Source organism: Sorex araneus, chromosome 6, assembly GCF_027595985.1.
Source record: "Sorex araneus isolate mSorAra2 chromosome 6, mSorAra2.pri, whole genome shotgun sequence".
NCBI lineage: Eukaryota > Metazoa > Chordata > Mammalia > Eulipotyphla > Soricidae > Sorex > Sorex araneus.
The window spans coordinates 53,534,013-53,653,454 of record NC_073307.1 but is presented as its reverse complement, the minus strand read 5'-3'; the positions used below and the strand labels follow the sequence as shown (position 1 = coordinate 53,653,454).

At 59.8% G+C, this 119,442-nt stretch overlaps 2 protein-coding genes across 2 annotated transcripts; both read right to left on the bottom strand.

The window, feature by feature from the left end:
- Nucleotides 1-14,522: 14,522 nt before the first annotated feature.
- Nucleotides 14,523-77,791, bottom strand: LRRK1 (leucine rich repeat kinase 1). Its single transcript, XM_055143256.1, has 34 exons — nt 77,683-77,791; nt 71,699-71,881; nt 65,528-65,691; nt 62,978-63,149; nt 61,840-62,019; nt 60,880-61,028; nt 48,905-49,131; nt 46,921-47,048; nt 46,654-46,817; nt 45,966-46,103; nt 44,890-45,002; nt 43,666-43,742; nt 37,724-37,853; nt 37,171-37,283; nt 35,130-35,344; nt 34,593-34,757; nt 33,678-33,850; nt 33,024-33,144; nt 32,559-32,718; nt 31,313-31,589; nt 31,063-31,234; nt 29,035-29,195; nt 27,538-27,677; nt 26,581-26,830; nt 24,950-25,116; nt 23,348-23,545; nt 20,867-21,144; nt 19,710-19,904; nt 19,454-19,605; nt 18,439-18,556; nt 17,906-18,022; nt 16,511-17,325; nt 16,257-16,358; nt 14,523-15,238 (listed from the first exon to the last, which is right to left on the bottom strand). Exons 2-34 carry the CDS (start codon nt 71,793-71,795, stop codon nt 15,061-15,063), a joined length of 6,006 nt encoding a protein of 2,001 aa, XP_054999231.1. The 5' UTR covers nt 71,796-71,881; nt 77,683-77,791; the 3' UTR covers nt 14,523-15,060.
- A 2,921-nt stretch (nt 77,792-80,712) lies between these two features.
- On the bottom strand, nt 80,713-109,009 carry ALDH1A3 (aldehyde dehydrogenase 1 family member A3). Its single transcript, XM_055142121.1, has 13 exons — nt 108,734-109,009; nt 103,753-103,857; nt 101,960-102,100; nt 99,764-99,893; nt 98,021-98,082; nt 96,930-97,058; nt 95,433-95,546; nt 93,181-93,283; nt 90,787-90,971; nt 87,759-87,923; nt 85,955-86,112; nt 83,683-83,757; nt 80,713-82,798 (listed from the first exon to the last, which is right to left on the bottom strand). Exons 1-13 carry the CDS (start codon nt 108,809-108,811, stop codon nt 82,726-82,728), a joined length of 1,518 nt encoding a protein of 505 aa, XP_054998096.1. The 5' UTR covers nt 108,812-109,009; the 3' UTR covers nt 80,713-82,725.
- Between the last annotated feature and the right edge of the window lie 10,433 nt (nt 109,010-119,442).

Below are 119,442 nucleotides of genomic sequence, written 5' to 3'. Positions count from 1 at the left end.
GCCTCCACACCACCAGGCATGGGTGTGAGGGGAATGGGGGCGTGGACACTGCCCACACCAGCACTGGTGGCACACTGGGGGCCATGGAGGTGGGAGAGGGCAACTTCCCCGTCATGCCCAGCCAACCAGGCTGGGTGGCTCCGTGCCTCACCGTGGCTGGGATCAGGGGCCCAGTGGTGCCGGGGGAGGATTGCTATTCAGCGATAGGACTCCCGAGTTGGGGTCCTGTGCACATCCCTGACCCCTGACCCCACTCCCGAGCCTGGAGGCATCTTTGTGTCCCAAGTTAGAGCATTGATGGTTAGTACTGACAACTGCTCGTGGACGGCCCCAGCGCTTTCCCCGGGTCTGGGGGCCGGGTGCCACACCAGGCAGGTCGTGTGATCCTTCGGGCTGCAGACTGTGCACACTGTGCCCGCTTTCTGGTGGTCCGAGCAGAAGAGAGTGGCATGGGGCTGGCGACCACCCCCCGGGCCTTTCCTGAGTGACAGCATGCAAGGAGCTTAGACCCCCTGAGCCCAGCGTGGGTGGGAGCGATGGCCCAGGTGGCCCATGCGGGACTCAGGGTCCTTGGGCACCCCAGGACCATGTGTTTGGGACCATAGAGGTAGGGCGGCAGGGAGGGCGCTTGCCTGGCACCCTGTAAGGTCCCCTGAGCCCCACCGGCAGTGATCCTTGCCCATGGCCAGGTGTGATCCCCCCACAAACAGACTTCCTTTTAGCCTGTGTGGTTTTGGTTTGGGGGCCCCTCCTGGCGCTGCTCAGGGACCGCTCTGACGGGGCTCAGGGGCCCTGTGGGGTGCCAGGGATGGACCCCCGGTCGGCCAAGAGTGAGGCCCACGCCCTGCCCGCCGTCCTACTGCCCTGGCCTTGTGTCTGGGCCCCGCAGGCCTCGACCCCGAGCTGCTCAGGCCGTTGTCCTCTGGGGCCCGGAGCGTCTCGGAGAGATGCTGCCGAGACATTGCAGCCCGGCTCTTCCTGCAGGCCTGAGTCACTCCAGACAGCGGGTGACTCAGGAGATGCAGACAGACAGGCAGACGGGGCCGGGGGACAGCGCCTTTGCCAGCCAGGGCGCAGGCCTTCCCCTGACCACGCAGGGCTGGGCGCAGGCCAGGTGTGGAAGTCCCCGGGCCGTCCGCCATGGGTGGCCAGAGTGAGTCCGCATTTCCGGCTGCAGTCTGCCGCCACCGAGTCACCTCTCGGCTCCTCGATGGTTTCCCGGGCTGCTCCAGCCCTGCCCCTCCTCCATCCGCTGGTTTCTGAGTGGTGGAAACTTAAGGCGTGAGGTCAGGCTCCACGCTCGGGACAGGCTCACTCTGGGCTCTGTGCTCGGGAGCCGCTCCCGACACTGCGGGTGGCAGCGTGCAGGGCAGGCCCCGTGCCGCTATCTCACTGGCTGGCGCTGGCTCGTGTCAGCCCACATAGGACCGTGACGTCACACCAGTAACTAGTGCCAGGGCTCGGCACCGCCTCCGAAAGAGGCCCGGTCACGGTCACCCCGCGGTCACCCTAACACCAGCCTGTCCCCTCCCCTGGCTTGGCTTTGGAGTGTGGGTCTGGTCTGCTTGGGGGCCGCCCCGGCGGTGTCTGGGCTGCAGGGATGGCCCCAGCCCCCTCGCCTGCCGTCTGTGCTCGCCCGCCATGCCCTCTGCCCTCCCGTCTCCCCGCCTGGAAATTTCCATTGTCCTGAACTCTTTCCAGACCAGGTTCTAGGGGTTCATGCTCCCGCAAATCCCACCTGGATTAAGTCCCCACAGGGCCCCTCTTTGCGCCCCCCCCATTCCGCCCCCGCTCGCCCCTCTTGTGCCCCACTGTCTCCCCACAAAGCTATGGGGCCCTGAAGCTGCTTCCTGCTCCTCCGGCCCAGACTTCTGAGCCCCCAGGCCCGTCTGGAAAAGATGCTTGTCCACGTGGCCCCGGGGTCTGTGTAGGTACCCCGCCTTTCCACTCCTTGGAACCCCGCCTCCACACACATCGTCTGACTCTGGGATCTGGACCCTGGAGGCCATTCTCATCCTACCCCAGACCCCTTCCTTCCACTTGCCTTCGTAGATTCTCTCCTGATGGTGCCCGGCTGCCCCCAGGCTCCCAGGTTGTGGGGTGCGGCTGCCCCTGGGCCAGGTTACTGCCAAAGCAAGAGGAAAGACTCCACCTTCGAAGAATGTGGGGTATAAGTACTGCCCTGATCCCACAGAGTCCAAAATCTAAATTGAACATTTTTGGGGGAGGGGGAGGGCCCCTCCAGTGATGCTCAGGGGACCGTGCAGTCGGGGGTCCAGCCTCGGGTCCCCACATGCAAAGCCTGTGTCCCGCCCTCAGCCCCTCCCAGGCCTCACTTAGAATTTCTTTTTCAATTCCTCCTTGAGTACTAAGGAGGAATTAACTGCTACTATCAAAATGAGCTACGAAGGCCTGACCTAAGATGTTAGCAGTCGCGAGGAAGCGCGTGTGATGTGCTGTCTGTCCTGTGTTCGTGAGCATGCGTGTAATGTGCTGTCTGTTCTGTGTTCTGTGAACACACGTGTGATGTGCTGTCTGTCCTGTATTCTGTGAGCACGTATGCGTGTGATGTGCTCTCTGGTGTTCCATGAGCATGCGTGTGATGTGCTCTCTGTCCTGTGTTCCATGAGCACACGTGTCATGTGCTCTCTGTCTGGTGTTCCATGAGCATACATGTGATGTGCTCTCTGTCCTGTGTTCCGTGAGCATGCATGTGATGTGCTGTCTGTCCTGTGTTCCGTGAGCATGCATGTGATGTGCTGTCTGTCCTGTGTTCCGTGAGCATGCATGTGATGTGCTCTCTGTCCTGTGTTCCATGAGCACACGTGTCATGTGCTCTCTGTCTGGGTGTTCCATGAGCATACATGTGATGTGCTCTCTGTCCTGTGTTCCGTGAGCATGCATGTGATGTGCTGTCTGTCCTGTGTTCCGTGAGCATGCATGTGATGTGCTGTCTGTCCTGTGTTCCGTGAGCATGCATGTGATGTGCTCTCTGTCCTGTGTTCCATGAGCACATGCGCAATGTGCTGTCTGTCCTGTGTTCTGTGAGCACGTGTCTGAGGTGCTCTGGTGTTCCATGAGCATGAGTGTGATGTGCTCTCAGTCTGGTGTTCCATGAGCATGCATGTGTGTGATGTGCTCTCTGTTCCATGAGCACGCGTATGATGTGCTCTCTGTCCTGTGTTCCATGAGCACATGTGCAATGTGCTGTCTGTCCTGTGTTCTGTAAGCACGTGTCTGAGGTGCTCTGGTGTTCTATGAGCATGCGTGTGATGTGCTCTCTGTCTGGTGTTCCATGAGCATGCATGTGATGTCTGTCCTGTGTTCCGTGAGCATGCGTGTGACGTGCTTTCCTGTGTTCCGTGAGCATGCGTGTGATGTGCTGTCTGTCCTGTGTTCCAATGGGGTGGGCTGCAGCGGGCTGGAGCGAAGCAGCTATGAGCAGCCCGCCATGGGGAGGAAACGTGTTGCAGGCCCAGGACGAGAGTTTATGAGAAGGCCCATTAGATGTGCGTCTGCGGGCTCATGGGCCGGTGTTCCTGTGACACAGACGGCCCGAGACGTTGTTCCGAGGCACAGACCATCAGGCTGCTGTCGGGGTTCAGGCAAGCACCCCACATCATCACCATGGAGTGCCCTGGGCTTGCACTGTGTGGTGTGTGTGTGTGGGGGGAAGTTCCACAGGGGCGGGCCCCACCAGGGAAACGCCATTCTGCAGCCCTGACTCCTGTGCGTCCGTGGCCCCAGTTAACAGGAAGGGTGGGAAGCTCAGTTGAGACAGCCTCAGTCTCAGGGGGCCCTGAGCTGGGAAAAGGCAGGTCCAGAATTCACACTCAGCATCTTTCTCCAGAGCCCGTGCCTGTGTGTGCGTGTGTGTGTGTTTGCATGTGTGCATGTGTTTGCATGTATATGTGTTTGCATACGTGCATGTGTGTGCATGTGTGTGCATGTATGCATACCTGTGTGTTTGCATGTATGTGTGCTTACATATGTGCATTGTGTGTTTGCATGTGTGTATGTGTGTATTTGCATGTTGCGTGCCTTTTTGTTGGTCAGGGAAATTGGAGGTTCTCTGTCCGTGGTCTACAGGATGAGTCCTACCAGGTCTATCCAGGGGAGTTGGGTTTTGTTTTTCTTTCTAATTTTGGGGCTACACCTGGAGGTGTTCAAGGGTTTCTGCCTGATCAGTGCTCAGGGGTCTCTCCTGGGGTGCTGGGCTGGAAGCCAGGGGTGTAGCCCACTCAACTGCCCTGCCCCTGCGTCTCCCATCTCCCCCATCCCGGGAGGTTATTTTCAGGTATGGCAGATGGCAGTCAGAATATTTTCTCTCCTTCCTTGGTTCATCTGGAGGCATAGAGGGGTCACCCCTGGGGCACCTGGGGGGACCTTGTGCGTGGGGTTGAGCTGGCGTCGGAGTCACGGCCCCAGCCCTGTGTCACCCCCTGGCGCTCCAGTTCTTTCACTTTAGCCATTAATTCTGCTTTTCTTTCTTGGGTTTTTTTTTTTCTTTCTTGTGTTTTTTATTAAAAGGAAACATCCAGGGCCAGAGCGAGTGTGCAGCAGGCAGGGCCCTCGTCTGCGCCCGGCTCCCCGGGGCACGGCCGTCCCGGCACTGAGCCTGGCCAGGTGAGCCCTGAGCACCGCCGGCTGCCGGCCCTCCTCATCCACGAAAGATCCCAGGACCTCCAGAGCTCAGCGGGGGCCATGGGGCTCCCTTGAGGGCCCAGGAGAGGATGTGCTGTGGCAGGGCCAGTCTCGGGGCTCAAGGAAGGAGAGCCATGTGTCATTTCCCATTTGAATTTAGTTGCTTTTTCTTTTTTTAAAAAAATTATTTTATTTTATTTTTATTATTTTTGCCTTTTGGGTCACACCCGGCGATGCACAGGGGTTACTCCTGGCTCTGCACTCAGGAATCACTCCTGGCGGTGCTCAGGGGACTATATGGGATGTTGGGAATCGAACCCGGGTTGGCCGCATGCAAGGCAAATGTCCTACCCGCTGTGCTATCACTCCAACCCCTAGTTTCTTTTTTAAAAAATTTAATTTATTTTTTATTTCTGGGCCACACCTGGCAGTGCTCAGGGCTTCCCCCGGCTCTGTACTCGGGGATCTCTCCCAGTGGGGCTCGGGGAACCCCTGGAGTTGCCGGGGATCTAATGCAGGTTGGCCGCGTGCGAGGCAAGTGCCCTCCCCACTGTCCTCGCTCTCTGGATCCCTATTTCCCCTTTTTAAAAGGCCGCAGGGGTCGGGGAGGTTGGGTTATGCCTGGTGGTGCCGGGGATTGGAACCAGGATCTGCTGCCAGGCCACTCCACGGCAGATGCCCTCCGGTTCCCTCCACCCCCCCCACCCCGTGCCAAATAACGAAGTTTTGTTTTATGTATTTTCGGGTTTAGGGCCATACCTGGCAGTGCTCAGGGCTTAGTCCTGGTTCTGTGCTCAGGGATCAGTCTTGGCGGGGCTCTAGGAGGTCTCTGAGGTGCCAGGGATCAAACCTGGGCCAGCCGTGTGCAAGGCCAGTACCCTGCCCACCTGCTCTCACTCCAAGCTGGCTTTTTGTATTTTTTAAGACTCAAAAGTATGGCATTCATGGGCTGCAGTGATAGCAAGTGAGTAGATGTTTGCCTTGCACGCAGCTGACCTGGGTTCGATTCCAGCATCCCGTATGGTCCCCTGAGCACCGCCAGTAGTAATTCCTGAGTGCAGAGCCAGGAGTAAGCCCTGCAGGAGTAACCCCTGTGCATCGCTAGGTGTGACCCAAGAAGAAAAAAAAATGGCATTGAGCAATAGGACAGCAGGGAGGGCATTTGCCTTGCGCATGGTCAACCCTGGTTCCATTCTCGGCATTCCATATGATCCCCTGAGCACTGCCAGGAGTAACCCCTGAACATGGCCAGGTGTGACCCAAAAAGGAAAAAAAATATATATATGTATATATATGTGTGTGTGACATTCAACACAGATGTAGTAAAACATCAGCCAGATGGTATCGGGGTGGTCTGGTTCCAGTTAGGGTGGGTGTTCTGGGTCAGACTCACCCATCTGTAGAGCGCCACGGTGAACTACAAATAAATAACAAGAACAGAAGCAGCAAAAGTGAAGTAGCCAAACACAGAACACAAAAAAAGGAAGTGCATTTTGGCAGTGGAACCTGACCAGAAATGAGACGATTCTGGAAGAAATTTTATCTTTGAAGGAAGGACAAAGAGACCGGAGCAACCGTCCAGCAGGTGAAGCACTGGCCTTGCATGTGGAAGACCTGGGTTTGATCCTTCGTACCACATATGGTCCCTGGGCCTTCCAGGAGGGATCCCTGGGCACAGAGCCTGGAGCAAGCCCTGAGTACCACCAAATGTGTCCCCCATACCCCACAAAGAAGCAGAGGGGCCGGAGAGATAGTCCAGTGGGTAGGGCGCTTGCCTTGCACACAGGTGACCCAATTTTAATTCCTGGCACCATACAAAGTCCCCTGAGCCCCGTCAGGGGTGATCCCTGAGCATAGGCGGGTGTGACCCAAGGCCCAAAACACACCAGCAGGGGCTGGAGTGATGGTATAGAGAGTATCGGGTTCGATCCCTGGCACCCCAATGTCCCCTGAGCTCAGAGCCAGGAGTCAGCGCTGAGTGGGGCTGTGACTCAGGCTTGCAGGCCCGTATTAAGGCCCTGCTGCTCCCACCCCAGAGGAGCCCCTTTGGGGGGCGCCCCCCGCCTGCTGCAGGGTGGGCCTGAGAGTGGACACCCTCCCCTGGCCTGGCCTGGCGCCCTGGGGCTGCAGGGTCCTGTGCTGGAGCGGGGAGCCAATATCCGAGCCCCGTGGCCCCCAGGGGGGCTCACGTTTCTGTCCTGGCTGCGATGCCGGGCTGGGGGGTCAGCCGGGACAGCAGAGATGCCTTTGTTTGTTCCTCTGGTCTCGGAGTTTGGATCCCGCCCCTGGCCAGGCCCCAGCGTCGCCGCTGGCTGGCTCCCGCCACAGCCAGAGCTGCTTTGGGTCCGCCGAGGCCTCTCGGACCCCCGCATCCAGGTGGTTCTTGGGGCCACGCTCAGCACTCGGCTGGAAATCCTGCCCCCCTCACCTTGCCTACCTGGTTTTGGTTTGGGGACACCCTCTGGCGGTGCTCAGGGCTGGCTCCTGGCCGGCCTTCACCCCACAGAGACCTTCCAGGGCCATCAGGGGGCCCCTTTGTCAGAGGCAAGCCCCCCCCCCCCCCCCCCCCCCCGGCATCTTTTCCCCCAGGAATCTCCTGGGATCCTGGGAGCTGCGCCAGGGGTGGAGGAAGTGCGCTGGGGACCAACAGCCGATTGAGGGCAGCCTGGGGGTCCCACAAGGAGGAGCTGGGCCCCGGGCCAAAGTGTCTGAGAACGGCGGATGGGAGACTGGCTGACCTGGCTTCCCGCCTCACGCCCCCAGCCCCCTCCACAGTCCTTCGCCAGGTCCCTCCACTGTGAGAAAGAATTACAGCTTCTCCTGGAGCTGCAGCCCAGAGCCTGAAAGGCGATGCTAGGGGCCAGCCCAGGGTCCGCGAGGGGCGCCTTCCCCGGAGCGGCATGCTAATGCAGTCCCCAGCCGGGTGCTCAGGGCCGACTCCTGGCTCTGTGCTCAGGGATCACTCCTGGCAGACATGGAGGCCCCCGTGGGGTGCTGGGGATCGAACCCAGGCCGGCTGCGTGCCAGGCAAGTGCTTTCCCTGAGATCTACCTCTCTGGCTTCTGTTTTGTGTCTTAAATCCCCGAGTGGGATCAGTCATCTTCCCAGGGAAAGAAAAAAGATGCCGTTGGCCTAAAGCAGTGTTTTTTTGACCTTTTTTTACACCTGGTTGGCACTGAAATTGCGGTAACATGTTTTTTTGCAGACCAGTGGGACATTCCTGCCACCGGCAGTGGCCTGGGAGAGAGGCCCGGGCAGGCACTCCCTTGCCCCGCAGGCAGTAGAAGCTTCTGTCCCCTGAGCTGAGACGCAGCCCTGAGAGCGCTACCCTGTGGGCCACCTCCCCGGCCCCTGGTCTTTGTCTCAGTCCTTCCCAGTTGCAGAAAAGTCCTTCTCCAGCGGGACCCCCCCACGGCCAGCTGCCTGTCCTGCCCTGCGGACAAGAACCCCAGTACGGGACTGAAGTCACTGCCAAGGCCAGCTTAGACATGCCTCTGCCTGGGGCTGGTGCGGCAGAAGAAACAAACCGGTTTCCGGAACGTGCCACCAGGCCGAGTGCCTCTCAGCGTTGCAGGCGCGGGGCCGTGTGGAAGCCAGGAGGCCGGGGGTAGGGTCGCCCGTGGGGCACTGCCTGGGCCCGGGGTGCACCCGGCAGGGCCTGGCCACACGCCTGTGAGACCTTTCCGTGTTCCCTCCTTCCAGATGAGACTGCTGTCTTGGTGACTGACTCCAGCACTGCGGGGCTCGCCCGGCCCCGAGCAAGGACACACCTTGGGGTGTCCACGAGGGCCCAGGCGCGGCGGTGCCTCTCGCTAGCCTGAGTGTGGGCTGAGCCGGCCCGAGGGAGACCAGCTGGGGGAGGGGGAGGGGGAGGGCCACACCTGCAGCGCCCTGGGAGCCGGGCTGCAGCGCAGCTTTCAGAATAAAGTGGGTTTATTTCTCAGAGGGTGGGGGCGGGGAGAGAGAGAGGTGGGAGGGGGAGAGGAAGTGGGAGAGAGGGGAGGGATGGAGAAAGAGGGGGAAGAGGAAGGGGGAGAGAGGGGGGAGGGGGAGATTAGCAAACTGGCCGCTGCTTTCCGTATTATTCATGCGACTCTGACCGCCTCTCCTCTGAGGCCCACAAAGGGGTCTTTGTTCTCAGAGTTCAACGTCAGCTCGTCCAGCGGACACGGCCGGCCTGACCGTTACGAGGAGCCCCCGGACTGGAAGTCTGGGATGCATCGGGGCTTGCGGGCGTAGAGTCGGTGCCCAGGGTGCCCGCAGGAGCAGTGAGCGGGGCACCCACATCTGCCGCTCATCTGGGCAGCTGTTTCCTGGGGGCCTCGCTGCTGGGCGTGGTGGGGCAGCCCTGTGAGAGCAGAGCTGGGCCCCAGCGCCCCCAAGAGCTCCTGGTTTATTTCCCCCCCCCAGGATGAGACCCGGATCTTCATACCTGCAAGGCAGGTGCCCGCCGCGGCCCCTCTCAGCTTTGGCTGTCCTGCCCTGTCCTGCCTGTCTGAAGCTTGCCGGGGTGGACGTCCGGATCAGAGCGTGGCGGGGGAGCGTGGGCCTGTCTGGTGGGGTGTGGGACCACGTGGTGTTGCAGGTCTATCTGGCCTGGGCTCAGTCTGAGCACAGACACTGACTCTGCCCTGTGTCTTTTTTGTTTGTTTTTGGGGGCCACACCCGGCAATGCTCAGGGCTTACTCCTGGTTCTGCGCTCAGGGGTCACTCCTGAGGCGCCCAGGGGACCATGTGGGGTGCCAGGATCTAGCGAACCAGCACAGGCCAGATGCAAGGCAACTGCCCTCCTGTTTGACTAGAGCTCTGCACCCCCTTTTTTAATTTGTGCTTCTGTTGGAGCCCCACCCAGAGGTGCTGGCTACTCGTGGCTCAGCACTCAGGGTCACTCCTGGTGGTGCGGGGGCGGGGGGGGGTGCGGGGGGAGGCCCTATGGCGGAGGAACCCAGACCGGATTCCCCAGGCCAAGCCGGCATTCCTGCCCATTGACCTCTATCTTGGGCCCCCAGGTCAGATTTTGTGTAAGAAAAAGGTTTTCTTGTTTTTGGGTTTTTTTTTTTTTTTTTTTTTTTTTTTTTTTTGCTTTTTGGGTCACACCCAGTGATACACAAGGGTTAACTCCTGGCTCTGCACTCAGGAATTACTCCTGGCGGTGCTCGGGGGACCATATGGGATGCTGAGTGAGAATCAAACCCGGGTTGGCCACGTGCAAGGCAAACGCCCTACCCGCTGTGCTATCACTGCAGCCCCCAAGAAAAAGGTTTTCCAACCTCAGTTGGCACATGGTGAACCTGAGGGGTGTGAAGGCACAGGGAGAACATGGGTCTCCTGAGGTCGGGTAAGGGTGTGAGGTGCAGGCCCGGGCGGGGCCCCGTGCCCTCTGGAGGGGACACTGGGGAGCTCTCTCTTCAGACCACCCCCACCCCGCGTCTACTGCCGGTGGGCCCGCCTGAATGCTGGCTGCATCCCTCCTGTCTGCCAGCCGCCGGTGTGTGTGTGTGTGTGTGTGTGTGTGTGTGTGTGTGTGTGTGTCAGAGCCCCCTTTCTCCATCTCCTAGGTATCTGCCCACCCATGTTGGCACACAGGATGCTGAGGGTGGAAACTAGGTGATGAGTGAGGGAGCACGGGTGAAGGGTCCGGCGCGGGGGTGGCGGGTGACACGGAAGGTTCTGGAAGGGCGCCCAGAGAGGCCGGTGTGCAGAGGTCAGCGGCAGATGGTGTGTGGGGACCAGCTGGCTTTGGGGAGTAACTGGAGTGCGGCGTAACTGGAGCCTTGGCCCCCTGTGTAGCGGGCCCCCGGCAGGCTGCAGTCACGGGTTCGACGAGGCCCGTGGGCAGCTGGCTCTCGTAGCTGTGCCGCCCTCCCCTGCACACTGGGGGTGGGGGGGAGCCCCGGTCAGCTGCCCCCAGCCCAGAGCGTCTCCTCGCTGCCCTGCCCTGGCCGTTTCCGTTCAGACTGCATTGCCTGGATCTCTGTTCCGGAGCCGCCTCCAGCGCATCCTGGGGGAACTCGGCAGCAGACACGACACGGGGACACATTCGGTCGGGCATGGAGCATGGCACAGCGGGCAGGGAGCCATCTGGCACGGGGCCGGCCTGGGTTCAGTCTCCACAGGGTCCCCCGAGCACTGCCGGGAGGGAGCCTGAGCACTGCCGGGTGAGGCCCCCACACAGAAACAGGATGCCCTCGGCCCTCTTGCGCACGGCCAACCCGGGTTCCAGCCTGGCACCCCACTGCCAGGAGTGATTCCTGAGCACAGAACCAGGAGGAAATCCTGAGTACACCACCCAACAGGATAAGGCCCTTGGGCACTAGGGTGCGGAGTCTCAAGTTACTTGGGGCCACGGCGTGTTGGTTTCGAAAGAGGAACTTTGAAAAGTGGAGGGGGGTGAAGGAAGGAAGTGGGTGGGGCAGTCGGTAGCGGGGACCCCTTGGCAGTCAGTTTCAGGAAACTGTAAAACCAAGGAATGTCTGCAGAGACCAGAATCGGATCTGCAAGGGAGCTGTCCCCGCTTGCTCCGGACGGGAAGGCCAGTCCCCTGGGAGCATTTCTGGCTGGACAGGGCCCCTCAGAGACTCAGAACTGAGAGACCGTCAGAGGGACAAGCCCTTTCCGTGGACAGTATCCTAGATGATGCCTTTGTATGGGCGGGACGGAGGGCGGGGGTGGAGGCTGGGTTTTGGGGCCACACCCAGAGATGCTCAGGGCTGACTCCTGGCTATGCACTCAGGGATCGCTCCTGGTGGGACTCAGGGGCCCCTGTGGGGTACGGGGAATCAAACCTGGGTCAGCTTTCTGCAAGGCAAGCACCCTCCCGCCGTGCCCTCCCTCAGCCCCGTCTCTCTGGCTCCTGTGTTTTTGTTATTTTGTGTTTGGCTTTTGGGCCATTCGTGGCTCTGTGCACCGGGATCAGTTTTGGGGTGCTGGAGGTGGAACTTTGCTGGGCGTCGTGCAGGAAAGGACACCAAGCAGCAGGGAGGGGGCAGCCCCACCCTAACGTGACCCCCCCTCCCGGGTCCCGTGTGCCCTGCACCCCCTCCTCCGGGTTAGCTTTTGTAGCCAGCGGCTAATCTCACAAGTAAACAGTTTCTCTGAGCTCCACCAGCTGCTTTAGCAAACGGACCCGCCCAGGAGGGGCCGTGGGAAAACCCATCCGCCTGCAGCTGTGGGCTGAGGGGCTCAGGTGGGGGTCAGACTGTGCGGCAGGCTGGACCCCTGCCGATGAGGCAGGAAGGCCTGGAACTGGCAGTTTGGACCCCACTGGTGTCACAGGCCTCCTGGCTGTGGCACCCCCCACTTCCTCCCGTTAAGTGGCCCTGTGCTCAGGAGCGCCCCCTGTTGGTGCTCATGGAGTCGTACGGGGTACCGGGGATTGTACCAGGGTCAGCTGCGTGCAAGACTTCCTCCTGAGTGATTGCTCAGGCCCACTCACCCACTCACTGACTCTTTTTTCAGTGTGTTAGTTTTGGTGCCCCACCTGGCAGTGGTCAGGGCTTACTCCTGACTCTGTGCCCAGGAATCTCCCCTCTGGGGCTCGGGGCCCCTGTGGGTTGCTGGGGATCAAACCCAGGTTGCTCACGTGCAAGGCAAGCACCCTATCCACTGTCCTGTCCTGCTGACATTCGTTTTTTAGGCCACACCTGGGTTTTCTCCTGGCTCAGAACTCGGGAATTTTACTCCCGGTGGTGGTCGTGGGGGAGCCAGATTGAACCCCGCCAGCTGCGTGCCAGGCAAAGGAAATGCCCTCCTTGCTGTGCTGTCGCTCCGGCCCCTGTCACTGATTTTCAAAAGAGGAAGAGGGGACTCCACCCCGAGTGCTCATCTCCCCTGCTGCCGGGTCGGACCCCCGGGGCTGGATTAGCCCTGGGCTTTGGCCTGATGTGGCAGCTAGGCCTCACAAAGGCCTCTGAGATGTCCGGCTTCCCCAACCGACAGCAGCCGCGCGCCCTTCTTCCTTGGCCCCATGCTGCTGATGGAGCGAAACCGGCACGCTTGCTTGCCAGGCAGGGGGTGTCTGGGGGGCAGGGGCATGGGTTTCCTTGGCAGGCGTCCACTCTGCCTGGGTCTGCCCCCGTCCTCAGCACCAGTCGCGTCCGGGAGCAGCATTTTAAAAAGCGGGTTTGGTTCCAGCTTTTAAGAAATTCAAACGGAACAGCAGCCCCCCGCCCCCGCGCGGTAATGACCCGCCGCCTTTCCCAGGCTGGGGGGGGGGCGGACCCTGGCCGTGCCCGGTCGCCCCTGGTGAGGCCACAGTCGAGGCTGTGTGTGCGCGGGGAGGGGCTTGGTTTCTCGACTGCGCGGCGGGGGCGGGGAAGGTCAGGGGCAGCATTCCTGGAGGCCAGCCCGCCCCCTCTGTCCTGGCTGGCACTGCAGCAGGGGCCATGGAGCACGCATGTGTGGGTCCCCGCGCCCCTCGCTGGGAATTAATCAGCCTCGCGCGGGCCGGTGGAGGCCGCTGCTGTCTCGGAGCACTGTCTGCCCTGGGCCACTCCGAGTCAGATGCACGCTGGGAGGGGGTGCGGCTGCAGTGACCCCGCCCCCTCGGGCCGCCCAGCGCCGGCCACTGGAAGCTCCTGTGGGCCTGGGGGATGCCCACCTGGGATACCTGGGAGCCACGGGGCCCAGGTGCCTCCGAGGCCCTGCCCACCCCCACACCCGGGGGGCCAGGGGCTCTCCTCAGCAGGTCCAGCTGTCCTGTCCTGTCTGTATTTACATCCGTCCCACGCGGCCCCAGGGCTCCGGTACACGCAGGCAGCCCCGCTGGGCTGGAGGGCCGGGCGGCCTCTGGCGGTGGGCGCGGGAACTGCCGCTGGGGGCCGCCCCTTCCGAGGGTTCGAAGGCCCTTCACGGAGGGGGCCACGGTGGGGCGTGCTGTGCTTTCTGGGGTGCCCAGCAGCTTCCTCTGGCCTCAGCAAAGGTGCTGTGCCTAAGGGGCACAGCCGCAGGAGAGCACAGGATGCACAGGCTGCCGGGCACCCAGGGGTCACTGGGCAGATGTGGGCAAGGAGAGAGGGGCCTCGGGCACCAGGGGAAGGAACACGTGACTGCCGTGGGCGGAGGCTCAGGCCCCCGCATAACGCTCAGAGACCAAAGCTGCTGTGCTCCGGTGGGCCAAGAGTTGGTTATCTGCAGATCCAGGGCCCCCAGGCCACCTGCATCTTTGATCTTTACCACTGGATTGTACCAGATTGTACTGGAAGTCAAGCCCGATCTCCCTTTGCCACTCCTGTCTGGGCTGTGCGGCCTTGGATGGTCCCTCTCGGTCACCGCTTGGGCTCTGTGTGTGTGTGTGTGTGTGTGTGTGTGATGGTCCCTCTCGGTCACCGCTTGGACTGTGTATGTGTGTGTGTGATGGTCCCTCTCGGTCACTGCTTGGGCTGTGTGTGTGTGTGTGTGTGTGTGTGTGTGTGTGTGTGTGTGTGATGGTCCCTCTTGGTCACTGCTTGGGCTGTGCGTGTGTGTGTGTGTGTGTGTGATGGTCCCTCTTGGTCACTGCTTGGGCTGTGTGTGTGTGTGTGTGTGATGGTCCCTCTCGGTCACCGCTTGGGCTGTGTGTGTGTGTGTGTGAGGCCCTCCATCTCCTGCTGCCCCACCCAGGGGCCCCGTTTTTATTACTGTTTTGGTTTTAGGGCCACACCCAGAGGTGCTCAGGGATCACTCCCAGCAGGGCTTGAGGGTAGTGGGTTCGCCGTGCGCAGGGTGAGCGCCCTCCCCAGTTCACACGTGCAGGTGTGCCGCCCAGGTGGGCACCAGCGTGTCCGGACAGACGGACAGAGTCTGTTAGCTGTTGCCCCACCCCACCCCACCCCCTCGCCACGTGAGCTCACAGGCGTGGGGGAGCGTCCCTTGTCAGGGTGACCAGCAAGAGGACGAGCTGCAAACGAACAAGCTGGGTCTGCGCCCACATTTACTGTCTCGGAGCCGTCAACACGGGCCCCGGCTCCAGCTCCCCGCAAGCCGAGTCTCCCTTTCCCCCTTACCCAGGAAAGGATGTGACACGGGGGCAGGGCGCCTGCGCCCAGCCCTTTTGTGCCCCCTGGGCCGCGTTTCTCCTCCTGGGAGTCTCGGACACAGACTCTGGAGCAGAGACATCGGATCTCTGCGGGGCCGCTAGTGTGATTCCCCCCAAACCCAGAGAGGGACCCCCTCCCCATTCCTGTCCCGGGGAGCGAAGGGCAGAGGGGGTCAGGCCTGGCCCCGCTTTGCCGGGACATCCGTGCTCAGGGCTGGTCTGTGGTGTCCAGGGATGCTGGGGCTTGAACCTGGGCCTCTCGGGCACAGCCCAGGGTGCCATCCCTCACCCTCCCTCAGTTTTCAAATGGGCAGTGGGTGGGGGGGATCCTGGGCATCCACCCTGAGAACCCCAAACCTCACGCAGGGGCTAAGCAGCGAGTAGGTCTGGGGTCCCGGAAGTCACCTCCTCCTTCGGGGACACGCCTCCAGCCGGCCCAGCTCCTCATAGGAGCTGTAGAAAATAGCAAAGTCCCGGCTGCCCCAGCCTCTCCAGACGGCCAGGATCCACTCAGAGCTCTCGTCCTGGAAGCCGCACACCACCGTGTCCTTGGCCACGACGGCCGCGTCCACCAGCGCCCTGCAGAGGGAGGGTTGAGGGGACACCTGTCCTTCGGGGCGGACAGCACCAGGCCTGATCTCCTCCTGGGAAGGGCCACCAGGGCCTCGGGACTGCGTGTCTGGTGTCTATGCCCCAAACACTCTGGACCCGCTAGTGGCCCTGGGCTAAGTGGACACTTTGCAGCTCACAGGTTTCTCTGCAGACTTTCACACCAGGTTCCTTTCTGGGGTTTGTTTCCTTCTGGGATCACCCCTGGTGGTGCTCTGGGATTACCCTAGCGGGGCGTGGGGGGCAGGCACACAGGCTGGGGAATGAGCCCAGGTCAGCTGTGTGCAAGGCCGAGTGCTCTGCCCGCTTCAGCCCCATGCACCTGGTTTTTAAGACCCGCACAATTAAGAAATAAACTCTGTGGGCTGGAGCGATAGCATAGCGGGTAGGGCGTTTGCCTTGCATGCGGCCGACCCGGGTTCGATCCCCAGCATCCCATATGGTCCCCTGAGCACCACCAGGAGTAACCCCAGTGCATCGCCGGGTGTGACCCAAAAAGCAAAAAAAAAAAGAAAAAGAAAGAAAAAGAAAAAGAAATAAACTCTGTGGCAGCTATGCAGTGATGGGTGGCAGACAGACTGAGGTCAGTAAGCCCCAAACGTCTCTCATTTTGGGGGGAAGGCTGGGGTGCTTTAGCCTGATCCCCGCACGGTCACGCTCCCCCACCACTCCCCCACCCCCAGGGCCCTGTCTGGGCCCTGCAGCCTGGCATGGAGGCCATGCAGGCACCCTGAGGTGGGCAGCTCCGGGCTCTGCAGCCCTGCCTGTCTCCCCAGCCGCAGGTGCACCCACAATCTCAGCCTGGGCCCGGCAGTGAATCCCAGCTGCGTCTCTAGGATCACTTGTATGGCTGGGCCTGGGGTGGGGGTCCCGCCTGGTGTGGCAGGAGGTCATCCCAGAGCTGGTCCTATCCCGTCCCCACTTCCACCACAGCTGCGCTGGGTCCTTGAGAGCCCGGGAGACCCCACGGGTGTCCCCACAGTCTTACCCACACGAGGTCAGCTCCCGAGCTTTCAGGACTGCAATGACTCGGCCCCGCTGGCCCCCTGCCTCCTTCTCCAGGCTGATGACGAGAATGTCACCCCCACGCCTAGGAAACGGGTGTGTGAGAGCCAGGACCTGTGCAAGCATGGCTGGCCGTGTCCCCGCCCCCCCCCCAGACAGGCCCTGCGGGAAGCAACAGGGCAGCAGGCCAGAGCACACACGCAGGCACACACAGGAAGGGGTCAGCGGGCAGCTGACCTGGGCACCCAGATGAGGTCCTTCACGGGCAGGACCCGGGCGGCCTGCAGATGCTGGCTGACCGCCTCCCCGTCCACTGGCAGCAGATCGTGTTCAGGTCGGTCCGAGCCGCCCACGGGCTCCTGAAGCCCCTCTGGGAGGCCCCCGCTGGCCAGGCTGCAGGGGGAGCTGGGGGTGCAGCGGGGAGGGGACGAGGCACAAGATGACATGGAGCAGTAGTCGGTGAGCGAGTCCTGGTGGCAGAGGATCTGCGTGCCGCGCTCCTCGCTGTACAGGATGCTCACGCCCGCCATGCGCTCCCCCTCCGGCCCCTGCGGCCTGGCGGCTGGGCTGCAGGGCTGCTCAGGGCCACCCGGGGGGCGCACGGGGAACGTGTCCCTGAGCGGGCTGGGGTCCCCGCAGAAGTAGCGGGCGCACAGCTGGTAGCTGGTGGCGTGGTACATGACCAGGCAGTTGGTCCTGTCGTCCAGGCACCAGACCACCTCCTCTCCACGGCACTCGGAGCTGCAGGCCAGCGCCACGACGGCCGAGGGCGCGGTGAAGGGCTCCAGCCGCTGGCGGATGTCCAGGGCAGCGCAGTCCACCACCAGCAGGCCGGGCCCATTGCTGTACCACACCTCAGTGCCGCTGTTGACCACCTCCATGGCCGTCACCGGGTAGGGGTTCTGCCGCGGGTCGTCGTCGGCGATGCCAAACTTGGCCCGGTTGGCGGTGTGCGAGCACAGGTAGGAGCAGTTGTCCTGGGGGGCGCCGCGGGCCACGGGGAACACGGCCACGAGCCCGTCCGCCAGGCCCGCCAGCACCAGGTAGGAATTCTGCGGGGGGGCAGGTGGGGCGTCTGAGCCGGTGGCTCCCGACAGCATTGGGACAGTATCCCGACAGACACAGCCACCGGAGGGTCCCGCCCGCGTCCCCGTCACCGGGTTCTTGCACACCCCAGAGTCCCACCTCTCCAAGGCTGGCCATGCCAGGCTGTGGGGGTCCACCAGGGTGTAGCCCCAATTATCCTCTTCTCCGAATCCCCTCTCTGCTCTCCGCCGTGGGCGAGAATCAGCCCCCCAGTGCCCTCATCCGCTTTTTTTTTTTGGGGGGGGCATCCCATCTGGAAGCGCACAGGGGTTTCTCCTGGCTTTGCACTCCGGAATTCTGGCAGTGCTCGGGGGACCAGATGGGATGCTGGGACTGGAACCTGGGTTGGCCGCGCACAAGGCAAACGCCCTATCTGCTGTGCTATCGCTCCAGCTCCAAAGTTTTTGTTTTTGGACCACATCCGGCGATGCTCAGGGCTGACTCCCGGGGCTCTGCACTCAGGAATCACTCCTGGCAGTGCTCAGGGATCGAACCCGGGTCTGCCACGTGCATGGTCAGCGCCTGTACAGTCTTTGTTCCCCTCACCTTTTTGATCACGGGCACTGCCAGGAAGCAGGTGACAATGGCCGGGGTGTCCAGAGCGCGCTGGGGCGTGTTCAGAGGACACATGCCCTTCAGGCTATAGATGTAGATTTTCTGGTCCTGCAGAGCAGAGTGAGTGGTGGGTGCTGCCCACGGCTTCCTACAGGGGGCGCCGTAAGCGCCCAGAAGTCAGAGCCGGCAGGTGCTCGCCTGCTTTCTGGCCGGGTTCTTCCTAGAATCCTTGAGAATGAATCGCCCCAACCCAGAGGAAACCGGCAGTGGGGTCTGGGGCAGCCTTTCTGCATTCTGGGATTTTCTTTCATTTTTTGTTTAGGGGAGGCACACTCTGTGGTGCTCAGGGCTCAGTCCTAGCTCTGCACTCAGGGTTTGCTCTTGGTGGGGCTCGGGGGACCCTGTGGGGTGCCGGGGTTTGGAATCGGTGCTTCTGCGTCTCTCTGACCCCTCTGGTCCCGTCCACCCCCCGTACTTTTGCTCCCACCATCTGCCCACCCCCGGGAGGCCCTGGCGGCGCCCACCTCCGTGGCCGTCCACAGCGAGGCCTGGACCTTGAGCTGGCAGCTCAGCTTCATGCCCGCACAGCTCATGCGCTGCACCTCCAGGGTCCCCTTCTCCGTGTTTGCCACCGTGTAGTTCCTGCGACAGCCACGGCGGGAGGTGAGTTCGAGGGGGCGGTGGGCGAGGGAGGGTTGGGGGGCCCGCCCCCTTCATGAGGGTGCCCCAGGGATAGCCTTGGGGGGTCTCTGGATGCCACAGTCGGAGTCAGTTCCTCTTTAAGTTTGTTTTAGGGATCACTCCTGGCGAGCTCAGGGGACCAAAACCAGGTCAGCCATGAGCAAGGCCAACTCCCCGCTGTCCGATTCGTCTGGCCCTCGGCCTCCTTACTGTTTTCAGTCCTGCTCTGGACTGACCCTCCGGCAGGCACTGGCATCTCACCCCCACGTGCTCTCCCCTCCCCTCTTTCGCCTCTCCTCATGGGTTTGTGCTGCAGAACATCGGAGCCCAGCATCCCTGCCTGGGGGTGGTACGTGCCCTGCAGCCCTGAAACAGTGCTCGGGCCATGTGAGGGCTGGGGGCCTGGCTTCGTGTATGCTAGGCCCCAGGCCACCCTCCAAGCTTGCCCAGGCAGACCCCTCATGGGGCCAGGAGGTGATCTGGGGCATCCCATGGCAGGAGACGGAAGCTCAGCCCCTCTCCCTCCCTGCCCCCGCCCCGTGGCGTGGCAGGTGCACAGGGAAGGGACCCGTGAGCCATAGGCTCCTGGAATACGATGCTGGCATCCACGTGACGGAGCTGTGGGCCCCGAGTGCAGAGCTAGGAGTAATCCCTGGGCATGGCCTCCAAAATAAAAAATGTATCTAAAGTAAAACCCAAAGATGTGCCTTTTGGACAGAGGGGTGAGCCGTGGATGGGACTGGGTGAGTGACCCCCTCTCCCCAGCGTGCACCCCACATCAACCTCTGAGTGAGCTCCCTGCTGTCCCGCTGACCCCTCCCATCGTGGCCACCCCTCTCAGACCCAGAGGGCGGTCACCTGGACTCTTCCTTGCCATCCCAGAAGACCACCATGTACTCCTGGCTTGGGGAGCAGAAGAAGGCGGTCTGCCTGCCGCAGGGCAGCTGGTACATGAACGTGGCGAAGGTGGGATCCTTCATCTGGCTGACCACTGACAGGGCCAGCGGGCGCTGCGGGAGAGGGGACAGGGCTGGGTGCGGTGGCCGGGCCACACCGGCCAGGCACCGAGGGATCAGAAGGCACGCGGCCTCGGAGCCAGACGGAAGCCGGGTACCTTCTTGGGCTTGGTGTCCCAGCACTCGGTCATGAGCGCCTGCAGCCGCTGGCTCTGCACCTCCTCGGGCCGCCCCAGCGCCGGCCGGATGCCCTTGGCCAGCTTCTTGGCGATCTGAAGCTGATGGTGGCCCAGCGCGGGCCGCTGACCTGACAACAGCTCGTAGAGGACCATCCCGTAGGAGAACATGTCCACCTGGAGGGGGACAGCGAGTCAGGGGACAGTGCATCTGCCCAGCAGGGACACTGCCTGCCTCATATCCATCGCCCTCCTCCCCACCCTCCCTCTGCTCATCCCATCACCATCCAAATTTCCTCCTCATGCATCCACCCACCCACCGCTCCCGTCTGCTCATCCACCCATCTGCCCCCTCTCCCACAACCATCTGGCTTCTAATAACCCATTCACCCACCCATCGTCCACCCATTTACCCACCCACCCATCCACCCTACCACACGCCCTTCCATCCACCAGTAACCCACCCATCCCACTGCATATTATTTTTCTATCCTCCACCCATCCAATAACCCACCCACATCCCACCCAGCAGCCCAGCTAGCCCATCATCCCTCATCCATCCATCCCATCCATCCATCCATCCATCCATCCATCCATCCGTGTATTATCTCTCTGTCCTCCTGTCCACCCATCCGCTAATCCATCATCTGTCCTTCCCTCTGTCCCTCCGTCCCTGAAACATTTCTGAGCCTCCATGCCTTTTTTTTTTTTTTGCTTTTTGGGTCACACCTGGCAATGCACAGGGGTTACTCCTGGCTTTGCACTCAGGAATTACCCCTGGTCATGCTCAGGGGACCATATGGGATGCTGGGATTCGAACCTGGGTCGGCTGCGTGCAAGGCAAACGCCCTACCCGCTGTGCTATCTCTCCAGCCCTCTCTGGGCCTTTTTGAGGGGGCTGGGGGGTTACCAAGAAGTGGTCTGGGGCCCAGGGCACCCTCAACTAGCCAGGGCCATGGGTCACTCCTGCCCCTCTACATGGCAGCGCTGGGACCCACGTCCAGACCCGTTTCTCCCATGCAGTCTGTCCTGAGTCCAGATGGGCAGCTCAGATGAAGCGACCCTGGGCACTGCCCACAGGTGCCCTTCCAGTTTCCACCAAGGCCCCTGGCAGAGCTGGGAGAAGGTGGGGGTGGCACCTTCTCATCATAGACGATTCGAGGGCGGATCTCGGGGGCCTGGTACCCGGGCGTGCCCTCCACGCCGAGTGCGCCCTCGTGGAAGGACTGTCTGGAGATGCCGTAGTCCGATAGCTTGATGTTCACCAGCTCGGCCACGTCCAGAGACCACACCAGGATGTTGTCAGACTTCAGGTCACAGAAAATGATGTTTTTTTTGTGCAGGTAGGCCAAGCCGGAGACGATCTGGTAGGCGATTTTGTGGGTGAGCATGTGCCCCAGTGGCATGAAGGAAGAATCTGGGCAAAAAAAAAAAAAATTCAAACAAAAAAACACAAATCCGGTGTCCAAGGTGATTGACCATTCTCTTCCTTCATTTTCTTTTTTTAAGCTTTCTGTTTTGTTTTGGGGCCACACCCCGCTGTATCCAGAGGCTATCCAGGCTCTGTGCTCAGGGATTACTCTTGGCAAGACTCAGAGGTGCTGGGGGACCAAAGCGGGGAGGGGCCTGTGCAAGACAAACGCCTTCCCTGCTGTCCTACTACTCCAGCCAATAACATGTAAATTTAAAAAAAAAATTGTTGTTTTGGGCTACACCTGGCGATGTTCATGCGTACCCCTGGCTCTGCATTCAGGAATCACTCCCAGCAGGCTTGGGGGAGCACATGGGGAGCCCGGGATCAAACTTGGGTCAGCTGCGTGCACGGCAAATGTCCTACCTAGTGTCCTATCACTCCGGTCCTGTTTTCTTTTCTTTTGCCTTTTTGAATTTGGCCTACACGCAGCCCTAGGGACAACTCTTGGCTCTGTTCTTGGGGAGACAGCCCACGTGGTGCCAGGGGTGGAACCCAAGCTTCCTGCATGAGTTATCGTTCCTCCCTCTGTCTTCCTGACTCTCATCCTCTCCCCAAAATACTTTATATTCTACAAACACATCCTCGGCACTCCCAGCATTCTCCTTGCTGGATGCCAGAGGCAGTTAGGGAAAGTCTTTATCTGAGCTATTATCCAGCCTAGGAATGCTTAGCATGATAATTCCACTCCTTGGGGGGTCCTGGCTGGAGGGCAGAGGATGGGTGTCTAAAAGAGGAAGATTCAGAGTCCCTGGAGGCTTGTCACAGACTACAGCTACCTGGACAGGGGATGAGCTGCAAGGTATAAGCAAGGAAGATTACATTTAGAGAAAAATACTGAAGCCAGAGGGCTAAGGCCTTGCTTTTCGTGGTTTAATCCCTAACACCCACCACACAGGGTTCCCCAAGCACCATCAGGAGTGAACCCTGAGCACAGAATCTGGAGTAAGCCCTGAATACTCCTGGGTGTGGCCCTAAATTATATATATATGTACATATACATATACATGTATATGTACATATATATATCTGTGTGTGAAGCAAGAAAGATAGGTGAGGTGCAAGCTTTGCATGTGACCAATACTAGTTAAATCTCTGACATCACATGGTCCCCCGAGCATCCTGGGTGCATCTCTGGAAGCTACAGCGCCCTACTGGATGCCTCAGATAACCCCCAGCACCACAGCATGGCATGTTCTGGCCCATGCTGTGAGCCAAGGGTCTGGGTGATCAGGGAGAGGCCCCAGGGTCTCCTGAGCACTGTTTGGGAGAATCAACCTCCTCCAAAAATACAACTGCTTCCCTGGAGGGAGAAAGGATTGCTTTTTGTCTTTTTCCTTTTTGGGTCACACCTGGTGATGATGCTCAGGGCTTACTCCTGGCTCTGAATGCAGGAATCACTCCTGGCGGTGCTTGGGAGACCATCTGGGATGCTGGGGATTGAACCCGGGTCAGCCGCATACAAAGCAAGCTCCCCGCTATACTACAGCCCCGAGAAAGAACTGCTTTTGATATCACTTCTTTTTTTTTCTTTTCGGGTCACACCGGCGATGCACAGGGGTTACTCCTGGCTCTGCACTCAGGAATTATCCCTGGCGGTGCTCAGGGGATCATATGGGATGCTGGGAATCGAACCCGGGTTGGCCGCGTGCAAGGAAAACGCCCTACCCGCTGTGCTTTTGCTCCAGCCCTGATACCGCTTCTTGGCGTTGGAGAGCCAGCTCAACAGGCTCAGCATACAGGAGGCCTGAGCTCCACCGCGGACTGCATGGTCCCGGAGCTTCTCCAGGATGCTCGAACTAAAAGCCTTTCTTTCCGTTTTTCTATTGGCGGGGAGGGGGGCCTTCCAAGCAGTGGCAGTGTCCAGAGGCGGCAGACACCTGCTCTGCCCACTAGTCCTTGCCCCACCCACCAGCCTTGGCCCCTGTCCCCTGGCCAGGCCTGCCCCGCCCACCGGTCCTGGCCCCGCCCACTGATCTCAGGCCTAGCCCTGCCTGGTCCTGGTCTCTGGCCCCGCCCACTCGTCCCAGCCTGCCCCGCCCACTCAGAGGCTCTGGCCCCGCCCCGCCCCGCAGTCCTGGCTGGTCAAGCTCTCTGGTCCCGTCCAGCCCCGGTGTCCCCTCGCCCCGGCAGGCGCCGGCAGTCCTACCCTTGGCGTTCTCGGCCAGCACGGTGTTGAGGCTGCCGAGCGGCGCGAGCTCCAGGGCGAAGCCGAGCGGGTGGATGCTGATGCCGATGAGCGCCACGATGCAGGGGTGCTGCAGAGCGTGCAGCGTGCTGGCCTCCTGCCGGAACTCGGAGAAGTTCTTCATGGCGTCGGCCGCGCGCAGGTGCCGCAGCACGGTGTCTGCGGGACACGGGCCGGCTCAGCGCCCGGCGTGCGGGGGCACCGGGATCCGGCCGTCCCTGCCGCGGGGCCCGCACGGCGCGGCCGGCCCCGCACCCCTGCCTGCCGGACCCTTCTCCCTGAGCGGCGCTGGGACTGGAACTCGGAGCCTCCGCCTGACTGTCTGGGGTCACGGAGACATCTCCGGTGCCAACCAGGCTTTCACTTCAAGGTCGGCGAGAAGGTGGGGCTCAAGAGGGTGGCCTGGAATTGGGCCCCAAACCTCAATGTGCCTCCAGGATTGGGGCTGCCGCACCCCACAGGTCTGCTAAGCACATCCCCAGCACCCTGGCCAGGTCACTCCAATATTCCCCTGGCTCCCCACCCCCTTCCTATCTGATTGCAGGGTCTGGGCCAGAACCAGCACATCTGGGTGTAACAGAGCACATGGGCCAGAACCAGGAACCCCCCCCCCCCCAACGGCTGTTTATTCCAGTTGGCCAGCTTCCGGGCGGCAGTGATCACCCTCTCACCTTGCCCTCTCAGGCGGGAGACGGCCTGGATGCAGGTGGGGGCAGTTCCAGGTCCCTGTGGAGAAGGGCCTGGAGGGTCTCTCAGATGCTTCAAAAGCATTGGGGTGGGGGTGTTGACAGGACAGCGGGGAGGGTGCTGGTCTTGCACGCAGGTGACCTGGGGCTCAATCCCCAGCATCTCATGTGGTCCCCAGAGCCTTGCCAGAAGTGAGTCCTGAGCATCGCCAGGTGTGGCCCCAAACAAAGAAACTTCTGGTGCTGGGGCAGAGAGAGCCCCAGAGGCAGGGTATGCAGCTGGCTGGGCATCTGGGGTCCCCCAGCCCATTGGGAGAGTCTCTGGATTGAGGTGGGGGTGCACCCAGACATGAGACGCCCCTTCTGCCTGGGGTGGGAGTGAGGGCACCCCAGGCTGCTCCCACCCATTCACCTGCATTCCCCCTTTCCTAAGCGGGCCCTTAGGAAAGGTGAGGGCGCCCCAGCCTGAGCCCCAAGAGGGTGGCTGTCATTTGCCCTCGTGGGCACAGAGGCAGTCAGAAGCTCCCAGGGCCCTCGGGGGCTCCCGTCAGGTAAGAGCACCATGGTCAAGGGGCCAGAGTGGTAGGACAGCGGAAGGGTGCTGGCCTTGCATGTCGTGGTTCGCTCCCCGGCATTCCACAGGGCCCCCTGAGCCCCACCAGGAGTGACTCCCAAGTGCCGAGCCAGGAGTGGGCCCTGAGCACCACCAGGGGTGGTCCCGGAACAGAACCAAAAACAGAGTCATGGTCAAAAGCTGTCCCCTGGCCTGGCCCAGCCCTGTCCTGGCCCATGCCATGCCGGGGCAGCCCAGAGCAGGGCAGCCCGTCCCCCAGCCCTGCCTGCAGGTGACCTCAGGCCCCACGGGGCCCCAGCTTACCTGCAGGCGCGTTGGCGAAGTTCTTGAACTTCTTGATCTGGAAGCGCTTCACGGCCACCGGCTGGCCTTGGTAGCGGGCCCGGTAGATGACGGTGCCGCTGCCGCCCTGGCCCAGCACGCTGCCCTCGTCCTCACTGTGCTCCAGCTCGCTGTTCTCCAGGAAGAGCCTGCGGGGGGCACGGTCGGGGCGTCAGGACACAGCGGGTGATGCCACTTCCCTGGCCTCCGTCCCCTCCGCTGTCAAGCGGGCCCATGACCGGAACTGCCTGGTGCAGGGAAGCTTCCAGAAGGTAGATGCAGAGATAAGGCAGGTCTGGTGTTTTATTTTTAAAAATTAATTAATTTTTACTCTTTGGGTCACACCGGTGATGCTCAGGGAGGGTTTACTCCCTGTTCTGCACTCAGGAATCACTCCTGGCAGTGCTCAGGGGACCCTATGGGATGCTGGGGATGAACCCGGGTGGGCCGTGTGCAAAGCAAACACCCTCCCACTACTGCTCTGGCCCCACCTCTGGGAGCTTGTTATCTTTTGGTTTGGGGGCCATGCCTGGACGTGCTCAGGGCTGACTCCGGTCAGCTCAGGAGATGCTTGGGGACCATACAGGTTTCTGGGGATTGAACAGGGTTTGGCCACATGCAAGGCCAGACCATGACCCCTGTTTGAGGTTTGAGTTTCTCTGTGCTCTCTTGGCGTGCAGAGGAGTCAGCTGAGGGCGCTGGCAAGCCTCGTATGCTGAGGTCTGGGTTCAGTTCTCTGAGCACTAAGCTCTGAGCACTGCTGAGTGTGGTCTTAAAAGAAAAAAAAAACTCTAAATTGCAATAGGGAAAAAAAAAAGCCCCATTCAAGGGATAGTACAGCAGGGAGGGCACTTGCCTTGCATCTGACTGAACTGGGTTTGCTCTCCGGCCTCCCATGGTCCCCTGAGCACCACTGGGAGTGATCCCTGAGTTACCCTGGAGCATACTGGGTGTGGACCCCAAAACAAACCCCAGAATAAGACAAAGAAGACTTGCACCCTAAGGACGCAGTGATCAGCAATGCCAGATGCTTTCCAGGGAAGCTGGATCACAGCATCACAGCCCTGTCTCCACGACAACAGAAGCCTTCATCCTACGCCACTATGGGATGGGGGTCCTGAGGGTTAGGGCCAGTAGTACCCCACTTTCAGGCAGATTAGAAGTGGGGTAGAACCCAGACTCTGATTTCGGGGTCCCCAGGCCTGCCTCAAGGTGGCGGTCAAGAGCAATCAGGTTCTGTGAGGGAGCAAGTGGGGGGACGGCCAGCCCAGGGCCACCCCAGCGCTGGGAAAATGTGGAGAGCCTGGGCTGGGGCATGGCTCGGGGGTTGTTGGGGAGCACCCCTGTGCCCGACCCGGTCCCCTGTGCACACCCAGGTGCAGCCCCGCTGACCCTCAAACACCGCTGGGTGTGGCTCTGGGGGCCCCTGGCATTGCAGATTGGGGCAGTGCCACGTCCTCGGACCATCGACTTGGGGGCCCTTGAGTATTCACTGAGCCTGTAAGCACCGTCCCCCTAAAACAAAGCCAGGCCAGCGCCCCGAGTGCCTTCCCCGGCAGATGCGTCTCCACCCCCAGGGGACGGGGACCTGCCCCGCGGCCGGCGGTGCACACCTGGCGGGGAAGTCGGTCATGAAGAGCTCGGGCACCAGCTCCTGCAGGGGCACGGGCTGGCCGGGGTGCCGGGGGCAGGCGATGGCGCTGTGCTGGGCGGCTGTGAGCACGCAGTCGGCCATGTCGAAGTACTGCACCGCGTCCTCCTTCCCGCCCGGCTCCGCTCTCTGCGCCCGGCCGCCCTCGCACACCGGGCAGGGCACGTACTGCTCCATCAGGGGTGTCCCGTCGCTCTCCGTGGCCGTCAGGGCTGTGGGGGACCGAGCGGGAGTGGGCGGGTGCCAGGCAGCACCCCGCAACCCCAGGGCTTCAGGCTTCGGGCAGACGGGGCCCCGGGTGCATGGTGGGGGCAGGGCAGCGATGCTGGGTGGTCTGTGCCCTGGCTGGGGGAGTCGGGGGCCATTCCTGTCCGTGGGTGTCCCAGGGGTCTGCTTGCCAGCTGGTGGTGAGACTCAGACACCCCCCACTGTGGGCGCCTTCCTTGGGGTCCTCTCCCTGCCCCACTCCTCACCTCAACAAACTGAGGCCCCACACCCTGTCTTCTTTGGGGGAGCAGTCAGGGGAGCTGCTGGTCTCGGGGGCTGAGCAGAGGGGCCGTGGGTGGGGGGGGCTTCTAGGACTTGGGGGGTGGTGGGAGGCCAGAAGGGACAAGGGGGAATTTGGGCAGCTTCCATCTGGCCATGTGGGGCTCCCTGAACCCCAACAGCTCTGCCCTCTCAGTGCGAACAAGGCTGGGTGTGGTCCACACATGGACGGGGCGGTTCTCGGACCAAATGGGGGTCACAAGCTCTTCTCTGGCCCCTACGCTGCGGGTGGTCAAGAGGGCAAGCCCAGACGGACACCCCAAAGCACTTCCCCACCACACGGAGCCCTTGGCTGTCCCTGGCACGGAGCTTGGTGGGCACCCCCAGCCCCCAAGCAGCCCTGAGAATTTGGGGGCAAGTGCCCACTCCATACTGGGGAACCACTGGTCAATGAGCGAGTTGATGTGGTCAGTGATGAAGGCCATGGCCGAGAAGTCCCTCACGTCCGACTGACACATGACCTTGATGCCGCCGCTCTTCTTCCTCTTCCAGTTCACATCCGAGGACTCCACGCTGGGGGCAGAGGGTGTCCTGCTGGTGCCGGTGCCCCCGCGCGGGGAGATGCACCGGGCTGGGTCTCACGGGCAGTGCAGCCGGTCCTGGGTGTGTCTCTGGGCTGCCCTTGGGTGCGGGGCCCTCAGCTGCCGCTGGCCACTGGGAGCTTTGGAGACCCTAGGGGAGCGGCCAGGCCCCTAGGGGCAGCTCCGCTAGCCCCGCCCTCCCCTGCTCGCAGAGCTGAGGTCATGGCCATCTCTGACGGTGTCTGGGGGGAGAGTTTTGGGCCACCACTAGCAGGGATGGGGGGTGGTCTTCCCTGGCGCTGACCTGGCGACTGTGCCATACCGTGTCAGGGACCACACCCAGGTCTCCTGCATGCCAGGTCCTCATGCCAGCCCAGGGGTGGCTGCGAGCTAGGTGAGTGCCTTCAGCCCTGCCCGACCTCCCCGGCCCTGGAAATCTCACTGTCAAGCTGAGAGCAGCGTGCAGTTCAGGTGGGCGGAGAGAAAGGACAGCGGGGAGGGAGACTGCCTCGCACACGGGACAACTTGGGTTCAATTCCCAGCACTACAGAGTCCCGAGCCCTACCAGGAAGCCCTGAGCATCACCGGGTGTGGGCCCCAAAATAAAAATCTAAAAATCAGACCATTTCCCCCAGATTAAAATAGGAGGAGAGGGACTGGAACGATAGCACAGCGGGTAGGGCGTTTGCCTTGCACGCGGCCAACCCGGGTTCAATTCCCAGCATCCCATATGGTCCTCTGAGCACTGCCAGGGGTGATTCCTGAGTGCAGAGCCAGGAGTAACCCCTGTGCATTGCCAGGTGTGACCCAAAAAGCAAAAATATAAAATAAAATAAAATAGGAGGGAGCAGCGAGGCCGTTTAGGGGTGGGGAGCACCCCTTGCTCACATGCACGGGGCCCCACGTTCTATCTCCAGCACTGTATGGACCCGCTCGAGTACCATGGGAAGGAGTCTTGGTGCCACTGGCTCGCCTGGTTGGCTGGGAGCAGCCCCAGGTTTCCTGAGTACTATTTGGGAGTACCCCATGGCAGAAGCGAGCTATGTGTTTGGTATGTGGGGTCAGCCAGGGATCCCCAAGTGTTCCCATAGGCCTAAACAAGTGCACCCTGTGACCTGAGGGGGTCTATGTAGCTATGGGACTCTCACCCCTGAGTTCCATGGTTGCCCACATCCCTAAGTCCTGAACTGGGGTCAGCAAACCCTCCTGAAACTGTTGTTTACTGCAAGGGAAAACTAGAATGTTCTGGGGGTTTCTGGAACATTCTGGGGGCTTCTAGAACATTCTGGGGGTAGGTCACAAGTGTGAGGACAGCCTCCGGGGCCCAGGGTGGAGGGGTGCCATCCCACCTGAGGTAACCCCCATCGAAGGTGACTAGGAGCCCCTCCTGCCAGTAGATGGTCTGGTTCCGTTTCACGCGGAAGGTGCTGCAGCGGTTCCTCTGGCTGCCCGTGAAGCTGTAGATGACTTTCCGGTGTCTGCTCTTCGTGTTCTTCTTGTTCTCAAAAAGCTGCGGGGATGGAGCAGAGCTCTGCTAGGGGTCCCCGCGGGGCTGTGAGAGAGGCCTGGGCCCTCCCCGCCCCACCCCCACCCCGCGAGGCCCTCCCCAGCCCCAGCGAACACGTTACCCCCACCCAGTGCATGCAATGGGCTTTCCTCTGGAAAATCCTCCCCGCCCGGGTTTCATAGGCCAAAGCGTCTGTGAGGAAAAATGTGGGAAACAGACAAATGAAAGAGGAGAGACGTCCCTGGCGTCAGCACCGAGTGATGGCGAAGCTGCTCCCTTCCAGAACTTTCCCATCTGGGCATGTGTTTATAGAGCCGCCGAGACCAGAGGGCTCATCCAGCGTCACCTCCCACAGCCGAGAACTGACGCTCACGCTTCTTTGTTCTGTGCTTGGGGCCACACCCGGCCGTGCTCAGGGCTAACTCTGGGCTCTGTGCTCAGAGGTCACTCCCGCTCGGGCTCGGGGACCACCAGGGGTCCCAGGAATCCAAATGCAGGCCGTCTGCACGCAAAGTAAAGAGCATCCCTGCTGTCCTGTCTCTCTGGGCAATCTCTCTGGACACAGATCTTTTTTTTTAAAACTTTTTGGGTCATGCCCGGCGATGCTCAGGGCTGACTCCTGCCTCTGCTCTCAGGAATCACTTCTGGCGGTGTTCAGGGGACCCTATGGCATGCTGGGGAATCGAACCCGGGTCTGCCGCGTGCAAGACAAACACACTCTCTCTGCTGTCCTATTGCTCTGGCCCCTGAACACAGAATTCTTAGCTGGCCAGGCAGGGCTGGAGGACTCGCCCCCTCGCTGGGTTCTGGGCAGGGATGCCCCCTCGCTCTGTTCTAGACACAGCTGGAGGAGGCGCTTTCCGAAGCGCTCTGTCTCTCGAGTCACTGGGCATGGCAGGGACGCTCCGAGATGTGAGCTTTGGCTTCGTGGCTTCCCTCGGCTGATTTCCTGTGTGGGGACGGCCAGCAGCTGCTGGCTGCACTGGCGTTGAGCCTGACCCCCAGTCCCCACTCACACCCGGACTTCAGCGGGATTGTCCTCTGCTCCAAGGCACGGCAGGGCCCCGGGTCCGAGCCCCCGCTGCCCCTGGGACCCCCCACTTGGAAAGTGGCAGGAGGGCAGTGACGGAGCACCCGTCTGAGTACAGACCGCTAGATCCTGGCATTCAGGGCTTTTTTTTTTTTTTTTTAGCATTGCAATAAAAAGTGGAGAGCAAAGAATTGCTTTGCTTTGTACATCCATACGGGCCTGTTACTGGGGTGGGGCGTCCTCCCTAGAGGGGCCAGGAGGCCCAGAGACCCCACTTCTCAAGCATGTCTGGACAAGTGGAGCCAATCCCAGAAGCTTTAGGGAACGAAAGCGGGGAGCACCGAGACAGCGCAGGGCTGAGGTGCTGGCCCTGCACGCAGCCAGCTCTGGTTCAGTTCCGACATTGCACAGGGTCCCCAGCCTCCCCTCCCCCCCAAATTCCCCAAGCACCTCCAGGACTGCCCCCTGAACACAGAGCCAGGAGTCAGCCTTGAGTACCACACAGTGTGGGCCCGAAACCAAACCGAAGGGCTCTGCCAGCCTGGGGCAGCTGCCCTGCTTGCTGCCTGGCCGTGAGCAGCTGACATTTCTGTTTCCGAGACCGCTCACGGCGGTGCCCAGGGGTAACTCCTAGCTCTGTGCTCAGGGATCACTCCTGGTGTCCTCGGGTGGCTGTCTGGAATGCGGGGAGCCGAACCCAGGTTGGCTGCGTGCAAGGCGAACACCTCCCTGCTCCCATCCCTGTGTCGGCTGAAGGGCAAAGGGCACCTGGGCGCGGGGGGCACATTGGTAGGTGCCCACCCCGCCGCTGGCCGCCGCCCACAGCACAGGCCCAGCTACCTGCAGGTCCATCTCGGCCAGGCTGATGAGCATGCGGGCGATGAACCTCTGCCAGAAGCCCACGGGCACGAAGCTCATCTTGAAGACCCGCTGGATGGTGTTGTCCGAGGGGCGCTGCAGGCTGTGGGTGTCCAAGCCCGGCTTGGACGGAAGGAGATGCGGCAGGAGGTAGCTGGGGCGGACCCGGGGCGGCGGTGAGCCGGAGGGTCTCGCCCCCGCCTGCCCCCGGGGGCTGCCCGCACGGCCTCACCTGTCATTGGCCACGGGCAGGGCGATCTCGAACTTGGCCAGGAACTGGAAGTACTGCTCCTCCGTCTGCTGGGTGAAGCCGGTTCCGGCCAGCAGCAGCCGGAGGTCCTCGGCGCGGATCACCCCGTTCTTGGCCACGGAGCGCGAGCCCCTCATCTGGAAGATGCGCTGCAGGCACTCGGACAGCCAGACGGGGTCCAGGAAGTAGAGGCTGCACAGGCCGTGGCTGGTGTCGGGGAAGTGCAGCAGCGTGCCCGTCTCGATGAGGAAGTTGATGGCTGCCCGGGAGGGTGGGGGGGAGTGCTCAGCCCCCGGCTCGGGGGCCTCGGGGGCCACGCTTGGGGGATTGGGGGCAGCCGCAAGGCCATGACACGCCCACCACCACCTCGAGTTCCGGGTGCTCGCTCTCTCTGAGTCCTGCTCTCCCCCCGAGCACCAGGTACACCTTGGTGGGGACACACGGCCGGGGACCGGCTCACCGGCTGCGCAAAGGGCTGGCTCGGCCCCACTGTTTGCATCCGGGGCTTCCGAGCCCCTGGCACCCAAAGCCGCCGCTAAGCGCCCGTGCCACGCCTCACCCTGGCCGCCCACCCACAGCGTGTCAGTTTATCAGCACAGGGAGGCTGCCGGGGGTGCACAGGAGAGGAAAGCACGGAGAGGCACACAGGAGAGGCGCACAGGGTCCCCGGCACCGCAGGAGTGAGTCCTGAGTGCAGAGAGGGGTAAGCTCTGAGCCCCGCCAGGCGTGACCCCGGACCAGAACCAACCAGAACCAACCCAACCCCACCAACCAACTGCATTTCCTTTGAGAGCCACAGCTCCGTGTACGGGGGGCGGGGGGCCCAGCTTGCTCAGGCAAGAGTGTCTCAATGTGTTTCTGTCTCAATAAAAAGGGGGTGGGGCTGGAGAGATAGCACAGCGGGTAGGGCGTTTGCCTTGCACGCGGCTGACCCGGGTTCAAATCCCAGCATCCCATATGGTCCCCTGAGCATGGCCAGGGGTAATTCCTGAGTGCAGAGCCAGGAGTAACCCCTGTGCATCGCCAGGTGTGACCCAAAAAGCAAAATAAATAAATAAATAAATGAATAAATAAAATAAAAAGGGGGTGCAGGGTTGCTGGGGAAGCAAAGCAGGGAAGTGGCGGGGTGGGGGGTGGTGGTGGGGCATGTTTCCATAAGCTCAGCATCACCAAGGTAGAAGAACCGTGCTGAGCCCTGGCCCTGTGCCGCCCCCTGCTGGCCACCTACCAGACTGCAGGTCCTCGTAATCTTGGATGTCGTTGTCGGGCGTCTGCTCCACCAGCTGTTCCAGCTGCCGGTCCGTCAGGTACTGCACATCGTCCTCCAGGTGGCGGCGCTGCTGCTCTGCCAGGATGGCCTCCTGCAGGCTCAGGTAGCTCCTGGGGATCTAGAGACAGGCGGGGGACAGGTGAGAGCAGGTGGGAGCAGGTGGGGGCAGGTGGGGCAAGTGGGTGAACAGGAGGGGGCGAGTGGGCTGGAGGGGGCAGGTGGGAATAGCAGGGTCCCGCTGGGGCCAGGCAGGGGATGTGGGGGGGATCAGGAAGGAGCAGGCCAGTGCCCGCTTGCCCCTCCCAGGCCTGAGCGAGAACCAGTCCCCCTTGCCCTCCCCCTCCCCCCCGCAGCTGCCACCAGGGAGGGCAGACCCAGGAGTGCCGAATTTCCTGGGGCTCAGGCAGCACCGTGGGGACCCACCAGCCTCCCGACCAGCCGCTGGCTGCCGACGGGGCTGCCCACGTCCTTCATGCCGCAGGTGACCTGGAAGATGAGCCGCCGCAGCCCGTCCTGGCCCTCCAGGGTCTTGCAGGAGACCTCGCTGGGCGGAGAAGAACCGCTGAGGCCCCTGGCCACGCCTCCTGCACTCGGGGCCCCCACGGATTCGCGCCTGCACCCCCAGCCCCCTGCGAGGGGTCCAGAGTGTGGGTGCAGGCACTCTAGCCTGTCCCCCAGTGTGGCCAGTGCACAGCCCCGGGAGCGAGGCGGCGGGCCAAGTTTGCACAGACGCCAGGGCCCACCGTGAGGAAGACCCAGCAGGGCTCTCTAAAGCCCCATCAGCCTGTCCCCCCAGCCAGGGGCAAGCGGGTGGACATGGCCCCTCCCCAGCAGGCCTGGCCTCGGAGCCCACGGTCAGGAGCGGGCAGGCACAGCCTGGGGAGTTGCGGCCGCTAGCTGGGGTCAAGCCCGAGCCCCTGCACCCGGTCACTGCTGGGACCTGGGAGCCCCGAGTCACCCTCGTGGGCTGCTCTGGCTCTGAGAGGGGGTGCAAGGGCGGCCCAGCAGACCACAGGGGCCGGGCGCCCCTCCTCTGCGGCGCCCTCTGCTGGCGGCCCCGGGGTCGCGGACACTCACTGCAGGTGTTTGCAGGTGATGTCGGGGAAGCCGGTGGCGCGGGAGCCCGAGGGCGAGCGGCAGATGGCCAGCACGTAGGCGCGCAGGGTCGCGATCCGCTCCACGCGGAACTTGGTCTCGATCAGGTCCAGGTGCGTCCCCACCACCAGCACCACCGCGTTGGGCGCCTTGGCCTGCGAGGGAGAAGGCCCCGCCTGGCGCTGCCCACGTGCCCGCCGGACACCCCGCGCCGCGCCGCCCACGTGCCCGCCGGACACCCCGCCCTGCGCTGCCCACGTGCCTGCTTCTGGGCTGCTGCCCCCAGAGTTCTTTGGGTGCACGGGGCGCGGGGTGGGGTTCGATATTATCGATAGTTTTATTTATTTTCGTTGTTGTTATTGTTTGGCTTGGGGGCCGCACCCAGTGATGCTCAGGGCTGACTCCTGGCTCTGTGCTCAGGGCTCACTCCTGGTGGGACTCAGGGGACCTTATAGGGTGCCAGGGGTTGAATCCCGGTGGGCTGTGTAAGGCAACTGCCCTCCCCGCTGGCCCACCAGTCCCTTGCACATCAGCGCGCGCTGAGACCCGCATCACCTTGGGGACAGGGCACGGAACCATCCTCCGCCCGCTGACCCCCTGAGTGGACTGCACGGCGCAGACATGCAGCAGACAAGGATTCTAAGGGCCTAACTGTGCCTATGACTCTAAGGGCCCCGATGAACGTGCCCCTTGGCTCCCATCCCAACTTTTCTCTCCGGCGATTTCCCTGCCTGAGGGACACGGCAGGGCACGTGTCCTTGCATGAGGGCCCCCCGGGTTCCGTCCCCCGTACCACAGGGCTGGTGGGCGGGGGGCGGTGTGGGCAGGACATGGAGGGTGTGGGCAGCCCTCCCCTCCACTGGGGGCCGGTGGGGGGCGGGACGAGGGGGTCCTCACCTCGATGTTCAGCAGCCAGAACTGCAGGCTGGCCACGGCCTCCTCGCCCAGCGCCAGGTTCCAGACCACCACGTAGAGCGCCTTGTCGGTGAAGCAGCACTGGTTGACGATGGCCATGCTGGCCGGGCCCCCCACGTCCCACACGCTGAACTCCACCGACTCCACCTGCTCGAACAGGGCCGGGGCAGGGAGGCAGGTGAGCGCGGGACTGGAGCCCCTCAGCCCGGGGTGGCGTCTGGGGGCTCCGCTGCCAGCCACGGAGCAGATGCGGGCCCTCCGGGGGGCTCCTGTACGCAGCGGTGTCTGTGGGGTCTCGGGGGGCCTTGGTCAGTGCTGCAGATGGGGGAACCGGGCCGACACGAGGACGCACCCCTCGACCCGACCTCCACCTGGCCATGGCGGGAGGCTTGAGACAGGCACAGTGACCGCTGCCAGCACCCCGGGATTCAGACCCTCCCTGGCACCCCCCCCCCCCCGCTGAGAAACCGCCGGCCTGCCGGGGGAGGGTGCGGGTCCTGGCCGGGCACCGGCTCTGACCTTGGCTTTGGAGCCCGCAGGCCTCTGCAGCTCCCACTTGGTGGTCCTGATGGTGGCCTCGCTGGGCACCGCGGGAGGGGCCCTGCCGGTCTGCAGGATCTCCAGGAGGGTGGACTTGCCCTGGCGTGGCGGCCCCACGATGACCATCTTGACCAGTTTGCACCTCTCGGCTTTCCGCAGCTGTGCCCGCAGGAAGGACAGCACGGCCTTGGGGCCTGGGGACACGGGGGTGGTGAGGGGGGGACAGGCTGCAGCCGGCGGCCACACCCCGACAGGACCCGCTCCTCAGGGTGGGGTCCAGCGGAGGGAAGGTCCTGACAGTCACGGACCCCCAGACCACGCCCTTGATGCTGGTAGGGCCGAGGTCACCCCGTGAGAACTGGGGGGAGGCAGGAGGGGAAAGGTATTTCTCTCTCTCGCCTCTTCCTTGCCAGGGGTGAAGGGCGTGGTGACCGCCATATTATGAGGACCACAGATGGGATTTACGACTGCAGCAATAGGACGCGAGGGTGCTCTTGGGAAGGTGGGTGGCACCGGCCCCTCCCGCCGCCAAGATGTGATCCCGGGGGCCGCACATGTGTGTGGCCTCTCCGCAGCTGTACAAGCGTGACTTCAGACGCCAGCTAAATTTTTCGGCATGGGCAGCTCCTCGCAGAATGTCTCCAGACTGAGAACTAAGCCGAGGCCCCATGCCCGCCCTGGAGGGGAAAGGTATTTCTCTCTCTCCCCTCTTCCTTGCCAGGGGTGAAGGGCGTGGTGACTGCCATATTATGACAACCACAGATGGGGTTTACAAGCTTGCAATGATCCAATACCTGGAAGAAATCTCCCTGGACTTAGTTGCTAAAGTACAGAAATCCAAAACCGCGCGGCCACTACTGTGGCCACGCAACCTCATATCTCTTCACAACTGGTCTGACTAGTGGGGTACTCCTAACAATAATAGTGAGGTATGTGTTGAAATATTGAATGTAAACATAGTAAATAGAAATTAAAGTGAAATTTATCAGCTACATGGGGGGGGCGAGGGGGCGGGATGGGAGGTGTGCTGTTTTTCTTTTGTTTTGGTGGTGGGATATGGGCACTGGTGAAGGGATGGTTGTTTCAGCATTGTATAACTGAGACTTAAGCCTGAAAGCATTGTAATTTTCCACATGGTGATTCAATAAAATAAAATTCTTTAGAAAAAAAAAAGAACTGGGGGAGGGTCCGCTTCTTTGTTGGTTTTTTTTTTTTTTTTTTTTTTTTTTTTTTTTTTTTTCTTCTTTTATTCTTTTTCTTTGTTGGTTTTTATCCTCACAACACTGGAAACCTTTCTGGATGTGTGTGACAATTTGAAAGAATGTGAGAACCAGAAGTCGGGAAGCTGGGGGTGGGGGTGGAGGCTGCAAATGTACCACGAAGCTGAAGGTCCTGGTAGGCTGGGGAAGTGACCGTGACGGGCACCCCCAAGCCCTCCTGTCCTGTCTCATGCCACCACGTTAGATCTGTGACCCCCCCATGCCACACTCTGTTCAGACAGAAACAGGCGGAACCCAGTGTCACAACTGCGAATAACCACGTACAACGTGTCATGTGATTATCACGTGGATGTCATTACTATGCGAGTATCATCTCATATGTCATATGATCACATGAACATCACATGTCAGGCAAGTATTCCGTGAAGATCATTTGCTATCTGTCATGCATCACGTAACTGTGAAGGTCGTGGTAACACCCTAGGATCACGTGTCACGTAAGCACATGCCCAAATGTCATAGAGCACCACGTGATCACACGTCATGTACATGCCACGTGACTGGCACATGTCACAGGTCATGTGACATGTCATCCCGTGTTCCTGACGGTGATGCTGGTGGTCAGGCCATCAATAGCCGAGTTCTGGGGACCGTCCAAAGTTGGACCAGAATTCCTGATGGGGCTTCAGCCCCACGTGCCCCCTTCCCCCTCCCAGTGTTCATCACTCGCTTTGGGGTAAACGCTCCCAACCATGGCGACAGAGCCCCTCCCTGTGTACCAGGCTGACCCGAAGACCTACCTTCCTTCTGGATGTCCGCGGGCACGTTGCTGATGGTCAGCTCCTCGATGTCCAGCTGCCAGAGGTTGCTGAGCTGCCCAAGCTCGAAGGGGAGATCTCGGAGGCCTGGGTTACTGGCATGCACCCCGGAGACACTCAGGGCCCCTCGCCCGGGCCTGCCCGCCCCCCCACCCGAATGCTGAGCCCAGGCCTCTGGGTCCCCCGTCCCACTGTGCCCCAGGCTCGAGCCGGCCTCGCCCAGCCCCCTGCCCACTGTCACTTCCTTAGCGACCAGCATCATGGCGTCTGGGGGTCCTGGACCCCCGGCACCGCGTGGTCCTGAGCAGCGGTGAGAAGGGGATGTAAGCAGAACCGAACTCATCGTCTGCCAGAGTCTGGAATCCCCCGCCCCGGCAAGGCGCGGGTCGGCTGGGGCTCAGGGGCTCAGGGCAAGGGCCGGGATGGCGACCCCAGCCCCCAATCCCCCTTCCCCTCCTGCTCCCCTGCAGGAAGCCGAGTCTGGAAGGTTCCGCTGCCGCCCCCTGCAGTCTGCTTTTCGGGGCTGGAGACTCACTTGCCCAAGTACAGTTCGGATAAGCTCCGGAGCTGGCAGACCGAGGCAGGCACGGCGTCCAGCTGGTTGTCGTTCAGACAAAGGACCTCCAGAGACTCGCTGAGGAAGGCCGGAAACTCCAGGGCACAGGCTGCAGGGGCGGCAGGTGAGGGTGTGCGGAGGGACGTGGGGAGGGGTGGGAGAGAGAGACAGAGAGACAGACAGGGAGAAAGAGAGAGATAGACAGACAGACAGAGACAGAGACAGAGAGACAGACATGGAGAGAGAGAGACAGACAGACAGAGACAGAGAGAGACAGAGAGAAAGAGAGACAGAGACAGAGAGGGAGAGAGAGACAGAGACAGAGAGGGAGAGAGACAGAGAAGGGGAGAGAGGGAGAGAGACAGAGAAAGAAAGGGGGTGAGAGGGAGAGAGAGCGAGAGAGACAGAGAGGGGGTGAGAGGGAGAGGGGTGGGGGGAAGAGACGGAGAGAGACAAAAAGAGACAGACAGATAGAGACAAAGATGGAGAAAGAGGGAGAGACAGAGACAGAAAGAGAGAGACAAAGAGAGAGGGGAGAGACAGAGAGAAAGGGAGAGAGAGAGGGAGAGAGGCAGAGAGACAGAGAGAGGGAGAGAGACAGAGACAGAGAGGGAGAGAAACAAACAGAGAGGGGGAGAAAGGGAGAGAGGGAGGGAGAGAGGCAGAGAAAGAGAGAGAGGGAGAGAAACAAACAGAGAAGGGGAGAGAGGGAGAGGGGTGGAGGGAAGAGAGGGAGAGAGAGACAGAGAAAGAGGAAGAGACAGAGAGAAAGAGATATACAGAGTCAGAGAGAGAGAGACAGAGACAGAGGGAGAGAAACAAACACAGGGAGAGGGGTTGGGGGAAGAGAGGGAGAGAGAGACAGAGAGAGGGGGAGAGACAGGTACTGAGGGTGGGGCACAGCCTTGCAGGGCAGGGACCCGAGTTCAGTCCCTAACCAAGACCCCATCTCTAAGGGCTGGAGCTAGACTGAAACAGGTGCTGGCCCTGCACGCAGCCAGCCCAGTTTGATCCCCGGCACCCCGTATGCTTCCCTGAGCCCTGGCAGGAGTGCGCCCCGAGCACTGAGGCAGGAGTGAGCCCCGAGCACAGAGGCAGGAGTGAGCCCCGAGCACAGAGGCAGGAGTGAGCCCCGAGCACAGAGGCAGGAGTGAGCCCCGAGCACAGAGGCAGGAGTGAGCCCCGAGCACAGAGGCAGGAGTGAGCCCCGAGCACAGAGGCAGGAGTGAGCCCCGAGCACAGAGGCAGGAGTCAGCCCCGAGCACAGAGGCAGGAGTGAGCCCCGAGCACAGAGGCAGGAGTGAGCCCCGAGCACAGAGGCAGGAGTGAGCCCCGAGCACAGAGGCAGGAGTGAGCCCCGAGCACAGAGGCAGGAGTGAGCCCCGAGCACAGAGCCAGGAGTGAGCCCTGAGCACAGAGCCAGGAGTGAGCCCTGAGCACAGAGCCAGGAGTCAGCCCTGAGCACAGAGCCAGGAGTCAGCCCTGAGCACAGAGCCAGGAGTCAGCCCTGAGCACAGAGGCAGGAGTGAGCCCTGAGCACAGGCAGGTGTGGCCCCAAACAGGCTGCTGACAAGGAGGATGTTTCCGCTCGCTCCTGGCCTGCGGTGCCGGCACGTGTCTGGCTCACAGGGCGGGGTCTCAGTGACCTGGCCCTAGTCTCTCGGCTGTGTCCACCCTGCGGGAGCCGCGTTTTCTCTTGGACAAGCGTTTCCTCCTTTTCTCTCCCCTCACATCCTTCTAAGCAAGTCAGTCAACAAAAGCCTTCTCGCCTGAGGGGCTGAAGAAGTCCTGCAGCAGGAAGGGCGCTTGCCTCGCACTGCGGCCGACCCAGGCTCAATCCCAGCACCCCAGAGGGTCCCCAGAGCACAGTCAGGGGCGACTCCTGAGGGCAGAGCCAGGAGTGACCCCTTAGCAGTGCTGCATGTGGCCCCAAAGCAAACACGTGGCTTACAAGCACACGTACTATTTCTTCAGCGGGTGAAGAAAATCTGCTCCCTGAGAAAGAAATCTGGGCGTCCTCGTTGTCCAAGAGGGAGGCCTGGGGCGGGGCGGTGGGGAGGGGACCAACTTCCAGTAAGTCTAAGTGACTTTGAGAGTTTGGCAAGTCAGGAGACGAACACGAAGCGGCCGTGTGGGGGTCGAGCTTTGGCCCCGGCAGAATCTCCGAGAACCTTCTCCCTCCCCTAGCCCCTGGGGTGGGGTCCCTCTCTAGGGCCCCCCACCCTCTCAGCCCGCCCCTCCGGAGAAGCCAGGTCCTGGTGCTGGGGAGAAGGGCTTCCCCGATCACAGCTTCCCTTCTCTCGGACTTTTCCCCGCTCACTTGGCGGTCGGCAGTGAGGGCAGAGCCAGTGTCCGGGAATGTTCTGGAAGCAAAGATCCTGGGAGGGGGCAATCGAGGCCTGAAAACCGTACAGGACGCTGGCCACTGTCCCGCACAGGACACTCCATGGGCAGCGACCCCCGGGGACATAAAAACCACAAAAACGTGTCTACCCTGTAGGAGTCCGGGTGGAAACCTTCAGAAAACATTCTCCTTTTGGCTGACCGCCCAGTGAGAAGGAGTGACCACTTCACTGGCCACCTGAACTCACATCCACAGAGCGTTTGTTAGTTTTTTTTTTTGGGGGGGGGCATACCCAGCAGTGCTCAGGGATGACTCCTGGCTCTGTGCTCAGGGATCACGCCTGGCGGAGCTTGGGGGCCCTGTGGGGTGCCGGGGATCGAGCCTCAGTTGGCCGTGTGCAAGGCAAGGGCCCTCCCGCTGTCCTATCACTCTGATTTATATTTATCTTGGGGGTCTGGGCCCCGCTGTAAGTGCTCAGGAATTGCTCCCAGTAGTGCTCGAAATAGAACCCGGGCCTCCTGCGTGCCAAACCAGTGCTCCCTGGATCACCCAATTCCATGTTTACAGAACATGAATCCAGGGCCGGGATGTGTGGGGGGGCTCCTCCTGGTCCCTGGGCACCAAAGAAATAAAATAAAGACCCTGGGTCCTGTGAGTCTCTCCCCAGAGGGCGTGCGTGGAACTCCCGGCCTCAGTCTCCCGTGGGGGCTCGCCCCGCCTCTCCTGGGGGCACAGCTGGCATCACAGCCTCGCTGGTCCACGGCCAGCCAGCACAGACGCACCCGCGTGGGCCCCGGCGGGGAGAGCCCAGCGCTGCGGTGACGGACGTCAGTTCTTGACTCTGGAGTAATTCATGACTCCGTGGTCTGACTTTTACCGTAAAAATGACCATCCGGATTATTTTTGGACGCGGCTCCTGCACAAACATGATGACCAGCTCAGCCTTGACCCTGTTGGAATTTCCCTTTCTGGGGACACAGCACCGTTCATAGGTTGTGTCTGACCGCGGGGTCCGCGCCCCCGAGACCATCAGCCCGCGGTGCAGAGAACACGGCAATGTGCACACCCTCCCGCCACGCAAACATTTTTTTGTTGTTTTGGGGTCACACCCGGCGATGCTCAGGGTTACTCCTGGCTCTACACTCAGGAATCACTCCCAGCGGTGCTCGGGGACCCTGTGGGGTGCAGGGGATCGATCCTGTGTCAGCTGCATGCAAAGCAGATCCCTCCGCGCTGTGCTATTGCTCCAGCCCACGTGGCAGACTTTTAAAATGAGGCCCTTTTAATGTCTGTTACTGGGCCACACCTGACAGTGCTCAGGATCGCTCCTGGTGACACTATGGGTTGTGGGGATCAAACCCAGGTGGGCCACAGGCCAGGCAAGCGCCCTCCCCGCTGTCCTATCGCTCTGGTCCTCATGGAGAGGCCTTCGCTTATCGTCCGTTCCCCTTGAGCTGTCATTGCCTGGCTAGCCCAGAAACCGGCCTGTGGACGGGGCCCTGCCATGGAACTTTCCAGAACACTGGTCCGCATTCCTGCGCTGGCTTCTCTGCCTGTCCAGCTGCCATGGCACCCGGGACGGAGCCTGGTCTGTCTCTCCGGCAGAGACGTGCCTCTCGCTGATCGCCAGGGCACGTGGGCAGCTCCACACAGGTCCTCTTTCTGGGGTGGGTGATGGGGGGCCTCTCCCCAACAGGGCTCAGGGGTCTGCCTGGGGGTGCTCGGGCCCAGCAGTGCTTGGGTCATTCCTGACTCCGTGCCAGGAACAACACCCGGGGCCTCGTGGCCACTCTGGCCCTGAGTGCCTGTTCTCAGCCTTTTGCGACCACCCTGGAGAAGCAAATGCATCTTCCTCCTCTTCCTCCTCCTCCTCCTCCTCCTTTTCCTCCTCCTCCTCCCAGGGTCATTCCCCGTGCCCAGACTCAGATTCCAAAGACTTTACTTGGGGCGGGGGGCACAGCTGGCAATGCTCAGAGATCACTCGGGGGGGCCCTATGGGATGCAGGGGATCAAATCCAGGTCAAGTGCCCTCCCAGGGTCCTAGCGCTCTGGCCCAGATCCTTCCTTTTCAGCTAAGCTTTCGGGCCACGGTCAGAGACTCAAGGATGGGTGGCAGCTCTGTGCTCAGGGAACCGTGCTGGGCAGGGGGTCTGACCTCTGGCACAGAGAGCTCAGCCCGGGGTCTCCCGTGCAGCCCAGCGCTCACGTTTAGAGCTGGTTCCGGGGGGCCCCCTGCCCCCCAGCCTTGGTGACAGGCGAGCTCAGGGGCTTCCCGTGCTCCGGGCCGGCTGGACCCGGGGCTGTTTCTCTCCAGTGCTGACTTTTCTGGTCCGCGGGCTTGAAATGAATTTATAAACTGTCTTTGTACATCGGGGGGTTGTGGTCAGCAGCTGTTATAACAATCTGGTGCAAATATTTCTTCCTGGATTTTCTTTTGTTTGCGTGCTGACTCCAACGCTGTTTATGGGAGAGTCTTTTCACCAAGACCAAGATTTCAGAGACTGGGTCCCCACCCTGTTTCTGAAAGCACGGCCCCCCGCCCACACAGAGCTCTCTCACAGCCTACAGTGCTCTTCCCCTTTGCCCCCCAGGCCCCGATCCACACGGACCACAGGCTCTCACGGAGGCTGACTGATCAACACTGGCAATCATGGAGCGGCCCTTCCCACTAAAATAAAACGCCATCGCTGTCACATTCACATTCATTTTTTTTAGTCGGGGAGGGTGGGGTGAAGAAGCACTGACTTTCCAAGAAAATTTTCTGCCAACAGAGTAAGTACAGGGGACAAGGCCCTCACCACCATGTGGTCACTATCAGGTGTGGAGCTGGGTCCTCTGAACACAGACAGGAGTGAGCCCGAGCACAGAGCCAGGAGTCAGCCCCGAGCACAAAGCCAGGAGTGAGTCCTGAGCACAGGGGCAGGAGTCAGCCCTGAGCACAGAGCCAGGAGTCATCCCTGAGCACAGAGCCATGAGTGAGCCTGAGCACAGAGCCAGGAGTCAGTCCTGAGCAAGAACCAGGAGTGAGTCTGAGCACAGAGCCAGGAGTCATCCCTGAGCACAGAGCTAGAAGTGAGCCTGAGCACAGAGCAGGAGTGAGCCCTGAACACAGGGGCTGGAGTCAGCCCTGAGCACAGAGCCAGGAGTCAGCCCTGAGCACAAAGCTAGGAGCCAGCCCTGAGCACTGCCAGATGTGGCCCAAAGCCTTCAACTTCCCCAAAGGAACTGTGTCTGCTGAACTGGCCCTACTGGGGCCTACTGGTCTGCACACACACAGTAGGACAGTTTGTTTCTGGGGCACTTCAGAGGCGGCCCCCAGTCCCACGCAGCCCATCCTTGCTGGTCAGGACATGAGGCTGCCCCCTCCCCATGTGCCTAGCGGGGGTCCCGCAGACGAGGCTGGCCTGGCTGTGGCAGAGCTGCCAGTCGGGCTGGGCTGGGCTGTCCTTCAGGGCCCCTCCTGCCTCTGCTTCCCCTCAAAGCCCCGTGCGAGTGGGGGCGCGTCCCCCTGCAGAGGCGCCGGGAACAGTCCTCCGCCCCCCCCCCCCCCCCCCCCCCCCCCCCCGCGCATACACACCTGTCTCGGTCCCCGACCGCTGGCGCCCTCGGGTGGTGAAAAAAGAAATCCGCTTCGTTTTCTGCCCATCTTCATTCCTTGGAGGGCAAAACAGGTAAAAGACAAATAAACGTCTGACTTGGAGGAAAGTATGACAACTGTCTTGGCCGTGACATATCTATAACGCCGAGCCCGCAGGGAAAGAGAAAATTCCATTAGCAGGATGTTGCCAGCCTAAGGGTTGGCATCAGCAGCTGTGCTCAGGCTGCTTCTTGGGGGGGCCACTGAGAGATGCTCGGGCCGGCCTGGCGGCTGATGCCTGCTCTCCAGCTTTCCCCTCAGGGATGGGGTCAGCTCCTCCGCGCCCGTCAGGAAGTCACAGTCCCAGATGCCTGTTCTGGGGGGAGGCGCTGGGGGGCCCATTTTGGGGCGGTTTGTTCTGTTGAGAGCCCACAGCGCCCTCAGGAGCTGGGTCTCCAGGGCCCCCACAACTGCCCCCTATACGGTGACCGTGAGTGTGGGGTGGAGGGGGCGAGGATTCCCTTCCGTCCCACCGAGACACACGGTAGGGATTTGCAGTCTCTGAACAGAACAGCGCTTCCCAGCAGGAAGACCGTTCCCAGGAACACAGCGGAAACGGGAGAACAGTCTCCCCTAGGTCCCTCCGCCGCAGTCCTGACCCCCTTCCCGGCCCCTCCCAACAGGACTCACGTCTGCTCCTTCAAAAGGGAATAAGGTGGGGCTGGAGCAATAGCACAGCGGGTAGGGTGTTTGCCTTGCAGGCAGCCGACCCGGGTTCGATTCCCAGCATCCCATATGGTCCCCTGAGCACCGCCAGGGCTAATTCCTGAGTGCAGAGCCAGGAGTAACCCCTGTGCATTGCCAGGTGTGACCCAAAAAGCAAAAAATAAAATAAAAGGGAATAAGGTTAAAATAAAAGGGGGGGGCAGCACCCTAGTCCAGCTGGCCTGATCCTCAGGCCGGAGACAACTTAGGGTGACCAGGAGGCCAAGCCTGGGGGGACTCCACCATCTTGGCCTTCCAGCCCTCAGCACTGGGGGACAACTGGCCCCCACCCCGGGGCCCCTCCAGCCGTCAAACTTGGCTCTGGCAGCTCTGAGCCCATCCGGGGTTGGGCTCCACGGGGGGGGGGGGGGGCAGAGTGCAGCCTGGCAGAAGCTGCTGGAAATGAAGGCTCCCCCCACCCCCACCCCCACCCCAGCCCCGCCCCTGGCCCTTACTTACTGGCCGAAGTGGTTTCTAGAGAGGTCTAGTGTCTTGAGTTGCCGACACGCCCACTTGTCCGGGGGTGGCAGGGCCTCCAGCTGGTTCCCCTGCAAGCGCAGGGACACGAGGGCCTGGGGAAGGAGGGGGGTGGGGGCTCAGTCACTGTCAGGGTGGGGAGCGGCCCTGAACCGGTTTCCTGGAGGGTGAAGCCTCATCCCCGCCAGCGCCCCCAACGGGGGCTCAGGAAGCATCTCCTCAAAGCGGGAAACCCGGAGTCGGAGAGCGAGGACAGCCCCGGTTGGATCTCCGGCACCACACAGGGTCCCCTCAGCATCGTCAGGAGTGACTCCTGAGTGCAGAGCCAGGAGTCAGCCCTGTGCATTGCTGCGTGTGGCCCAACCCCAAACAAACAACAACAACAACAACAATACCCGGGAAACTGGAGGCCTGAGAGAGAGTACAGCGGTGAGGTCGCTAAGCCAACCAACCAAAAGCAACCGTGAAATCAGGGCTAGGGAGAGGCCCGCGGCTGACACGGGATGTGCAAGTGCCAGGAGGCGGGTCCAAGCCCTGGACTCCCCCAGGCACTGCTGGGTGTGGCCCCAAGCAGAACCCTCCTCTAGCCAAACCCCCTGAAATCGAGGGCCAGGGAAGGCCCACTGGTATGCAGCCAGCGCCGTGCCCGGGCCGAGTGCCATCCCGGTGCGGGGCTCGGCAGCACCTCGAGTGTGCGACATCCTGGCAGCACCCCACTGAGCATGGCAGCCGAGACGGGGCGGCAGCCCAGCACGCGTGAGGCCCCGAGTTCCATCCCTTGCACTGCTGGGTGTGTGGGAGTGCAGACCTGGTTGACTGTGCAGAGTGACCCCGAGCACTGCCGGGCATCACCCCTGGGGCCCCTGGGCACCGACTGGGAGTGACCCCTGGGCCCTGGGCACTACAGGGTGTGCCCCCCCCCGCCCCTGGGCACGGCAAGGCGTGACCCCCGTCGCCGAGCACTGCCTGGGAGTGACCCCTGGCCCCCTGAGCACTAACTGGGAGCATCGTCTCGGGGGGGGGGGGGGAGAAGCAAAAGCAAAGAGCAGGATTCGCACCTCCAGCTGGAAGAGCCCCAGGGGCACCGCGCGCAGGGCGTTCTCGGAGAAGTCCACGTCCTGCAGGCAGCTCTTCCAGAAGACGGCCATCTTCTCGGGCAGGGACTCCAGGGCGTTGTGGGATGCCCTGCAGCATTTCTGGGGGGGCGGGAGAGGGGGCGGGGCGGGGGTCAGATGCCCTGCAGCAGGCGGAGCGGGCCTGCAGGGCTGGGGGTAAGCTCATTATTTATTATTCATTTATGCATTATCAGTGGGCGTGGCCCGGCGGTGCCCGGGGATCACTCCGGGGGGGGGGGGGGGGCTCGAGCCAGTGCGGCCAGTGCCTTCACCCCTACACTGGCGCTCGGGGGGGCTCCCACGGCCCTGTTCACACCGGAGAGGTCCGAGCACAGGGGACCCTGACTCTGCCGTGGCCCTCTCTGGTCTCCTCAGGGACAATCCGTGCCAGAAGCAAACCGTGGGTGAACGTCCCCGCTGCCCTCCCCCCTCTGCTCCTCCTGGGCCCCTGCGGCAGCAACGCCCCTCAGGGCAGAACTCCCCCCACCACTACCACGAGGAGGCCCAGATTCTAACTGGGCATGTCCCCGTGACGCGCTGGGCCCGCTGGGTGCCGGGCGCCCCGGCTCGGCTGCGCCCCGAGGACGGGGCTGCAGGGCCGGCCGGGTCCTGCCCTGCCCTGTCCACTCACCAGCGGGCAGCTCCAGGCTTCCGGAAACGCCTTCAGGTGGTTCCTGGACACGTTCAGGCAGCGGAGGGCCTTGAAGGAGTGCAGGAAGTGCGCCGGGAGCTGGGTGAGCCTGTTGTCCGAGAGGTCCAGCTCCTGCAGCCTCCGCAGACCCATCCAGTTGGTGGCTGGGGAGGGGAGGGCGAGTCGGGTGTGAGCAAACGTGGCGAGAGGCCGGCACGGGGACGGGAGGAAGGGGGCCGCGAGGGGCCGGCGGGCGCGCAGACCCACCGCTCTCCTCCTCGAACAGTCTTTCCAGGTAGTTCTTGGAGGCGGTGAGCCTCTGGAGCCGGCAGAGGTGCAGCAGCCCGGGCGGCAGGCAGGTCAGCCGGTTGCTGGAGACATCGATGTCCGTCAGCCTACGGGGGTGGGGGCGGGTGTCAGTGAGGGTGGGACAGCAGGGCCGTGCCCGGGGAACCAGCTGTCCGCCAACGCCTTGCACATGGCAGTCAGTCCCCAGCATCCCACAGGGCCCCCCCAAACCCACCAGGACTGATTCCCGAGCACAGAGCCCGGAGTGAGTCCTGAACACTGCCGGCGTGGCCCCCAAACCAAATAAACCAAAAAAAAAAAACCCCAAAAAACAAAAACAAACTCCCAAACAGGGTCTGGAGCGATAGCATAGCGGGCAGGGCATTTGCCTTGCACGCGGCCAACCGGGTTCGAATCCCAGCATCCCATATGGTCCCCTGAGCACCGCCAGGAGTAATTCCTGAGTGAAGAGCCAGGAGTAACCCCTGTGCATCGCCGGGTGTGACCCAAAAAGCAAAAAACAAACAAACAAACAAAACTCCCAAACAAAAAATCCCCCATGAATTACAAGGTTTTCATAGTACAATAGCTTCAGGCCTGCCATGTTCTGACCCCAAACCCACCATGGGACCCACCTTCCCTCCACCATCGCCCCCGGCTTCCCTCCCGCCCGCCAGCCTGCCCTTAGCAGGCACAGAACAAACTCACTCCTTAATCCCTGCTTAAGGGAACGGCAAATGCAGTATCAGAAAATAAATCAATGAAGGTCAATTTGATGGGGCTGGAGAGATAGGACAGCGGGGCGGGGTTTGCCTTGCATGCTGCTGACTCGGTTCGATCCCCAACATCCCAGATAGGCCCCCTGGAGGACCTCAGGAATGATTCCTGAGGGCAGAGTCAGGAGTCACCCCTGAGCATCGCCGGGTGTGGCCCCAAAAACCAACCAAACAAAAAAAGTCAATGTGTGATCACTGGTTGCTGTATGATTCAAACGGATGTAAATAAATTAAAATAACTCAATACAATGAAAGGCATGTCCTTTTAAAAACCGAGTATCTGAGGTATGATTTTTATTGATAAACTGTGACCACGTGCAGACCTATGAACAAGCATGCCTGTTTCTGGGGTGTCCTGGACTCGTGGCCTACAAGAAGGGAACATTTTTCTTCTGCTGGGGCTGGAAGGAGGCTCCAGGGGTGAGACAAGCACTGCTGGGATCCCAGGTTCCGCCCCAGCACTGCAGCCTGCTGGCCCCCCCAAATCATGTAATAGTAACAGTAACATGCACGTCAAAGGCTATTGGGCCGGAGTGATAGCATAGCAGGGAGGGCACTGGGCTTGCATGCGGCCGACTCGGGTTCACTCCCCAGCATCCCATAGGATCCCCGAGCACTGCCAGGAGTGAGTGCAAAGCCAGGGCAAGCCCTGAGCATCGCTGGGTGTGGCCCAAACACCAAAAATTAAGGACTACAAACATCAAAAATTAAAGACTATCTTAAACAATCTTTCTCACGTGCTGTGCCAGCTCAACGAGCCGGTGCTTGGGCATGTCCAGAAGACCCTTCCTGCACTCGGCTGGAGCTCGGACGCCACCAGCAGCCTCCCGACGCCCCGGGCACAGAGACGCCTTCCCTCTCTCCCTGGGAGCTGGCATTGCTGGGTCCCTCCAGGAGCCTCTGATCCAGAAGCTTTGGCCCTTCCTGACCCGGGGGGCACACAGTTCCCAGCAGCCTCCAAGGTCAGGGTAAGCCAGGACCACCCCGAACTTCCCTGGGTGGCTCCCTGGGTGGGGCAGGTGGAAGGCCCAGGTTCCAGCCCTGCACGGTCCACAGAGCACCTCGGGGGGCTGTGACTCCCCACGCTGAGAGGAGGCCCCCCGGAACACTGAAGGTGGGCCCCACTGCAAGGCCGGCAGGGGCGGGGGTCCTGCGCTGTGGGGAGTGGCCCCCCCCCCCGGGCTCACCTGGTGCAGATGACCTCGTCCGAGGACTGCAGGCCGGGCAGCTCCCCCAGCTGGTTGTCGGCGAGGTTCAGCTTCTGGAGGCTGATGAGGCCCCAGGGGACAACAGAGGGCAGGGAGGACAGGCAGTTGGCGGACAGGTCCAGCTCGGTGATCTGGCAGGAGAGGTCCAGGAACCAGTCGAGATCCACCCACGGCAACTTGAGGTGGGACCACTTGACACGCAGAGGCTGGGGGGGGGAGACAGCGGGGGGGGCACAGGAGAGTGGTAAATGCGTGGGAGGGACACAGATGGCGCCATCCTGGGGGGGTGTCAGACTGACTTCACCTTTTTATTTTGAATGCAGGAACACTGCTATTTATTCAGCCATTGATTAAGATGATTGAACTGGGCATACACTCCACATTACTTTTTAAAAAACTTTTTTTTTTTTCTTTTTTGGGTCACACCTGGCGTTGCACAGGGGTTACTCCTGGCTCTGCACTCAGGAATTACTCCTAGCGGTGCTCAGAGGACCATCTGGGATGCTGGGAATCGAACCTGGGTTGGCCGCGTGCAAGGCAAAAACCCTACCCACTGTGCTATCACTCCAGCCCTTAACTTTTTTAATTGGATATCCATGAGACAGACCGTTACAAAGCTGTTCATAATTGGGTCTCAGTCACACAACGATCCAGCACCCATCCCTCCACCAGTGTATACTTCCCACCACCAGTGTCCCCCGTTTCCCCACCACCCTCTCCCTCTCCCATCCTCTGCCCCCAGCCACCCTCTATGGGAGGCACTTTCCTTCCTGATCTCTCTCTCTCTTTTTCCTTTTATGCGCTATGGTTTGCAATACAGGTGCTAAGATGTCATGGTGTTTGTTCAGGGCATTCAGTATTTTTATTGGGATGGTAAGGCTGGAGCTTTTTAACTGGGTGGCAGCTTTGGGGTATGGATGTGATTGCCGAGGCTTTCAGAAGAACAGGGAGGTGGGGGAAGGTAGCCCATCCCGACCCCAAGAAAGCCTGAGATTTCAGTCAAAAAACCCACATACCAGAATTTTAAGCAGATTATGTCTTGGTGAGTCAGGCCAGGGGTGTGGCGGCGATTTTGGATTGTGGGAGCAAGTGGATGCCAGGGGCTCTGCTTGGGCAGGAACCAGACTGATCCACCTGATACACTCCGATTTACCCCAGTCTGTTCAGCCATGCAAAGGCCTGAAATTAACGGGGGCTTTTGATCTCTTTCGAGATTAATTTATTAGTCTCTGAAATAAGCCGATAAATGAGCTTGTATAGTTGAGTCGGAGGGGGTTTGCAGGTATGCCTCCGCATACCTAACTTCTGGCTGTTGAATGTTTTGGTGAACTTGGTCCCAAGTTGTTGGGGTCTGGGCAAAGGCACAGTGGCAATTTTGGAGTACCAGGAAACCTGAAGGCACCATCAGGCCGCTGATATACTCACCCCGCAGTTACAGGATGACCTGCTGGCGACACCATACCCCCAGACTTTACGTTAAAAAAAAAAAAAATCAAACTTGATTATCCCATCATGTGGTCCCCATACCATGCAGGCAATCCCAGCCCTGGCCGCTAGAGGGCGCACGTGGGCTTGGTCCATTCCACGGGCCGCGGAGGTATCAGGGAAGAAGCAAACGCCCCCTTTTCCTCCTCTGAGGAGCCCTCCAAGTTTAGAAGAGGCCTCACACTTGGAAAATGGCTACACACTCAAACCTGTGGCTTCCCTCCTCCCTTCTGGGGTCAGAGATGCTGCAGTCAACAGTACTCCTACACCACGCCATCCCCACCAGGTGGGGGCAGCAGAGAGGCCGGTGCAGGCAAGCCGGACCCTTGGGGCCGGGGAGGGGTGCCTCAAAGGGCTGGAGGTGCCGCTCTACACGCTGGAGCCCGGGTTCCTCCCCGGCACCCCGTGCAGTGCCCCAAAAAATCATAAATCAAGCCCAACAACCTTTGTCCCGTAAACAACGCTGCTCTGTGGTGGACAGGCCAGGAGCTGGCCAGCCTGCAGCCACCTGCCCGAATCTTTGCCTCTGCTGCCACCCTGGACCCACCCGAGCTGCAAGCCTGGCCTCCTCCAAACTCCTGGGAAGCTTCCCTCCTGCGCGCAGGTCCACAGCCTCTGAATGCCCTGAATTCCTTTCGACCCACGATCAAGCCTTGTGGACCATCTGGGCTCCGTCCCAAGTACCAGGCCCCGGGTCTGGAGAGATAGCACAGCGGGTAGGGCGTTTGCCTTCCACGCGGCCAACCCGGGTTCAAATCCCAGCATCCCATATGGTCCCCTGAGCACGGCCAGGGGTAATTTGGTCAGTGAGCCTCGTTCCCACCCAGGCTGGTTCAACACACAGCAGGAAGAGTCACTCTCTGTCTCTGGTGCTCAAGGATTTGGGGGCTCAGTTATGTTTCGGGCTTGGAGGAGAAAGGAAGGAGCTGGCTGTGGCCAGAGCAACTGGAAATCGTCATCAGGAAAGCAGAGGCACAAAGGCAGAGAAACACAAGTGCTTCTGCCAGTGGACTCGACCAGTGGGAGAATGGAAACCATGGAAACCGAGAAAGAGAGGGAGAGGGAGAAGGATGGGAGAGAGAGAGAGAGAGAGAGAGAGAGAGAGAGAGAGAGAGAGAGAGAGAGAGAGAGAGAGAGAGAGAGAGAGAGAGAGAGAGAGTGTGACCAGTTGGACCTTTGCTCCTTTGCTTTCCTAACGCACTTCCTCATCTGGCCACTAGATGGAGACACGTGTCTCGTCTCCTCCTGCCCCAGAGTGGCACTTCTGGGGGTCTCTGTTCCACTTGCTGCTCCACTAGTTTGGGTCAGAGAATGATGTTTTAGTCTCAGTAGATTTTTTTTAAACACGGGGCCCGTTTGGATTCTTGTTTAGGGGCCACACACAGCTCAGGGCTGACCCCTGGCTCTGCTCGGGGACCCTATGGGGTGCTGGGGAGGGACCCTTGGTCGGCTGCGAGCAAAGCCAATGCCCTGTCTGCCGTCCTGGCACTCTCCGCCACTCCTGACCCCCTAGCATTTTTTTTCCCAGTGACTTCACCATCGCTGTGGAGCCTGGTCTAAATAAATCAGGACTGTGGAAACAACCATCATTCCTTCCGACCGGCCTCGGGCATTGTTCTGTGCAGGCCTCCTTCCAACACCATCCGGGGCCAACACGAATTCATTATCATCCTTGCTTTGCAACACAGTTTTACTGACTTTCCTCTCTCCAGAAGAGTGAAAGCACCACAACAGAAAATGAGAAGTTCAGGAAATGTCATCACCGTAGAGAAGAAAATGACTCCCATACCAGCTTCTAGAAGGCTTGGTAGACACCGGGGTGTTTCCTTCTGGGTTTTCTCTACTTAGAATCAGCAGCATTCACTGTTTTGCACAAAAGGCACATCAAACTCAAGAGGTGCTATTTCCTTTTTTCTTTTCTAACACAAGTGTACTGGACAGGAGGACGGAGACCAGCTGAGAGCTCTGATGAGGGGAGTCAGGTTTGAACCCCAGAACCACCAGCAGAGACCCAGAGCACAGAGCCAGGAGAAAGCCCTGAGCATCGCTGAGTGTGGGAGGGAGGGAGGAGGGAAAAGGAAGGAAAAAAGGAAGGAGGGAAGAAAGGATAAGGAAGGAAGGAAAAGGAAGAAAGGTGAAAGGAGGGTAGGAAGGAAGAAAGGAAGGGAAGGAAGGGAAGGAGGGAAGTAGGAAAGGAAGGAGAAGGAAAGAAGGGGTAAGGAGGGGAAGAAGGGAAGGAAAGAGGAGGGAAGGGAAGGAAGGAGTGAAGGGAGGAGAAGGAAGAGACCCAGGGGTAAGACCCCCAGCAGGGTGAACGCGGCCACAGCAGCAGCAGCTTGACAAGGTGTTTAAGCACCTGCCCCCCACAGCCCCTCCCCACAGCCCCGGCCACACCACACAGGTGACCGTGAAAACAGCGCCAGCAGCAGGAAACAGCCATTTCGGAGGGAAAGAAATGGGGACACTAATCCACGACATGCCCCACTCCCACCCCAAGACAGTGACAGCAGAAAGGAAAAGGGAACAACCCGGAAGAGGAATAATGCAAACGCCCAAACTGGGCACAACGCAGGGGAGCTGGGGCTGAGCCGAGGGGCTCAAGGGGGCCTGGAAAGATAACGAGATCAATGATCAGTGGGCGACATCACAAATGTGCCGGGTGGGAGACCCAGTTCCACCCCTGCCACTACAGGGTCCCCCAAGCCTGCCAGCATGACAGGTCACCCAGTACCCCAGGCCAGGCAGGCTGGAAATCACCAGGAAGACCCCCTGAGCACTGCTCGGGAGCTCTCCCCCTTACAATATTAAAAGAAAAGTTGAAGAGGGGCCAAAGGAACAGTCCAGCGGGGACGGCGCTGGCCTGGCACAGAAGCCCCTCCAGGAGTGACCCCTGAGCACAGAGCCATGAGTCTGTCCCAAGCATCACGGGCGGGGGGTGGGCAAACCAAAATGCAAAGGTAAAGAGAACAGGTTTTGTTCGCAGGGGTTACTCCCGGCTTTGTGCTCATGGTTCTCTCCTAGCAGTACAGGTGCTGTGCGTGCTGCCTGTGGAGGGGGGGGGGGGGCGGCTGACCTTCCTCCCTGGCCCTAAGAGTTAGTTTCTTTTATTTGAAACCCCGCCCCCTTCAAGTCCTTCCACCCTCTCTTTGCAAATGGCCAGCTGGCTAGAAAGTCCAGCTCTAGGGTGAGAGACGAGCCCGCAGGGATGGGAGAGACCGGAAACAGCGAGATGCAGAGCAACTTGGGAAGCTGGTAAGATACAAAGTATCTGCGCGTCCCCTCCTGGGGCCCAGCTTCCTAATTCCACCCACCAGGACTGAACCCAGTTTAGGAACAAAGTAAGAACAAAGTAACAGAACGCTTTGTTAGCACTTTGCCCTGTGGTGTAGACAAAGTGTGTCTGGTTCTTCCTGCTGTGGTTGCCCCTGCATGCCGGAACCGTAACGCCCGCCCCTGTTCAGCATCTATTTGGGGGTGAGGGCGCACCCATGACTCTGGGACTACTCCTGGCTCTGTGCTTGGGGCCAGGGTGGTCACTCCGGGTGCTGCTGGGCGCCAGAGTCTGGGTCAGTTGCCTCAAGGCTCCAGGTGCCCCCACCCCCGGCCCTCAGGCTGCCCTTGGGCCAGTCCCTTTGCTTTTTGAGAGATTCCCTAGAAGCATCTTGCAGAAAGGAAATACAGAACCAGGCCGTGTCCTCCAAGCATCACTGGGGACGCTGGGGGGACCCGGCGCTGCTGGGCCTGGACCCCGCCCCCATCCTCAGGCCTAGCACTGACCCACCAGCTGGCTGCCTGCCCTGGGAATGATCCTGCACCCCCACCCCCTCCCCAAACAGACTGCAGATACATCAGTCAGCAGCCTGGGCAAGGTCACTGCGGGGGCGGGGGGCTGGGGACCCCAGCTCCACCCCTGAGACCACCAGCAGTGGGGGCCCTTACCTGGGGCTCCTGGTCCATCCTGCAAACCCAGGGGTCTGGGGCGCCCCCTCTCTCTGCCACCAGAGGGTGTGGCTGGACAGGCCCGGCTCACACTGACCGCTGGGATAGTCACCCCCAGGATATATTTTTTCCCCCATTTAATGCACCACTTGCCGTGGGGACAGCCAGCTGCTGAGGACTCAGGCCACTCCCCCGCTCCGGTTTCTCTTCCCAGCCTCCAGAAAGCGGCCAAGGCGAGGGAAAGCGACGCTGTGGGCTGGGCCACGATGCCAGCGGCAAGGGCAGCTCCCGCTTATCTGCCCAGCTCCAGCCCGGGGGCGGCTCCCCCCTGGGCGCCGGCTGGCTCACCTGGGGGCTGGGGGGGTTGTTTTTGCACCGCTGGGGAGCGGACCCTGCCCCTCGCACATGCAAATATTCGACCACCCCTGGGGATTAAAAACTGCACCCCAGTAAGGGGCCGGCAGAACCAGGGCTGCATGTGGGAGCCTGAGTTCCCTCCCGGGCACTGCCTGGGCCCCCAGGTTCAAACAATGAAGCCCCCCCAAAGAGAGGCGAGCAACAGCACAGCAGGGAGGGTGCCCTGAGCACAGAGTCAGGAGTAACCTCTGAGCACACAGGAGGTGCCCCCACCTAGCCCCCTGAATTACAATGTGCAGGGGGGAGAGGCTGATTACCCAGTGCCCAGAGTGGGGGCTGGTAAGGGCTGAGCGTTACCGTTAGGGACCCTGGAGCCGAGAGAGAGGCCCAAACCCAGGAGACTTGGGGTCTGTGCTCACAGGTGTCTGTGTGTGTGTGTGTGTCTCTCTGCTGTGTGTATCTGTGTCTATGTATGTGTCTGTATGTGTCTGCATGTGTATCTATATGTGTGTGTTTCTATATATGTGCCTGTATCTGTGTATCTGTGTGTTTTATTTTTATTTATTTTTTTTTTGCTTTTTGGGTCACACCTGGCGATGCACAGGGGTTACTCCTGGCTCTGCACTCAGGAACTACTCCTGGGGACCATACGGGATGCTGGGAATCGAACCCGGGTCGGCTGCATGCAAGGCAAACGCCCCTACCCTCTGTGCTATCACTCCAGCCCCTGTGGGTCTATGTGTGTCTGTGTCTGTATATGTATCTGTATGTCTATTTGTGTGTATCTGTGTGTGTGTCTGTTTGTACCTGTGTATGCCTCTGTGTGTGTGTGTGTGTGTGTGTGTGTGCGTGTCTGCCATTTTTTGACAAGCTCTTGACTCTTCCTTCATCTGGAAACCAGAGCACAGTCCCAGCACATTTTACGAGATTCTTTGAGGATCAAATAGAACCGGAAAGTGCAGAGACAGCCCAAAGGGTTATAGTCCCTGGTTTGATCCTCAGCACCACAGGATCTGCTGAGCATCGAGCTGGGAGTAGTGCATGAGCAATTCCAGGGAGCACTACTCCCAACCCAAACCAAAAGAAAAGGCAAAACTAAACAAACTGCGTTTTATTTTATTACTTTTTTGCAGAGCCTGGCAAGCTACCATGGCGTATTCGATATGCCAAAAACAGTAACAAGTCTCACAATGGAGATGTTACTGGTGCCTGCTCGAGCAAATCGATGAGTAACGAATGACAGTGATACAGTGATACGGTGCTTTTTGGGTCAAACCCGGCGATGCACAGGGGTTACTCCTGGTTTTTGTGCTCAAGAATTACTCCTGGTGGTGTTCGGGAGACCATATGGGATGCTGGGTTGGCCACGTGCAAGGCAAATGCCCTGCCCACTGTACTATCCAGCCCACAAATTGCCTGTTGAATGTTTCTCATGATCTAGACTGATACCACAATGATGATTTTGGTGAGGGTCACGCCAGGTCCGTTGGGACTGGGGACTACTCCTATCTCAGTGCTCAGGGGAGCACCAAGTGCCAAGGCTTGGTTGAGGCCACATGTGAGATAAAGGCTTGACCACGGCTCACAACTCCCCTGCTCGTTATGTGCACAGGACGTATAGAAGGATCGAGAGAAGCAGAAATGCGGTGGCTGGAGCAATAGCACAGCGGGTAGGGCATTTGCCTTGCATGCGGCCAACCCGGGTTCGAATCCCAGCATCCCATATGGTCCCCTGAGCACCGCCAGGAGTAATTCCTGAGTATAGTACCAGGAGTAACCCCTGTGCATCGCCGGGTGTGACCCAAAAAGCCAAAAAAAAAAAAAAAAGAGAAGCAGAAATGCAAGACACCATGACCACAAATCCAAAAATCTACCGGAAATAGGTGATTCTCCACCAAAATGCCACTTTTCTGAACTGCAGTGAAGGAAAAGCAGAAACCCCGAGCTGGCTGATGGTCTCAAGAGGGGTCAGAAAATGAAAGACTTTCACTAAAGGACAATCATATAAAGCAAGAAACGCCCCCCCTCAAAAAAAAAAACAAACCCACAGGGCTGGAGCGATAGGACAACGGGGAGGGTATTTGCCTTTCATGCAGCCGAGCCGGGTTCGATCCCTGGGATCCCATATGGCTCCTCCTCAAGCAGCACCAGGAGTGATTCCTGAGTGCAGTCAGGAGTAACCCCTGAGCATCACTGGGTGTGACTCAAGAAGCCAAAATTAAAAAATCACAGACAAAAGTCACCTATGAATACAGACTGGTACTTGTTATGGGAATTCAAGGCTGGGGTACTACCTCCTTCACGACAGGGACCAATTAAAGTAGAAATGGTCCCTGAGGGACTCTGCCCCCCAGGGCCTAAGCACGGCCAGTGGAGTTCTTGAGGGAGGGGACTGGAGTGACAGTGGGACACCGGACAGAGTCCCACAGACTCATCAGAACTTGCACCCGACACTCACTGGCTGTTGTGACGCTGGGGCCAGAGTGAAAGGACAGCAGGGAGGGCCTTTGCCTTACAGGTGGCTGACCTAGGTTCCGTCCTCAGCTCCTCATTTGGTCCCCGGACCCCGCCAGGAGTGATCCTGGAGTGCAGAGCCAGGAGTCAGCCCTGAGCACCGCCGGGTGAGGCCCAAACTCCCCTCCACCTCGGCTCCCCACCAAATATGATGCAATGTCACTTAAAAAAAAAAAACTAAAATAAAAAAGAAGAAGCAAGAAGAAAAGCATGGAAAACACCTAACAGTCTCTCACCAAAATCTACAGCCAACGCCCAGACCTTTACAAGGGGGGAGGGCGTGACCCCTGTCATCAGGCTGACTCAGCTTCTGAGATTCCTCGCGATGCCCAGGCAGACAGAGAAGAACCAGCAGCAGAAATCAGAGTAGGGAGCCGTGGTGCTCTGGGCCGCAGCCGGCTTTGCTCATCTACGGAAAAGTCTCCTGCAACACGATTCACATTAGCAAGGGGGGTGGGGAAGGCGACAAAACAGAACATCATCAAACACACAGACTTTTCTGTATACCGGGAAGCTCAGGCTGCAAACAGGAAAGGGGTCAAGGTTGACACAGACACATTGCAGGCACATGGTGGCAGACAGGCAAAGCAGCTGAAGGAAACAGGAGTGTCCGAGCAACTTCTTTAAGAAAATTAGAAAAATCTCCTTAAAGAACTTGAGAAAGGCCATGTCTTGGGAAATGCACAGAGACGGAAGAATTCATGTTGAATCACCGCCGGATGTTTTCAAACAATGTGAGTAGAAAGCATGCACGCGGCAGGTTTCCATGAACTGCCCTATCTCAAGGCAGAGCCGGGGAAGGGTTCAGAGAGAACCCAAAGGTACGCAGGGCGTACGTACTTCCTGGGAAAGCGACAGTGCCACCTCAATGCAGAGGGGAAAGGAAGCTGTATTATCGTTACTTTGGTTTTAAAAAATTGTACCAGTCGAGACTAGAGTGATAGGACATCAGGTAGGGCATTTGCCTTGCCTGCTGCTGACCTGGGTTCAGTCCCCGGCATCCTACTGGGTCCCCCGAGCACCGCCAGGAGTAATTCCTGAGCACAGAGCCAGGAGTAACCCCTGAGCATCACCGGGTACGATCCAAAAAGCAAACACAAAAAAACAAAAAAAACCCACCAAAAACCAAAAGGAAACAACTTGTACCAGCCGTTCCAGGGGGTGAGGCGTTTGCCCTGCTTGCAGCTGGCTCAGGTTCAACCCAGCACTACACAGGAACCACCTCAGAGCACAGAGCTGTGAGTAGCGCCCGAGCGCTGCCAGATGTGGCCCACCCCCACCCCAAACTGTACCAGAAGACCCACTGCTCACTGCCCGCTCAGGAGAGATCGAAGCAAGGCGTGCTCCCATGCACCACACAGGCCAGAGAAAAGGAAGATGGAACACGTGAAAATAAATGAAATGAAAAGGGCTGGAGGGATGGGACAGCAGGGAGGGTGTCGGAATGGGGTCTGATCCCCGGCACCCCAGAGGGTCCCCCGAGTCTGCCAGGAGTGATCCCTGAGCACAGAGTCAGCAGTCAGCCCTGATCACCACTGGGTGTGGCCCAAACTGGTGTTCCCCACCCCCCTTCAGCCCCCACTGCCAAAAAAAAAAAGAAAAAGAAAAATAAAGCCTGGTATGTGGACAGGAATTCCCAGATTTTGTCGGTCAGAGTATGAGTCACCCTAACTTTTGTGGGGGAAGTGATTCCAAAGGGCTGGCCACTGTGATCTGTCAGCAAATACGTCAGAACACAGGTGGCACGACCAGGGCCAAGGAAGGGCCCCACCGTCCCCTGAGCCCCCCAGGCGGGGTCCACACTGCAGACTGACGCAGGGGGCGGTGTCGCCGAGACACGCCGCACTGGAGCAGGAAGCCGTGCCTCGTGTGTACTGGTTTTGCTTCTGAAACGGAAAGCGGATGCGGACCAGCCTGGTTTTCCTGAGACGGCGCTGAGGAGACCCCGGGAGCACTGGGGTCGGGGGCCTGCTGTCCCCCGCCTAGCTGCCATGTGTCTTCAGTGGTGAGAACATTCTAGATCGAACTTTTTTTTTTTTTTTTGGTTTTTGGGTCACACCCAGCGATGCACAGGGGTTACTCCTGGCTCTGCAGTCAGGAATTACTCCTGGCGGTGCTCAGGGGACCATCTGGGATGCTGGGAATCGAACCCAGGTTGGCCGCATGCAAGGCAAATGCCCTCCCCGCTGTACTATCACTCCATCCCTCTAAATCAACTTTTGTTTGTTCATTTAGATCTACTTCTTTGTTTGTTTTTGGGCCGCACCCAGCGATGCTCAGGAATTACTCCTGGCAGTGCTCGGGCCCCTGTGGGATGCGAGAGGGGGAATCTGGGTTGGCCGTGTGCAAGGCAAACACCCTCCCCGCTGTCCTGATGCTCCCACCCCTCGAAATCTACTTTAAAAGAATTTTTTTTTTTAGTGATTTCGCCCCCACACACTTTATTTAAACACTGTGGCTTACAAAATTGTCCATAATGGTTTGTTCCAGGCATTCAGGAAACCCCAACCCCAACCCGCCTCCACGGTAACCCTCTCTCCACCGCTGTCTCCATCCTCCCAGCCACCCCCCAAACCTGCCCCCGCGGCAAGCCCACAATAATCTATTTTATATTGCGTGTTATCAACGAATTGCTAATGGAACGATCAAAAAATACTTCCTTAGGAGAAAATCTGTGAAAATTGTCGTATGTCACCACGGGGCATTAAGTCCTCGTGTGGGGTTATGAGGCTGCTGCTCGCTACCTTCCGGCGTTCATGTTCGTGTTGGTTGAGCTGGTCGGCTTCTGGGCCACGTCCCACCCCAAATATCTACTTCCAAGTTAGGTTCTATGGGGGGGGGGTGTGGCTAACTGGGCTTCACCCAGCGTTATTCAGGGGGCACTTCTGGCAGTGCTTAGGGGACCAGGCAGTGCCGAGACTGAACCGGGGCTGGTGCTTGCAAGCCAAGTACCTTCCCCTGGCTTATTTCTCCAGCCCACAGTCATGGTTTTTGTTTTTGCCTTGGGCCACAGCCCGTGGTGCTCAGGGTTTACTCCTGGCTCTGCACTCAGGGGTCACTCCTGGCAGGATTGGGGGACTACCTGGGTGCCGGGGACTGAACCCAGGTTGCTTGGCAAAGACCATCCCGCGGTCCTATGGCGCCAGCCCCTGAGTCTTCTTTTTTTTTCTTTTTGGGTCACACCCGGTGATGCACAGGGGTTACTCCTGGCTCTGCACTCAGGAATTACCCCTGGTGGTGCTCAGGGGACCATATGGGATGCTGGGAATCGAACCCGGGTCAGCCGCGTGCAAGGCAAACGCCCTACCCGCCATGCTATCACTCCAGCCCCAGCCCCTGAAACTTATGAACTATAATCACCAGGTTCATCGTTGGGTCTTTAGGACTTACTAACTAGAAGCAACGGCCGTCCTCTCCCGCCCCATCCCGGAGTCCCTGGCCCTTGCTCTGACTGAGCTTCCCCCCGCAGTGAGGCCCCCTCTCCTGCCTTCCTCTGACTCAGTCTGCTCGTTAGCGTGCGGCCCGGCAGGTGCGGGAGGGCGGAAAGCCCTCGTGTCTCAGCAGACGAGAGGAACCCTCGGCGACCACCTCCCGCCCGGCCTCCTCCGTCCATCCCCTCGTCTCCGTCTGTCCACCCGGCCAGGGCAGTGAGGACTCACCACTCTCCCCGGGCAGCCGCTGGGCCAGGCGCCAGCCTCGATGAAGTGCTTGCGGAGGAGCTGCCTGCTGGCGCCGGGGCAGTCGAGCAGCACGTAGGAGCAGAACACGGCGCCGTGGCGCAGCAGGAAGACAGCCACGTCCTCGCTCCCTGGGGACGGCAGCGCAGGGTGTCCGGCGGGTGAGGGCACGGCCAGGCCCTCCCGGCCGGCAGGGCCCCGGACACGGGGCAGAGCTGGAGCCCGGCCGGCTCCTTCCCCTCCCTTGCAGAGCCATCACCTCCCGCCTCGGGAGCACTTCTGTGGGCTCTGCCCCCCGGCCACCTGCTCCCAGGGCCCTAGCCCTGAACTCCCCGTCCTGGGGTGCGTGCCCAAGCAGAGGGAAGGTGACATGGGGACGTTTTATTATTTTGGAAGGGGAGGCATACCCGGCGGTGCTCCGGGGTCACTTCCTTTTTTTTTGTTTTTTTTTTTTGCTTTTTGGGTCACACCCGGCGATGCTCAGGGGTTCCTCCTGGCTCTGCACTCAGGAATTACTCCTGGCAGTGCTCGGGGGACCATATGGGATGCTGGGATTTGAACGCGGGTTGGCCGAGTGCCAGGCAAACGCCCTCCCCGCTGTGCTATTGCTCCAGCCCCACCCAGGGTCACTCCTGGTAGTGCTCGGGGGACCCTAAGCAATACTGAGGATCGAACCCGGGTTGGCCGCTCTACTCTCTGTACTATTGCTATGGTCCAGAGATGGGGGTTTGGATAGCACTGCACTGTTGTCCCGTTGTTCATCGATTTGCTGGAGCGGGCACCAGTAACGTCTCCATTATGAGACTTCTTATTACTGTTTCTGGCATATCGAATACGCCACGGGGAGCCTGCCAGGCTCTGCAGAGCCAGCGGGGGGCGTGGTAAAGACTCACTGTCCGTCTCCAGGCCCAGAGGGAGCCGGGCAGCTGTCGGGGCACCCACCTGACTTGATGGCCGCGTACAGGGGCAGGTGCTCGATCACTGGGAACTCGTTCTTCCTCACGGCGTAGCTCTCCGGGTCGGCCCCGTGAGTCACGACCAGCAGCTTCACCACGCCCAGGTGTCCTCGCTGGCAGGCCACGGCCAGCATCCAGTTGAGCAGGCGCTGGTGGCTGCAGGGCCCTGGGGCGACAGCAGGGGCTTGAGGAAGGGGCCGGGGGCAGCCAGCCACGTCCCTTCAGCCCTTTGAGCCCGGTGTTTCGTGTAGAAAGCATCTTGGGTGCTTTCTCGGACAGTAGCTATAACTGTCTTTTCCCCCTGTTTCTTTTCTGGGTCACACCTGGAGATGCTGAGTGCTTACTCCTGACTCTGTGCTCAGGAATCACTCCTGGCAGTGCTCGGGGGACCCTATGGGATGGCAGGGATTGAACCCAGGTCAATAGCAAGCAGGGCAAACGCCTCCCTGCTGTGCTATTGCCTTGCTCCCTATTTTTTTTCTTCTTTCTCTGTGAGGGGACCACGCAGTAGTGCTCAGGGCTGACTCCCGGCTCTGTGCTCAGGGCTCATCCCGGCCGGTTCAAGGGAACCAGGGTGCCAGGGATCAAACCTGCGTTGGCTGTGTGCAAGGCCGGTGCCTCCCCATGGTCCTGTCACTCGACTCACAATAGAGAATATTAACTTCTCTCGGACCGAGTTTGATCTAATGACGGGGGGCGGGTGGAGGAATCCATTTTCAAAGGAGAATTCCAGTCCCGTGCGGGCTCAGTGGATCCCCTGGTGATGCTCTGTCATCCCACACGGTCTGGGAGCAAAAGGACCTTAGTGCACTCACACTGTGAGACACGTATTCACGCTCAGAAGTTGAAACGGCTCCTAGGAGGGCCGAGAGAGTTTGGGGCGGGGGCGGGGGGCGGCAGGAAAGCTCCTCGGACACGCGGGTGGCCCCGGTTCCACACCAGGCACCAGTACGGACGCCCGGCGCAGCCGGCACTCGGCTCTGAGCTCCGCTGGGCTGGGCCCCAACCAGCCGACACCGAAACCCAGACCAGCCGGGCCAGGAAAGCCGTCGCACGCGGCCAGCACCCAGGGGGCGGGGAAGCCAGCCGCGCACGCGCCCCTGGGTGGGAGCGGAGGGGCTGACCTGGCAGAGACTCCAGCAGCTCCTGCACCACGTCCACGTGTCCAAAGCGCGCCGCCACCACGGCCGCGTTGTCGTCGTCGGGCTCCGAGGGGAGTGTCACCTGCCGCTCGGCCAGCAGGAGCCGCACCGCGTCCACGTCCCCGTGGGCCGCCGCCACGCTCAGCAGCTGCCGCTGGGCCGGGAAAGACAGGGCTGCAGTGCGGGCCAGGGACCCCGCCTCCCCGCCTCCCTTCCCTCCCCCACCCCCTCCCCTCCCATCAGCCCTCCCTTCCCCCCTCCCCTCCTCTTCTCTCCCTCCCTCACCCTTCCTCCCTTCCTCCCTCCCTCAGGTCCTCCCTCCTCTCCTTCCTTCCTCCCTCCATTTCCTTAGTTCCTTCCTTACCTTCCCCTCCCTCCCTTCCCTCTTCCCCTCCCTTCCTCTCTCCTTCCTTCTCTTCTTTCCTTCCTTCCCTTTCCGGTCCTCCCATCCTTCTTTCCTTCCTTCCCGTCCTTGGTCTTTCCTTCCTCCCTCCCTCCTTCACCTCCTCTTCCTCTCCCGCTCTCCTCCCTCCCTTCCCCATCTTTTTTTCCCCTTTCATTAGTTCTAAGTAGCGTTCTAAAGACACTGGGACATGCTAAACCTGTGCTGATCAAACCCACCGGCCTCAAGCGTGTGGTTGTGAGTTCAAATCCCCAGTGCCCCCCATGCACAGTTGAGGGACTGACCTCTGAGCACAGTGATGGGAGTAATCCTAAGCCTTTCCAGGTGTGGGTGCGGGGAGGGGGTTCAACAACAAATAAAGGAGGAGGCAATAAGGTAAATGAATAATGCCTTCACCAAGAAGAACTGGGGAAACCTTCAGCACTGTTTACGTCAGTTAAGAATCAGAAACGTACTGGATTCACGTATCCAAGCTGAGGGGTTGGCGGGGAAAGTGGCGACTGGACTCTACTAGCCGAAGGGGATGAGCCAAAGAAATTTATAAGCCGCCCAAACACGGCTGATGGCAGACGATGTGAGAAAAAGCAGTGTGCTGACCTCTGCGAGGATCAGCCAGTGGGGTGGGAGCGAGAGCACAGCGGAGAGGGCGCCTGCCCTCAAGCACCCAGCAGGGAGGGGTCCCGGTACCCTGCAGGGTCCCCCAGCCAGGAGCAAGCGCTGAGCGTGGCTGGAGGGACTCAAGAGCAAAGCCAAAAAAACAAAACAAACAACAACAACAACCCAACCCTCCGGCAACTAAAAGCAGAGCCACCAGCTGTCCGGGAGGGGGCGGGAAGGCCCTCCCAGACCTTCCGTGAGACCCGGCTGGGCTGACAAAGGGATATTTTGTTTTCCTTTCCCCTGACTTTCATGTATTTCCTTTTCTTTCCTCTTAGCACATGGCTTTTGGGGCTGGTGGGATTTGGGGCCTCACTCGGGTGCCCCCTGGAGGGGACGGGGAGTTGAACCAGGATGGACACGCGCACACGCACGCAAGGGCACTGGCCCCCGTAGGGAACCGCCTGCAGGCTCTGAGGGCCATTTTCTTTATTTCCTTCCCTTTATTTGGTGTGGCCACACCTGAGGGGGCTGGGGCTTACTTCTGGCTCTTCCTCAGGACTGGATCTTTTTTTTTTTTTTCTTCTTTTTGGGTCACACCCGGCGATGCACAGGGGTTACTCCTGGCTCTGCACTCAGGAATTACTCCTGGCAGTGCTCAGGGGACCATATGGGATGCTGGGAATCGAACCCGGGTCGGCCGCGTGCAAGGCAAACGCCCTACCCGCTGTGCTATCGCTCCAGCCCCCATCCTCAGCACTCGCTTTTGATGGGGGCTGGGACCAAGAGCTTGAGGTTCGCCTCCTGGCCACTGTCCAGCCGGCTGTGGCGTTTTCATGAAGGAAGCACAAGTGTAGAAGTACAGGCTAGCCTCTGGGGCTAGGGAGGCGGTTCCAAGGGACGCCAAGCGGGAACACCCCACGGGTGAGCCAACCTGCCACTGGGAGTGCCTCCCCCAAACCAAACCAAACCAAACCAAAAGTCCACGGTAAGCAAAACGTTTTTGTTCGGTTAGTTTTGGGGTCACACCTGGCAATGCTCAGGGCTGACTCCTGGCTCTGCACTCAGAAATCACTCTGGTGGTGCTCCGGGGGCCACGTGCGATGCCAGGGATCAAAGGCTATTCTTGCTCCCTCCCCAGTGCCCCGTGGGTGAGGTGGGCAGCAGGATTTAAGGGGGATCTTGGCTTGGAAGACCCCAAAGCTACATGTGAGATGTGCATACAGGGCCTGTCTGCAGCCCGTGATGCAAAATGGGCCTTTGGGATTGTTTCTGGAGGGAGGTTGCTCATCTCTGGTGCTCTGGCACCACTCCTGGCTCTGTGCTCAGGGGGCACTCCTGGCTCTGTGCTCTGGTACTACTCCTGGCTCTGTGCTCAGGGTGCACTCCTGGCTCTGTGCTCTGGCACTACTCCTGGCTCTGTGCTCGGGGCTGGGGAGCAAAGTCTTCCTTGCACACAGCCCGATTTCAGCTCTGTGAACCCCTCCCCCAGCCCTTGGCTGAGCGGCCAGTAAACCAGCCCCGGGTCCTACCTTTTGCTGCTGCGTGGCGCCTTGCTCGCAGGCCTCGTGGAGCAGCCGGCCAGCCCGGCCGCGGTCCCCCTGCCTGTAGGCGTTGTGGACACTCTGCGCCTCCGGGTACTGCGCGGTGGGCTCATAGCCTGGCGCTGACAGTTTGCTGCTCATGCCCACGGCACCTGGGGTGGCACGAGACAGGCAGCGTCACCCTCGCTGCACCCAGACGCCAATGTCCCTGTCCACAGGTGGGGCCCCGAGGGGGAGGCAGGCAGCCCCCTCCCGAGTGACCCCTGAGCACTGCGGGGTGTGGCCCCAAACCCAAACCAAATAGCTCTAAGAGGCCACTGACAGACTTGGGAATCTGTGCGGGCGACTCGGCTGGCTTCCCTCGCCACACAGGGTCGGCCCCGCGGTGAGGACCGGGCAGAGACGCAGCCCAGGGCCCCGCAGTCAGGCCGGAAAGGCCATCGGAGACCCAGGGTGTGGGAGCCGGGCACCGGGGGCACTGGGCGCCTTTCTGTGTCGCTGCGTCTTTAACCAGGCACGTGTCGGCCTCCATCACACTGAGTTTCCTTGTTCAGTAGCCGCCAGTTCCCCGACTGTCGATGCTCAGGGTGTGAGCACACAGAATCCGAGGGCGACTGACGCGGGGCTGAGTGAGGAGAGGAGGCTGGGGGCACGCTACTGAACTGGGTGCACCTCACACCCACACACACTCACACACACAAACACACACACAAACACTCAGACACACACTCAGACACACTCACATATACACACTCACACACTCACATACACACACTCACACTCATACACAGTCACACACACTCACATATACTCACATACACACACTCACACACTCACACACACTCACACACTCACACACACTCACCCATACATACACTCATACACAGTCACACACATTCACACAACTCATACTCATACACACACTCACATACACACACTCACCCACACATACTCTCACACACACTCATACACATGCTCACACACTCACACACACATACACTCACACACACGAACATGACTGAGTGAGGAGAGGAAGCTGTGGGCATGCTTCTGAACTGAATGCATCCCCCCCCCCTCTCACACACACACACACACACACACACACACACACACACACACACACACACACACCCCAGAGCTCTGCTGGGGTGGCTCAAAGGGCTGGAGAACATGTACTGCATGTGGGAGTCTCACATTCGATTCCTGGGACTGCTCGGTCTCCTGAACATCATCAGGAGCAGCCCTGAGCACTGATCCAGGAGTAGCCCTGAGCACCATGAATATGTCCCCCCAGTACGGGAAAGTCTCGGTGAGACTCCAAGACATGAGTTACATGGGAAGTCACACAGCACCTGCAGGACGCAGCAGGAACACAGGAAAAGAGGCACGTGTATGTGTGTCTGTGCATGCTTGTGTATGTGTATCAGTGTGCATGTGTGTGTTTGTGTCTGTCAGTGAGTGTGTCTGTGTCTAAGTGCTATGTCTATGTCTCTGTGTGTTATGTAAGTGTATTTGTGTTTTTATGTGTCAGTGTGTGCATCTGTGTGTTTGTGTGTGTCAGTGTGTGCTTGTCTGTATGCATGTATGTATGTTTGTCTATGAGTGTGTCTAAGTGTGTATGTATGTATGTGTGTCTATGAGTGCATCTAGGTGTGTCTATGTTTCTGTGTGCATGTAAGTATGTCTATGTGTGTGTATGTATGTATATGTGTTTGTGTGTCTAAGTGTGTGCATGTGAGACCAGAAATAGCCCAGCAGAACACATCAGCTGGCAGTGCCAGTCTGCCCTTTTTCCTTTTCTGGGGAGTCAGGGGGTCTCAGAGTCTGTGCGTGGGACTCTGGGGCCTGACCCTCATGCTCCCAAGGCCCAGTGGTCTGGGGCCAGCAGAGCCCCATCCCCGGCATGCTCAGGGCCATGCAATGGCAGGGACCAGCAGGGGTGCCCAGAGCCACCTCTCGGCCACGCAACTTTCTCTCTGCCCCTGGAGCCCCGGGCGCCGGTCTTGGCTCTGGGATTCCGGCCCCCACTCACTGGTGAGGGTGCCAGGCGAGTGCCCTGGCAGGGGCGGAGCTCTGCGTGGCTGGAGTCAGCTGTGTGCAAGGCCCCAGCAGACAGAGCTGTGAGGCGGCTCCAGGTCCCCCACGGCCCCCGCCCGCCTCCTGCCCCTTCACCTCCCGGTCACCAGCGCCGGTCCCCAGAGCCACGCTAGAGGGTAGCACCCCACCGACCGCGGCCTCCTGCCCAGCAAAGCCTCCCCCTGACCAGGCCACGCCCCCCTCAGCCCGTGTGAACAGAGCACCCGCCCTCTGCAGAGAGCTGGGCTTCGGCTGTGAAAGGGGCTCGGCCCTGGCCAGGGTCAGTGACCAGGGTCAGCGGGCATTTCCGGCTGCAGCCGATTTCCTACTTCGCCTTCTGGAAGGCTGAAAGGGGGCCCTCAAAGACCGGATGTCACATACTCGACTGAAAAGGCCCAGGAAGGGGGCCCAAGGCCACAGAAAGGAGCTTAGTGAAACCTGTGAGCAGGAGGCCTTCTGGAAAGTTCCTTCTCAGGTCCATGCCGGCTCCAGGAGACGCAGGCAGCTATGCCCGAGCAACAGGCTTTCGGGGTCAAGGTCAGGACTCCCTCAGTCCAGGGAGCTGGGACGGGGGAGTCACTCGGGGGGCGTCTGCTGTGCTCCCCGGGGCCTCCATGGGCCGGAAGTCTCCCGCGTCCTGTCCACCTGCACCAGCTGGAAGCTTCCTTCTGCCTCTGCTTTCCCAGGACGGGTAGGACAGGTCTTTCCACCCTGACAAGTGCCAGACACACGTACAAGCATGATGAAGTGTTTGTCGAGCCAGGCGCCCTGCGCTGCCTCCTTCAGACAGGCTCCGAACACAGCCCTGGGCCAGCCGACGGCCGAGACCCTGAGAGGTTCCGGGCACGCCTGTCCCACACGGGTGTCCCCCCCTCCCCCGAGCCCAGCAGCTGTGGTGCTGGACTCCTGTCCCCCCACGAACCTTCCAAGAGATACAGATGTTGAGCTATGGAGGCCAGAGCCATAACACAGCGGGGAGGGCATATAGTACGCGGCCAACCTGGGCTCGAGCCCCAGCACCTCAGAGGGTCCCCCAAGCCTCGTCACCAGGAGTGACCCGAGTGCAGAGCCAGGAGTCAGCCCTGAGCATCGCCGGGTGTGGTCCCAAAACCGAAAAAGGAAAACAAAAGGTTGATCGGTGCAAGTTCAGGCAGGTGGGTGTGGCATGCAGGCACACATCCTGGCATGCTGAGGCCAGGGTCGGGGGGGGGGTGATCCCTCACTGTGTGGGCATCCTGGGGGTCTGATCCCTCTCTGTGTGGGCATCCCGAGCAGTGTGGCACTGCCCCCAGCACCCCGGGCTTAAGTCACTACCCCCCAGGCCCACTTGTCCAAGAAACAATGGATTGGTCCAAGGGCCTCTGAGAATTGCTCAGAAGGACCCCTGCCTTCCCCCCCCAAAAAAAAGCCTCGAAGAAGTGGGTTAAGGAAAATCACAAACACCCATGGCATCAGCACCCACCCAATCAGTCAAGTTTGGATCTTTCCCACATGATCCTTGGAAGTCGAATAAAATAAAGCCTTTTTGGGGTTTGTTTTCTGCTTGGGGTCACCCCCGGTGATGCTCAGGGCTTCCTCCTGGCTCTGTGCTCAGGGATAACTCCTGGCGGTGCTCAGGGGACCCTACGGGATGCTGGGGATCAAACCTGGGTCAGCCAGGTGCAAGGCCAGTGCCCTCCCCTCTGGACAATGGCTCTGGCCCCTCGGGGACTAAGCCTTTCAACTTGGTGATCTGGGGTCGCTCCCGGGTGGGGGGGGGTGCCTGGGGAGAGACTCAGGCTCTGAGCCGGCTCTCTGGCTGATGAGTAAGAACTTTGGATGGGACGGGGGAGAGAGCTGAGTCCACACGGCATGACATGATGAGGGGCCCTGGGCATCTCGATGGGCTGATCCCTCATACTGAGGCCCCAGGGAAGCCCGGTGGGGGGCAGGGAGCAGGTGCTCCCCCAAATGCTCGTACCTGGTTCCCCAAAAATCAGCGGGACGTGGGGGCAGTGGGTTGACTCTCTCATAAGATCACTGACTTTGGGTCAGGAAGGCAAGTGGGCAGTGCCCTGCGGGGTCTTTCAGAGACAGCCACTACCCACTCATCACCCCAAGACCACCCTCATTCCTAAACCCAGAGGGGAAGACACAGGTAGGAGGACACAGAGGGGAAGTCCCTACGTCCCAGAGCGGCACGCACCCAGGAAAGGCGGGTGCAGCCCGCCCTGAGGGAGAGCCGCCACCCTCACCACCACAGCGGCTGGCTCGCAGGAGCAGGTGATGGCAGCTGCCGGAAAGAGCTGCCTCAGAGACAGCAGGGCTGGCCGTGCGCGGCTGCCGCTCGAAGGGAATTCGTTCGCGTTTCATAATTTGATTTATGCACAAAGGCATCTTATAGAAACTTACACCCTAGTCAGCCACTGTGTATCACTGATGGGGAAAATAGTCAAACAACTGACCAAAATGTCTATTGGGTTACCAGGTAAAGCATTAAGGGCTAACACCACTGACAAACGGGTTTTCTCAGAACTGACACTCAGGCGGCCCAGACCTGACACCCTGGCCCCTCAGTCCCAACCCTCGGGCCTCAGACCCAACGGGAGACCCTCTCAGACCCGACACGCCGGCCCCTCTGACCCGATGGTTGGGCCTCTCAGACCTCACTAATAGGCCCTCAGACCTGACACACGGGTGCCTCAACCTGACACTCTGGCCCCTCAGACGCAACACAAGACCCTCTCAGACCCGACTCTTGGTTTTCTCAGACACACAGTTCTCTCCGACCCTTTCATACCCGACACAAGGTCCTCTCAGATCTGACACAGACCTGACAAAAAAAGGGCCGATTCTCAGAGAGTTGTAAGGATTAATTATTTCATAAGACACAAACTCAGTACCTTAGAGTTTAGGTACTAATTGTTTAACAAGTCACAACAATATCAGTTGTACTGTGGTGGTGGGGGGGGTTAACAGGTTTGCTTTTGAGCCAGACCCAGTGTTTCTCAAGGCTTATTCCTGTCTAAGGGATCACTCTTGGGGAGTTTGGGGTGCCTATGGGGTGCTGGGGATCAAACCCAGGTTGACCATATGCAAGGCAAGTGCCCTACATGCTGTACTATCACTCTGGCCCTCTGGGAGATATTTAATTCCCCCTTTTCTTTCCTTTTTCTAATTTTTAATAAACATGCACATGTTTTACAACGTGTCTCTTGCCCCCGCGTCTCTTGTTCCTGCAGAGTCTCTTGCCTCCCGTGCCTGTCTGTCTTTACCGGGGCCCCTTGGAGGGGGTGGGTTGAGTTTCCCTCCTCACCCCACAGCTGAAGACCTCTGGAACCCAGCCACAGCCATGCTCAAGGTCCCTCTCCACACGTTTAGACGAGCCTCATGCATGAAGGAATTGGCAGAGGAACCCAGGTGTGTGGGACCCGGGGCTGAGATCTCCAAGCCTGCTCGGATTAGGACTGGGCCTCTTCCACCCAGATCCCCCATTTTCCAGTAGCCATGCAGTCACACCCAAAAACTGCCTCCTGCGCCATGTAATCCCATCAACAGCCAACATCCTGAGACTATAAAACGAAGCTCCTGGAAGCGCTCAACATCTTATAACCTAGTTCTCCCTCTCGGAGGACCTGGCAAACTACCAAGAGTTTCCTGCCTGCATGAGAGAACCTGGCAAACTCCCCGTGGTGTATTCATATGCCAAAACCAGTAACAATGATGGGTCTCATTATCCTGACCCTGAAAGAGCCTCCAATGTGGCACCATTGGGAAGGATGAGTAAAGAGAGGCTTCTAAAATCTCAGGGCTAGGACGAATGGAGATGGTACTGAGATCACTCAAGAAAATTGACGATCAACTGGATGATGATGATGATGATGATGATGATGATGATGATGATGTTTTACAATGCAACCTCCCCCCATAAGTGGACAGCATTACAATTCTTTCTTACAACCCCCCAACTTCTAACATCTGAGCAAGAACCCCCAATCGGTTTTATCTTTATTTTATTTAGTTTTGGGGCCACACCTGGCAGTGTTTGGGGGACCACATGTGGTGCCAGTGACCGCTCCATGTTCTCCCATGGCCCAGCCTTACCATCCTGGGTCTCCATGACGTGATCCGGACACACGGCTGACCCCTCCGGCCCCACACACCAGTACATGCTGGGCGGTCGCCGTGACATGCCAGCCATCGGAGGTGCCCCTCTCCAAGTCTGGTCCGCCGCGGTCACGGCCGCTGCCCCGGAGGTGGGCAGGCATGGGTGGGCAGAACTGCCTCCTGGTGGAGAGAAGAGGCCTGTCAGCAAGCTCCGGGGCCCCGTCTCCCTCCACGCGACTCTGCTCGTGCCCTGCCTCTGGGCAGCGGGGCAGGAAAGCACAGAGGCCTCAGCTCCCAGCACCGACGCACCGCGTGCAGCCGCTCGCTGGGGACTCGGGGCCTCGTGCCTGCAGGGTACATGAGTTCTAGAGCGATCTACCACGGGCTGTGCCACCGGGGGTCGGGGTGGCCCCAGCCTGCAGTGACACACGGAGATGCAAGCCCAGAGTGGGCTCACGCTTAGCCTCTGGCTCAGAACTCACACACAGACACACAGACACAGACACACACACACAGACACACATACACACACACATGCCAGGCCCCTTTACACTATCGATACAGGTTTTGCTGGAAAACGTCCATTTTCCAGGTACAGAGAGAGGAATGGAGTTAGGGGAAGGTCGCTGCACGCGGCCAGCCCACGCTTGATTCCCGGCACCCCTGATGGTTCCCCCAGCACTGCCAGGACTGACCCCTGAGCACAGAGTTGGGAGTGAGCCCGAGCCCTCCCACTCCCACCTGCTTGGAAAAACAAAGAGTCTCCAAAGAGGAGACAGGATTGCTCGGGCCACAGTCAAAGGCCTGAGTGCACACCAGGAAGCACAGGGTCCCGAGTTCAATCCCCAGCACCACACGGTCCCCTGGGCACCACCAGCACCCCAGCACCTGTGGGGTGGCCCTGAGGCCCCAGCACCCCAAGGCCCAAACAGCATCCCCTCCCCAGGCCTGACCTTTAACCATTCCTGAGACTGCCCGAGTATGACCGGAAGTGGCTCCTGGCCCCCGTTCCCCAGGGGAGGCGCCCTCCCACCCAAACCCAAAAGGCCAGGGAACACCTGCAGCTTCATATGTTGTCAAACAAGATTAGGAAAATCTGTTTGTAGACGAAGGCAGCGCACAAGACTCACAGCGAATGTCTGTGGCCGGCTGTTCCCATGGCTTCTTCTTCTTCTTCTTCTTTTTTTTTTTTTTTGCTTTTTGGGTCACACCCAGCGATGCTCAGGGGTTACTCCTGGCTTTGCACTCAGGAATTACTCCTGGCAGTGCTTAGTGCTTAGGGGATCATGTAGGATGCCGGGGATCGAATCCGGGTCAGCCGTGTGCAAGGCAAACACCCTACCCGCTGTGCTATCGTTCCGGCCCCCTTAATTTTTTTTTAATAAATTTATTTATTTTTAATTAATGAATCACCATGAGGGTACAGTTACGGATTTATACACATCTGTGCTTATGCTTCCCCCATACAAAGTTCGGGAACCCATCCCTTCACCAGTGCCCATACTCCACCACCAGTAAACCCAGCATCCCTCCCATCCTCCCCAATCCCATCTCCCCCCACCCCACCCTGTCACTGTGGCAGGGCATTCCCTTCTGTTCTCTCCCTCTAATTAGCTATTGTGGTTTGCAATAAAGGTGTTGAGTGGCCACTGTGCTCAGTCTCTAGCCCTCATTCAGCCCACAACTCCCTTCTCCCACATGGTCTTCGACTACATTATAGTTGGTGATCCCTTCTCTGAGTTGCCCTTTCCCCAGAATGTGAGGCCAGCCTCCTAGCCATGGAGTCAACCTCCTGGTAGTTGTTTCTACAATTCTTGGGTGTTAGTCTCCCACTCTGTTATTCTATATGTCATAGATGAGTGCAATCTTTCTATGTCTGTCTCTCTCTTTCTGACTCATTTCACTTAGCATGAAACTTTTCATGCCGATCCACTTAAATAAAAAATTTGTGACCTCCTTTTTTCTAACAGCTGCATAGTATTCCATTGTATAGATGTACCAAAGTTGCCTCAACCAGTCATCCGTTCTAGGGCATTCGGGTTTTTTCCAGATTCTGGCTATTGTAAACAGTGCTGCGATGAACATACATGTGCATATGCCATTTCGATTATACTTTTTTGCCTCTCTGGGATATATTCCCAGCAGTGGTATTGCTGGGTCAAATGGGAGCTCAATTTCTAATTTTTTGAGAATCGTCCATATTGTTTTCCAGAAGGGCTGAACCAGTCGCCGGCCCCCTTAATTTTTAATTTTTATTAAAACACCGCGATTTACAAAGTTGTTCACAGGACAACTGTTTCAGGCACTTAGTGTTCCGACATCACCAGTGTGAACTTCCCTCCACGAGTGTCCCCGGCTTCTCTCCCAGCCCCAACCTGTCGCCTTAGGCACATAAACAGACTTCCTATTGCCAGGTCCGACAGGACAGAATGCTCAGGAAATCCATCAGTGAAAGCCAGATGTGTCCCACAGCTCCTTGCAGCCAAGCCCCCCTCACTCCCAAACCCCATTTAAAAAAAAAAAATCGCAAAGCTGCTGTTCCTTCCTGAGAACAGACGACTTACTCTAAGGAAGTTCCTCAGCTGGGAGGAAAAAATTTGAACACACTTTAGGGCAAGCCATGCCCAAGAAAGCCTGTTCCTCTTTTCGTTTTTGGTTTCCTTTTGAAAATCCCTTCACTGGGGCTGATGCCGGCCGTGGGGCCGGGGGTCCTGCGTTCATTGTATCCCAGTTTCCACGCAAAGGTTTAGGGGGAGTCCACAAAAGTCTGGGTCCCCCTGTGATCAGAGTTCCCCTTTCTTGCTTCCCTAGGACGGATCTCTGCTTTCCCCCAGGCAGAATCTACACCCCCCCCAAGGGCTTCAAGAAGTTTTCTGCGGGGGCTGGAGCAATAGCACAGCGGGTAGGGCGTTTGCCTTGCACGCGACCGACCCGGGTTCAATTCCCAGCATCCCATATGGTCCCCTGAGCACCGCCAGGGGTGACTCCTGAGTGCAGAGCCAGGAGTAACCTCTGTGCATCGCCGGGTGTGACCCCCCAAGAAAAAAACACCAAAAAAAATTTTAAAAAAAGAGGTTTTCTGCGATAGTAAATATCTTACAAGGCTGATTTGCTGGGTGACGCCCACAGTCTCTGGGGGCTACGTCCCGCACCGAGATGACTGGGCAGGGCGGAGGGGTGAGGGGTAAGGGGTGGGGAGTGATTCCTGGCAGTGCTGGGGTGCCCAGAAGCAAACTCGGGGAGTTTGTGAAACTTACAGATGGTTTCCACCAGGCAGGGGAGGGCGGCCAGAGATTGATCTTATCCGGGGCACCCCTGAGACCCAACCCCCAGACGGCTGGGTGTGGCTCTGGTGGCCCCACCCCTCTCACCCCTCCAGCGGGAACTTTGCACTTTTCAATGTGTTGAATATTCCCAGAAGTGGCCCCGGTGCCCCTGACCACTGTCCAGGAGGCCTAAAGCACTCTGGGCAGAGGAGAAACCAAAGAGCAAGAGAGCCAGCACCCACTGCCTGATGTGTGTGTGTTGGGGGGGGTACGGGGGGTGCTGAGAAAGGGTCTGTGATATCTGAGCACTGGAGGATGTAGGAAGGAAGTCAGGAAGCCGCAGGGATCTGTGGGGGCCAGAGAGAACAGGGCCAGGAGGACTGGTCAACGGCTGGACGCTGCCACAAGTGTGTGGGGGGCGGAGGGCAGTTAGGGTAGAGAAGGGACCACATGACAATGATACAATGATAGCTGGAAATGATCACTCTGGACAAGAACTGAGTGCCGAGAAGTAGGTAAAGGGATATGCATGATAACCTTTCAGTACCTGTGTTGCAATCCATAATGCCCAAAAGGAGAGAGAGAGACAGAGACAGAGACAGAGAGAAGGGAGAGAGAGAAGGGTGGGAGAGAGAGAGAGGGGAGAGAGAGAGAGAGACAGACACAGACACAGAGAGAATAAAAATGCCTGCCATAGAGGTGGGGGGGTAACTGGTGACACTGGTGGTGGGAAATGTGCACTGGTGAAGGGATGGGTGTTGGAACATTGTATGACTGACACCCAATCAAGAACAACTTTGTAACTGTGTATCTCATAGTGGGTTCAATTTAAAAAATAAATAATACTTTGAACAACTTTATGAAAATAAAATTGAAAAAAAATAAAAAAAAAATTGAAAAACAAAACCAAGCCCAAATGCTCCATGGGCCACAGAACTAAGACAGAGGGAGGGCACTCGTCTTGCAAGTGGCCGACCCCCGTCCCTCTGGTGCCACGGCATCCCTGGATAGTGCTGGGGGGGGCACCAGGGTCCCAGAAGTCCCACGTGGGGTGGGGGGGGGCGCCGGGTGGGGAGGCAGAAGGGCAGGGGCCGGGAAGGGCGGCAACACCAGGTGTGCGGCATGAAGGAGACACGAACTGGACACGGGATTGCAGACGGGAGAACACGAGGGGCTGGAGAGAAGCTTCCGGACACTGAAGGAAGCCAAGTCAGCAGAGGCTGGAAGGCAACTGGCCAGCCAGGGTGGCTGGGGGAAGGGGTCAGGGCCAGGGGTCTGAGATGGCAGAGGCGGGTCCCCGAGCAGGGTAAGGAGGGGAGAGTCACCCAGACCAGAAGCCCCCCAGCCCCCACAGAGCAATGACCTCGCTGGGGTAGGCCCGGCCCGGAGAGTCAGGATGAGCCAGTTACAGTCCCAGCCTCTAAGGGCAATGAAGAGCCCACTTGCTGGTGGGACAGCAGGGGCAGGGGGGCTGCACACGGGCTGGGAGAAAAGGGCAGGAAGGACCTGGACGTACCTTGAGGACCCCGACAGGCCCGTGGGCAGCCAGGCCTAAGGCTCTGGCGGGGCAGCGCCCTGGGAGGGGGCCATGGAGCTTTTGCTGGGCTCCCAGCAGGACACAGAGGTCTCCTGCATGATTTAAGTCTCGACCCTGGCAAGACCCAAGGCAAAGGCAACAGGGATACCCAGGAAAGGGTCAGACCAGCCCGGCTGCCCTCGATGTGCCACCAGGCGAGTGGGAAACTGTAAAGAATGAATTTCTTGGGGCACTTCCTACAAATATTATGCCTGTGCCCCACCCAGCGGGAAAAACTGACCTGGACTCAGAGCCCCCCTCCCAATTCCCCACCACCCTCCAAACCCAGTCCCCGACTTCCCTGCCACTATCTCCTTCCACCCCCAAGGATCCCCAAATTTTCAATCATCGCCTCCTTCTTGCTCCCCAGCTTCCCTAAGCTCAGCCCCCTGCCCCCGCCCCAGCAAATCATGTGAAGGATCCTGGGGGACTGTCAGGTCAAGTTCTCAAAGGTCAGAGTCTGTCCTGCTGAGCAAAAAGCACATCCTGAAACAGAAGGTGCAGCCAGGACCCCACCAGAGAGACAGACCAGAGTAAGCCCCTCCCAGCATACACACAAACACACACATGTACACACACACACACTCACAAACACACAACACATACAAGCACACACACGGTACGCACTCGAACCCGCGCACATGCACAAGTGAGGCACACACACACACTGCACATACACACACAAGGCACGGGTGCATACACACATGCACACACGGGCGTGCAAGCACATATGCACACATAACGCATGCACATTCAAGTAAACATGCGCGCGCGCGCGAACACACACACACACACACACACACACACTCACACACACAGAGCTCCAGGCGCGCGGGTTTTGCTCCCCAACTGGCCTCCGTGCGGGGCGTTTCTTTTCCGACTTGGGTTTCCTCTTCGCCGCCTCCCGCCCCATCCCGCACGCCCCACGGGCCGAGTCTGGGGCTCCCGCGCCGGCCTCGCGCCCCTGTCACGCAGACCCGCGCGCGGCGTGGGCCGGGCCCGGGGGTCGCCCGCGCCCTCGGAGGCCGCCGGGGCCGGGCCGCGTGGCAGCGGTTCGCGGGCTCCGGGGCGCCCGCCTGGCTGCGGGGCCCGTCGGGGCGCCCGGGGGGCGCGGGGCGCGGGGCGCGCAGCGAGCTTACCTGCGGGGCACCGGGCAGCGCGCGGGTCTGCCGGGGGGCCCCCCGGTCCGTTGCCCCCAGCCGCTCGGGCCGCGCGCCGGGGCCGGGCCGGGCCCAGACACTTCCTCAATCCTGCGGCCGGCGGGCGGCGCAAAGCGCGCGGGGCGCGGACCGGGCGCGGATTCCCCCGCCCTCCGAGGCCCCGGCCTCCGCCGTCGGACCCTGACCCGCCCCCACGCTGCCCCAGCCTCCGCCAACGGACCCTGGCCCGCGACCCCGCAGCCCCAGCCTCGGCCATCGGACCCTGGCCCTCCCCTCCGCAACCCCAGCTTCGGCCATCGGACCCTGGCCCGTGCCCAGGCCCCTGTCGTCCTGAGATCCTCAAACCCAACCGTCCCCAGGTCTGGCCCTCCCTGGTTCTCGCCACCTGGGGTGGTCTCAGCCACAAGATCTGTTGGTCGGAGGCTAAAAATGTGTCCAGCTTCCTTTCCGCCTCCCCAGCTGCCAGCCGGATCCTTGGCTGACCTCGGACCGTGCGCACCGGCAGGAAATAACAATTTAAAACGTCGGCCCAGTGCCAGAGCCATAGGACAGCCAGGAGGGCATTTGCCTTGCACGAGACGGATCCGATAGGGTCTCCTGAGCACCGCTGGCAGTGATTCCTGAATGTTGAGCCAGGAGTAACCCCTGAGCATCGCTGGGTGTGACCCAAAGGGGAAAATAGCCCCGGAGGCAGGTGGGAACTGGCCGAGTATTTTCCCTCTAGCGCATAAGGGAAACGGACATTAGGCATTCAGATTTTGTCACCTGCAATTCCTCTGTCACAAATTGACTTATGGAGCTCTGCATCGATATTTTCTGGTGCGTTAAACAGCATTAGTTGTAGAGCAAGGAGGGCTTTTGCCTTGCACTGGCCACCCTGGTTCAGTCCCCAGCACTCATATGGTGGCCCAGCACTGCCAGGACTGATGTCTGAGTCAGAGTCAGGAGTCAGCCCTGGGCACCGCGGGTGTGGCCCCCAAACAACAAAAACAAAATGAGTGGTGGGGGCCACTCCCTGTGGTGGTCTGGAAACCTGGGGTACGAAGAACCTTGCACTCAAAAGGGATGTGCTCTATTTACCTCGTGGGTCCGTATCCCCGCCCCTCTGGGTCATTTAAAACAAGTGCTTTGTCTTGTTTTGTTTTGTTTTTTTCTTTTGGGGTCACACATGGCAATGCTCAGAGTTTACTCCTGGCTCTGCACTCAGGAATTACTCCTGGCAGTGCTCGGGGGACCATATGGGATGCTGGGAATCGAACCCGGGTCAGCCTCGTGCAAGGCAAACGCCCTACCCGCTGTGCTATTGTTCCAGCCCCAAGTGTTTTGTCTTTTGAGGGAGAGGTCTGATTTTAGGATTTTTACAAAGCATGGTAGCACGCTGGCAATGCATGACATTAGCCCCGGAGGGTTAGCACATCGTGAAGACCTTAGTCGCCTACCATCAGGGTACTTGTCCGTGAGGCAGGGACGCTTCTGATTAGATTCCATGTGCTGCCTAGGAAAGAGAACCTCATTCGGGAAAATAAAAAAATCCTATGTCCAGGATGGACCCACAGCTCAGCCTCCCCTGGTGCTCATTCCCAGGATTTAAGGCAAGGCACAGAGATAATGAGCGCCGCCACGCGGGGCCTCGCAGACACTGCGGGCGATTAAGGGCTTTTTAAGGACACCCCCCCCCCCCCCCCCCCCCCCCCCGTCCCCCGGAGGGGAAGGGGACCTGGGGCACAAGGACCACCATCCTTCCTCCTGGTCTCCAGCCCTCCAGCCGCGGGGATGCCTTCCACAGGGTGGGCAAGTTTTGCAATCCGGTGCTCACGACCTCGGTCCTAATCCCAGCACACAAAAGGGGCTGGTCGAGAAGTCCCACAAAGGACTGCTTTGAAAAGTCCCCCAGCTGGGCAGGGCGTGGCGCAGCGCTCAGGGCCCGGCCAGTCGGTGGCCTTGGCGCCTCCAGGGCGCGCTTTCCCGCCATCTAGCGGCAGGATGAGGAAGCGCATGCTCAGGCCCTCCGGAAAACACTATTCAGGCCACTTGACCGCCAACTTCACCTTGGTGGGCGGCTACGGGTGCCAGTCTCTGGCGTGAGTCATACACCAGGGGGCATGGCTCCCAGTGTGGCTCACACTGAGGACAAGAGCTCAGGCAGACGGCCTGAGAAAATGTCACTTTACTCTGGAGTTAATGAGGGGGCCTGATGGTCAGAGCAAGAAAAGTTAGCCGCGGGAGGATGGGCAAATGCAACACACACAAAGACACACAGACACATACACAGACACACAGACACAGCCAGAGACAAAGATACATACACAGACACACACAGACACAGACACAGCCAGAGACAAAGATACACACACAGACACACAGACATACACACACACACACAGAAAGATATACACAGACACACACACACATACATACATAGACACATCCAGACACACACAGACAAACTTAGAGACAAAGATACACATACACACAGAGACATACAGGGACACACAGACACATAGACAGATACACACAGAGACATACAGATATACAAAGACACAAACATACAAGGACACACAAAGACACAAACATACAGGGACACACAGACACACAGACACACAGAGGCACACACATAGACAGACACACAGACACACATAGACAGACACACAGACACACGCATAAACAGACACACAGAGACGTGTATGCATGCACAGATACACACTCACATGCACACAGGCACAAGCACTCCCCACCCCCGGCCATCGGGCCTTCTCTCGAGCTTATATTCCTGTGTTCCCCTTGAACACAGCTCCTGCTTGCCTGCTGTTGTGAATCTCGGAGGGGCTTTTTTCCACTCTGCAGGGGCCCGAGTTCTTGACCATGTCATTTCTTCTCTTTCTCTCCTCATGTCTTTCTAAGCAAGTCCGCTCAGAAAAACTATCTTGCTTCGTCTTAAAAAAACGTCAAACCAACACAGAGTTTCTCAAACAGGCAGTTTTATTTTCTGGCTGCTGCATCAGCTGAACACACTTTCTGCAGCTACCACCCGAACCCCCAGGCCAGTCGAGGTTTAAAATGTACCACAGGAGACCTGGAGAAGTAACATCCACTGCCACAGAGATTTTCATTTCTAAATACAGTATGTGCCACAAGGTCAAATATACCACCTCTGTGTACTTACAGCTATAAAAAGATACATTAACTATCATCATAAATAATGTAGCATCTCCTACTCAGGGCGGTCTCGTACAGGGAGAGAGGGAGGCCTCTCTACTGCATGATTGCTAAGGTTAATGTCGGTACGTTACTGGACAGATATCCTGATGATTCAGTGTACGAAATCAAATTCTGATTGAACAAGCGACTGACGGAAGAATGTGTTAGTTGGCAGAGAATTGCACATTTAACATTTCTGACAAGAACGATATCCTCCATTCTTGCTGATACCTCTCTTTGGACATATGTTGCTTTTGCCTTAAAGCTTGATTATATTAAAGCCATTGATTTTATAACAACCCAAATTAATTTAAAAAATATTATAGGTGTATTCATTTTTGGGATTTGGGCCACACCCGGCGATGCTCAGGGCTTATTCCTGGCTCTGCACTCCAGAATTACACCTGATAGTGCTTGGGAGACCAGATAGGATGCTGGGGATTTGAACCCAGGTCAGCTGTATGCAAGGCAAGCTCCCTCCCTGCTTTCCAGCCTTTCAGTTTAATTCTTAAACACAGTTTATTTCTCCATCATGAAGTGCTACTAGAAAGAAACCAGTGACTCAAGTTAAGGTCTTGGAATTACAAGTTATTTGGTTTGGTCTGTTTTTATTATTATTATTAATATTATTATTATTATTGATTTCCAGGCCACACCCAGCCGTGGCCCGAGGACCATGCAGTGCTGGGGATCAGCCCTGGGGTCCTGCATGCTAAGCAGAAACTCAGCCCTCTGAGCTCCTTTGTAGCAACGGTTTGCTGTGTTATCAAGCCCTTTTGGTTTTCCAAGTGGACACAAGCCATTGCTCGTCATTGAGAGACACAAGGAGGAAAAGAAATGTCACTCGTCAGGGATTTTGCTCGGTGACCCACTTCCTCCTGGTGTCCAGGGTTATTTGCTGCCTTTATTTAATTCATGTCAAATTCAGGCCCCCCGACGCTCAGGAGTTCTGCTGGAGGAGGGAAGGCTGCATGGGCGCGCGGGAGAAGATGGGAGCTCAGTAGAAGCCACTCATGCCAGTGCTCTGTGCAGCGCGGGGCTCAGTGGTCAGAGAAGTTGCGTGCCAGGGAGCTGTGTCCTTAACAACCCCGCCACCAGCCTCCTTTGCTCCCTGGGAAAGGGCCTGGGTGAAGAGGGGAGACTGGTGCAGCTCGAAGCTCAGCTCTGGGCTGGGGTCTCCATCACATTCCCAAGGCAATCCTGGTTGTCAGTTGTGTCCCACGGCCAAGGGGACTGGGACCATGCCCAAGGCTTCCTGGATCTTCCATGCCACATCCGGGTGTCCCCAAGGCTCTCCACACTGGCTCTTGTTTCCGTGTTTTCTAAACTTGATGTGGACTCTTGGCCATCGAAGGTGGGCAGTGTGCTGGCTGGCGGCCCGTGTTTGCCGAACATTCAGGAAACTGCAGGAGCTCTCCCACAGATTCTTCCTGGGGCATTTTGAAGTGAATTTTGAAGCACTTGCAGTTGGCACTGCCCTGTGCTATGCCAACGCCCCGCTGTCCTGATTGGAGCTGGGGTGCGTGCGTGCGTGTGCGTGTGTGCGCGCGCGCGCGCGCGTGTATGTGTGTGTGTGTCCGTGGGGATGGGTGGGGATGCGGGTGTGACCAGGTTAAGGGGAAGGAAGGAAAAACCCGACAGCGCCACCCCCTGGCAGGACTGTAGTTTTACACGAAACTTAGGAGCAAAACGGGAGAGGGCAAAGAAAAACAAACAAACAAAAGGTCCCAATGAAGTGGATTCGCGTAGCACCTCGGGCACCCCGGGTGCCGGCGCCACCTCGGCTGTCAATCAAGCGCTGGAGGCGGAGCCTGGGCGCCCGCTTCAGGGGCTGCTGTCGTCCAGTTTGATGGTGACGGTCTTCACTTCTGTGTACTCTGCCAGTGCGTACTCGCCGCTGCGGCCACAGAGAGAGAGGACAGGTCACCGGGCGCCCCCGCTGCGATTAAGTGGAAGGGGAGCAGAGCGCTCTGCCTGCGTGGGGAGCGCGGGGCACGCGCGCCTCCAGGCTGAGCGGGTGTGGGATGTTCTGCTAATATTTGCAAGGGTCAAGAATAACAATTTTGCTGATTTTTTTTTTTTTTTGGTCACACCTGGTGATGCATAGGGGTTACTCCTGGCTTTGCACTCAGGAATTACTCCTGGCGGTGCTCAGGGGACCATATGGGATGCTGGGATTTGAACCCGGGTCGGCTGCGTGCAAGGCAAACGCCCTACCCGCTATGCTATCACTCCAGCCCCTGATTTTTTTTTTTTTTAATTCACACCGCAGATGCTCAGGGCTGACTCCTGGTTCTGCATTCAGGAATCACTGCCAGCAGTACTTGGGGGACCCTATGGCATGCGGGGGATCAAACCCAGGTCAGAGGCGCACACCCTCACTGCTGTACTATCACTCCAACCCCAAGGGATCACTTTAAAGGAAGAGAAAGAATGCAGCACTGGAGTGCTCACTGCACTGGGGGGTCCCTGGCTGGCATTCACCAGCAGCCTGGGCCCAGTAAGGCGGGCTGAGGGGCAGGGCCAGGCTGGGAGGGAGTCCATTTTACCGGCCAAAGTCCAAGGCTCTGATCCCACCCACCCTGATCCCACCCACCCCCCATGCTCTGTCCCCATGCAGCCAGGCCGATGTCACAGAGCTACAGAATGTGGCCCTGTGTCTACTGGGAGCTGTCCCGGGGCCCAGCTGTGAGGAGGAGGAGGAGGAGGTGGAGGAGGAAGGAGAAGGGGCACGGAGACAAGTGGAGGGGCAGTGACCCCCAGGGATCACCAAGCACTTACAGTTCTCTGCCATTCCCCGACATCTTGAAGCCCCCAAAGGGGGCCTGTGCGTAGATGGCGTTGTAACAGTTGATCCTGGAGAAGTGGGGGACAGAGGTGGTCACCCCAGGGCGACCGGTGCAGGACCCCTGCAGAATGGCTTTTGGTCCAGGTTTCGGTGTTTTTTATACTTTTGGGTTTGGGGGCCACACCCGGGTGCTCAGGGCACAGACCCAGACCCAGAGGCCTCTCTCCCCGGACCCTGTAGTCACTGTTTTAGTAATAGATTAACAGAATAATTCAAAATCATACAAGAATTTGTTTCATTGACTTTGGGGCCCCTGAGGGCTGTGCCCCACCTGCAGCTCTCGGCCACCTGGGTCCTGGGACACAAGGGCCCGAGGGGTCTGCTGCTGTGCCCCAGGCCGTGGCCATCGCCTCCCCTGCGCTGGGGGCCTCCAGGAGAACCAGTGACGCTGATGGCCCCATTGTGGCGGGACTAACCACTGCACTATCTCCTGACCTAATAATAAAATCAATTCTAAAATATAAAAACAGGGCCAAGTCATAGCACAGTAGGGAGGGCATTAGCCTGGCATGTGGCTGACCAGTGTTCAATCCCCGGCACCCCACAGAGTCCCCGAGCACCATCACAAGTGAGCCCTGAGCACAGAGCCAGAAGTCAGCCCTGAGCACCACTGGGGGTGGCCCCAAACCAAAGATGATGATGATGATGATAAAAGAGAGTGCTGTGAATGCCTGCCTTCCTGGTCCTCCCATCAGAAACTTACCTGGAAACAAACAGAAGTTGTGCTCAAACCACGATGTGTTTAATGAGAAATCCCAGACGGCACAGACTGACACGGGCTGCCCAGGCTCCCTCCCCGGCACTGCAGGGACCCCAAGCCCTGAGCCAGAAGGCGGCCCCTGATCACCTCTCCCCACACCAAATACAGCGCCTTGGGTAGACCCTAGAGGAGCCCCCTACAAAACTGAATTACTAATCACCACCCAATGTTCATCAAAATATTTGGGACCAAACGCAGAGTTTTCAAGCATTACTGTTATACATCCTATGTCCCATGTAGTCTCCTGACAGTATGTAAAAAGGAAGTGAGGGACAGGAAAACATGTAAATCACACAGGGGCCGGAAAGGTGGTTCAGTGGGCTGTGCACATGCTGTGCATGCAGGAGGCCCGGGGGCTGATCTGGCCTTGCATGGTCTCCTGAGCACCTCTAGGAGCAACTCCCAAGTCTCGGAGGTGGGCGTGGCCCCGAGCTCCCCCAGATGTAACCCCAAAACCACATTAAACACAGATCAAGAAAACCAGAAAGAAAATGCCTGCATGTGACTGGCCTGTATAGGCCTACAGAGTCTGTGCAGAAAGTCTGTCTGAAGAGAAGCTGCACAGATCAGTTTGTTGGTTTGTTTTGGGAGCACTCCTGGCTCTGCACTCAGGGATCACTCCTGGTGTGGTCAGGGAGCTGAGGATTGAACCCGAGTCCGTGCATGCAAGGCACGTGCCCTCCGCTCCGTGCTGTCACTCCAAATGCTGCTCACTGGGGTCAGAGGGGGCTGCCGGACCAACGAGGGGGGGGACATTCCAGCGGGGGGGAAACAATGAACAGATGGGCCCGGAGGACCCCGAGCGCCCGGACGTATAGCCAAGGAGCTCTGGCTTTGTGCCCTGACCTGTCCGTGTCCCGGCTCACGCCCTCCTCTGGTGAACGCCTCTGAATGAGGCCCTCGTCCTCTGCGGCCTCGGAGAGGGTGGGACCCAGGCCTGAGCCTGGAGTGTGGGGTCCTGCTCTGCTGCTTCTCAGCCTCGGGGCCCTGGGCCGGCCACTCGCCTGTGTGCCGGGGGCTTCTGTCCTGTCTGTCGCCCGGGGTGAGCCAGCCCCCGCCTCCCTGGGGTGTTGGGGACCAGGATGCAGAATGCTGGCGCCCCGAGATGCAGGGCCACCCCCGGGCAGACCTCTGAGAATTTCCCCTGGAGGAAGCACTTTGCATCCGTTTATGTTCAACTAAACTCATATTGATATTTATGCTTAATTAAACCGGTTTATATTTATATCTGACCTGACATGTAAATGTCAAACTAAAGAATGTTTGCTGTTCTCATGTTTGCTGGCCCTAGGCCACCAATACGGTCAGCTGAGGACCGTCCCAAGGGGCTCTCGGCCCAGAGGCTGTGGGCCCCCAACCCCAGGCTGCTTCTCTTATTTCTGTGCCCCTAGGTCAGGAGGGGGAGGAGCCCAATGGTCAGAGTGCCACCTGGGCCCTGTGCTCACCAGACAGTGCCTGAGTCCAAGGCCGAGGCCAGCTTCAACGCCTTGTCCAGGTTCTTGGTGAACACGGCTGCCGTGAGCCCATACTCCAGGCTGTTGGCCCGTTGGATGACTTCGTCGAGATTTTTGAACTTCATGATCGGCTGCACCGGCCCGAAGATCTGTGACGTAAGGCAAAGGGGCGAGTTCAGGGCGCCCCAGGGCCTTGGCACCTGCCGTGCGACCGTGAGGCCCAGAGTTGGATCCCATGGCTCCCTCGCATGCGCCCACTTGCTTCCAGCAGGGCTGATGCCTGTGGTTCGGGCTGGGCCCCGGCTAAAGGAGTGTCTGAGGCAGATGTATGAGTGCCGGGCAGGAAGGGGCCCCTGGGCCAGCACGGACCCGCCCCAGCTCAGCTTCACAATGACAAGAGGGTAGGGGTGGGGAGAGGGGAGGGAAAACAAGGGGCGGCTGTCTCAGAGCTGGGCTTCTGACAGGCCCCCACTCCCCAGGCTCCCTCTCTGGAGAAAGCCAGTCAGTCCGATGGCACTGAAGACCTGCCTGGTGCCCCTGCTCCCCGCCAACTGGCATCACGGACTTCTCCTAACTAGGAGCCCGAGGGACTCGTTCCAGCAAATCTTCACTGTCCGGAGTCTGCGACCTGCAGGCCCGTGGCCTTCACAGGAGCCTCAAGCGACATTTGCAAGATTTGTTTTTTTCAGGGGCTGGAGCAATAGGACAGCAGGGAGGGCGCTGGCCTTGCACGCATGCGGCCCACCCAGGTTTTATCTCTGGCACCCCACAGGGTCCCCTGAAGCCTGCCAGAGTGCAGAGCCAGGGGTCAGCCCGAGCACTGTGGGGTGTGGCCCCCCCAAGTCAAATAAACAAAACAGCGAAGAAAGGGTCTGGAGCCAGCTCTAAGGCAGGAAGTGCACCCCAGGCGGGCACCAGGGCTGGCCAGTCCCCAGGCACCACCGGGTGTGGCCTGGGCGGCCCCTAGCAGGGTGGATGCTGGCCAGCGGCACTGCAGCCCCAGGCTCTGGCTGTGTTCCGCTGGAAGTGGCCCCTGGGTTCCTGGAGCCTTGCTTGGGGGCCCTCCACCAAAAGGGGGGGTGGGTAGCAGCCAAGGAGGACCAAGGGTAGTGCAGATGGGCAGCTGGAGCCTGTAATGATGTGCAGGGCGGACTGCGGAAGGGCCGCCCCGGTTCTGGGGTACTCTGGAATGTTCTGCGCGCCTCGCTGTGGAGAGGGCTGGCCCACATCTCCTGTCCAGATGCCCGGGGCTGCCAGCCTCATGTGTCCCCAAAGGCCACGTCCTGGCGTCCACATGCCCAGGCCCTGGGCAGGGAACTTATTTCCTTCCGCAGAGCAGCAGGCCTGAGAGTGCTCACCAGCCAGTGCTCACTCCTCAGCTCCACTGCCAAGGCCGCGTGCTGTGGAGACCTCCAAGCAGGAGGAACCAGCACTGTCCACTCTTTTTTAGGGGGATGAAGGGGCATAGGGTTGTGCCCAGCGGCTGGAGGTAACTCGGGGCCAGGAATCCCCAGCTGGATTCCTGGCAAAACCCTCAACTTCCCAGGAGGCCCACCCCAGAGCATCCAGAGACAGAAAATGGATGGATTGTTTGTCCCCAGAGAGTGGAAACCCAGGCTTAGGGTAAACCCTGGGGTTCTCCAGAGGTGGGGGCAGCATGGTTTCCCTGAGGACCCCTTCAAGGGAAGGAACAGGAGGAAGAAAAATGTTCGCCTTGCCAAGAGAAAACTCCTACTTGAACTACAGAGCCCGTCCCAGCCTGTGCCTGGCGAGTGCCCCCGGCTGCCTCTCATACCTCCTCTTTCGCAATCCGCATGGTGTCGGTTACTTCTGAGAAGACCGTGGGCTTGATGAAGAGGCCCCTGTCCTCCATGGCCGAGCCCCCGCATTCCAGCTTGGCCCCCTCCTCCTTCCCACTCTCGATGAGCCGGAGGATTTTGTCGAACTGCTTCTGGTCAATCTGCAAAACACAGCAGGAGGGTCCAGCCACTTCCCCGGGGGCACTGCCTGCTGCCCGCTGCACCCTACACCTGGCCCAATGGCCTCTCCTACCCTCCTGCCGAGAACTGGGTGCAGGTGGGCCTTGGGGGTAGATCTCTCTCCAGCCTGCCTGGCTCCACGGAGCAGGGCTGAGATGGAGAGAGTCTCCCTCCCCCTGCCGCGGGCAGGCTGCAGGTTCATGCCGGCCGCACCCGACTGTGCTTCAGATGGAAAATGAACGGACCATCCCCCCACCCTGCGACGCAGGAGTGAAAACCCCGGTTTAGGGCAAACCCTGGGGTTCCCCAGAGGCATGGAGGGTGGGGGAGGGATGACTTCCTCAGCCCCCAAAGGAGAAAAACACAGCCCAAGCCCACCCTCTCCCTGTGGGTGAGATCTGGAGCGGAGGCCCGGGAGGGGTGCAGAGGGCTGAGCTCACGCCCGGCTGCCGCGTTTCTGGGTTTGGTCCCTGCACTGCATGGCCTCTGTGCACTGCTGGCGTGGCCCCGGTGACCCCAGCACAGACGGGCCTGGGCACTCAACTGTCCGGCCTGCTTGGGGAAGAATCACTGTGGGGGAGGGCGTGGGGAGGGACCCAGGGCTCCTTGAGCAGTGCTCTGGTGGCACCAAACTCCGTCCCTCCAACAACAACAGCCTAAAGCAAGATCTGAACTGGTGCAGCCTTGCGCTCTCTGCTCTGCGTCTTGCTGGCGTGTCCGGGTTTGGCTCCAGCTGCCCCAGCACCATGAGTGCATCTTCTCCTCCGTCTGCCTCCCTCCAAGGCAGCTGGCGGGGGGTGGGTGCTGGAAGCGGCCCCAGAGTCTCCGTGTCCCCGTGTGTGTCTGCGTCTTCAGTTCTCGGGTGGATGGATCAGAGTGAAGAGTAAAAACCAGAGCAACAAGCTTCTGAGATATTCCTGCATCCACGGAGGAGGGAAAACCCCAGGAACGTGCTCACTGCCCCTCAGAACCCAGTCCTGGGGGGACGCCAGCTGTGGCGCGGGGCCCTCTGTGGTTGGGGGGAGAACAGGGAGGCCCGAGAGGATGGGAAGAACTCGGGGTCACCCCGCCCGGGGGCCTGTGTAATGTTTATGTGCCTTGTGATCAGTTGCCAAATGTTTCATTTTTGGGGGGGTCACGCCCGACGAAGTTCAGGGTCACTCCTGATTCTGTGCTCAGGATTTACTCCTGGCGGTGCTCAGGGGACCCTAGGGGATGCTGGGGACTGAATCGGATTGGCTGCGGGCAAGGCAAATGCCCTCCCCACTGTGCTATCACTTGGCCCCTTGGTTGACAAATAAACTGGAATGATTCAGACTTGTGGTGGGAAACAGGGCGTTGGGGAGGGTGTGGGGGGCCTGGATTCACTCCTCAGTGCCGGGGGGTGGGGAACAGAAAACAAACTTTTAAAAAAGTAAATACAGGGGCTGGAGTGATAGCACAGCGGGTAGGGCGTTGGCCTTGCATGCGGCCGACCCGGGTTCGAATCCCAGCATCCCATATGGTCCCCTGAGCACCTCCAGGGGTGATTCCTGAGTGCAGAGCCAGGTGTAACCCCTGTGCATCGCTGGGTGTGACCCAAAAAGAAAAAAAAAAAGGTAAATACAGGGGCCAGAGTAACAAACAGTACAGAAGGGAAGGTGCTTGCCTGGCACGAGGCAGACCCGGGTTCGATCCCAGGCATCTCATAGCCTCCCCTGAGCACTGCCAGAAGTGATCCTGAGTGCAGAGCCAGGGGTAAGCCCTGAGCATCGCTGGGTGGGACCCCCAAACAAAACCAAACAAAAATAAGTAAATACATAATAGTGATGCGTACATAAGTGACAAAGTAAATAGAAAAAAAAAAAAGCTCAAAGTAGGCCCAGGTGAGGCTGGTGGCTTTTGGGCATGAGGCCCGTACTTTGACCCTTGACCTGCGTGTTCCCCCCAAACACAGCCAGGAGTGGGGCAGGGGGGTGGGGTGGGGTGGGCGTTCTTCCCATCAGCATCTGCCTTGTGTGGTGTCACACACACCGCCAGACCTGCACATCAAACCGCCCTGCCAGGTGGACTGATCATGGCTGGGAAAGGCCGAGTAGTCTCCTGAGCACTGCCTGCGAGTCCCTGCCCCGGCCCCCAGTGCAAACCACCCTCAACTGAGAAAGTCTTTTCCAGATCTAGAAAACTGAGGCCTGAAAGGAGCTCGTGAGCCTCGCGCAAAGCCACCACGTCTGCGCTGGGCTCCACGGCTTCCGTGGGGCCCCTGAAGGAAGGTGTGAGCTGAGGGGCCCCCGCGTGAGGGGAGCAGTGGGGGCTGGGGGCTCCTGATATGGGTGTGGGGTGCCACGGCCAGGGCTGGACTGCGGCTGCTCGAACCCCGTTTCAGTAACGCCAGGGCCGGCCCCTTTGAAATACTGTCCATCTGCGGCCATGCCGTTAGCAGGACACTCATCGGGGACGTGTCCTCTGCCGAGCTCATTAAGCCCCGGGCTATGAGGGCCGCACCCTGCTGGTGCCCGTCTGAGCCCGGCCTCCAGGGACAGGCCCCCGCGGGCCCGCTGCCCGCCCCAGCCCTCTCTGCGGGGGTCGCTTGTCCTCTGGGGCCCACACAGAGACCGGAGCCCGGGCGCTGCCACGTTCCTGCAGGGGCACCAGCCTCGCCTCTGGCGTGGGTCTCTCTCGGGGCGCGCGGTGACTCCGGAGAGCGGGGTGACCTGGCGAGGTTTGGGTCCCCGCTCAGCAGTGCCAGGGTCCAGCCCCCCTCCCCCCACCCCGGGACCCACTGAATATCGGGTCGCCTTTTCCTTCGCTCTGAAGCCCAGTGCCCGCAGCAGGGACCCCGGACCCCTCGCCTCGTGAGGTCACCTGCGGCCCCTGCTCCGTGCCGACGTCAAACGGGTCCCCGACGGGCCGCTTCTGGGCATACTCCACGCTGCGCCGGACGAACTCGGGGTACACCTGCTCCTCCACGAAGACGCGGGAGGCGGCCGTGCAGCACTGGCCTTGGTTGAAGAAGACGCCCTGGTGCGCGCACTGCACGGCCAGGTCCACTGCGGAGGAAGGGCGGGGCCACGGGGAGCCATTAGGGCGTTAGCGCCGGCCCAGCTGCAGCCGGAATGCCCGGCCCAGGCCAGTCCCGCCGGACGCGTGGGAGCAAAGGGCTTTCAGGGCCACGGAAGTGCGGGGGGCGGAGCGGGGAGGGGGGGCAGCTCCCGACCGTCCGAACTTCCTGGCCTCATTCTCACTAGCCTGGAGGAAGAGGGTGGATCCCATGGCACGTACCCAGGGAACCCACCTCCTCCCGCTGTTCTGGGGTGCTCATCCGCCAGAGAAGGGTCTCTGGGGAGGATCGGGGCAGGCTGCCTGGACGGAGCTTTGTCTGGGGGCAGAGGCGTCCTCCTGAAGGACACCCGGGGGGTCCCGGGGCCACTTTCAGCAGTCACATGGCCAGCTGGGCTGGAACATCCAGAGCTCAGGTCCAGCCACGTGATGCTGCTCTGCCCTGGGCGGCTACTCCTGGCACAGTGCTCTGGGGTCACCCAGACAGTGCTTGGGGGTCCCACGTCCTGGGCTCCCTCATGCAAAGCAGGTGCCCCAGTCCTTGGCGCGGTGCCCCCAGCTCCACGAGGGGTGCTTGTCTCTCTCGGCAGCTGCCCCCGGCCCCCTGTCCACACACCAAGAATGCTGCAGAAAGTCAAGCATCCCTTGGCCTGGAGCAGGCCGGGGCCCTGGGGTTCGGGGTCTAAGGGCTCTGAGAGCCAGGCGGGGCCTCCTGTGTCTCTCCCCGCCCCCTGGACCCCACTTTCTCCATGTTGAAGCTCATCTCACAAACTCACTTCCTGCGGCTCACGGGCTGGCCGCGTGGGGCCCTACTGATGTCTGGGCAGAGTGGCACTGCCCAGCGGGCGGCCGGGGGCGGCCTGGCAGGAGCCCTGCAGAGGAGCCCCTGGCACGCCTCAAGCTCCAGGGCAGGGCCAGCGGGAGAGGCTGAGCGCAGATGGCACCCCGGGGACAGAGGGACACTCACTGCGGGCCAGGGTCCCTGTGCCTGGGAGGGACAGTGGCGCCCCCCAGGGGTCACAGTGAGGCCACAGCCAGCACCACAGCACGAGCAACAGTAATGATGCTTCTGCCAGGAAGCCACGGGCACCACGGCGCCATCCTTAGGCCTGGCCATGCCATGCAAAGCCGTGCCGGGGCCAGGAGTCACCCCGGCAGCACTCAGGGGCCACACAGTGCCGGGGTCAAACTCAGGGTCACCGGAGTCTTCTCCAGCCTGAACTCTCTCCGCCCTCCGCCCCCCGCCCCAGGGGAGTGTTTCTGGGTTGTATTGGGGGGCACTCACTCAGCAGTGCCCGGGGTCTGTGCAGAGTGTGGGAGGCGCTCTTCTCTGCACCCAGCCCGCTAAGCCTCCCCCGGCTCCTAAGGGAAGTTTGATTTCTGCGGGGAGCACACACCAGGCAGTACTCAGGGCTGACTCCTGGCTCTGTGACTGGGGCTCACTCCTGGCTCTGTGCCCAGGGCTGACTCCTGGCTCTGTGCTCAGGGCTGGCTCCTGGTTCAATGCTCAGGGCTCACTCCTGACTCTGTGCTCAGGGCTGAGTCCTGGCTCTGTGCTCAGGGATCATTTCTGTCTCTGTGCTCAGGGCTGACTCTTGGCTCTGTGCTCAGGGCTGACTCTTGGCTCTGTACTCAGGGTTCACTCCTTGTTCTGTGCTCGGGGCTCATGGCTGGTATGATTGGGCGGCCGTGTGCAAAGCAAGTGCTGTGTGCTCTGTCCTCTCTGCCGGCCCCCGGGGAGAAGGTTTAAGGGGTACTGACCGCCACCCTCCCCTGCTCTGTCAGGGCTCGGGCCTGGGACACTGGGTCACCTCCTTTGCCTTTGGGACCTGCAGATGTGCCGGGTGCGGGGGCTGATTTAGAAGGGCAGCCGCTACCCGAGTCTCTCCTGGGCACTGGGAGAGGAGGGGAAGGTCAGGGGACTTGGACGCCACACCTGCCCGCGTCTCTCAGGGGCACTGGCAGCGCTCAGGGGGGAAGGGGGACTTGGGGGTGGCGTCTGGGCTGGTGTCCTGGGCCTCATCTGAAATCAGGCACCCCAACTGCTCCGCTCCCCAGAGCGAGCCTGACCCCGACCCTTCCCGAAGCGGGCGAGCACTTCCGGTGTGTGTGCCTGTCACCGGCGCCGGGTTCAGACTCCCTGCCAGGAGTGGGAGATGGGGGAGGTGGGCGGGCCCCGGGAGCAGCCCCCAGACTCACAGTCAGCGTCGGCGCACACGATGCAGGGGTTCTTCCCCCCGAGTTCCAGGGTCACCCTCTTCAGGTTGCTGCGGGAAGCCGCTGCCTTCACCAGCTTCCCCACCTGCGGGCAAAGCCCAGGGTGGGTGAGAGGTTGGCGTGGCCGGGGGCTGTGAGCCCGCCCCGCCCCCGCTTCCCCTCCCCCCCCCCGCAGCTGCTGGGGGTCACTGCAATCTGGGATCCAGGCTGCCCCCGACAGGGCTGTAGGGGCCACGATGTCCACTTGGAGCAGGGGCCCAGCGCCCCACGGTGCCCCCAAAACGGCTGCAGAGGGGCTCCTGGCCAGCAGGGTGTGGGGGCTGCCCCTGGCATCAGCGGGGAGAGGTTCCAGGTGGGGGGACACAGGTGAGGAACCGGGGCCCAACTCTGGACAGGCTTTAGGACAGGGCCTCTACAGAGGAGGGGGAGGCTGAGGGGGGCGGGCTGGGCCCAGCCGAACCCTACAGAGACCCTAACCCTAACCCTGCTCACCACCCTAACCCTGATCCTACTGAGAACCAACCCGAACCCTAGTTGACTCTGACCCCACTGGGGTCTCGGTGGGGTCTCGGCCCAACCCTGACCCGGGCTCTGAGCCTCCAAGCCCCCCCATGCCCAGACTCTCCGACAAGCACAGCGGATGGGGGAGGCAGCAGCTCTGCCAGGCAGTGCCAAGACCCTGCTCCAAAGCCGACATTTGCAACCTGAAAAGTTTTTAGTATCTTAAAAGTCCAGGTTGGGGTGGGGCGGCCTGGTGAGACCCACGTTCCGATATCCTGCGCTCCAGGTGGCCCCTGTGCAGGGTGGGGGGAACTCTGGTGCACCTCCCACCCCCCACCTCCCAGAAGCACAAGACAGACGAAAGGAAAATGGGCGCCTGGCGAGTGTTGGCTCGGATGAGGTAGGGGTGGGGGCGGGAGCAAGACAGCCTCGGAGGGGTGTTTGGGGCTGGGTGCAGCAGGGGGGCTGCAGGGGCAGCAACCCCAGAGTGGAGGTGCCTGAGCTGGGCAGTCCAGGAACACAGAGTCAGTTCCTTGTTCAGAACAGAGGCTGCGGGGGGCCGGAGTCAGGCACCAGCCCCCTGGCCCTGTTCCCCCTAGATCAGAGCTTCTGAAATCCTTTCCTTACGGGGGACCCCTTTTTGCCGGGCTAGCCCCCCCAGGGGCCCTGAGTTCCTGCCAAGGGGGATTTCGGGTTCTTTCCCCGTCATGGTGCATCTAACAACCTTCTGTCATCTGTCCAAGAACGCTTATGGTGGTCCCTACCGCACGATCAGTGATGCCACCCCATGGTGGGGGTGAGGCCGTAGCCCCCCAGTTAAGGCTGGCTAGCAGCTGGAGAGGAACCAGAAAAATCTCTGTAGGGAAGGTGGGAGCCAGGGCCAGGGTCGGGGCGAGGCTCAAAGCATGCAAATATGGCCGGGAGCTTGGTCAAGGTGTGGTAGGGCTTGGCCTGGGTGTGACAGGGGCAGGGGACTGGGCATGACAGGGGCACAACAGGCGTGTGCCCTGGGCATCCACAGCCCGGCCCAGCCTCCTGCTGCTGCTCCTGGAGGGGTGCCTGCTCCCTTGCAGATCTTTTACGCTTTATTTTACTGTGGAGGGGGGGAGGGGGGGAAAGGCGGCGGGCGGGGGGCGGGTTCCGAGATGCACTCAGAAGGCCTGGCAGTCCCACCCACAAATCTCAGGCCACCCCAGCCACCCTCAGGGACACCCTCCAGGCCCGCACCCAGCATGCTTGGGACCACACCAGGGATGGCATGTGGGTGGATCTAACCATTAGGCTCTCTCCTTGTTCGGTTTCTCAGTCTCGGCCTGCCCGGGGGTCAACTCCCGGTGGTGTGGGGTCAGACCCAGGGGCTCCTGTTTGCCACACCTGCGCTCTGGCATCAGAGCCCTTGAAACCTCACACAGCCTCAGCGAGTCACGGACGCCTGGCGGTGGTGCTGGAGGCTGCCCCCAGCGCTGGGCTCGGGGGTCGCGGAGGTGCCCTGTCTCCCCGAGGCTCGGCCTGCACCCTGCTTTCTGAGCCACTGCCCAGGCTCTGCGCCAGAATCTTGAACAGAAAGTGGTGCCGTGTGACAATGCCCGGGGGTGGCCTCTCCGCGTGGAAGTTCCAGTCTCCACCAGTGCCTCCCAGCACGTGTGGGGTCCGAGGGGTGTGTGTGTGTGTGTGTGTGTGTGTGTGTGTGTGTGTGTGGCGGGGCAATGGGGTGCTGGAGGCGTTTTTCTTACCTCCGTGGAGCCCGTGAAGGCGATCTTGTTGATCTGCGGGTGCGAAGAAATCGCAGCTCCCACGGTGGGCCCGAACCCCGGTACGATGTTCACCACGCCCGGCGGGAACCCGACCTGCGGGGAGACAGTGGGCGTGTCGGTCACTCCCGGTGAGTGCCGGGACCATCTCCAGGCTGCCGGGGATGGAACCTGCGTGGGCCCCGGGCAAGGCCAGAGCCTCCCTGCTGTCCTGTCTCCCCGACCCAGCACTGCAGAGTTTTGGCTATCGGCCTGAGCTCACGCGAGGAGGGGCTGCGAGGGTCCGGGACACAGTGGAGGGCAGTGGCTGTGGTGACTGGGGTGTGACTGCATGTGGGGTTGGGGTGATGGAGCCGTGAGAAGGGTGATTCAAAGTGTCAGAAATCCCGCAGTGCAATAAAGATGGTTAGTGAATAAAAGGTCCCATCGAAACGCAAAAATGAGCAAGTCGGGTTACTCCTGACAGTGCTTCCAGGGGACGCTGGGTGCTGGGGATGGAACTGGGTGGCTTCAAGTGGGAGGCATGTGCCTGTCCACGGGGCCACGCTTGCGGCTCTTTGTTTTGATTCTGAAATCCCCGTGCAGGCTCCTGCTGGCCATGAAGCTTCAGCCTCTCACGCCTGGCAGGCAGACGCCACGATCTCACCCTTACGGCTCATGCATTGCACCTATAGGGGTTTCATGATGAACCAAGATTTTTTTTTCCCCTGGGGACAAAATGGCTGCACCCTTGTCACCAGGTGCCCCTTGGGCCACTGTTTCCCTGAGCAATGACTGCTCAGAAGAACAGCCACCCAAGAGAGCAGAGCACAGATGGAGAGATGGTGAGTAAGCTGGTGCAGTGGCAGCCACTTTGGCAGGTGCTGGCTAAATGAACCTCCCTTCATACGCCACAAATGCACAGCTCCAGGAACCTCCTGAAAACCAGATTCTCCCTCTTAGCGATGTTGCACGAATTCTCTACATTGAGCCTGTGGCCTGGCATGTGGGGGTTTAGCCTGGTGAAGAGTTAAGTGTGCTCCCTGGAATGAGTGGGAAGAGTTTCTCGAGCTCAGGGAGCACGGACAGGAGAAGGAAACTGCAGCTGCCAAATGCCACAGCGACGTCACCCCCTTCCCACTCCCTGCGAGCAGCCCCGACGGTCTCGTGGCCCCACCTGGCGGGCAACTTCAAGTCTGGGCCTGTGCCCGGGAGTGGAATCTTATCAAGGACCCAAGTTTATTTTCTTCCCTCCCTCCCTCCCTCGCTCTCTCTCTGCCCTCCCTTCCTTCCCCCTCCTTCTCCCTCTCATCAGGGATCAAACTCGGGGTACCGCTCCACCGCATGTCCGGCCCCCAAACACCGGTTTCTCGGACACTTTACTTCTGGTCACTCCTGGCCAGGTTCCCGGGGCTCTAGGGGGTGCCCGGGGATTGATCCCGGGTCGGCCGCGTGCAAGGCGAGCGCCCCTGCTCCCGTCCTGCCCTCGACGTCCCTTACCTCTTTGATCAGGGAGCCCAGGTACAGGGCGGTGAGCGGCGTCTGCTCCGCAGGCTTCACCACCACGGTGTTCCCGCAGCAGAGCGCGGGCGCCAGCTTCCACACCAGCATCAGCAGGGGGAAGTTCCACTGCAGAGGAGCACAGGGGCGCTGAGGGGCAGGGGCTGGACCCCCCAGGCTGTCCGGCCTCCCGGGCCCCCGGCACGCCACAGTGCAGGACGCTTGTCCGGCACTAGATTTGGGGGTTCAGGGGGGTCGTGTCTAGATTTGGGGGTTCAGGGGTCATGTCTAGATTTGGGGGTTCAGGGGTCATGTCTAGATTTGGGGGTTCATGGGTCATGTCTAGATTTGGGGGTTCAGGGGTCATGTCTAGATTTGGGGGTTCAGGGGTCATGTCTAGATTTGGGGGTTCAGGGGGTCATGTCTAGATTTGGGGGTTCATGGGTCGCACAGGAGTGCGCCCTGGTCAGAGGTGCCGTCCTTCCCAGCCCTTCTGAAGGGTCTGCAGGGAGATCCTGCCGGGTGGGTCTGTGCAGGGGGAGTTCCGCCTCCATCAGAGCACCTGGAGTCAAGCTCCCGGGAGTGAGGCCGAGGCCCCCCTTGGATGCCGGGTCGAGTCCATCATCAGCATCCCGCATTGTGCCGGCCCTGGTGTCACGGGACGGGACGCAGACTTCCCCCCCCCCCCCACCTCCCGCCACGTGCACACAGCCAGATGCTCTCCCTGCCCCCGACCCTGGGGACAAAGATCCCCAGGCGCCCGGGACACAGAGGGCAGGAGAGTTTCAGGCTCATGTGGGCCGGGGGCGGTGGGGGTTGCATCACAGCCGCACACTCCTCCGAGGAGCCGCCTGACCCCGCCATCACGGGCGCCAGGGCTGCGAGGCCAGACTCGCGGGCACTGTGGCTGCGGGAGGTGCATTGGGAGCGCAGCTTTCCCTGGGGCACCCGCTGACGCGCCGTGGAGAGCCAGACAGGGCTCAGACGTGCCTCCAGCCCCCTACCCTCCCACCCTCCAGCAGGACCCCGGGCCCCAGCCCGCGAGACCCCCCCTCCTTGGCTGGGCCACCAGGGACGCAGGCCGGACTCACGGGCGTGATGGCGCCACACACCCCGATGGGCTCGTGCCTGGTGAAACACACCACGTTGTCATCTGGAAGAGAGCAGGGTGGGGGGGCGCACTGTCAGTGGTTTCCCACGCCGACAGATCGTGTCTGGGGGGCTGAGCGACACCCAGAGGTGCTCCGGGACAGTGCTCGCTAGGTCGGGCCCAGTCCTCTGAGCCACCTCCCTGGTCCCCAAGCCTTGCTCTCTCTCTCCCTCTCCCTCCCCCCCCCTTCTGCTTTTTGGGTCACACCTGGTGATGCTCAGAGGTTACTCCTGGCTCTGCATTCAGGAATTACTCCTGGCAGTGCTCGGGGGACCATACGGGATGTTGGGAATCGAACCCAGGTCTGCCCCGTGCAAGGCAAATGCCCCCCCTGCTGTACTATCACTCCAGCCCCCTCCTTCTCTCTTTTTTGGGAGTTTTATTTTTTTCTTCAATTTTTTATTAGAGAATCACTGTGATGTACAGTTACAAACTTATGAACTTTCGTGTTTGCATTTCTCTCATACAGCGATCATTTACCCTCCCTCCACCAGTGCCCATTCTCCTCCACCAATGATCTCAGTATCCCTCTCACCACCCCCACCCCAACCCCCCACCCCACCCCGCCTCTGCAGCAGAGCATTCCCCTTGTTCTCGCTCCTTTGGGGTGTTGTGGTTTGCAATAGAGATACTGAGTGGCCTTCATGTTCGGTCCATAGTCTACTCTCGGCACACAGCTTTCAACATCCTCTCCTTGGCGTTCCCTTCTCTCTCTCAGCTGCCTTTCCCCCAGCACGTGAGGCCAGTTTCCAAGCTGTGGGGCAGACCTCCTGGTCCTTATCTCTACACTCTTGGGTGTTAGTCTCCCACTATGTTACTTTATATTCCACAGATGAGTGTGATCTTTCTATGGGGAGGGCCTTGGGGTCACACCCAGCAGTGCTCGGAGACCCCTGGCTCTGCGCTCAGGGGTCCCGCCCAGAGATGCTCAGGGGGCCCGTGGTGGTGCAGCTCTGAAGTGGGGCCGGCCAGAGGCACGGCGAATGCTGGACAAGCTCTCTCTCCTTTGGGAGGCGACCTGGCTTTGTGGGGCTCCCCAGATGTCAGCCTTGTGGCCAGCTGGACGCCCCCTATGTCCTCTGGCCTCATTTCCCAATCTCCTGGGCCTGAGCCCCGTGCCTGGGCCCCACCAGAGCTAGGGGAGCACGGCTTACAGGGGGCCCGGTGCATTTGCCCGCTCACGGGGCAGCTTCCCCACGTAAACGGGCTGCGAGTTCCCAGGCCCCGGAAATCTGGAAAGCGAGCGGGTTCAAGTGGCTCCGTTTACTGCAGAGGCCGAGGCCTGACCCTCAGACTCATGGCGGGCCGGAGCCTGGCAGCCCACAGAGGCGTCTGCTCCGAAGAAGCGATTTGGCGGGGAGGGAACGGGGGCTCCCGAGCTGCGCCAGAGGACCTGGGGTGTGGGGGCGTCCACCAGGCCCAGCGGGGTCAAGTTCAGGGAACACACTTGGGGCCTCAGGCATGCCAGACACGTGTGCCAGCCTTTGGAGAGACCTGCCGGGCCCCAGAGAAGCAATTTCGAACCCAGGTTCCAAAGCAAAAGCTCCTTTAGCAGGAACAGCCTGGAGCCACACGGTGGGGGGCTTAAAGGAGGCCCCGGGACAGCGGGGCCGGGGGCCGGGGTGTCAGCTGCAGGTTGCCGGGCCGGGGAGGATGGGGCTCAGGAGACCCGGGCGTGGCTCACCTGTGGGGATGGTCTTGCCTTGGATCTTGTCTGCCCAGCCCGCAAAGTACCGGAGGGTCCGGATGCAGCCCTCCAGGTCGATGAAGAAGGCGTGGAGGAACGGCTTCCCCGTGTCCATGGTCTCCAGCGTCTGCAGGCACAGGGCGGCCCCCTGAGCACACTCGGCTCCACCGGGGGCTCCTGTGTCCTGTCTCCCTGCCCCTCCCTGCCCACTGTCCCCCACCGCTCACGGCATTTCCCCATCAGTAGTCCCTGCAACAGCCAAGAAGTGGCACCTCTGGTTTGGGTTTGTGTGTGTGGGGGGGTGAGGCACCCACCCAAATAGTTTTTGGGGCCCCGGGTGCCACTGTCGATGAGCGCTGGCCAGCAGGGTGCAGCCCAGACCACCCAGAGACCCCCAGGCCCCCCTACAATGCCTGGGGAGAAGACAGTGCCAGAGTCAGGCTGTGGCCAGGCACACACGGGCAAGGATGCCCACTCTGCACCAGGCCTGCAGTTTTCTTTTTTTTTTTTTTTTTGTCACATCCAGTGATGTTCAGGGGTCACTCCTGGCTCTGCCCTCAGGAATTACTCCTTGTGGTGCTCGGGGAACCATATGGGATGCCAGGGATTGACCAAGGTCAGCTGCATGCAAGGCAAAAGCCCACTGGCTCCCGCAGTTTTGTTTTGTTTCATTTTGGCTTTTTTGGGTCACATCCAGCAATTCTCAGGGCTTACTCCTGGCTCTGCACTCAGGAATTACTCCTGGCAGTGCTTGGGGGATCATATGGGATGCCGGGGACTAAATGCGGGTCAGCCGCGTGCAAGGCAAACACCTTACCTGCTGGACTATCACTCCAGCCCCATGCAGTTTTGTTTTCTTAAAATACATTTTATTTTTATTTTTTTTGGCCTTGTGGGTCACTTCTAGAGCTCAGCGGGCCCTGAGGGATGGAATCCAGGAATCCCAGACCTGCCCAGGCTGCCCGCCCCCCCCCCACCCCCCACCGCTGCACTGAAAAGACCTGGGTCTGAAGGAAGGTCTGAAGGGCAGAGAGCAGACCTCGCATGCTGGAGGCCCTGGGTTCCACCCCTGCACCTTAAAGTGCCCTGGAGCAGGACCAGACTCACCCCTCACTGCAGGTGCCGCCTCCAAACACGGAAGGAAGGAGAGAAGAAAAGGGAAGGGCAGGACCAAGGGGAGGGGGCAACGGGAGGGGACAGGCAGAGGACGGGAGGGGAGCCAGGGAGGGGAGGCCAGGGATGGCCCAGACTCCAAAGGACTGTCTTCACTTCCCAGCCTCTCGCTGGCGGTAAGAACCGTCCGAGCTTGGACAGCGTTCCCGTGAGGGGCCACGGGGACAGGACAGACTGGGGAGCCTGGTGGTGGCCTCTCCCTCAGCCCTCCGCCCTCCTGGAAGGCCCTGGAAGGTTTGCGGCTTCCCGGTGGAGACAGAGGGTGGGCAGAGGGTGGATGAAGGGTCGGCGGCCTCCACAATGGAGGAGAGGAAGAGGCTGCAGCGGAAAGTCTGACGGGGCCCAGAGGGTCTGGCCACTCACACAATGGCCCCACGCAGCTGCTGTGACCGTGCTCCCGGGGAGGGGGGGGAGCGGAAGGGAACAAACAGGGCGCCCTGGCTGGGGACGGGGGCGTCGCCCCGGGGCCTCGAGGGGGCCACAATGTCAGGGATTCTTGTCTATTTCCAGCCGGGGGTTCAGAGGACCCCTTTGTCCCTCGGTGCTGACCCCGCCCAGGCTCTCTCAGCAGGAAATGCCCTTCCACACTACCCCCCCCCCCTGAACCGGAACGCAGGCTGGAGGGAGGGCGGGGGTGCCCCTGCGGGCGCCTCTCAGCTGACCCTGACATCTTCAGGAGGCTGCGGGAGCTCAGGGGCGGGGCCGCCTCTGGACCGTGCTGTGCCTGGCAGTGTTCACCCCGAGAAATCCCCGCGCCCCGGTAAAAAGGAGCAAATCCAAAGCCGCGGGCAACTGGCCTCAGCAGATGCCAGGGGTCTCCTCTCTGCCTGCGACTCGGGGGATGAAGCAAACCCCTGGAGGCAGAAGACAGTCCCCTTCCCCGGTTTCCCCCTCTGCAGAAGGAGGCGTCGGGGCTCACAGCTGGAGTGTCGAAGTACAGAAGGCAGAGTGGAGCCGGGCGCCGGGACCCCAGGACGGCAGCCACCCCCTCTTCCCCGGGGCCGGGCAGTGCGTACTCACGGCCAGTATGGCGCGGTCCCGCTCCACTGCATCGGCCAGCTGCTGCAGCAGCCGGCCACGGCTCAGCGCGTCCAGGCGGCGCCAGGGAGAGCCCCTCTGGAAGGCCGCGCGGGCCGCCTCCACAGCCTGGTCCACGTCGGCCTGCAAGAGCAAGGGGCCACGCCGGTGGAAATCAGTGTCCAGGCCTGGAGCGTGGCCGCGGCCTGGCAGAGCTCAGGGGCCCTTGGGGTCACCTTCTGGCAATACTAGCTGCCCCTGCATACCGAGTGGTTGGGGTCTCGGGCTGGGGTCAGCGGGGCAGGGTTGCTGGGATATGTGTGGAGCCAGGGCCAGGGCCTGGAGCTGGGGCCTGGGCAGCTCTGGCCCCCCGCCCCCCTTTGCCCCCGCTTTCTCTTCCTCACCCTCGGCTTCTTTTTTAGTTTGTTTTTTTTTTCCTTGGGTCACATCCGGGGTTACTCGTGACTTTGCATTCAGGGGTCACTCCTGACGTGGCCAACCCAGGTTCCATATGGGAGGCCGGGGATTGAACCCCGTGTAAGGCAGATGCCCTCCCTGCCGTCCTATGGCTCTGCCCTCCCAGCACTGGCTCCTGACCGATTTGTCTTTCTTTGTTGTTGTTGTGTTTTTGGGTCACACTCAGCAATGCTCAGGGGTTACCCCTAGCTCTGCCCTCAGAGATCACTCCTGGTGATGCTCGGGGGACTATATGGGATGCCAGGGATCGAACCCCGGTTGGCTGTCTGCAAGGCAAACGTCCTGCCCGCTGTGCTATCGCTTCGGGACCTGGTTTGTCTTTCTTGATCTCCCTCGTCCTCTCTTCCAGATTTCCACGAGGTCCAAGTGAACGGCTGAGGAGAAACATGTTCATATCTCTATCCTGGCTGACCTTACACATTTTTCTGGGCGAGCCAAGCGAACCCATGTTCACCCCTGCGGCTTTGTCAGAAACCCACAACCCACCCTTGGTGAGTTGGGCAGAAAGGTTGGCCCTGGGGGTGCTGGAGAGCTGGCACAGCTAGGAGCGCTTTTCCTTTGCACAGGACCGACCCAGGTTCAACACCCGGCACCCCATAGGGTCCCCGAGCCGTGCCAGGCGTGATCCCTGGGCACCGCCAGGTGTGGCCCCCAAAAGGAAACCCAGACACCTGCTTTGCTTCATTTGCTGTTCACCAGAAGCTAAGCCCGTGTGCCTTCCTGGTCCTCACCCTAGAGATGAAACTCTAAGCGCTAAAGGAAATGAGCTCAGATGCCTTATCATCTCCCTGAAAGTCAGGCAGGGCCCTAACCCCCCCAGCTGTGTACACGTCTCTGTGCCTGCAATACCCAGGCTTCTGCACCAGGCTCAGCAGGTGGGAAGGCCGCGGCTCACCACCAGCCCTGAGAGTTTCTGTTGGAGAGAAACCTGGAACTGTGAGATGCTATGACTCCTGCACACACCTTCTTCCTGCACCTCCCGACCCTCTCTCTCAAGCCTCTCTGGTCAGAAGGCTGTGTGCTTAGGGAAACACACCGGTTGGAAGCGCTTTCTGGAACACATCTCTAGCGCCCGTCAGGATGGAATCATTGATAAAAACCTTGCTGTGGGCTGGGATGAGGCTGGCTGAGGTCATCCTCGGAGCCCGTGGCCCATCTATCACGTAAGTGGCTCTCTGCAGTGGGGGGCGCCTAATTGATCCCATTCTGGCCCATGTGTCTACAAAGCGGCTTGCCCGGCCCGCCAGCCAACCCGCTTCCCCATGCTGGGGTTTATCTGTAATTGAATTACTCGGGGGAGCGGGGGAGGGAGCACCCACCTTATCTCCTTCTTCTACTTCGCATATTTTCTCAAGCGTGGAGGGGTTGTACGTGGCAAACTTCTTCCCACTCTTGGACGCATGCCATTCGTTGTTGATGAATATCTAACCGGGAGAGGAAGTTGTAATGCATTAGGCTTAAACGAAATCATCATTGCAACATGCTGAGGACCTTAGGTAACGTCCTGTCTTCTCCTGGTCCCCCCGCCCCCCTACCCAGCCGCCTGCCTTCAGCATACAGGGGGGTCTCTGGAGCAGAGGGAAGGCCACGTGCTGAGGGAGTGGAGACCAAGTCTCTTCGTCACGTTTGCAGGGCATCGCTCCTGGGCCACAATCATTTGGACTTTTTCTGAAGCCTTTGCTTTATTTCTTTCTTTTTTTAAGCAACAGCACGAATCAGCAGAAACATGGGTGGCTAAGCCCAACAGTTAAACGAAGGTGCAAGTTAGCGGTGGTGACCTCTGAGAGTTTGGTGTGGGGGGAGAGCAAATGGGGCTTTCCTAGAGGGTAAGTTACCCACGAGCACCTGCTTCTCCCCCCCAACCTGCTGCAACCCCCCTGGACGGTGCTGGGGCGCTCCCGGCCGGGGGCTCGTCTCCCTCATTCCACAGTGTTGCCTCTCCCCCCCCCCCCCCCCCGTTCCTCACAACTTTGATTTTCCTGTTGCGTGTAATAAAGGCCGGTGTTGGGATACGACGGTAAATACCAGGGGTAGGGAATGTTCTGGTCCTATCAACAGATGCAGCCAGTAACTGCGTATGTCCAACCAGAACTGGAGAACTGGCTGATGATCTGCGCTTTCTGGTCGGTCCCCCCTCCCCCAGTGTCTAGAGCACAGCTGAGGCCTGAAACGAAGCATCACGAACCGAGAGAGAGCACAGAGGGCAAGACCTGAGAACCCAGCACCCCACAAGCTCCCCAGTCCTGGCCCCGGAGTCAGGAGTCAGCCCTGAGCACCACCGGGTATGGGCTAAACTCCCCCCACCCAATTTTTATTTTTTTAATAAAGCATTACAATCAAAGTAAAAAAATTTCCATGTTGATCTAGCCACTGAAATGGGGGATTTATTGGCTTGGTTTATTCCAAATTTGAATGGCCTTAAAAGCATCAGTTTCTTGAAAAAGGTGGCCTTGGGGACTGAAGTAGGGACAGAAGTGGCAGGTCAGGAGCTGCAGTGACAGCTCAAGGCTCAGGTCCCAGAGTACGACCCTGTCTGGACACTGAGGGTCACCTGGAAGTGCTCAGAGGTCTGGGGGGACACGGGGTAGAAACGGAGTCCCGTGACGTCAAAGCAGGCCTGCCCATCAGATGCACTCTCCCAGGCCCACAGACCCTCTCCCACGCCCCGGGGAACAGGACGCAGCGTGGCGCCTGAGACAGCCTCGTCCTCACCATCCACCGTTGCCCTGAGCAAGGCCCCAGCCAAGATCTGGGAAGAACCACTTGGGAAGCAGGTCCAGAAAACCAAGTGCTGCCTCAAGATCCTCCGTGCTCGGGACTCTGTGTCCCGGAGGCTGTGTGTCCTGAGAGCAGGTCACTGCCAGGTTGTATCTCTGTATCACTGTCATCCCGTTGCTCATCGGTTTGCTCCAGCGGGCACCAGTAATGTCTCCATTGTGAGACTTGTTGTTACTGTTTTTGGCATATCGAATATACCATGGGGAGCTTGCCAGGCTCTGCCGTGCGGGTGGGATACTCTCGGTAGCTTGCCGGGCTCTCCGAGAGGGGCAGAGGACTTGAACCTGGGTTGGCCGCATGCAAGGCAAACACATTGTGCACTGCCAGGCTAATTCCAATGACTGGACACCGCCACCCCGGGCAGTGAGCTAGAAGCTTCACTCCTGTCTTCCCTTGGGCCTCCTGGAGTCCCTGACGCTCACCGGGGAGAGAGGCTGCTGGCCGGGAGCATGGCCGTGCCTCGTCCCCTGGCCTGGGCTGCAGGGGGGGGTGGAGTCCAGTGCAGAGACTGCCCCCTTGGCCGGGGCCTGCTGCATGCTGGAAGCCCCGTGCCCTTTGCAGGAGCCGGGGGGGCCCCCGGGGAAGCGTGCAGAAAAGGCCGGGCTACAATTACAGGGTTCTTCTTCCAGCTGAAACCAAACCCAAGCGCACCCTTTTGCCACCCGGCAACTCAGCCCGCAGGCACAGCGAGAAACGGCGGGCGGCAGAGCAGAGCCGGGCAGAGCTGGCCGGCGAGGGCTGGCGCGGCCGGGACGGGAAGCCCATTTGTGGGGAGATGAAATTTCGTGGGTTAGATAATAGAGCCTGCCGGGGCGGGGGAAAACTGCTGATTCGGGGTCCTGCCTGCTCTGCATTCCGAGGGGCTGGGAAGATGAGAAGGTGGCAGAGACAGCGTGTGCACGGGGGATGGGGCCGGCCTGCAGGACCGCGCCTCCTGCAAGTTCGGGGGGACGGTGGGATCTCTGGGTCAGGGTCCATCGTTCAAGCAAACACTGACCCACGAAATTCCGCTCGCCTACACGCGCCGTATGTGCCCTCCCATTTTCCCTCTTTTCCCCCGAATGGTGCTGGTAAGCTCTCTGGCCAAGTGCTTCCAACAGCTGATCTGTTTCTCCACAAACACGCAAGTAAGAAAGGGCCACTGGAGGGGGTTGTTGCCATCCAGGCCGGCCGCAGGACCCAGAGCCCGTAATTGGGATCACGGGTTCAGGAAACGTGTCCCGCTTGCGTTCTGACTTGGGGACCCTCCCTCCCTCGGACAGGGTGAGAAATCACGTCTGCCGAGATGGCTGGTGGGACCGACATTGTGCAGAAGCCTTACTGGGGTGACCGGAGAAGTTTAGAGAAGATGGGGCGGGGGGGTGGGTGGCGAGGTTCTGTGCCTTGGGGTGGAGGGAAAGATGGGGTGCACAAGAGTGAGTCCTTTCCTCTCCCTGCTGGGACCCCCCTCAGAGGCATGGGGAGGAGAGATTTGAGGGCATTTCCATCGAAGAGCAGAAGTAAACCTGTGTTTTTTATAGTTCGGAAATTCTGTCGGTGAGTGTTTGCTCCCGGCAGAATCTCAGGAGGCGAGGAAGGGGCTCGTGAAAGAGGAAGCTGCCAGTTCTGAGGACAGAGGGGGCTTCTGGGACCAGGGGCTCGTGTGAAAACGTGAGAACAGAGCGACGTCTCCCCCACAGCGGGAGTCAGCCTCCCAGAAACAGAATTTTCCTGGGAAACAGCACAGCCCCACCCCTCGGCCCCCGCCCCCTGCCAGCAAGTGCTCAGGCACCCCCCCACACACCCCCACCGGGGGTCTTCTATTTGCAAGAACATTGGGGCCCAGGTCTTTGCTTTGGGCTTTGGGGCCACACCCAGGGGATCAAACACGCCTGCGCAGGAGTCAGGCTCGAGAAAGAACAGGCTGACCAGGCTGACACTGGACCTTCAGTGCCCACTGCCCGGCCGGCCGGCGGGCGGCTCCTCCTCTGCTGTCTTCTCTGGCACGCGTGCTTCCGTCCTTCGCCCTCACGGCTGCGTTCCAAGCTGACACTCCCTGACACTCCCTGAGCACTGCAGGCCCCGGAGCTTGACTGGGCCCCCGCAACTGTGAGGGCCTGGATGCCTCCCCTGGGAGCCTCCTGACCTGCCCTGAGGGGGAGCAGGAAGGGTCCTGCAGGTCGGCCTCTGCGCCCTGAGCCTCGGTCCCAAATCCACTTCCTGTCGCTGGGACCAGATTGCAGCCCCGTGGTGGGTCGGGGGAAGGGAGCTGCCCAGAAACTCCCGTCCACGCCCCGGGACACTTGGGGCGAGCCTCAGAGGACTGGAGACCGTGGGTTGGAGACACACTCATGGGCGAGTGCGTGCTCAGTTCCGGGAGCAGGACAGAGTCCCAAGCACCCAGCAGAGAGCAGCTCCCGAGCACCTCCAGGGGGCCCCAGCCCTCTCCCTGCAAACACCACTGTGCTTTCTGCGGAGAAAGGCAAACTTTGCAGAGGTGCCTGGTTTGCACGGACAAGACTCAAAGGTAGGTAAGAAAGATAATAATCTATGCAGAAAGTAAGCCACCAAGTAAAGGCCAGAGGGACAATACGGGGCTTCTGAAACCTGCCGAGCATGTACATGTTCTATCACAGGGACCTCACGGTCACCCTCCCCCTCCCAACCCCAGCACCCCTGGGTCACCCCTGGCACCGCAGTGCTGAGAGGCACTGCATTCTCAAGTCCTTGCATGGACCCACCAGCCTGGCTGGCCGAGATCACAAGATCCCCTTTGCCCCTGCCTCCAAAAGAAAAAGAAAAAAAGAAAGAAAGAAAATCAGTAACAACAACAAAGCCAAAATAAAATAAAACTCAGCCCCAGTCTCAGTGGTGGAGTGAAAAGAAAAAAAAACCACACACACACACACACACACACACACACACACACACACAACCACAACCCCCCCCCCCCCCGCCCTAAAAAAAAAAAACAACCCATTTGTCAGGGCCGCTCATAGGTGTCTCAGAACTGGTGCAGGAATTTCTCTCTGGGTCGGCAGCAGTCAGGGACCCGCTTTCAAAAACTCTCTCCCGCGGCTGGGCCCGTCAGGGCTGATCCGAGCCCGCCCCCAACGGGCAATTTAAACGTCCTGTGATCAGAGGCCCGGCCGCCAGGAAGTGCCAAGAACCCCCCAAATCTGCAGGCCACACAGAATGGTCCGCCACTTTCTCCGCCTGATTAGAACTATTCGAGGGACCTAATTGCTACTTTTGAAAGTAAAATTGATGGGGTGGGGGGTGGTTTCTCCGCGGCGCCGTGTCAGCCGGAGCGGGGCGCGGGCGGAGCGGGGAGGGTGCAGGGCTGCCCGGGGGAGCCCGCGCCCCCGTGCCCCGGCCGCCCCTCGCCGGCCCGGGCGCCCCTCCCGGGCGGGGCTGCGCGGGTCCCGGGCCCCGGCCGGCCCGCAGCCGCCTCCCCGCGCGCTCACCCCGGGCAGGGCGGCGGTGCCCGCGGTGCCCGCCCGCGCCCCGGCGACCCTCCCTCCCGGCCGGCCGCGCGCTCACCTGCGTGAACTTCACCTCCAGGCTGCGCACGGGCCGCGGCGGCGTCCTGCTGTCCAGCGCCCCGTTGGGGGTGGCCATGGCTGGCTCTGGCGGGCGCCGCTCGGGCCTGGCGGGGCGCAGCTGCTCCGGGGTGACAGTCCGGCGCTTTAAGGAGCGCCCGAGGGGGGCGTCTAATTGGCTGCGGGAGCCGGAGGGCGGGCGGCGGCGTCACCCCAGCCCGCCTCCCGCCCGACCCCCGCACCTGCCGCGCCCCCGCTGACCCACCGCGCTAGCGGGCCGCCGGGCCGGGCCGCCCCGGGAGCGCGCCCACGGGACCCCGGGACCTGGGGGGCGCACCCCGGCCCCCACGCAGGAAGCGCGGCTGGTCTCGGCTGGCCAGACCCCCTTCCCCCCGCCTCTCTGGGTCTCTCTGTCTCCCTCCCTCCGTCCTTCCCTCCCTCCCTCTTGGTCCCTCTCCCTCTCTCTCCCCTTCTCTCCCTCTCTCCTCTCCCCACTTTTCTTTCCCCCTTCTTTCTCTCCTCCCCTCTCCTCCCTCCTCTCCCCCTCTCTGTCTCTCTCTCCTCTCTTCCTCTCGTCTCTGTCTGTCTCTCCTCTCTCCTTCTCTCTCTCCCCCCTTTTCTCCCTCCCCTTTCTCAGTCCCTCCCTTCCTCCCCCCTTTCCTTTCGCCTCTCCTCTTTCTCTCCTTCTCCGGCTCCTCTCTCCTCTCTTTTTCTCTCCTCTCTCTCCTCTCTCACCCCTCTCTATACCTCTCTCTCTCTGTCTCTCTCCCAATCTTTCTCCCTCTCCCCCCCTCTTTCCCCCAGTCTTGGTCTCCCTCTCCCCACCCCCTCCCGCCCTCTCCTCTCTCGGTTCCGGGTTCGAGGCCCTGCTGTGGTCTATGAACTGGCCATTTAATCCCAGCCTGATCAGGGCATTTCCTCTTGCGAGTCACAGCAGGTGACAGGGTGACAGGCCAGTGCCTTCCTGCTGTCCGCTGTCCCTGGGCGGCTCCGGTGCTGGGGGCTCCCACCCCTGGCCCCTCTCCCCGACTGCCCAGCGGTCCCACCAGAGTCCTGCCCCTCCACAGCAGGGCCCTCGGGTGCCCCCGCCCCAAGGGGCCGGATGCCGTGGCCTCAGCTGGCTCACGTCACAGCTGGTTCCCGGCCCGGTGAGTCCTGTGGGTGTCCCCGAGAACTTCACACTGGCCAAGCAGTGCTCAGGGGCTCCATGCCCATGGGCTCAGCCAGCAGACCAGACAGTCCAGTGCTCGGGCCTGGCGGTGCCCCGGGGCCCTCTGCGAGCACTGTCAGGGTCAACCTGCAGTGCTGGGGACCCAGCTCAGGGCCCCGAGCCGGTCCCTGAACCATCTGCCTGAATGCAGATGACAGAACACTGGCTGGGAGGGGCTCAGACCTCTGTCCCTCTGTTTTAGTTTTAGTTTTGATTGGGGTCATACTTGGCGGTGCTCAGGGCTGACTCCTGACTCTGTGCTCAGGGCTGACTCCTGGCTCTGTGCTCAGGAACCACTCCTGGTGAGGCTTAGGGGACTCGATGGGGTGCTGGGGTTGGAACTTGGGTCAGCCACCTGCAAGGCCAGTACCCAGCCCGCTGTCCTAGCACTCTGGCCCCCTGAGTTCCATTCCTTCAGAGCCTGCTGGCTGTGAGGTAGACAGCTGGACAGGAGCCACGGCCGGCAGAGGGGAGCAACCTTGCCTCATCCCAGGGCCACTTCCTGCCGACTGTGGCGTCTGGCCTTGGGAGCATGCTGGGCCGCGGGCACCGCCGGTCAGCGGGAGGGGCCTGACGTAGGCGTGTCCAGACTGGCAGGCTGCCTCTGCTGCCCTGCCCTTGCCACTTGGCGCAAGGGATGAAGGTAACACGCGCTCGGGCCCATTTTACAGGTGAGTAAACCGAGGCATGTGTGTACCTGCCCAGACATCCCGGCAGGGGAGGAACCCAGACAGCCAGGGTGGGGTGTGTGTGTCTGTGTGTGCATGTGCATCTGTGTGTGCATGTATGTATGTGGCATGTGCGTGTATGCATGTGTGCATCTGTGCGTACGTGCATGTGTGTGCATTCACGTATGTATTATGTATATGTGTGCATGAATGTGAGTCTATGTGTGTATGTGTGCATATGTTTATGTGCGTGTGCACATGCATGCACACGGGTGATGGATTGTTGCCTCCCATAGTGGACAGAGAAGAAGTTTCAGGCAGCACCTGAACACTGAAGGTGCTAGAGACATGTTCCATCCTGTTTCTCTTCTTTTGGTTTTGGGTCACACCTGGCTGTGCTCAGGACTCACTCTTGGCTCTGTGCTCAGGACTGACTCCTGGCTCTGTGCTCAGAGCTGACTCCTGGTCCTGTGCTCAGGGCTCATGGCTGGCTCTGTGCTCAGGGATCCCTCCTGGCAGTGCTGGGGGACCCTATGGGATGCCGGAGCCCAGCCCGGGTCGGCGGGGTGCACGGCAAATGCCCTCCCGCTGTCCCAGCGCTGCAGCCCCAGGCCCAGCCCTTCCTGGCCAGGCCCCAGTGTTCCTTTCTCCGTGGCAGGTCTGGGGGTGACGGCAGCTCCCTCAGCTCCCCGGGGCTCCAGTGCTCATACAGACTGCCTTGTGCCGGGATCCTCAGGCCTCGCCCTCCAGAGGTCAGAGGTGCCCGTGGCTCCTCTCCGGCCTCTGGAAGCTTCCCTGTGTCCTCAAGAGCCTCGTCTGCCCTGTGCAGGGGGACCCTCTCGTCTGGCCACAGGTCCAGGCCAGCGGCTGCCGCTGAGCCGCTGCTTGGCCGGCCGGGGCTGCCATGGAAACTCCCACCGAGGCCGGGGAGGGGCTCTGTGGGAGGGGCACAGGCTCGCATGCAGGACCCTGGGTTTGATCCCCGGCACCACACGCTTCCCTGAGCACTGCGGCAAGTGGCTCCCGAGCACTGAGCTGGGAGAAATCCTCCAGCACTGCTGGGTGTGGCCACAAAACAAAACCCCAGGAGGAGTGCGAAGAGAAGGCAAAGGCAGAGATGGGGGCTCGAGGCCGCCATCCCTCAGAGCAAAGGCCGTGGACAAGCTGGAGCAAGGGGGACCGATAACGCTGGTGGCCAGGGAGCCCCCGTCTGATGGGACTTATGGCCGCAGCCTGGCTGGGGGGAGGGTGAGGGGCTCCCCACAGGCTCCCCTTGCCCACCAGGCTGGGCCCGCAGGTGGGAGGGAGGCAGGCGTGGGCGTGCCCCAGGGCCAGGAAACAGTGGCAGGAGCACGGCTGCTCTGTCTGCTCCAGGCCACGGGCTTGAGCCCGACCCTGCGCTTCCTGCTGGGCCTTCCAGCCTTGCAGCCTGGCTCGTGCCTCTCCTGCTCTTCGTCCCAGCCCCGCGTCCTGGAGAGTGTTTGGGGGCACACTGGATGGGATTGTGGCCCCCTGCCGCCCCCTCCGGCCCCACTGACCTCTGCCGGTGCGGACGGAGAAACGTCCATGCCCCGGACTGCCCAGGCAGAGATGCGCCGTGGACACCAAGAGTGCAGAAATCAAAGCAGAGAAGAGGCCCGAAACCTCTGTGCGGGAGGCCGCCGGGGCTTCTGGAACTTTCTTGCTGGCTCACCGAACACCAGGAATCCCCCGAGGCTTAAGAGTGAGGGCCAGGCCCGGGGAGCATAGCTGGTTAATGACCGCGTGTTTTTCTCCGGCCAGGGGAACAGCAGAGTGCTTTGCCAGAACACATTTTCTGGCCTTCCTTGCCAACCAGGGTGGCTCATGTCATCCAAACAGGAGTCTGGGAGTGGGATTTCCATGGGAGTGCTTTCTGCGAGGCCCACTCAGCTGACCGACTTCTCTTCCTTCTTGCAGCCTGGAACAGAGACGTGAGGGCCAGCGCTCTAGCAGCCATCCTGTGACCAGAAGGCAATTTTGAGAAAGGAGAGTGAAGGGTGTCCAAGGAGGAACAGAGCAAGAGTCTGGGGGCCCTGCTGCCCCTGAGACCAGGCCCTGGATTTCCATCTTTGGATTTCTTTCGTGGGATCAATGAGTCAATCGGTGAATTATTTAAGGGTAGTACCTGAACTATTTGTTGTGTGTGATTGAACCTAGTCCTAAGTGATAGAACTGGTTACTTAAACCCCACCTCAACCCCAGGCCTAGAAAAACAAACTTCTAAACTCACATGGGAAGTGGGAGACTTATGTCATCTTTGGCTAGGAAGAGCAGTCCATTACAAAAAAAAAAAACTTATCACCATCTCAGTTTTTTTTTTTTTTTTAAACTTGCATCAAGCACTCTGAACATTCTGTGCTCAGGTTTATGGCAAAACAAAAAATAAAAAACAAAACTTGCACTGGGAATGGAAGCTGCCTTGCGGGGTGGGGGGGGTTCCACCACTGCTTTTGTGGCCAGCCCTGGCCACTGGATCCCATGGAAGGACAAAGGCTCTCCTGACACTCCCCGTCACCAGAGCTGCTTGAACACGTTAGCCCCTGGCACTGCTTCAGCGCGGTACAGACAGCCAAGCTAGGAGGCCTGGCAGACCCACGGCCAGGTCAGCCCTGCCTCCAAAGACCAACATGGCAGAGAGAGGACGGGCACAGGAGTAAAGCACTTGCTCACCACGCAGCTGGCCCCCGTGGGCGGGGCCCCTGTTCCATCCCTGGGATCATAAACGATTCCCCCAGAACTGCTGGGAGTGATCCCTGAGCCCAGTGCCAGGAACCTCCCCTGAAAGCCCCCAAACTCCAACCCCCGCCCCCGTCTCCCCAGAGAGACAGACCTGAGGTTTGAACGCACACGCAGAGCCACGAGGCTCCACCCCGGACCTCCAGGACCCTCCGAACCACATGGCTCACCCCAGGCTTCCCCAGGACTCCCCACCCCTCCTGCGTTCAAGCCATCTCTGCCCGAGACCAAGTGTGCATTTGTGTGGGGTTTGCGTCCTGATTCACCCTGGACAAAGACACGATTCCTGGTTAGAGGGGAAATCACTGAAGGGGACTTCTAAAAAAAAAAGAAAGAAAGAAAAAGACGAGGTTCTGGAAGATTCCGGGACACAAAGTGGCCCTCGGCGAACAACTGTGCTGAGTTAAGCCTCAATGAATCAGAAACATACATATTAAATTTCCCTGGAAATTCACATGGGCATAAAAATGTCGGGAAAGGGGGCTTAGCAAGATGCCTTTTGCCAAACCCTAAATGTTTGAAAACTAATTCGAGTGAGTTATATGGTTTGGCAAATCCCCCCCTCGTGTCCAGCGGACCTAGCCCCAAGTGACAAGATTTTCCTCCTGTCTTTCAATCAGAAGGTGACCCAGTGCTTGGGAACTTCCTGTGGATGGGGGAAGCGGGGACACAGGATCGGGGAGGCCCCGGGGGTCCTATCTGTGGCCTCCAAGCAGAGCTCAGGGAGTCTCTTGTACTCTGTCTCTGCGCTCTGCACATTCTTTCGGCTGCCCCCATGGCCGGAAAGGGCCCTGCAAAAGCAGGCCAGAGCTCAGCCCCGGGCGGGCAGGAGTCAGGGGCAGCCACTACATTTTCAGCCAGTTTGCTTGGCTCGGACGCCCTGGTGATGCCAGAACTGTCGCTTTCACCGCAGGGGAAGAGACGAACCGAAGTTATTGGGGGTGGGGAGGGGCAGGTGGATGGGGCACGTTTCAACTTAGAACTGAGTTTGTGTCATTTGATTCGGTTGGATGACGCCTAGGCGTATTGGAGGCTGTCTATCAGATGACACAGATTACATGCTACGTATCGCGTCCCACAAGTGATGGGGCATCACGGCTGCAACATCACACGTGCCGTGGCTGCGCTCTCTACGAGAAGGCACGGATTGAATAAAAGTGCATTTGAAACCGGCGGGACTAAACAGACACAAAGATTAGGAGAAAAGCACAGACATCGGGGCTCTGCCTGGCGGATGTGCCTCTTGCAGATTCCGTGGACGCTTGGGTGGTCGGGAATTTCTGCCCCTCGTTTACCTCCCGTCTGGGATTTGCACCTGCCCGCCCAAGGCCGGCGGTGCCCTCGCGACTCCCTGGTCGGCCACTAGAGGTCGCGGGGCCAAGTTGAGTTGAGGAAAGTCGTGCCCAGGAGTTTGCTCTGCTGTGAAAATCAGGAATTTCCCCAACGCTCCTGCAATGAAACGGGGTTCGGGCAGCAGGGATCTACCCCACAGTTGCAGGAGAACAGATACTAAGCCATCACCCGCCACTGTCCCACGCAGATCCAACAGCCTGCCCTGTGTACCCCCCTACCCCAGCCTTTCCTCCACCTGGTACCAGCACAGCCAAGACATCCCTGAAGCAAAGCAGATGTTTTAACGCCAGCGAATAAATCTGATGGGCCCAGGAGGCCAGCCCTGCTCTAGACATGCACCGTAGGCTCCCCACCCACTCATGTGTCAGCCTCGTGGTTGACATGCCCCGTGCCTCAGTTTCTCCAACAGTCAGAAGGGAATGGTCAACTGAGTCGGTCTCTGCGTGGTCTAGTGTGGGTTCTTCTCTGGGGTTGCTTTCGAGAAATCTCACCAGTCCCTGGCTGCTTGGGCCAGCCCCGAAGGGGGCGGCTGGGCTAAGAGGGAGGGCCCTTGGGCGGGCAGTCACTCTCTTGCATGTAGCCCGTGCTTCAGCTCCTGAAGGTCTCACCAGTCGCCTGGCATTTTGATGCCCATCCACTACCCGACGAAACTGAGGAGGCAGGACAATGGATCTCATCCGCCCCCAGGACAGAGCTGAGCGACTAGTGCAGTGGCACTGAGAAAGGCATCCACCGGCAGGTCTGATCAGCCGACTCTGACGGGCACATGACTCCGGGGACAGGCGTGGGGCCAACGCCCTCCCGCACCACGCCCTGCCTTCTCAGTCCCCAGACTGGTCTCGGTTGTTGCCTGCCTGCCGCTTGGTTCAAGGCTGTTCCCCACAGCGCTTGAGAGAGAAATAGCCACATGGGGTTCACCAGTGGCTTTGTGGGTGAGCGTTTGCCGGGCTGCTCCCTTTCTTTCTTTTTCTTTTTGGGTCATACCTGGCGATGCACAGGGGTTACTCCTCTCTCTCTCTGTACTCAGGAATTACTCCTGGCAGTGCTCAGGGGACCATATGGGATGCTGGGAATCAATTGAACCAGGGTTGGCCGCACGCTAGACAAATGCTGTACCCACTGTGCTATCTCTCCGGCCCCTGGGCTGCTCCCTTTCAATGGAGGTTTGCAACTGATCTGTGCATCCGAATCTTGCTGCAAAGATAGCGTAGGACCCGAGAGATGGCAAGTGAGGAGGGCATTTGCCTTGCATACAGCCAAACCAGGTTCAATCCCCTGCATCCCAGTAGGGTCCTCTGAACACCACCAAGAGTGAGCCCCGAGCACAGAGCCAGGAGTCAGCCTTGAGCACAGAGCCAGGAGTCAGCCCTGAGCACTTCGGGGTGTGCCCTGCTTCCCCAAAAGACAGTTTAATCATAAATGCGTCTCAAGTAAATACCAGCATGATTAAAAAGTAAAACATCATATACCTGAGGGCCACACTCCACCTGTTTTGCTAAAATCTGCAATGACTGCAGTGAAATGTGGTAGTTTGGGGCGTCCTGGCTCCTGCCGGGCGCCCCAGCAGGCCTGAGCCTCTCAGCTGCCTCTGGGACCTGGGGTGGCCAGCAGGACCCGGCTCTGGAGGGCTTGAGATTCTGCTTCTACTCTTTCTTTCCCCCTCTTTGTTTTTCTGCCACACCTCGCAGTGCTCAGGGCTTCCTCCCGGTTCTGCGCTCAGGGATCACTCCTGACGGGGCTCAGGGCCCTGTGGGATGCCAGGGTCAAATCTGGGTCAGCCACGAGCGAGGCAAACACTCCCCGCTGCCCTATCGCTCTGGGCCCTGATTCTGGACTCTTGGAAACGGGCCTTTCTAGGGAAGAGAGTCCATATGTGTGTGTGTGTCGGGGGGGCGTGTTGTGCCTCTCACCCTCTCTGTGTGAAGACTGAACGGGAACTCAGCAAAGCTGGAGGAGGAGAGAAAGGACCCCTCAGTGTCATGTCACTCTCCTGATGTTGAATCACCACCTGCCCGCCTGGGTGACCATTGGCGAGCATCACCCTACCCTGGGCCATGTGGTCTGCTGCTGTTCCCCGGCATGGCCCGGGGTTTCTGCTCTGTGGACCAAGGCTTCGTGCTGGGGAGAGCCCACTGCTGAGACCTCGCGTCCGCCAGCAGGGGGCGTGATTGTCCCAGAACAGCTGGGTGCCTACTCTTCTCAAGGGACCCCTGCACTCTTCAAACTGCAAACGTTCATTTCTGCCTGGGGCCCTGCTGCCAATGGTGAGCTGGGTCACTCACCAATAGTGTCTGAGCTGTGGACACAGCAGGCACTCCGCATTGGCTGGTCCACTCCTCTGCTCTGCTTCTGACCGACCCATTTATAAGTGAGGCAACTGCCAAATGCATGGCCCTCTCTGAGTCCTGTTATCCGCGCTGCCCAAACTCCACCATCCACATCGTCCAAACGCCATCATCCACGCGGTCCAAACTCCTTCATCCGCACTGTCCAAACTCCATCACCCGCACGGTCCAAACTCCATCATCTGTGCGGTCCAAACTCCATCACCCGTGAGGTCCAAACTCCATCACCTGCGAGGTCCAAACTCCATCATCCGCGCCGTCCAAACTCCATCATCCGCGCCGTCCAAACTCCATCATCTGTGTGGTCCAAACTCCATCACCTGCGAGGTCCAAACTCCATCATCTGCGCCGTCCAAACTCCATCATCTGTGTGGTCCAAACTCCATCACCCGCACCGTCCAAATGCCATCATCCATACTGTCCAAACTCCATCATCCACGTGGTAGCCAAAGGCCGGATCTCCGTCCCTGTCCCCCAGGCTTACAGATGCTGCATCTTCTCTTTCCACATGCCAGTCAATGGGCACTGGGGCCATTCCCAGTCTCAGCATCATAACTGCTGCTGTGACCAACAGCGCTTTCGAAAGCACAGCCCTTCTCTGATGAGCATTTGTGTGTGAGCTTGGGGGAGATGGCTGCGGAGCAGAATTGCTGAATTTTCCCATGGGGCTGGACCTTTCCCGACAGTGAGTGTGGGGTTTCCTTCGTCTTCACACCCTGCCAACACGTGCTGTTTTGGCCTTTTGCTGCTATTGTTATCTTGGGGCCACCCTTGGTGCTCAGGGCTCCCTTCCTCGTGGCAGTGCTGGGGGACCACCTGAGGTGCCAGGGTTGGCTGTGCAGAATGAAGGGACCCCACTGGCCCACATTTTTTTCTTTTTGGGTCACTCCTGGTGATGCACAAGGGTTACTGCTGGCTCATGCACTCAGGAGTTACTCCTGGCAGTGCTTGGGGGATGATATGGAATGCTGGGAATTGAACCCAGGGCCGGTCGTGTGAAAGGCAAACGCCCTACCCGCTGTGCTATCACTCCAGCTCCCCTCTGGCCCATTTTCCATGTGAGCTGTTGCTTAGGGCAGAGATTTGCATAAGGAAGGTGTTTAAATAGGAGGAGCTTTTTAAAAAACATTTACTTTATATTCACAGTGAGATACACAGTTACAAGGTTGTTCCTGATTGGGTTTCAGTCATGTTCCAACACCCTCCTTTCACCAGTGTACATTTCCCACCAACAATGGCCCCAGTTTCCCTCCTCCCTCCCTTCTGCTTTTATGGCAGGCTCTCTCTCTCTCTCTCTCTCTCTCTCTCTCTCTCTCTCAAGCTCTCTCTCTCAAGCTCTCTCTTCTCTCTCTCTCCTCTCTCTCTAAAGATCTCTCTCTCCTCTCTCTCTCTCTCAAGCTCTCTCTTCTTTCTCTCTCTCCTCTCTCTCTCAAGATCTCTCTCTCCTCTCTCTCTCTCTCTCTCTCATTCCCTCTCCTTTTGGGCATCATGATTTGCAATACAGATACTGAAAGATTATCATGAATATCTCTTTACCTCCTTTCATACTCAGTTCTTGTCCAGAGTGATCATTTCTAATTATTATTGTCATGCTGTCCTAAAACAGAAGGAGCTTTATCCATGGCCAACCAATAACATAATTTGGCTTACATGTATCTAAGACCTCTCCCTCCTTAGTATTCTACTTCCTGGTGAGTTTGTGGAGATGGCGTTGGGACTATAGATTTTTTTTGTTTGGTTGGTTGGTTTGGTTTTGGTTTGGGGGCCATCTAGCCCCTGCTCAGGGCTTCCTCCTGGCTCTGCACTCAGGAATCACTCCTGGCAGTGCTTGGGGGACCCCATGGGATGTGGGGAGGGAACCCAGGTTGGCGGCATGCAAGGCAGATGCCTCTCTGCTGTCCTGTTGCTCCGGCTCAAGGTTCCTGAGTCCTGGGCCTCCCGTCTCGTCTCCCCGTCTGCCATTTCTGCTCCTCGGGGGCCCCCCTGGCTGAGGCCCACCTGCCTCGGGCCGCTGCAGAGCAAAGTCTCGCCGATGCAGTTACACATCAGAGACGTGTCTGGGTTCTAAATGCCTGCTGGGAGCAGAGACTGCTCTGACCCCAGGTGCATCACCCGGCCTCTTGGACTGGACTCAGACCAAGCTGGACCCCCACCCCCAAGCTGAGCACCCCCAGTCCCTGTGAGAGAGGGTGATTTTTAGCTCCTGTTTCTCATCGAACACAGCATGGAACAGCCAATGCCCAAAGCAACAGAAACTGAGACCCGGTCTTTAGTGGGAAGCAAACTGCTGAGGGGATGGGGGTGGAGGTGGGGGCCCAGGACGGGCTGAGTGTGGGGGCTGGGAGGACGCTGGGTGGGGGGTGTGGTGCCGGGAGGT

Excerpts from the sequence above, each read along its gene's own strand:
- LRRK1 (XM_055143256.1), bottom strand. The coding sequence starts at position 71,795 with ATGGCTGGCATGTCACGGCGACCGCCCAGCATGTACTGGTGTGTGGGG. Across the intron at positions 65,692-71,698 it reads CGTCATGGAGACCCAGGATG|GTGCCGTGGGCATGAGCAGC; the intron begins GTAAGGCTGGGC and ends GTGCCACCCCAG. Across the intron at positions 26,831-27,537 it reads CATTGACCAGTGGTTCCCCA|CCCTGACGGCCACGGAGAGC; the intron begins GTATGGAGTGGG and ends GGTCCCCCACAG.
- ALDH1A3 (XM_055142121.1), bottom strand. The coding sequence starts at position 108,811 with ATGGCCACCCCCAACGGGGCGCTGGACAGCAGGACGCCGCCGCGGCCC. Across the intron at positions 99,894-101,959 it reads GGGACCGCGCCATACTGGCC|ACGCTGGAGACCATGGACAC; the intron begins GTGAGTACGCAC and ends CTGTGCCTGCAG. Across the intron at positions 90,972-93,180 it reads CGTGTGCGCCGACGCTGACT|TGGACCTGGCCGTGCAGTGC; the intron begins GTGAGTCTGGGG and ends CTTCCTCCGCAG.